The sequence below is a fragment of the Bombina bombina genome, chromosome 2 (assembly GCF_027579735.1).
Source record: "Bombina bombina isolate aBomBom1 chromosome 2, aBomBom1.pri, whole genome shotgun sequence".
Classification (NCBI taxonomy): domain Eukaryota; kingdom Metazoa; phylum Chordata; class Amphibia; order Anura; family Bombinatoridae; genus Bombina; species Bombina bombina.
Window position 1 is genome coordinate 292,171,931 of NC_069500.1, and position 144,179 is coordinate 292,316,109.

The window sequence follows — 144,179 nt, forward strand, 5'->3', positions numbered from 1 at the left end:
GTGCCTACTGCCTAATCCTATTTATAGTCCCTGATATTTCTCACACATGTTTGAAATTACATTGCAACAGTCACACAAAAAAGTAGATCCATGATCTCATAGAATCATGGGCATTGTGAATATAGATTTCATTTAATACTATTAACAATAAATATATACTCTGTCTCTGGATGAGCATTTTTGTCTTAGTATCATGAGACAGGTAATTATTGGTTTAGGATTTAGAATTGCCACTGTGGTTAAGGTTAAAGGGACAGTCTACCATAGAATTGTTATTGTTTTAAAAGATAGATAATCCCTTTATTACCCATTCCCCAGTTTTGCATAACCAACACAGTTATATTAATATACTTTTTACCTCTGTGATTACCTTGTATCTAGAAACCTTCTTCCAGCCCCCTGATCACATGACTGTGACTGTTTATTATCTATTGTCTTGCATTTAGCATTGTGTTGTGCTACATCTTAAATAACCCCCTGTGCCACACAGTGTTATCTATATGTCCCACGTGTACTTTCTGTCTCTTTGTGTTGAAAAGAGATTTAAAAAGCATGTGATAAGAGGCAGCCCTCAAAGGCTTAGAAATTAGCATATGAGCCTACCTATGTTTAGTTTAAACTAAGAATACCAAGAGAAAAAAGCAAATTTGATGATAAAAGTAAATTGGAAAGTTGATTAAAATTAAAAGTCCTATCTGAATAATGAAAGTTTACTTTATACTTGACTGTCCCCTTAATAGAGCCCAGGGACAGCAATAATATACCAGATTTGTTGACCAAAAATTTACAATCCTGTTTAGGAACCAGATACTGGAAAGTGACACAAGTCAGGGCACACTTTTGCAGTGTACAGGTGTCAAACCTTAACAAACAATAAAAACGTCCACATCAAAGGTAGAGCAGAACAGAATAGCCCTCTGTCATTGTTTTTGTTACACTGATTTTGATTTAACATATTACACTGAATAAAAAAAAACCAGACAAATCTCTTCAAACATTTTATTTCTTTTGTGGATTTGCTATTAAACCATGCAGAGAGGTTAAACACATCATCAAAACTGCTCACCTGATGTGTTCAGCTAGCTCCTAGTAGTGCATTTCTGTTCGTTCAATAAAGGATACTAACAGAATGAAGCAAATGTTATAAAATAAATTGTGAAGTTGTTTAGCATTGCTGCTCAGTCTGAATCATGAGCATACATGACTGTGTTTTGTGTCTTTTTAAGACTATACTAATATGTTATTCTTTAACAACAAAAAGAAATGTCTTGTAATAAACAACAAGTAGTTTACTGTCCCTTTAATGGCAGATACCTTCTTTGGTATTAATAAAGTTTTGAGGGTTGAAAGCTAGGTTTGTGTGTTTTTCTTTACCCCATAATGAGGTTATTTTTTAAAAATATTAATGAGTAATTGTGACAGAGATATGTGTAAAGGAAAAAAAATATTTTTGCGGTGGTTTTGACGTTAGTGAAAATATATCTACTGAAACCTGTACGTTCCCACTAACCAAACTCATCTGCTATTGTATGTGACAGTGTACATATGTTTATCCATGTTAGTGTTTCTTAATGTAGTTTATTCAAATTCCTTTTGACCTTGACCTCGTTTTGATGTGCCAGTTGTTGCGCATTCGCGTAGATAGTTATTCAGGATCTGACTGCAGTTTAAAAGATCTTGATCCACAAATAATTTTGAAGAAACAGCACACCTTTTTGATAAAAATACTAACCAGAGTGTGAATAATGATATGACAGACATGCTTACTATTGAATCTCTCTCTCCTGGAAAAATGGATGTATGTACTTTAATTGTGGATGATGACACTGAATTAAGTAAAGCATTTAGTCACAATGAGCACAGTGTGAATGATAGGATGTGTGATTCTAGTGTGAATGATTTGACACTATGTAAAGAAAATTTGGTTTATAATCTATCCTCTTACATTCTTAGTGAAGAGGAGGAAATGGCACTAAACAAAGGATTATCATATTGTTTGGATAATCACTGTAATGAGTTTTTGGTACAACAAGATTTGCAGAAATTTTATAGAAAATTAAAATTAAGAATTTACTTTGCTATGCAGAGGGATTATGCACAGACACCAAGCACTGATAACACTAATGTTACTAGATTTAAGAATGTTAAAGATTATGGTATTTCCAAAAAGAGCACTTTTACACCTACAGCTACACATAGCTTAGCCACATATATGAGTTTGGTACAAAAAGAAATTGATATTCTTTTTAAGAGAGAGAGAAAAAAGAAATTGGTACTAAAGAACAAAAAAGATAAACTTGCTATTGAGAAATTAAAAAAATAACAAAGAGATAATCATTAAGGAAGCCGATAAGGGCGGAGCCATTGTCCTTTTGGATAGAATAGATTATGTGGCAGAAATTAATAGACAACTATCTGACAATCAAGTATATCAAATATTAAATAGAGATCCAACCATTGATATTAACAAAGAAATTAAAAACATCTTAGACCTTGCAGTCAAGAGGGAAGTTATCACAGAGTCATTTAGAGAAGCTTTATATATTGATAATCCGATTAGACCGGTTATATATGTTTTGCCCAAGATACATAAGGCTAAAGAGAAACCCCCTGGTAGGCCAATTGTGGCAGGAATGGGTTCTGTTTTTTCATCTATCTCTATTTTCTTAGACAAAATATTACAGCCATTTGTAAAACAAGCAAATTCCTATATTAGAGATACTAATGACTTCTTAAACAAAATTAAGGATCTTGGATATGTTGGAGATAAATGTATTTTATTTACTTTAGATGTTTCTAGTCTATATACCTCAATAAAACATACTAGTGGGGTTGAAGCTGTTGAGAATACATTGAGATCTAATAGTGACTATACTGAGAGAGAAATTGGGTTCCTTGTTGAATTGTTGTCTATCATATTATATCAGAATTATTTTTTGTTTGGAGATACATATTATTTACAAAAACAGGGAACAGCAATGGGCTCCAACGTCGCCCCCACATACGCCAACATTTTCATGAATAATTTTGAAGAATATTTTGTATATTCTCATCTATCTTTTCAATGTTATGGCGCCTCCTGGTGGAGATATATCGATGATTTGTTTGGCGTGTGGGGGGGCGACGTTGGTAGCCTCCTGTCATTTGTACAGGATCTTAATAATTCAGTTACAGGTTTAAAGTTTACACTGAATATCAATGAGGTGAGGATTGAGTATCTTGATACTATTGTCTATAATAAGGAGGGATTTCTATATACTGATCTTTACACAAAGAGTACTGACAGGAACAACTTGCTGAAATATGGGAGCTACCATCCAGAAAATGTCTTTCAGGCAATCGCTAAAAGTCAGTTTACTCGTGTGAAAAGAATAGTATCGGATCAAGAACAATGTAAATATAGATTGGAACAAATGGCGAACAAATTTATAAATAGAAACTATCCTCCATCTTTGATCTCTAAACAATTAGATGCGAACATGAATGAGAACAATTCAGATAAGATAAATAAACAAAAAACGAAGTCAAACCGTATGATTTTTGTCATACAATTTTATAGGTTAAGTTATAAAATTACTGGTATCTTGAAGAAAAATTGGCATATAATAAAAGACTGCCATCCAGAAGTTTTGGAATTTAAAGAAAATTTAATGGTGGCTTATAAGAAAAACAGAAGTATCAAAGATGAGTTGGTACATTCATATATTGGTAGCTGTAAACAAGAGAGTCAGAAAACTATTGGGCCTAAGAGATATGGCTGCTACCCATGTCTGAATTGTTCCCACTGTAGCTCTATGATCAAAGGGGAATTTTTTTATCATCCCATTACTGGGAAGAAATATAAAATAAATAAGTATCTCACATGCAGGGCTACATACTGTATCTATCTTATTAAATGTCCGTGTGGCCAAATTTATATTGGCGAGACCTGTAGAGAGGTAAGGGAGAAGATAACTGAACACAAATCTAATATCAGATGTAAGAATAAAGAAGCGCCAGTTTCCTCTCACTTCCTCTCTATGGGTCATAATATCAGTCAACTTAGGTTTCAAATTATTGAACAAGTAGATAGGCCTAGAAGGGGTGGAGATAGGGAACGACTATTAAAAATGAGAGAGATGTTCTGGTTATATAAACTAGAGTGCATGAAGCCAAAGGGTATGAACAAAGATTTTGACTGGAGTCTTTTTCTCTGATAAAATCTGTGATAATGTATTAAGATAAAATTATTTTTCTCTATTGACAACATAAATAACATCAGCTGTTTGAAATAATTTTGCTATGCATTGTTCCTCTTTTTAAATTTGTACTTGGTTGTATATGTCTTTTTAAGTGATTTTATCTATGTGTTTATTCACCTCCTGTGTTGAATTTGGAGTTGCATTGAATTATTGCATCCATAAGATGGCACTGTTGTGCAGTTGGATTCTAACACAGGATGTAGAATAATAGGTAAGGGTATATAAGGCATACACCTGTGTATCTAATTATACATGATTAAGAGCCTGGTGTGGCTTGAAACGTTGTAACTGTTTGTTTGGGATCCCATGTGAAATAAAAGTCTTTTAAGAAAACTTGGTGGCTGGAATACTCTTTGAATCTGCAGTTTAAAATATATCAGCTCCCATATCGCAATAAGGACAGGTCTACACTACACAGAGCATATCTAGATGTTCATTATGCAAGAAAGCAAGTAAGTTGTTTGTTGTTTTTTACACAATATTTTTATTTTTAGATTTACTTTGATTAACTCTAGTTCTCTCCTTCTGATTTCTCACATTTTTTTCTCTGTTTCCAGGTGTTCAGTATTCTAATTTTTGGAAAATGGAAAACACTATATTCAACCTTAGAAATATCTCAAGATTGGACTTTCCCTCAAAAATTGAAGTAATAAATAAAGGAAGACCAATGCCTGAGCTGAAGGACTTACTTCAAAAAGACAAAACCATGACACGTACATTCCAAATTGAATGGTATCAAAGGAAAGAATGGCTTTGTGGCTGTGCTACAAAGAATCGCCTTTACTGCTTTCCGTGTATTTTATTCTCCACTACAGATAATGTTTGGACAAATGCTGGATTTGGAGATTTAAAAAATCTATCAAGGGGCACTAACAAACATGAGAAATCGACCAGTCACATTCAAAACCAATTTGCTTGGAAAACCTTTGGATCAGCGAGAAGGATAGATACTTCTTTAAATGAACAGCGGAGATTAGATATCATCAACCACAATGCGAAAGTGACTGAAAACCGTGAGATTTTAAAAAACCTTATTCAAGCAACCTTCTATCTAGGCAAACAGGAAATAGCATTCCGTGGTAACGAGGAGGGTGCAAAGTCCTCTAATCGTGGCAACTATGTGGAGCTACTGCATATGTTTGCATGGAAAGATGCAACTTTTGCAAGACATTTGCAAACATCCACTGTGTTTTCTGGATGTTCAAATAGAATCCAGAATGACTTAATCGAAGCAGTAGCTGATATAGTAAGAGATGATATAAGAAAGGAGATTAATGCAGCCCCCTTTGTTGCTGTTGAAGTAGACGAGACAACCGATGTTACAAACATAACACAAATCTCTGTAATTTTGCATTATGTGGCTAAAAGTGAGCTGAACAGTGAGATAATTGTGAAGGAGGCGTTCTTAGGATTTGATGAAGTGGTTGACAGACGAGCACCAGCTATTGCAGACTATGTATTGGGAGTGTTGGAGAAATATAATTGTCTTGAAAAGCTGGTAGCTCAGACTTACGACGGAGCCTCTGTGATGGCATCAGCTATTAATGGGGTGCAAGCAAAGATTAAAGAAAAAGTACCTGAAGCAACTTTTATTCATTGTTATGCCCACAAGTTAAACCTGGTGCTCTCTAATTCAGTGAAATCTATAGAAGAGTGTAAAGTATTTTTTTCAACACTTGAGGGAATGGCCACATTTTTCAGTAAATCGACAAAGCGCACCCACCTACTGGACGATATGGTGAAGAGACGTTTACAGAGAGCAGCACCCACCAGATGGAGTTCAAATTCCAGACTAGTGCAGACGGTCAACATGTATCAAAGTGATATACGTGCTATGTTCCTGTTTCTCAGAGAAAATCCAGATGGTTGGGATCATGAGACCTTGATGATGTCTGAAGGATATTACTTCTTTCTGAATAAAGCATCAACCTGCTTCTTGCTTATGACATTTGAGGCCATTTTCATACAAACTGACGCACTCTTTCGATTGCTGCAGAGTAAAGTGATGGATGTTGGATTCTGCTGTCGGAGAATTGCTGATACCATGAAATTTCTTGAAAATCACAGACAAGAGTTTGACAATTTGTATGGGAAATTTGAGGCGGATTGCATCAGAATGGGGCTGACAGACAATGTAAGGAGTAAACAGCCAATAAAAGATGTGAGGAGAAGGTTGTTTTACAACATTATGGACAATGTAAACGTTCAAATGAAAGCTCGGTTTGACCATTTTGCTGAGCTAGAATTCCTTTGTTTGGTCGATTGCACTAAATTGCTAGAGATGTCCAAACATATTGATGACCAAAAACTGCATAGCCTATCAAGATATGGCAAATACTTTGATTTAGTTCGATTAAAATCTGATCTAATTGGATTTTATAGTTCTGAAATGGTGAGAAATGATTGCAAATCACCTACAGATCTACTCAACTTTTTGGCCAACAACGATCTCATGAAGACTGTTCCAGAGGCAGTGAAATTACTGAAGCTGGTTCTCTCGATACCAGCTACAACGGCCTCTGTTGAGAGGTCCTTCTCTGCTTTAAAGCGCATAAAAACAAATAGCAGGAATCGAACCAGTCAAGGACGACTTTCCTCTTTGGCCGTTTTAGCAATTGAGAGAGAAAGACTGGTACAGTTACATGAAAAAAACTGTGAAGATTTTCTTAATAAAGTTATTGAAAATTTTGTAAAAAAGGGATAGAAGAATTGACCTTGTCTACAAATAAGGGAGATGAACAAGACCAGTCACAGAAAAAAGTTTTGATTGTTAATATTTGTTAGATGTTTTATCATATACGTTATTAAAGACCTATTATAAACATAACAACATTTTTTTTTTCTTTTCTCTGAAGTTAATTTACAATACAATATTCTGGTATTGCAATATATGATCAAACTTTAAAAAAATTCTTTATTCTCAAGGTCATCAACATATTGCAGTTGAACTGGTGCTTTAGTGCAATGTTTCTTAACCATGGCCCTCAAGTAGCCTCAACAGACCAAGTTTTCATTATGGAAGTGCTCAGCTTAGCAGCAGTAATACCATGGATGGATTGTTTACTAACCTGCTATCAACCATCAGCTGATTATTTCACCAATGCAGCACTGGTTCGGCTATAATGAAAGCCTGGTCTTTTGGGGTACTTGAGGACTTCAGTTGAGAAACAATGCTTTAGTTTAAATGCCTAATTTTACATTTTAATTTCAAAGGGACTTGCAGAAAAATGTCATTATCATCATAGAGAGTGGAGAAATTGCTGTCTCTGAGAAGGTAAGACCATGTACTCTTATTTTTTCATTTGTATAAATAGTGACCTTGTTGTCCTTCACTACGGTCTTTACTTTGTAAAATGTCCACCACACCCTTTGCCTGTGCCTATCCCTGTTCACCAGCTGCCACTGGTTCACAACATTTTTATATTTACTGAATAATGAAGGAATCTATAAGCATAATTTGCAGCATTAAAGTTAAAAGTATGTTTTAAACATATTTTAATGGGCCTGGATTTCTAGATCTCATAATCAGAGCAAGCATTTTGTTATCTGGCAAGAGTTTCTGTTACAATCCTTTAGATTAAAATCAGATGTTTACTAAGTTGACCAGTTCTCCAAGACACCATTTAAAGGGAGATGAACATTTTTTCTTTCATGATTTAGAAAGAGCATGCAATTTTAAATAACTTTCCAATTTACATCTAATATCTGGTTTTCTTCATTCTTTTGATATCCTTTGTTGAAAATCATATCTAAATATGCTCAGTATCTACTGAGCATATTTAGATATGATTTTCAACAAAGGATATCAAAAGAATGAAGAAAACCAGATATCCTTTTGTGAAAATCATATCTAAATATGCTCAGTAACTACTGAGCATATTTAGATATGATTTTCAACAAAGGATATCTGGTTTTCTTCATTCTTTTGATATCCTTTGTTGAAAATCATATCTAAATATGCTCAGTATCTACTGAGCATATTTAGATATGATTTTCACGAAAGGATATCAAAAGAATGAAGAAAATCAGATATCCTTCGTTGAAAATCATATCTAAATTTTAATTTTCATATCGGACATTTTACAAAGTAAAGACCGTAGTGAAGGACAACAAGGTCACTATTTATACAAATGAAAAAAAAAAGAGTACATGGTCTTACCTTCTCAGAGACAGCAATTTCTCCACTCTCTATGATGATAATGAAATTTTTCTGCAAGTCCCTTTGAAATTAAAATGTAAAATTAGGCATTTAAACTAAAGCATTGTTTCAACTGAAGTCCTCAAGTACCCCAAAAGACCAGGCTTTCATTATAGCTGAACCAGTGCTGCATTGGTGAAATAATCAGCTGATGGTTGATAGCAGGTTAGTAAACAATCCATCCATGGTATTACTGCTGCTAAGCTGAGCACTTCAATAATGAAAACTTGGTCTGTTGAGGCTACTTGAGGGCCATGGTTAAGAAACATTGCACTAAAGCACCAGTTCAACTGCAATATGTTGATGACCTTGAGAATAAAGAATTTTTTAAAAGTTTGATCATATATTGCAATACCAGAATATTGTATTGTAAATTAACTTCAGAGAAAAGAAAAATAAACATTTTGTTATGTTTATAATAGGTCTTTAATAACTTATATGATAAAACATCTAACAAATATTAACAATCAAAACTTTTTTCTGTGACTGGTCTTGTTCATCTCCCTTATTTGTATACAAGGTCAATTCTTCTATCCTTTTTTACAAAATTTTCAATAACTTTATTAAGAAAATCTTCACAGTTTTTTTCATGTAACTGTACCAGTCTTTCTCTCTCAATTGCTAAAACAGCCAAAGAGCAAAGTCGTCCTTGACTGGTTCGATTCCTGCTATGTGTTTTTATGTGCTTTAAAGCAGAGAAGGACCTCTAAACAGAGGCCGTTGTAGCTGGTATCGAGAGAACCAGCTTCAGTAATTTCACTGCCTCTGGAACAGTCTTCATGAGATCGTTGTTGGCCAAAAAGTTGAGTAGATCTGTAGGTGATTTGCAATAATTTCTCACCATTTCAGAACTATAAAATCCAATTAGATCAGATTTTAATCGAACTAAATCAAAGTATTTGCCATATCTTGATAGGCTATGCAGTTTTTGGTCATCAATATGTTTGGACATCTCTAGCAATTTAGTGCAATCGACCAAACAAAGGAATTCTAGCTCAGCAAAATGGTCAAACCGAGCTTTTCATTTGAAAGAATGAAGAAAATCAGATATCCTTTGTTGAAAATCATATCTAAATATGCTCAGTAGATACTGAGCATATTTAGATATGATTTTCAACAAAGGATATCAAAAGAATGAAGAAAACCAGATATCCTTTGTTGAAAATCATATCTAAATATGCTCAGTATCTACTGAGCATATTTAGATATGATTTTCAACAAAGGATATCAAAAGAATGAAGGCGTATCCGATTCCGAGCCACTGCCTCACCAGCCTCTGAAGTCCCCGCACATCACTGAGTTGCACTGGGGTGACACTGTGCCCTGGCAGGCACTGAAACGCACACGTGTGAAGGAAACTGACTGCTATTATTTAACACAGTCAAAAAAGTGTTGTTTTTTTTTAAATCTACACTACTGTTACACTAGATATGAGTTGCACTGGGGTGACACTGTACCCTGGCAGGCAGGCACTGAAACGCACACGTGTGAAGGAAACTGACTGCTATTATTTAACACAGTCAAAAAAGTGCTGTTTTTTTAATGTACACTACTGTTACAGTTGCACTGGGGTGACACTGTGCCCTGGTAGGCAGGCACTGAAAAGCACACGTGTGAAGGAAACTGACTGCTATTATTTAACACAGTCAAAAAAGTTTTTTTTTTTAAATCTACACTACTGTTACACCAGATATGAGTTGCACTGGGGTGACACTGTGCCCTGGCAGGCAGGCACTGAAACGCACATGTGTGAAGGAAACTGACTGCTATTATTTAACACAGTCAAAAAAGTGTTGTTTTTTTTAAATCTACACTACTGTTACACCAGATATGAGTTGCACTGGGGTGACACTGTGCCCTGGCAGGCAGGCACTGAAACGCACACGTGTGAAGGAAACTGACTGCTATTATTTAACACAGTCAAAAAAGTGTTGTTTTTTAAAAATCTACACTACTGTTACACCAGATATGAGTTGCACTGGGGTGAGACTGTGCCCTGGCAGGCAGGCACTGAAACACACACGTGTGAAGGAAACTGACTGCTATTATTTAACACAGTCAAAAAAGTGTTGTTTTTTTTAAATCTACACTACTGTTACACCAGATATGAGTGGTGGCACTGGGCAAGTGGGCACAGTATACGCTGTGAGCCTGACACACACGCTGGCAGGCAGGCAACTGCAATTAGATTACACAGGAAAAAAAACAAAACAGCAGACTGATGTTCTAGCCCTAAAAAGGGCTTTTTGGGGTGGTGTCCTTACAGCAGAGCTCAGATGAGTCCTTCAGGACTGTAGTGGACACTGAATACACTAGCCTAGCTATCGATTTCCCTATTCAATCAGCAGCAGCTACACTGTCCCTCCTCTCACTAAGAAAGCAGCTTCCAAATTATCTAAAATGGATGCTGTCCAGGAGGTAGGAGGGTCTGGGAGGGAGGGTCTGCTGCTGATTGGCTGGAATGTGTCTGCTGACTGTGAGGTACAGGGTCAAAGTATTACTCAATGATGACGAATAGGGGGCGGATCGAACATCGCATATGTTCGCTTGCTGCGGCAAACGCAAACAAGCTATGTTCGCCGGGAACTATTCGCCGGCAAACTATTCACAACATCACTATACATGGTTAATGTGTAGCACGTTTAGCATTTTGTTCTCTTACTTTCCATATCATAACTAGCCTATATGAGATGCTTTTCTATCATAGTGGGAAATCAGCTATTTTTGCTTCTTCATTAACAACAATGTTCTCATCATTTACACAATAACCTTTCTTTTTGCCAAGGTTCAAGAGTAGCCTTACTTGTTATATCCTGATATAAATATCAATATCAATAACTCACACAAGATGCAGGCGAGAATTTCACAATCAGCTAGATTACGAGTTTTGCTTTATTAGTGAAAAAGCATTGTTATGCTTCATAACGCTGCTTTTTCCCTAACGCCGCTATTACAAGTCTTGTAGGTATAGGTGTACCGCACACCTTCTTGGCTGTCACGCAACGTCAGTACCGCACTTTTAAAAAAGTTCTTTTCAATGGGACTTCCATAGCGCCGGTATTACGAGTTTGCCTGGAAGGCCAAAAAGTGAGCGGTACACTCTATACTGAGCCAGTAGTTATGAGTTTTACATTACAAAGCTGTAGCATAAAACTCATAACTAAAGTGTTAAAAAGTACACTAACACCCATAAACTACCTACTACACTATAATAAAATTATTAACCCTAATCTGCCGCTCTGGACATCGCCGCCACTAAATAAAATTATTAACCCCTATTCTGCCGCTCCCCGACATCGTTGCCACTATAATAAACCTATTAACCCCTAAACTGCCGCCCTCCCGCATCGCAAACACTATTTAAAGATTATTAACCCCTAATCTGCCGTACACTCAAACCGCAGCTATAATAAACCTATTAACCACTAAACCGCAAGCCCCCCACAACAAAATATACTTAAATTATTAGCCCCTAAACCTCTGACCTCCCACATCACTAATTCTACATAAATATATTAACCCCTTAACCTAACCCTAACGTAACCCTAAGCCTTAATCTAACCCTAACACCCCCTAAGTTAAATATAATTAAAATAAATCTAAATAAACCTTACAATTATTACCTAAATAATTCTTATTTAAAACTAAATACAAACTTACCTGTAAAATAAAACCTAAGCTAGATACAATATAACTAATAGTTATATTGTATCTAGCTTAGGTTTTATTTTTATTTCACAGCTAAGTGTGTATTTATTTTAACTAGGTAGACTAGTTAGTAAATAGTTATTAACTATTTAATAACTACCTAGCTAAAATAAATACAAAGTTACCTGTAAAATAAAATCTAACCTGCCTTGCACTAAAAACTAACATTACAATAAAATAAAATTAATTAAATTATTAAAATACAATTTTCTAAATTACAAAAAATGAAATTATTAAAAAATAAACACTAAATTACAAAAAATAAAAAACAAAATTATCAAAAATAAAAATGAATTACTCCTAATCTAATAGCCCTATATAAAAAAAAAAAAACCTAGCCTACACTAAACTGCCAATGGCCCTTAAAAGGGCCTTTTGTGGGGCATTGCCCCAAAGAAATCAGCTCTTTTACCTGTGAAAAAAATACAAACACACCCCAACAGTAAATCCCACCACCCAACCAACCAACCCCCCCAAATAAAAACCTTAGCTAACCATTGCCCTGAAAAGGGCATTTGCATGGGCATTGTCATTAAAGGGGCATTTAGCTCTTTTACATTGCCCAAATCCTAAGCTAAAAAAAAACCCACCCAAAAAAATGATAAAAAAAACCAACACTAACCCCCGACGATCCACTTACAGTTATCGAAGTCCGGACATCCATCCTCATCCAGCCGGCGAAGTCATCATCCAGGCGGCAAGAAGTCTTCATCCGGGTGGCCTCTTCCTTCCTCATCCAGCCGGCGAAGTCCTCATCCAGATGGCATCTTCTATCTTCATCCATCTGGCACGGAGCGGGTCCATCTTCAAGACATCCAGCGCAGAGCATCCTCTTCTTACGATCATCGCTGGAAAATGAAGTTTCCCTTTAAGTTATGTCATCCAAGATGGCGTACCTTACATTCCTATTGGCTGAAAGATTTCTATCAGCCAATAGGAATTAAAGGGGGAAAATCCTATTGGCTGTTGCAATCAGCCAATAGGATTGAGCTCTCATTCTATTGGCTGATTGGAACAGCCAATAAAATGAGAGCTCAATTCTATTGGCTGATTGGATAAGCCAATAGGATGAAAGCTCAATCCTATTGGCTGATTGCAACAGCCAATAGGATTTTTCCCCCTTTAATTCCTATATTGGCTGATAGAAATCTTTTTTTAAGGTTTTTTAAAGGTTTTTTTGGGTGTGTTTTTTTTTAACTTAGGGTTTGGGCAATGTAAATGAGCTAAATGCTCTTTTAAGGGCAATGCCCATCCAAATGCCCTTTTCAGGGCAATGGTTAGCTAAGGTTTATTTAGATAATTTTTTATTTGGGTGGTTTGGTTGATTGGGTTGATTGGGTGGTAGGTTTTACTGTTGGGGGTGTTTGTATTTTTTTTTACAGGTAAAAGAACTGATTTCTTTGGGGCAATGTCCCACAAAAGGCCCTTTAAGGGCCATTGGCAGTTTAGTGTAGGCTTGTTTTTTTTATTTTGGGGGGCTTTTTAATTTTGATAGGGCTATTAGATTAGGAGTAATTCGTTTTTATTTTTGATAATTTAGTTTTTTATTTTTTGTAATTTAGTGTTTATTTTTTTGTAATTTAGAAAATTGTATTTTAATAATTTAATTAATTTTATTTTATTGTAATGTTAGTTTTTAGTGTAGGTTAGGTTTTATTTTACAGGTAATTTTGTATTTATTTTAGCTAGGTAGTTATTAAATAGTTAATAACTATTTACTAACTAGTCTACCTAGTTAAAATAAATGCAAACTTAGCTGTGAAATAAAAATAAAACGTAAGATAGCTACAATATAACTATTAGTTTATTTTGTAGCTATCTTGGGTTTTATTTTACAGGTAAGTATGTATTTAGTTTTAAATAGGAATTATTTAGTTAATAATTGTAAGGTTTATTTAGATTTATCTTAATTATATTTAAGTTAGGGGGTGTTAGGGTTAGGCTTAGGTTTAGGGTTATGTTAGGGTTAGGTTTAGGGGTTAATATATTTATTTAGTGTTAGTGATGTTGGAGGTCAGAGGTTTAGGGGTTAATAACTTTAGTATAGTGGCGGCGACATTGGGGGCGTCAGATTAGGGGTTAATAACTGTACTGTAGGTGGCAGCGATGTTAAGGGCGGCAGATTTGGGGTTAATATTTGTATTTATGTGGCGGCGATGTTAGGGGCAACAGATTAGGGGTTAATAAATGTATGTAGGTTGCAGCAATAGCGGGAGCGGCAGATTAGGGGTTAATAGTTTTATTTAGGTGGCGGCGATGTTAGGGACAGCAGATTAGGGGTTAATAACTGTATGTAGGTTGCGGCGATGTCGGGGGCAGCAGATTAGGGGTGTTTAGACGTGGTTTTTATGTTAGGGTGTTATGTTTAAATATAACTTTTTCTTTCCACATTGACATCAATGGGGCTGCATTACGGAGCTTTTGTTTCCGCGATCGCAGGTGTTAGGCTTCTTTTTTGCCGGCTCTCCCCATTGATGTCTATGGGGAAATTGTGCACGAGCACGTCAAAGCAGCGTTTGTATTTCAGTGTGGTATGGAGCTCAACGTCACCATATCGCCCGCACAAGCCTGCTTTTTCAAAACCTGTAATAGCAGCGCTATTGGGAGGTGAAATAACGCTGCTTTTGTGGAGGTTGTTAATTTTCCTATAGTGCAGAAAACTCATAATCTAGCTGAATGTTTGCTAACTAAATTTATTTTACTATTTGAACACAGAAAGGTTTTTTTTAGCTATGCAAGACACAAGAACTGCAAAACTACGGTGTTACACCTAAGTATTGTAATATTAATCTCCTGTTCTCTTGTACTACCTACATTTGCATGCCCTATTGATATGTATATGTGTCAAGTTTCATATATATATATATATATATATATATATTATATATGGGTACTGTTGCAATGCTATGTAATAAGAAATCTCAAAAAAAAAAAAAATTAAACATGTTTGCTCAAGTGCAATCAAATTTTGCACGTGTCAGGTTAGCAGGACTGAAGACCTTGAATTAAAGGGATATAGATATAATAAAAGTTGCACCAAACACAACATAAATATATTAAAAGAAATGGTTACACTCATATATACAGTATCTAATACAATCATATAAATATTAATAAAACATTTTTACAATGGTTCAAAGCTATATGCTATATGGACAAAGGATTATAATATACAGTATATGTGTGTCTAAATAATAATTCTATAACAATATTTAATAATTTGTTTTATTGTGTATTTACTGTAAATATTTAACTTTCCAATATTCTCACATACAGGAACATTTTATTTTTATTTTAACCCCTTAACGACCAAGGACGTGCCAGGCATGTCCTACAAAAAAAAACGGTTGTTAAAAACTGGGGTTTCAGGCTCTGGAAATGATCGTGATCGCATCCTGCAATACCTTTTTTTATCTGTATATACAGTACCTATACCTTTATATCTATTGCTATAGATATATAGGTATTTTTATATATTTTACATTAACATTATCACATTTGTATAGAAGTATATATTTAATAATGATAAAAAAATTCTACGTGAAGAACATTGTAATGTAAAATATGCGTAACGAGCTAAGTCTAACCCAGTTAGCGAACATAAAGGATTAGTTATCTTAATTATAAAATGCAAATTAAAAACTACAAAATTCAAAGCTTACTATACTTTTCTGTTTGATTAAATTTTGTAGCCTTGGTAAGTGAGCTGAACAAGGGCTTGGGCGTGACTGATGCTTTCTCACAGGTCTTATTTTATTCTCTACTGCAAGCTGGTAAATTTATCTCAAATATGAAATTTGCATATATCGTATAGAAAAGTAGATGCAAATGCAAGGTAATGTACGCAAAAACAGCATAAATTAATTTAGTTTTATTTTAGTAAAAATGTTGTTATCTATATCATGATACACTTGTTTTCCCCTTCAAGAATCTGACGCTTAGATTTAGAGTTTTGTCGGTAACGACCCGCGTAGCTAACGCTGGCTTTTTTTCTGGCCGCACCTTTTAAATACCTCTGGTATTGAGAGTTCACAGAATGGCTGCGTTAGGCTCCAAAAAGGGAGCGTACAGGCATATTTACCGCCACTGCAACTCTCGATACCAGAGTTGCTTACGGACGCGGCTAGCTTAAAAAACGTGCTCGTGCACGATTCCCCCATAGAAAACAATGGGGCTGTTTGAGCTGAAAAAAAACCTAACACCTGCAAAAAAGCCGCGTTCAGCTCCTAACGCAGCCCCATTGTTTCCTATGGGGAAACACTTCCTACGTCTGCACCTAACACTCTAACATGTACCCCGAGTCTAAACACCCCTAACCTTACACTTATTAACCCCTAATCTGCCGCCCCCGCTATCGCTGACCCCTGCATATTATTTTTAACCCCTAATCTGCCGCTCCATACACCCCCGCCACCTACATTATCCCTATGTACCCCTAATCTGCTGCCCTAACATCGCCGACCCCTATATTATATTTATTAACCCCTAATCTGCCGCCCCCAACGTCGCCTCCACCTAACTACACTTATTAACCCCTAATCTACCGACCGGACCTGAGCGCTACTATAATAAATGTATTAACCCCTAATCCGCCTCACTCCCGCCTCAATAACCATATAATAAATAGTATTAACCCCTAATCTGCCCTCCCTAACATTGCCGACACCTAACTTCAAGTATTAACCCCTAATCTGCCGACAAGAGCTCAACACTACTCTAATAAATTTATTAACCCCTAAAGCTAAGTCTAACTTTAACCCTAACACTCCCCTAAATTAAATATAATTTAAATCTAACGAAATAAATTAACTCTTATTAAATAAATTATTCCTATTTAAAGCTAAATACTTACCTGTAAAATAAACCCTAATATAGCTACAATATAAATTATAATTATATTATAGCTATTTTAGGATTTATATTTATTTTACAGGTAACTTTGTATTTATTTTAACCAGGTACAAAAGCTATTAAATAGTTAAGAACTATTTAATAGCTAAAATAGTTAAAATAATTACAAAATTACCTGTAAAATAAATCCTAACCTTAAGTTACAATTAAACCTAACACTACACTATCAATAAATTAATTAAATAAAATACCTACAATTATCTACAATTAAACCTAACACTACACTATTAATAAATTAATTAAATACAATTCCTACAAATAAATACAATTAAATAAACTAACTAAAGTACAAAAAATAAAAAATAACTAAGTTACAAAAAATAAAAATATATTTACAAACATTAGAAAAAAATTACAATTTTAAACTAATTACACCTACTCTAAGCCCCCTAATAAAATAACAAAGACCCCCAAAATAAAAAAAATGCCCTACAATATTCTAAATTAAAAAAGTTCAAAGCTCTTTTACCTTACCAGCCCTGAACAGGGCCCTTTGCGGGGCATGCCCCAAAGAATTCAGCTCTTTTGCCTGTAAAAAAACACATACAATACCCCCCCCAACATTACAACCCACCACCCACATACCCCTAATCTAACCCAAACCCCCTTAAATAAACCTAACACTAAGCCCCTGAAGATCTTCCTACCTTATCTTCACCATACCAGGTTCACCGATCGGTCCTCGGAAGTGTTGATCCAAGCCCAAGCAGGGGGCTGAAGAGTGACGTCCATCCTCGGGCTGAAGTCTGGATCCAAGCGGCGGCTGAAGAAATCCATCATCGGGCCGAAGTCGGAAGTCCATCATTGGGATGAAGTCTTCTATCAAGCCGCATCTTCAATCTTCTTTCTTCTGGAGCGGAGCGGAGCCATCTTCTTCCAAGCCGACGCAGAACATCCTCTTCAACCGACGCCTACAAGCCGAATGACGGTTCCTTTAAATGACGTCATCCAAGATGGCGTCCCTCAAATTCCGATTGGCTGATAGGATTCTATCAGCCAATCGGAATTATGGTAGGAATATTCTGATTGGCTGATGGAATCAGCCAATCAGAATCAAGTTCGATCCGATTGGCAGATCCGATCAGCCAATTAGATTGAGCTTGCATTCTATTGGCTGATCGGAACAGCCAGGGCTTAGAGTAGGTGTAATTAGTTTAAAATTGTTGTAATATTTTTCTAATGTTTGTAAATATTTTTTTATTTTTGTAACTTAGTTCTTTTTTATTTTTTGTACTTTAGTTAGTTTATTTAATTGTAGTTTTTTGTAGGTATTGTATTTAATTCATTTATTGATAGTGTAGTGTTAGGTTTAATTGTAGGTAATTGTAGGTATTTTATTTAATTAATTTATTGATAGTGTAGTGTTAGGTTTAATTGTAACTTAGGTTAGGATTTATTTTACAGGTAATTTTGTAATTAGTTCTTAACTATTTAATAGCTATTGTACCTGGTTAAAATAAATACAAAGTTGCCTGTAAAATAAATATTAATCCTAAAATATCTATAATATAATTATAATTTATATTGTAGCTATATTAGGATTTATTTTACAGGTAAGTATTTAGATTTAAATAGGAATAATTTATTTAATAAGAGTTAATTTATTTCGTTAGAATAAAATTATATTTAACTTAGGGGGGTGTTAGGGTTAAAATTAGCTTTAGGGGTTAAAAAATTTATTAGAGTAGTGGTGAGCTCCGATCGGCAGATTAGGGGTTAATACTTGAAGTTAGGTGTCGGCGATGTTAGGGAGGGCAGATTAGGGGTTAATACTATTTATTATAGGGTTATTGAGGCGGGAGTGAGGCGGATTAGGGGTTAATAACTTTATTATAGTAGCGGTGAGATCCGCTCGGCAGATTAGGGGTTAATAAGTGTAGGCAGGTGGAGGCGACGTTGAGGGGGGCAGATTAGGGGTTAATAAATATAATATAGGGGTCGGCGGTGTTAGGGGCAGCAGATTAGGGGTACATAGCTATAATGTAGCTGGCGGCGCTTTGCGGTCAGCAGATTAGGGGTTAAATATTGTAGGTAGCTGGCGGCGACGTTGTGGGGGGCAGGTTAGGGGTTAATAAATATAATATAGGGGTCGGTGGTGTTAGGGGCAGCAGATTAGGGTACATAAGTATAACGTAGGTGGCGGTCGGCAGATTAGGGGTTAAAAAATGTAATCGAGTGGCGGCGATGTGGGGGGACCTCGGTTTAGGGGTACATAGGTAGTTTATGGGTGTTAGTGTACTTTAGAGCACAGTAGTTAAGAGCTTTATAAACCGGCGTTAGCCCAGAAAGCTCTTAACTACTGACTTTTTCTGCGGCTGGAGTTTTGTCGTTAGAATTCTAACGCTCACTTCAGACACGACTCTAAATACCGGAGTTAGAAAGATCCCATTGAAAAGATAGGATACGCAATTGACGTAAGGGGATCTGCGTATGGAAAAGTCGCAGCTGGAAAGTGAGCGTTAGACCCTTTCCTGACTGACTCCAAATACCGGCGGTAGCCTAAAACTAGCGTTAGGAGCCTCTAACGCTGGTTTTGATGGCTACCGCCAAACTCTAAATCTAGGCCTGAGTTTCTGAACTCTGAGATCACATAAACTTACCAAGCAGTGCATTAACAACACTTATATACTCCCAGAGAGTACTTACTCTAAGGTGCTCACCTTTGATTCACAGCTCTTTCCGCCTCACGGTGTACGCGTCATCACCAGACATGACCCATTACCATGTCGACCAACTGCGCTTCCTTTAAACAATATTGTGAATGAACACTAAATCTTAACTTTTAAACTTAGTATCAGATAAATAAGTCACAGTGCTATTAACATTCTCTTCAGTTACAATATTACCGTATATATTTCTCTCTCAGCCACTCATCAATTGCATCGTTCCATATATTATAAAGTACACTGATATTCTCCGCTATTAGCCTTTGGATTGCAGCACCCATCTCAGCTGCCCACCAACTAAGGCGGAAAGAGGTTAAAACAGATAAGTTAGACAATAAGATTAGATAGCAGAGGAATAAAAGGAAAAAAGAAAAAAGAAAAAGATTGCAAAAAAGTAAGAAACAAGAGACCAAAAGTAACCTAAAGTAAAAAGCAGAAGAAAAAAACAAGAAAAAAGAAAAAAGCGACAAAGCAGGTAGTTTTTATGCTAAACCAGCATTGATAAAAGTAACTTCTTTCATTGGAGACATCGTTCTCATGGTATTCTTCAGAGGAAACAGTGCCATTCCATTCTTGTGTTCAGACCCTTTGGTATTAAAGTTTCCAATTCATACATCCATTTACACTCTCTCTGCAGTAAAATCCTATTTCTATCGCCTCCCCACCATTGTCTAGGGACATGGTCAATGATGGTGTAGCGTAGATCTGAAACATTGTGTCCACATTGTTGGAAGTGGCGAGCCACTGGTTGCTCGGATTCCCCTTGTTTGATTGCTTGGCATATTGAACTTCTGTGATTGACCATCCTAATGTGTAGGTTGTCACTCGTTTTTCCAACGTAAAATAAACTATATGGACAGTGTAGTAGGTATACCACATGTGGAGTGGTGCGTGTCACCCTGTGTTTCAAGAAATACTTCTTTTTCTGCCTGGGGTGGTGGAAAAAAGTGCCTGTCTGCATCCCATTATAGGTGGTGCAGCCACTGCACTTATATCAACCTGGTTTCTGCGCACTCAGTCACGTTTTCCTCTCATAGCAATCAACTGGATCCGTCCATTGTAGAGAGTCCTGCAAAGATTTGCCCCACTTATATCCCACTCGTGGTGGTTTCATCTCCCGAAATGGCAATGTTTCATCTGCTTGTAGGATGTGCCAATAGTAAAGTAAAACCCTTGAGAATTCTTTTTTATCAGCTGCATAGGTGGTGGTAAATGTAATTTTGGTTGTTGTTCCGGCCCTGGAACTTAAAGCTCAGTAAGGATAATGAGGTAGTATGTTAGAGCCGGACCCGGATCAGGGATGACGTCACTTCCGGTGACACAATGTGTTGTGTATATACACTGTGTTTCGTTGGTAACATGTAAGTAATATTTATTCTTACATATTGTATATTTCTTTGACAGATTATACCCTTGACAAAGGTTCAAATGTGAGGACAGAAACGTTGGGAATTTTTATGCCGGATTGTACCGGAAATAAAGAAAAGTTGTTTGTTGCAAGAGTGCCTGGTTATCATTGTATTGATTACTATATATAGATCTCTCTCTCTCTCTCTCTATTTATATATATATATATATATATATATATATATATATATATATATATATATATATATACATACATACATAAACACACACATTCATATTCCATTCTTGAACTTAAATTATTCCCAGTTTTTACAAGTGCAGTAGATTGCTATTGATTTATTTTATAAATTGATTCCAGAAACAAAGAAATGTTTTCATTCATAACAACGGTATAGATTTTACATCACTTTCTTCTGTGTAACACATAAACAACAAACTCAGATAACCTTCCCAGTGCTGTGCTATGACCTAAGTGAACCTTCATTGTCCTTATTTGTCTTGTTGTTGTTGATCTCATGTTCACTGTCAGTAATCTGATAGCAGGACTTTGCAAATCTTTTCTCATTAAAACTTTTTGCAGTTTTAGCAGACTATATATCTGCCTAGTCCAGATAATTTTCTTGCTGTACATTTAGAGGATAATTAACAACCAAGTCTATCTGTGCATAAAGTAACAGCAAAATGTTTTATTTGTTTATATATATCAGCTTTTGAAGTTGCTTGTAAATAAAGCAATAAGCAATCTAATATTTCCCCAAAAATTATAAGAATACATTTGTAAATAACACAAATAGTTTGAAAAACAAGGGGTTTACCTCTAAATATAAATATACATCATTTAATAACAATTGGCATGTTTGCCGACAGGCAATTTTTATGCCAAGTTATATCACAATCAGGCATTTTCAATGTTTTTCAGCAGCAATGTATTCATAATAATTTAAGTGAAATATGGTCCTATACTTAACATGCCAGTCCTATTTTTCTGATCACAATCCAAATTCTTGAATGACAATATTTTTAGACCATTTTTTCCTTATCAAATCGAACAGCTAAAAGAACATGAACTACCCTTGACAACACTTTCTGGCTTATTAGTAAGTACCCAAAAAACATACTGACATTACACCCCTATCACATTAGATGACATCAACAGGTACAGATGTTTCCTACTACATCAATTAAAGCTAAATAAGCAATAATAAGCAATTTTACATTAATACAAATTAGCAAAATCAATAATCCAACAAACACACATGCCCACTATACCCATAATCACCCAGTTCAACGCACTTAAAGAGACATAAACATATATTAAAGTGAGATACACATATATATTTATGGTTTTAGAGCACAACAGGTTATTTACATGCATGTCAACTATTAGCATTACTACACCCTATAAAAAGTGACCAATCAACATACAGGCTTCACCTCATCAACATGGTTTTGTTTCTAATCTTTATGTTGGAACAGCAGCAGGAGCACAGCAGGAGGGCTCAGGTTAGCCTATAAGCAAGGTTGGCAAGGAGCCCTAGGTGACCCCTCACCAAGTACGCAGGGATATTATGCCAGAGTTTTACTGCAGGCCTCTTTTGTAATAAAATACAAGAGAGGTACCACTTGTCACATGCAAGTCTCCTTAAGTTATAAAAGCTCATAAAAGGCAACAAAAACCCAAGTCTCTGGTTAATAGGGCAGCAGCTTGTTTGGCAAGGATTTTAAGTTGTATTCACATTTTAGAGTCTTGCAATTTTCAGTAGTGTGAGGGAATATTTAGCAGGATGGCACAATACACTTTTTCAAAAATTCTCTCTATAATCTTAACGGCCCTCTATACCCGCTGATGTCACATTATTTAATTTTCCTCAACAAGCCTGTGTGATGTCAAAATAGGGTTTTAACAACAAAGAAAATTACCCAATATCCTCGGAATCATAGAACTTATCCATCTGACACTCAGGATTCCGTAGGATTAAGAATACATATTTAGAAATTGTAAACACTTTTAGTCAATGTGCAATTTTTTTATGATTATAAAATATGCATACAACATGCCACTGGTAGCTTTGCTGGAAGTACTCATGCCTCATATATCTTATGTCACTCTGCTATTTTTTACTGTTTTAAGTGGTTAAATACACTCTGAAGTGTGATCTACCTGTCAACACATACCCTAATTATTAATGCTACTTGCACTTGGGATGTGACTTGTGAGCTGACAACTCACTGGTCTTTGCATTTTCACTGACACACATGGTTTTCATGAATATTCATCTCTGTAGTTACTGTTGACTGGAGCTTTTTTCTTAGGGACATTTATGTTAGTAATTTACATATGCATCAAAAACTAATCACTGTATTGCAATGCTCTGAGGTAAAAGGATAAACTGCAATTTGAGGATGACAACCTTGGAAAATTAAGGAAAAAAAATAAGAAAAGTGAATTGCAAAATTATTTAATTATGCATAAAAAGTAGTTATGTGGAAATATATTTGGATTTTAATGACTTTAATGGTTGTGACAGTGCAAAGCAGGGTGTACCTTTAGTTTGAAAACCTTGCACATTGTAGGACATGAGCCATGATTGAGTTGAGTGCATCTTTATTGTGCTTAAATTAATAGTTTACCCTATTTTTTTATTTTCTTTCATTTGTTCCCAATGGAGTGTATTTGTTTACAAATATATCCTTTACCTTTCTATTGGCTTTTGAAATAGCTGATTTTGCCTGCGGTATCCCAACATATACTGAACGTTTCTTTACTTAAGTATTAGCTTTAGAAAAGCTATGCAAATATAGCCAGCAGAAGAAATGATACTCCAAGTAGGCGGTAGAAGAGATAAGCAATTCATTTCCAAGTGTTTGCTCTAAGGCTCTGATATTCAAAAGATCTGTAGACATTTTCAAAGAAAAGGGGCGTGGCTGAGCAGCGCCAGTGATGTCTCTCCCATAGAAGTGAATGGGAGCGTGATGTCTCCACCCGTATAACCGACATTGCAGATCGGAGGCCGGGGTGGTGCCCTATTTGAAGTGGGCCTACATGGTGCAGACAGTGCGCTCATTGAAAAATAGTTTCAGTGTAGGCACACTCCAAGTATTGCCTGCGGGACCTTAGTTTTATTAACCTACTCCAATTACATCAGGCGATGTAGTCGCTTTCAACTGGCAAGACAAACATGGACGCTACCTTCCTCGCAACTTCGCTGATTCAAACATATCAAACGTGTATTGATGTGTCCGAAACAAAGAGCAGCCTGCTCCCACTAGCACGCCCCACTAACTCCCCCTTCTGGGAGGAATGGGGGACCAGAATTAAAATCTCCCCCATTCTTCCCAGAAGATAGCACCCCCAAACAAGTGGTATCCCCAGATGCAACATACTAAAAGGGCGACTTGATCCCTTGCACCATGCTCAATTGGCAAACCCTTTTAAGAAGCACAAGACCAGGGCTCAATTCCGGTCTGGTACTTAGTTCCAGGAGCCCGGCTAGGACGGCAAGGTTTTGCCAGCCCCTTGGCCTTTACCACATCTCCTTGAAAAAATATGCATTGTCATGTACAATTTAGATTATTTAAAGTATTGTAGATATCTTAAAAAGGATTTATTGTTGTTTGCTATTATTTCAAACATAAATATATATTTTAAAATATATGTTTATTTTTAAAATAATAGAAAGCAACATTAAATACCTTTGACTCTATAGATATATACAATAACTTAAACAATATGCATTGTAAATGACTATGTGTATCATTTAAACATTGACCCCTAAACTGTCATAACCTAAAACTAACTGTAGAAGCTAAGGCTCTACATATAAATATTTAAAATTATGCATTGTTATGTAGAATGCATATTTAAATATTTGCATATAAATTCAATTGTAATTAATGTTGCTTGTTGTGTTTATTATTAAAGACTATAATTAAAATTATAGTTCTACATAAGTGCATTCCTCTTATGTAAAAATATAATTTAATGCTACTGACTACTATAACATAAATATATATGTCTTTGTGGTATTTTGCTACTGTATGGTTCCGTCTTACACAGCCAGGCAGAGGGTAGGATGCAAGTATTACACCTGTCAAATTCAGCTGATCGTAAGTCACATGGTACGGAGCCGACTGGCAAAACATAATGACATCATTGGTGCGTCACCCATCACTGATCCACACACACATGGTGTTTAGCATTCACATCACACAAGTGTGCAGCTTGTAAGTGAAATTAGCTGTGTATATAAGGAGTGTAAGAGGAAAGCTCTTTAGGTAAGATATTTGTATTTGCATTGACAAAGAGGCCAGTTAGGCTTCAAAATGTTTGCTGTTTTTAAATATGGCTATTAAATGTTAAGTTTTACTACAGAAGACCAATGAGTGCTGACTTCTGTACTACTTTATATTAACATATATATCTATGGTATCACTAATAAACACAACAAGCTAACAGAAATACATTTTAAAGTATATCCAATACTTAAAACAATATACAATATACATGCATTTTATTTTAAATATTTAATATCAGTGTAAGACCTGACTACATTATATCTATGTTTAAAATAAAGTGCATCGTCATGTATAATACATATTAGTTTAAGGATTGGATATCAATTAATATTTGGATATTCTTGCTTGATATGTTTATTATTTTAAATATAAATATAGTTTTAAAATATATATTTATGTTATAAAAGACAGTTGCATTATAATTATAATAATACATAGCTGCATGCCTGTTGTGTAATACTACAATTGTAATACTAATGACTTTTGTATCATAAATATACATTTAAAAAAAATATTTCTGTTTACAATAAAAAACACAAGATAAAAATCCATATTAATTTATATGTAATAGTCAAAAGAATATGCATCATATTTTAAACATTGTAGATAAATGCACTATTAGCCCCTGAGCTGCCTTAATCTAATAAACGCCCATACAGGTTTGGGAGTGGGCAGTTGACTAAGGCCTACTAAATGCTAAACATCAATAATCATCAATAATCGGCCTCAACATAGACTGAAAACCCATTTCTTTGAAGAATTAAACACACATCTTCATTCTTCAACCACCTCCAGCAGAGGCAAAGTTAATACTGAGTTATGTGTGAGGTGGGAGGGGTTTTATAGAGCTCATGGGGTTTGGGAATCTTTTCCTCCTCCTAGTCGTAAAGACAAGTAATTCCCAAGGGTAATGGATTGTGGGTTTTCACCTCCTGTATGAATGAAAAATGATGGAATCATGTGTGTTGTAAATGCAGAGCAATGAATGAGTAATGTGGAATGGGTAGTGGGCCCAGATAAGTAATTGAGCACTGTTTTTTGGGCACTGAACTCTAGGTTGGTCACTCCAGTCATACCTAGATATGCACGATGTTGCATATACGTACAAAGCCCAGGGATTAAAAAGATAGCAAACTCAAAATGTAGTTCCCCAAATATGTTTAATCATTTAATCATGTGTAGTTAAACAACTTTATAATGTACCTTATTTTGCCTGCTTTTCCTGTAGGAAGACTTATAATTAATACAAACACATACAGACACAAACACATTTGCAATCACACACCGAACTAAGGCTACACACATATAGCCAGGGGAGAACTGAAACTAAAGTATATCCCAGTGGCCCATGTACAGCAACTTCAGTTGTTGGACATATAATAAATCATACATTAAGATTATTTACAAGTATTGCTTTTTAATGAAAACGACACCTGTCAAAATTATAAATGTAAGAAAAAAAAATGCATACAATGCACATATTTTATTTGCAGTATTTCTCTTTATAGAATCAATTCAGCACACACCTGCACATACAATGCTCCCCTGGCCACTATTCCTATTGAAATATATTTTTTTATTTCCTTGCAAAAATACATTTTGTCACATTTGTGCAAAACCAACAAATTATTCTTACTCCTAATTTTAGTTGGCACACATTTACTAATTCAACCATGTTCCTCTCTTATTTCCCTTGTTCATGTATATAAAACATTGACAAAAACACAGTTTTATAGGGAGCTTTGGAAATATTATCTCCAAACTAAAAGCATGGCTTACTGCAATTTTTATATCAGGTATTTATATTTTATAAAAATATTATCAAATATAAGACCTCATTTTATCAGGGGGTGACTTGGTATCAGTACACAAAGCCAGGGGAAAGCATCATATTTGAGGAAGGACCAAAACCTTCCAAAACCAGCTTCAGTTAATTAAAAAGCTGTAATCTACAACACTAATTTGTTTTAAAACTTGACATTTTTTTTCTTTTTTAAATCTAGAAGCCAGCCCAAAAATTTAGCCAGACTTTTTTTTTAGTTTATGGTGTGAGTTGATATATATATATGTATAGGCAAAATACAGACCGCACTCCAGAAAATTGAATTGAGGCCCCGGGTGCACCAGAGGTATATAAATCAATATATATATATATATATATATATATATATATATATATATATATATATATATATATATATATATATACGAAACCTATTTAGGGCTAGATTAGATTAGTAACATTTTTATTTTATAATAAAATAACTGCCAAATGCAGTTTTTGGGGTCACATATTAACACATAAATATGTATGTATATAACCATATCCATATATATTTACAATTATCTGCCATTGCTGCGCTACTTACCCCCTTAGATGCGCTAGTTCTCATGCCATGTCTTACTGCAGAATCAGCGCTCTACAAATAACTCATAATAATAATAATATGTGAGTAAAATATGTTATTTTCATACGTTTTACATGTGTTTTGTGGTACCCTAACACTTTATTTCAGGTCTCAATTCACACTAATGTTTTCTAGAGCTGTTATATGTTCCTTTCGAGAGCAACACATAACTTTAAACTTGTAATATGAGCAATACAAATTGTGGGGTATGGACAGCGCTAGAAAAGCTTAAATAAACCACAACCACAGTAAACGTCTATAAGTTATAATTTTAATAAATATTATTTAATAAAATATCAAATATACAGTAAGTAAAATGCCATATACTGGTTACTATATATAATAAAATAGTCAGCCGAATATTGGAAATGTACTATACGACCTCTTGTTATATTGCTCACGCTTTTAAAACAGTAGTGTGGGTGAAGCGCTGAATCTAATCTCCAAAGCCTCACTGTAAAACTATCCCCTTCCTGGATAGTAACAATTATAATAACAGATTTATAAATAGTGGGCGCTTAAAGCAGGAGATTCAGTAGATATGCAAAACAATTATAATTCCCTCTGTAGAGAATAGATCAGACTTAGGGAAATAATATCCAATCTACTACCGTTTTAATTATATTAAAATATTTAATTAATAAACAAATCTGACATATATTAAAAAAATTTTTATTTGATGAACAGTTCCAAAATGATAATTAATATTCAAGATTAAAACAATAATTAATATTCAATATCTAAAACAATACACATTCACTTCCAACTATAGTTGCTCTTTCAGCCGTTCACACACTCCCTAAAACAAAATCAATCTAGATGATTATATAAAAACAATATAAATGCAAGCTTGAATTCGTATCAAAACCAGAAGGTGCAATATATTTCCAAAAAGGATTTAAAGGTAATCTTGTCTGTTCCTGATAAAAGATGTTATAATAAAAGTTTGTGCACAGTGCAATTTTTGACAGGTCCGCTACAGCAAGGTAAAGTGCCAGGTATTAGTCTCTTTAAAAACTGATTATCCCAAGTGACAACAGCCGTCGGTCTTTTTTCACCGGCGCTGTATTCAGTTTGCAAAAGAGTAGTCCATAAGACTTCAATACTTTACGGAAATCTCCGTTACAGTCCTGTATGTTTTAAGGCTATCCGCCTTCTTACCGTTACTCCACTTGTATTTCAACCGCTCTGCTGCAAACAATCGACCGCACGCCGGCGGCTTCCAAGACTCCTACGTCACCTGGTTTCTGGAACCTCCAGGTGAATCAGACTTGCGCAAGTCTATTACGAGGTGTAGGAAGACCTCTAGTCCTGGTTCTGTTTACCGCTCTTCAGTACTTACACAGTACACGGTGAAAGATTATCCTCCAGTCTTTGTCTATCAAATAGACTAGTAGCAGAAAAAGACATTTTTTTGTGTAGTGACAGGGTGATTCCCTTATACCCGCAAAGTGGGAGTTCCCTTATACCCGCAAAGGGGGAGTTCTGACTGCAAGATACACTGTCAGATCTGTGGTAAGGGATTTATTTACCGTTCCAATATTTGTTGCCACCTGTTTTAATGAATTCCTATTTATAGCAATTATAATTTTTTAGCTATGTTCTAGCTACTTGAAGTATATTATAGGATTATCTGCATCTAGCAATTTGTAGCTATTTTTAGGATAATATAATCCAGTATTAAGTGAACGTTCACCCACATATTATTATATATAGTAACCAGTATATGACATTTTACTTACTGTATATTTGATATAATTTTAATAAATATTATTTAATAAAATAACTTATAGACGTTTACTGTGGTTGTGGTTTCTTTAAGCTTTTCTAGCGCTGTCCATACACCACAATTTTTATCAATTATTTTCACTACAGTTTCTTGGGGAAAGCTGTTAACTGGTACAGCTTAGATAACCACTGGTGTAGCGCTTTGGGACTCCTGTTAACCTATTGTAATATGACCAATGTTTAGTACGGTTCTGATATGCATTTAAAGTATTGGGCTCGTTAAAGGGATGAGGCCTGTGCTAAACACTCTCTGGTAATTCTTCTTTACTATGGACTTGTAAAAACATTTGCGTGCTAATCCTATCATGGTTCAGTGATATTGATATTGCACCCTTCACTACCAATAGTGCTTAATGTATAATATGGTCCTATATATCAAGATGTAATAAAAGCAAAGATTAGCTTGAGAATAATAGATAGAGGTACATTTTTTTTTAATTGTATGAAATATTTAAATATTGAGTAAATACTATGAAAATTCTAAGCCACTATAAAGTAATGGATGTTTAAATCATGATATTTATGTTACCTCCTCTGCTGAGGCCAATTAGGGACATATAAATAGGCTTCACAAGTAGCAGTCACAAGTGTATTGTTTGCATTGCGTTTGTAAACTGTGTAAACTGATGGTAACTGGTGGTTCATTTTAAACAAATGCTTCCAAATAGATGGAAAAATAAATCTGTCTACATTAATAGAGGTTATAATTGGTCAAAACCCTAGGTTCAGTAAACATTTATATATATAAGTCGCAGAAATATAACTTTTAAGAGGCAAATGTACTGTGTGTGGCATGTTACAGTCCAAGATTGATGATCTAACGTAAAGTTATATTACTATAATTATCCGTGTATATAATATTACTATAATATACTTAATATATTGTGGAAGATAATCATATGTTTATATTCAAATAGAATACATATCCCCATAGGGTATACACAGCATAACATGGGAGAGAACAAGTTAATGGATATCTATTTAAGATTATATGTCTTTTTTTTTTCTTCCTGTAGTTTCTTCTTCTCCTGATTGACTCCCATTTAAAGATCACATAAATTGATTTAACACTGATGCTCCAAAGCACTGTAATTAATTACATCTGGAGTAATAGTTTCTGTTGGCAAAATCAATGCATAACGCTGTATAAAAGTACAAGTGCCAAAAGAAGTGCTATAATGATGTGTTATGATTTTGCTACAGTGTTTGCCCAAATGCAACACATCAGTTCTTGGTAAATATCAATCTAATAAAAAAATCTAATGTTTCTTTAAAAAGAAAGAATACATTTGTAAATATCTTTCATGGATATACAAATACAAATTATTCTTGGACTGTAATAAACAAACATTAAGGGCCAGATTACGAGTGCAAACGATTATGCGCATTCAATAAGGGGTTTACTGCGGGGGTTTGCGTTCTTCAAGCTTACTTCTCATATCACGAGTTGAAAATAAATGCAATTGCTTGAGCACAATTGCAATTTACGCTAGAATGATTAGCGCAACTTCAGAGCTCCGGTTAACTGTTTTGCAAAACTAAAAAGTTGCACAAAACACATCAAAAATACATTACAAAGTGTAGTTACACTCATAATAACACTGTCTCATAAAATGTATTAAAGTAAAAAATATTGCACACAAAAGTTGCATGGACTCAAAGATAGGAGGTCTTAGATGCTTGAAAAAAAAGGCAGTCAAGGGGCTTTAATATTGAGAAGCATACATATACATGTCTAAAGATGGATATGTATTTATATATGTCTATATATGTGTACATATGCATTTATATGTGTATATATGTATTTACAGACACACACATATAAACACATAAATACATATGTATACATATATAGACATATAAAAGTGCATTGGAGCCCTTTGCAGTTAAAGGGACACTAAACGCAATTTTTTTTCTTTAATGATTCAGATAGAGCAGCAGGCAATTTTAAGAAACTTTATAATTTACTCCTATTATCAATTTTTCTTCGTTCTCTTGGTATCTTTATTTAAAAAGCAGGAATGTGATGCATAAGAGCCGGACCATTTTTGGTTGAGAACCTGGGTTATCCTTGCTTATTAGTGGTTAAATGTAAGCATCCAATAAGCAAGCCCTATCCATGGTGCTGAACCTACAATGGGCTGGCTGCTAAGATTTACATTCTTGATTTTCAAATATAGATAGCAAGAGAACAAAAATTGATAATAGGAGTAAATTAGAAAGTTGCTTAAGATTGTATGCTCTATCTGAATCATGAAAGAAAAAATGTGGGTTCAGTGTACCTTTAAGTAGATGAAAACATGTAAAAACATATTTATGTAATATTAAGTTTTAATAAAGTGTTATACTTTGTACTTACTGTAAATATTTCACATTCTAATGTTCTGCACATGGGAGAATATGTTCTAAATATTTATAAATAGATACTCCTATATATATATCATATAATAAAAGGCCAATATGTTGTCCGAAGCAGTCATGCGCAGTAGAGACTGCACAAGAACAAAAATACCTGGTCTTGAGCAGCAGAGAAGGTGTGCGGATGCTGCCATGGTGGGGGCGCCGGGATGGGGCATGGCCAGGCATGCTGTGATGGGGGCATGGCCCGAGAGTGCTGTGATGGGGCGTGACTGGGCATGCGTGCCGTGATTGGGAAGTGGCCGGTGGGCATGACAGGGGGCATGGCCGGACAGAAGCGGCCATTGTGGGGGCATGGTCAAGTGAGAGAGCACAAAACAGAGGGGAGAAAAAAAAAGAGAGGAGGGGAGAGAGAGAGAGAGAGAGAGAGAGAGCAAAAGAGAGGAGGGGGAAAGAGAGAGCAAAAGAGAGAGGGGAGAGAGAGCTTAAATGAGAGGGGGAGAGAGAGCAAAAGAGATGGGGGAGGGAGAGAGCAAAAGAGAGGGGGAGAGAGAGAGCACAAAAGAGCGGGGGAAGAGAGCGCAAAAGAGAGGGGGAGAGAGAGAGCAAAAGAGATGGGAGAGAGAGAGAGCAAAAGAGAAGGGGGAGAGAGAGCAAAAGAGAGGGGGGAGAGAGAGCACACAAAAGAGGGGGGAGAGAGAGCAAAAGAGAGGGGAAAGAGAGAGCAAAAGAGAGGGGGCAGAGAGAGCAAACGAGAGGGGAGAGAGAGAGAGAGAGCAAAAGAGAGTGGGAGAGAGCAAAAGAGAGGGAGAGAGAGCAAAAGAGAGGGGCAGAGAGAGCGCAAAATAGGGGAAATAGAGAGAGCAAAAGAGAGGGGGAGAGACAGAGCACAAAAGAGAGGGGGAGAGAGAGAGTAAAAGAGAGGGGGAGAGAGAGCACAAAAGAGAGGGTGGAGAGAGAGCCAAAGAGAGGGGGGAGAAAGAGCAAAAGAGAGGAAGGAGAGAGAGAGCAAAAGAGAGGGGAGATAAAGAGAGCAAAAGAGAGAGGGAGAGAGAGAGCAAAAGAGAGGGGGGAGAGAGCGCAAAGGAGGGGAAAGAGAGAGAGCAAAAGAGAGGGGGGAGAGAGCGCAAAAGAGGGGAAGAGAGAGAGCAAAAGAGAGGGGGAGAGAGCGCAAAAGAGAGGGGGATAGAGAGAGAGCAAAAGAGAGGGGGGAGAAAGAGCACAAAAGAGAGGAGGGAGAGAGAGCAAAAGAGAGGGGGGAGAGAGAGAGTAAAAGAGAAGGGGAGAAAGAGCACAAAAGAGATGGAGAGAGAGCGCAAAAGAGAGGAGGAGAGAGAGCAAAAAAGATTGGGAGAGAGAGAGCGCAAAATAGAGGGAGAGAGAGAGCGCAAAATAGAGGGAGAGAGAGAAAAGAGAGGGGGAGAGAGAGAGCAAAAGAGAGGGGGAGAGAGCACAAAAGAGAGAGGGAGAGAGAGAGCAAAAGAGAGGGGGGAGAGAGAGCAAAAGAGAGGTGAAGAGAGAGAGCGCAAAAGAGAGGGGGGAGAGAGAGAGAGCAAAAGAGAGGGGGGAGAGAGAGAGCAAAAGAAAGGTGGGAGAGAGAGAGCAAAAGAGGGGGGAGAGAGAGAGCAAAAGAGAGGGGAAGAGAGAGAGCAAAAGAGAGGGGTAGAGAGGGAGCAAGGGGTGGGACCGTTGTACTGCAAAAAATGGCCCATGTACACAGGCTTTAGGACTAGTGTATGTATATATATATATATATATATATATATATACACACACACATATATCTATACACAAACTATATATATACTGTAGCGGATCATGTCCTGTGCCTGTTATGTATTTCATTTTTATCTCTATATCTATTAGTGCGACAAGTTAGGTGCAAAACTTTGCACCAAATATGTAGAAATATTGTCCCCTTGATTTGTAATGAGAGACAAAGTTGTAGCATAATCCATCAGAAGCAATGTATTTTTTATTTTTATCCCTATATCTACTAGTGCACCAAATGTAGCGCAATAATATATTTTGATTATTTGAAGGGTATACATATTTATAAGTTTGTAATTGACTTTTATTAGGTGATATGCTTCATTGTCTTGCAGCATCGAACATATATATTCCTTTATATATTTATATGTACATATGTATCTATATAAATGTAAATATAATGATAGATATATTTATGTATGTATCTATGTAAAAAAAAAAAAATTAAATATATTTATTTTATTAATTAAAGGGACACCAATATCATAGAAGATAATCTCAAGAAACATTACAAACGTTTAACTTTTATTAAAGGGACACTAAGCACATTTATTAACTTTCAGAATTCAGATAGAACATTCAATAGAAATCAAATTTCTAAATTACTCCTATTAACAATTTTAATACATTCTACTGTTATCTTTGTTTGAAAAAGAAGGCATCTAGGCTGAGGAGCCATATAAATTAAATTTAACCACCTTAGGACTATTTTATTGGTGCTGTTCAATCAGCAAGGTCAACTCAGGTTGTTTTAAAAATGGGCCTGCTTATAAACTTAAACTCTTTATTTTCAAATAAAGATACAAATAGAATAATGACATTTTGACAATAGGACTATATTAGAAAGTTTATTACAATTGTACGCTTTATCTGAAGCATGAACGATAAAATTGATGTTCAGTTTCACTTTAATCCTCAGATAACATTTTCTAACAGAAATAGCAATGCACATGTGCAAGCCAATCATATGATGTATCTATGTGCATTCAGCAATCAGCAGCTATATAGTGTATCTGCATATGCTCTTATACAAATTGTATTTAAAAGAAGTTGAGAAACAAAATAAAGAAAAAATATATATTAACAAATATATAATTTATCACATTGCATGCTATTTATACATCTTTCAAAATATATTTTGTTTTCATGTCACTTGAAAATAATATTTAAATGAATACAGCTACATGATAATTTTGATTAAATATAGATTTATTATAAAACTCTTTTTTTTTATTTTTTATTTAAATAAATAAATCAAATTTAATGTAGATTAGTCATGGCCTCCTGCAGGGCCCACACAGCCTGGGATACAATATCAAGGCCCTCCGCCAGCTGTTGGAATATCTCAGCCATGAAGGGCTCGGTTTGTGTGCCCTGATCCAGATCTATAAGAAATTCTATATATAAATTCATTATCAAGATACAATTTTTAAAACATAATATTATTTTTTCTTACATTCTACTCTAGCCACCTCCTCTTCTGTTAGCGCAGGCGACAATGCTGGTTCTAGATCTACTTGGTCGTCTGTCAGAGATGAAGCCCAAAAATAAAAAATGTTAGTATGAGGAATATGTGACAAGGCCTATATTATACACAAAATTCTTCTTGAAAAACTATTAGAAACATTTAAAATAAAAAGTACAATCAATTACATTAAAGGGACATGAAACCCACATTTTTTTATTTCATGATTTAGAAAGAGCATGTAATTTTAAACAACTTTATAATTTACTTCTATTATCTAATTTGCTTAATTCTCTTGTTATACTTTGCTGAAAAGCATATCTAGATATGCTCAGTAGCTACTGATTGGTTGCTGCCCATATATGCCTTGTGTGATTGGCTCACCCATATACATTGCTATTTCTTCAACAAAGGATAGCTAAATAATGAAGAAAATTAAATATTAGAATTAAATTGGAATGTTGTTTAAAATTATATTCTCTATCTGCATCATGAAAGAAAATATTTGGGTTTAGTGTCCCTTTAACCTGCACCCTGAATGAACCTGTATAAATAACAAAATTGTAATGTTAAATACCGCAAACATAGTATTATACTTGAAAATTACCTTGGATATCAGGGACTTCCATATCTGTCCCTGACTCATCCGTTGGACGACCCACAAGCAGTGTCAATGGCAGCGGGGGAGAAGAGCGGTTGCTCCTTGGTGTCACTATTGACACTGGCCTTACATACCGGGGGATTCTGTCTCTCGACCGCCTGAGATCTGTGAAAATATAAAGTTGTATGTCCACATTAGATATTTTTATTTTGTGTAATGTATCTGCAGGTGCAATGCATGTAATCTTTATTTCCTATGATGAAAATGTCAAACTATTTATATATATATATATGCAGTATATATATATATATATATATATATATATATATATATATATATATATATATATACAGTATATATATATATATACATACATATTTTTGTTTAAGAATATATATAAATATATATACATGCAGAATATATATGTATATATATATATATATATATATATATATATATATAAAATTAAACTTTATTTTAGCATTTTTAAGGTAGTATGCATTTTTAATCAACCATATTTACTTTTTTTATCCTTTTTTATCACTTATTTATCAACAACAAAAAAAGGCCTTTAAAAATATACATTTGATCATAGGATTATCTGTATTGTGGCGTCTTAAGAGTATTATCAAAAATTTAATGATGCGATCCCTCTCCTGTCGGACAATACCCCTCATTCACCTGATCCGTGTGAAATAGCGGTCCATCCTGTATACAAGGATGACCAATTCACCGTCACTAAATAAATTCGATCGTGCCATCTTGAACTCTAAAATCAGTTGCTAATGTTAGTTAACTGCGACACAAGCATCACAATTATAGATCGTTATTGTTAATTTGGTATAAAGTAGGCATTTGAGGATTGTATTAATCAGGCGTCATCAATGACGGCATTATAAATAAGATGTCCTAATACTGTAAAAGTTTAATTGATGATTGTCTAATTGTTAACGGCTGTTTGTCTACGTATTAACTATCTATAAAAGGGAATTGAAAATGGTGTCTATTAAGTCCTATTAAACTTTGATAAGAGCTGTAGGTCTTCCTTTGATTGTTTGATTATATTATTATTGCAACATTTGTGTGCTTTATTATTTGTTTTTGGATATGGCATCTGGGAAGACAAAGTCAGGGAGAAATGTCCAATTTAATTTTGAGCAGAATAAAGTTTTAGTTACCCTTGTTTTAAAACACTATGATTTTATTTTTGGTTCCAAATCCCAACAGACCTCGCTCTCCAAAAAAACAAGAAATTTGGAGAGCTATAGCTGGCAGTGTCTGCGCCGAAGGCACTCATGCCAAATCGGTGGAGCACTGTAAGAAGAGATTCTCTGACGTTAAGAGAATCTTGAAGGCCAAGCTGGTCAGGGAGAAGCAGGCTGCACGTTCTACAGGTGGTGGTGCGGCGTATACGACTGAGCTCTCAGAATACGAGACTCAGCTGATGGAGAAGCTGGGGGCAAATATGACGCTCGGTCTGGATTTGGTTGGGCATGATACTGACGAGTTGGCAGGTAAAGTTCTATTACATGCTTTTTTGATGTTGCAAAATGTTTTAAATTATTATTTTTTTTTTGGTAATTGAGATTATGATGTACAATTATGTTGATACTCATGTTTTATTTAATGTTTTAATTTTTTCAAGCATCTACCAGTGCTGCAGCTGCTGCTGCAGGTACAGCTGCTGCTGCCACGGCTGGAGATGAGAACCTCCTATAGCCCATCAGTATCCATACTGAATCCAGCTACAGCTTCTCCTCGGCCGCCACACACCCGGACATTATGTGCAACACCCCTGATGGAGCAAGCATTGGCCGTTCTACAGGTATGTTCTTTTAATATTCATTTTGTTTCAATTAAAATGATCTTACTCGTATGATTGAAAAAAGATTTTTAACTCTGTATATTCACATTTTTTTTTTCAGCTGAGGTCCGAAGGGCTTTGGGACACCCTCCAAGATCTACGATCTCCTCCTCAGGTACAAAAACAAGATCAAACATTAATGTTATGTGTGCTCACATTAGCAGGACTGTCAATAGCTCAATGTGAAAGTTAAATTTGTATTAATGAAGAATATCACTGTCTTAAAAACTAATGTTAAATTACATAGATTGTTTATATAATCTCTCATTTTATAGTATTTAAAAGAATAGTACAGTCAAATGATGTTATTGCTCATTTACATAGAACATGCATTTTATATACACATACTAAAATTGGCCTATAGTTAAGTTACTATTTTTGTATTATTATCTTTAGTTTAAAAATAATTTAAAGGGACCTGAAACACAAGCCTTTACTCTGTGGATTCTCTGGAGAATACTATATTAATCATATTTAAAATGTACTTCTATTAATTAATATATATATATATAATGATTGTCATTGGCTCACCAATGTGTTCAGTCAGCAAACAGTAGTGCATTGCTGCTCATTCAACAAAATATTAAGAGCAAATGAAACAAATTAGATAATAGAAGTACAATTATTTTAAAAATGTAAATTGTATTCTGTAGCTTAATCATGAAAGAACATATTTGAATTGCCGGTCCCTTTCAATTTAGAATAAATCCCAGGTTTGGATCATCACCTGTGTATTTCCTGATGATTGTTTGACTAGATTTCAACAACAAAAATCAAGTGAGAAACACAGAACATTGAAGGCTATATTTTAGAAAATATAAGCAGTGAGAAAATTATTTATTTATTTTGGCCTTGAGAAAGTTCATTCAAATTGCATGCTCTATTACCAGCATTACCCTTATATTTTGATTTGAATATTCCTTTAACTTATACAAACATCAGCATTATCGCATAGATAGATGTGTGTGTATATATATATATATATATATATATATATATATTGCGATGTTACAATCTAACTATAAATTTTAAAAAATTATGTTTGGAAATGCACATCCATGTAACTCAGACTAAGATATTCTCAGCGCAACAGCATTGTCAATACTCAAGCTTCTCACAACTAGTGGGGCTTGTAATCATGTCAGTGATTAAGAAACAGTCTAAACAGATTTTGAAAATGTTCAATTAAGAAAAGTGATGTGTTGAAAATGCTGGTGCACGGTGAATACTTAAATACACAGTTGAAAATGATATAGCTTTTATAATAAGCACTTTTGTTCAAACATTTATATCGCAACATTTTAATTCTTTAATCCATTTAAGATAACATTAACTATCCAAATTGTTCATGTTAAAATACAGTGTCTTATATTTACAATCTCGATAGAAATCAGGGAAGATATATGTTTAATTTCATATGCCTTTAATCTTTCAATTTACATTACGTTAGATTACAATATTTTTTTCTCTCACATTTCTTTAGATGTGGAACATGCACTTAATGTTTCGAAGGAGATTTCGAGGAGTCGGAGTCCCTGGGAGAGACCCAATATCCTGAATCCCAGGAACAGGGAATCTCCCAGGGGACATTGGATTTTGAGGCTCTCAGCTGTGCTGCCTCTCCTGACCCAGAAGACCCAGCTGTTCTGGACCCTGGTGCCCCTCCTGCACCTGTTGCTCATGCTCCATCAGCTCATGGCCATGCTGATCCTGGCCACGAACTGCTTCCCATCAATGATGAGGAGGCAGTTCGGCAAATGTTACATCTGGCCAGGCAGTACCGGGATGATCAACATGAGTTGCATGGGGTATTAAGATTATCTGTTGAGCAACAGGGGCAGATATTAGAGAGGGGCATTATAGTAGATAGGGAAAGATTATATTTAGAGAGGGAAAGGTTGAGAATAGAATCAGCTAGAATAGATTTAGAGAGGGAAAGATTTCAATATGAACGGATGAGGGATAGTGCCAGATTAGAATTAGAGAGGGATAGATTTTTTTTATGAAAGGCAGAGGGATAGTGATAGACTAAACTTTGATAGGGAGAGATTAGATATGGCCAGGGCAACTGCAGAGCAGGGAGAACTCCAGCATTGGGAGAGGGCAGATGAAGAAAACCGTAATTTTGATTGTCAGTTGCTTTTAATGTTTGGGAGAAGGGAAACGAGGAAGAGATCTCCCCCCCTCTCTCCATCACCAAAAAAAAGCAAAAATGATGGTGTTTTAATTTGCTCATTTTGTTAGGGTTTTTAATATGCTCATTTTATTTTTATTTTGTTTTATTATGTCTGTCCTTATTTATTTTGTTAAATTGTTTTTTTTTTTCAGAAAAAATATGGAATAAAATATTTGGATTCTGAATAAATGTGTTTGTTATTACTTGATTCACATATTACAAATGTTACAAATGATTGATGATCAAATTCAATGCAGGTGTAAGATGTTCTTTACCCTGATTATTAAAGGTTCAATCTACTCCATATATTTTTTAGAAAATTAATTTTAAATATATAGTATTGACCTTTTGCATAAACAACTCAATTAGAATAAAGATTACATGAATCAATTATTATAATTTAATGATTCATAATTAACCTGTGATAGTCAATTACATTTAAATTTATTTAAATTGTGTAAATCTATTCTTTCTCATATTTCATAATTATATGACCTTTTCAAAGAAAAGGAAAGTGAACACCAACAACAACATTTTTAAATCAAATAGAGCATTTAAAGGGACACTGAACCCAATTTTTTTCTTTCGTGATTAAGATAGAGCATGCAATTTTAAGCAACTTTCTAATTTACTCCTATTATCAAGTTCTCTTTGTTCTCTTGCCATCTTTTTTAAAAAAAGAATGCATCTAAGCTTTTTTTGGTTCAGGACTCTGGACAGCACTTTTTTAATGGTGGATGAATTTATCCACCAATCAGCAAGAACAACCCAGGTTGTTCACCGAAAATGGGCCAGCATCTAAACTTACATTCTGGCATTTCAAATAAAGATACCAAGAGAATGAATCAAATTTGATAATAGGAGTAAATTAGAAAGTTGCAAAATAATTTTTTTGGGTTCAGTGTCCCTTTAATATTAATAACATAAAATAAATATATCTATTAATGTATATATATTTTCTTTAAATAAATTTAGAAACTTAATTGTTTTTTCTAAAAAGGAAATCAATAGTTTAAGAAGAAAATTACATTTTATCCGTGGCCTGTCAGAATATGATTATATAAAAGATAATTAGAGAGGTAAAAACTATATCACTCTAACATTGTTGTTAATGGTAAAAAGGGGAATGTGTAATACAAAGAATTACAGATATTTTCTTGAAAGAAAATCTGATGTTGAATGTCACTTTAAGCACGGACAGGCTTGTGCTCAAGTACATATTGAAAAATCCTCATGAAATTTTGAAATAAAGACACATAGAAAATACATAACTCACTCATAATCTCGCAGCAACATGAAAAAAAAAAATAATCAAAGTGTTAGTTAACACATTTAGACAAATGGTACAAGCACAGGTACCTTGTCAATATTCTTTACAAAACCTGTGTCCCCAAAAACTGCCACACAATGTAAGCTCTAAATCCAAAAAACGGTGAAGAAGTGAAGGGTGCACATGTATATACACCTTCTATTTCTCAATATTTATAAGAAAAGAGAGTGCAAAAGAGAGAGAGATTGTAAGAAAGGGAGAGAGATTGCGAGAGAGAGAGACAGAGACAGACAGACAGAGAGGGAGAGAAACACATGTATTCATTTCTAAACCTGTAGTGCATTGCTGCTACTTCAAAAAATGATAGCAAGATAATGTTTTTTATTTTCTTTTTTATATATTAGTTTAATGTGACAGTGAAACAATACATAAATTAATATTTATAAATGATTATTTTAAATTTATAAAATAATAATTAATATAAAAAATGTGACATGTTCTTTTTTGTATTCTTAGTTGAAAAATAAGCCTAAGAAGTTAATATGCCAATTTCTTAGACCTTGAAGACTGCATGCGATCAGAAATAATTTAGACCACTAGAGGTCATTAGTTAATGTGTTTCATATAGATAACATTGAACTCATGCACGTTAAGTTATCCTGAAGTTAACAGTGACTGGCTAAAATGCAAGTCTGCCTAAAGAAACGAAAAAAGGGGGCAGTTTGCAAAAGACTAGATAGAAGTTAAACACATATTACAAAATATTTCTTGCTATAGCTTTATAAATAAAAAAAGAGTCAAGTGTACATCTCAAGAAAATTTATTTCAAGATATTTTATTAAACATGTGTTTCATCAACTTTACATTGAACAATTGCAACATTCGACAAAACTAACCACTTTCAATCAATAACAAGACGATGATATACAATATCATTTGGTCGATATTGAAATTGAAATTGACAATATTTGCTCAAACATAATCCAAAATATATAATCTTTTGGATTAAAAATTATAATGTAAAGTAAATATCCAAAAAAAAACGAAAATACTGTATGTTGCACAGTCAACATTATTGCCCGAAAACCGCCTGAATATAGTCTGCTCGAGCTTGGACTCCCAGAGCATCATACTCCTGTAATAGATCTATATGTTAACCATACTCATGGTTATCCATGCTCTCCAGATCTATAGGGATTGTTAGGGCAATGTTGTGCAACATACAGCAAATTAAAAAAATTAAGGAGACTTTGGAGGGAGCGTACTAAAGAACTCCACCAGAGATGTCTAAGCAGCGGAAATGGCTATTCGCCTTCAATACGCCAAAGGAGCACTCAATCACCAATCTGGTGGCAACGTGTGCCTGGTGCCTGGTTGTAGTGCACCTTTTCCCCTCCGTTGGTGTTTTTGATGGGTGTGAACAGTCATGGAAGACACAAATATCCAGAATCACCTGCGTAAACAAAATAGATCATTGACATTAGCAATCAGAATGATTAAAATATATAATATACATATTAGAGTATCTAAGAGATATTTACATATCAGGATTCCCTCTGGCATTTGGGCCTCCTGGAACCTCCTGGAACCTGGCATCACAGATGACCTGGAAATTCAGTGAGTGGTTGAATTTCCTGTCCCGGTATGGATCCTCTGTACCCCTGGGAGGCTGCACCAACACATGCGTGCAGTCTATGACCCCAAATACCCTTGGCAATCTAGCCCTTAGATAGTACTGGAGCTTGACAGCATGCCACTCCTCAGGTGTATTTGAAAGTGGACATGATGGACTAGGCGTTGGTGCAAAGCATTCAGGACAACCTTTAGATGACGTGAGAAGGTTGCCTTGCTAATACCAATGCCTAGAGCTGCCACAGCCTGGAATGATCCAGTTGCCAAGAAATAGAGGACCGATAGCAATTTCACCATCCCAGGAATTGCCCTAGTTCTTTCAGTGAGTGGCTCGAGAGAGTCCTTGATTTCGACACAGAGCCTCTCAAAAGAGGCCCTATCTAGTTGAAATCTACAGATCACCTCTTGGTCACTGAGGGCATGAAGAGCAACCCTAGGCATGAAAACCCTTGGCACCCGCTGGTGTCTTTGTTGTCGCACTACAGACATCAACACCCGTCTTTCCCTGTATCTCCTTAAGAATAGTACAAATTGGACAGCATTTAGGATGTCCATGCTCAAAATAATAATGAAATAAAGTGATTGAAGAGCCCCTTTTATAATGCTAATTTCAACAGCTGTGAATGATTTTAGTAATTGGTTAAATGATGCGCCACACATTACCTAACAAATGACTTGCACAATTTGATTATTTTCGCATGTCGATTGAAGAGGATGCTCCGCGCCAAATATCTTGAAGATGGAGCCGCTCCACGCTGGATGGATGAAGATAGAAGATGCCGTCTGGATGAAGACTTTTGCCGGCTTGGATGAAGACTTTGGCCCGCTTGGATGAAGACTTCTGCCGGCTTTGATGAGGACTTCTGCTGCTTCATTGAGGATGGATGTCGGTAGACATGTGCAGCTTCGAAAAATTCGGTTCGGTTCAGATCGATTCGGACCGATTCAAATTTCGGTTCGGATTGATTCTAATTCGTAAGAAATCGAATGAATTCATTTCGGATTCATTAGGATTCTTTCAGATTCATGAAAAATTTGGTTCGATTCGGTTCGATTCGGTTCGATCAGTGTTAAGTGGGATGTGCTGTGTATTACACTAGTATACTGTACAATACTAGTGTATTACACGGCCATTCGAATCCATCCGAATCTACCGAATAAATTCGAATCAATTCGGATTTATTCGGTAGATTCGGCACTACCGCAATTCGGAAATTCAAATCGATCCGAAACTCCAAATTCGCCAAATTTGTCCGAATTTCGATTCGGACCGAATCGAATCGCACATGTCTAGATGTCGGGTCTTCAAAAACTATAAGTGGATCTTTGGGGGTTAGTGTTAGGTTTTTTCGGTGGGTTTTATTTTTAGCTTAGGGTTTGGGTGGAAAAAGAGCTAAATGCCCTTTTAAGGGCAATGCCCATCCAAATGCCCTTTTCAGGGCAATGAGGAGCTTAGGTTTTTTTAGATAGGATTTTATTTGGGGGGTTTGATTGTGTGGGTGGAGGGTTTTACTGTTGGGGGGTTGTTTGTATTATTTTTTTACAGGTAAAAGAGCTGATTTATTTGGGGCAATGCCCCGCAAAAGGCCCTTTTTAGGGCCATTGGTAGTTTATTGTAGGCCATGGAATATTTTATTTTGCGGGGGCTTTTTTATTTTGATAGGGCTATTAGATTAGGTGTAATTAGTTTAAATATTTGATCATTTCTTTTTTATTTTGTGTAATGTAGTGTTTGTTTGTTTTTGTAATTTAGTTAAAGGGCCAGTAAACCTAAAAAATAATGTTATATAATTCTGCACATAGTGCAGAATTATATAACATTATATTAGTGCTAGTTTTTTATTACATAATATATCCAGTGATTTTTTTCTTACAAAAGAGGGTTTTCCAGACCCACCCTCTATGCTCTACTGGGCAGGTCTGGTTTTCCCTCAGAGCGCATCAGGCCAGCTGTTTAATCACAGCCCGGCCCGACCGCGCCATTGCATTCAATGCAGCTCGCTCCTGCTCTGTCTGACAGCAGGAGCGAGCTGGCCCGATGGGAAAACCAGACCCGCTCAGTAGAGCACAGAGGGCGGGTCTGGAAAACCCTCTTTTGTAATAAAAAATCACTGGATATATCATGTAATAAAAAACTAGCACTAATATAATGTTATATAATTCTGCACTATGTGCAGAATTATATAACATTATTTTTTAGGTTTACTGGCACTTTAATTGTATTTAATTAATTTAATTAATTTAAATGTAGTGTAAGGTTAGGTGTTAGTGTAACTCAGGTTAGGTTTTATTTTACAGGTAAATTTGTATTTATTTTAGCTAGTAAATAGTTGATAACAGTTTACTAACTAGTCTATCTAGTTAAAATAAATACAAACTTACCTGTGACATAAAAATAAAACCTAAGATACATACAATGTAACTATTAGTTATATTGTAGCTATCTTACGGCTAGATTTAGAGTTTGGCGGCCAAAGGGGTGCATTAGCTATGCGTGCTTTTTTCCCCCCGCACCTTTTAAATACCGCTGGTATTTAGAGTTCACAGAATGGCTGGGTTTTCAGTGCGTTAGGCTCCAAAAAGGGAGCGTAGAGCATAATTTAACGCCACTGCAACTCTCAATACCAGCGGTGCTTACGGACGCGGCCAGCTTCAAAAACATGCTTGTGCACAATTCCCCCATAGAAAACAATGGGGCTGTTTGAGCTGAAAAAAAACCTAACACCTGCAAAAAAGCAGCGTTCAGCTCCTAACGCAGCCCCATTGTTTGCTATGGGGAAACACTTCCTACGTCTGCACCTAACACTCTAACATGTACCCCGAGTCTAAAAACCCCTAACTTTACACTTATTAACCCCTAATCTGCCGCCCCCGCTATCGCTGACCCCTGCATATTATTTTTAACCCCTAATCTGCCGCTCCGTACACCCCCGCCACCTACATTATCCCTATGTACCCCTAATCTGCTGCCCTAACATCGCCGACCCCTATATTATATTTATTAACCCCTAATCTGCCGCCCCCAACGTCGCCTCCACCTAACTACACTTATTAACCCCTAATCTGCTGACCCGACCTGAGCGCTACTATAATAAATGTATTAACCCCTAATCCGCCTCACTCCCGCCTCAATAACCCTATAATAAATAGTATTAACCCCTAATCTGCCCTCCCTAACATTGCCGACACCTAACTTCAAGTATTAACCCCTAATCTGCCGACAGGAGCTCACCGCTACTCTAATAAATTTATTAACCCCTAAAGCTAAGTCTAACTTTAACCCTAACACCCCCTAAATTAAATATAATTTAAATCTAACGAAATAAATGAACTCTTATTAAATAAATTATTCCTATTTAAAGCTAAATACTTACCTGTAAAATAAACCCTAATATAGCTACAATATAAATTATAATTATATTGTAGCTATTTTAGGATTAATATTTATTTTACAGGCAACTTTGTAATTATTTTAACCAGGTACAATAGCTATTAAATAGTTAATAACTATTTAATAGTTACCTAGTTAAAATAATTACAAAATTACCTGTAAAATAAATCCTAACCTAAGTTACAATTAAATCTAACACTACACTATCAATAAATTGATTAAATAAAATACCTAGAATTATCTAAAATTAAACCTAACACTACACTATCAATAAATTAATTAAATACAATTCCTACAAATAAATACAATTAAATAAACTAACTAAAGTACAAAAAATAAAAAAGAACTAAGTTACAAAACATAAAAAAATATTTACAAACATTAGAAAAAAATTACAACAATTTTAAACTAATTACACCTACTCTAAGCCCCCAAATAAAATAACAAAGAACCCAAAATAAAAAAATGCCCTACCCTATTCTAAATTACAAAAGTTCAAAGCTCTTTTACCTTAAGAGCCCTTAAAAGGGCCCTCTGCGGGGCATGCCCCAAAGAATTCAGCTCTTTTGCCTGTAAAAAAAAAACATACAATACCCCCCCACATTACAACCCACCAACCACATTCTCTTAATCTAACCCAAACCCCTCTTAAATAAACCTAACACTAAGCCCCTGAAGATCTCCCTACCGTGTCTTCACCATGCCAGGTTCACCGATCGGTCCAGAAGAGGGTCCGAAGTCTTGATCCAAGCCCAAGCGGGGGGCTGAAGAGTGACGTCCATCCTCGGGCTGAAGTCTAGATCCCAGCGGCGGCTGAAGAAATCCATCATCGGGCTGAAGTCTTGATCCAAGCGGGCGCTGAAGAAGTCCATCATCGGGATGAAGTCTTCTATGAAGCAGCATCTTCAATCTTCTTTCTTCCGGAGCCATCATCTTCCAGCCGATGCGGAACATCCTCTTCTACCGATGCCTACTCCCCGAATGACGGTTCCGATCAGCCAATAGAATGCGAGCTCAATCTGATTGGCTGATCGGATCAGCCAATCGGATTGAACTTGATTCTGATTGGCTGATTCCATCAGCCAATCAGAATTTTCCTACCTTAATTCCGATTGGCTGATAGAATCCTATCAGCCAATCGGAATTCGACGGACGCCATCTTGGATGACGGCATTTAAAGGAACCGCCATTCGGCGAGTAGGCGTCGGTAGAAGAGGATGTTCTGCGTCGGCTGGAAGATGATGGCTCCGGAAGAAAGAAGATTGAAGATGCTGCTTCATAGAAGACTTCATCCCGATGATGGACTTCTTCAGCGCCCGCTTGGATCAAGATTTCAGCCCGAGGATGGACGTCACTCTTCAGCCCCCCCGCTTGGGCTTGGATCAAGACTTCGGACCCTCTTCTGGACCGATCGGTGAACCTGGCATGGCGAAGACAAGGTAGGGAGATCTTCAGGGGCTTAGTGTTAGGTTTATTTAAGGGGGGTTTGGGTTAGATTAGGGGTATGTGGGTGGTGGGTTGTAGTGTGTGGGGGGGTATTGTATGTTTTTTTTTTTACAGGCAAAAGAGCTGAATTCTTTGGGGCATGCCCCGCAAAGGGCCCTTTTAAGGGCTCGTAAGGTAAAAGAGCTTTGAACTTTTGTAATTTAGAATAGGGTAGGGCAGTTTTTTATTTTCGGGGTCTTTGTTATTTTATTAGGGGGCTTAGAGTAGGTGTAATTAGTTTAAAATTGTTGTAATTTTTTTCTAATGTTTGTAAATATTTTTTTATTTTTTGTAACTTAGTTCTTTTTTATTTTTTGTACTTTAGTTAGTTTATTTAATTGTATTTATTTGTAGGTATTGTATTTAATTAATTTATTGATAGTGTAGTGTTAAGTTTAATTGTAGATAATTGTAGGTAGTTTATTTAATTAATTTATTGATAGTGTAGTGTTAGGTTTAATTGTAACTTAGGTTAGGATTTATTTTACAGGTAATTTTGTAATTATTTTAACTATTTTAGCTATTAAATAGTTCTTAACTATTTAATAGCTATTGTACCTGGTTAAAATAAATACAAAGTTACCTGTAAAATAAATATAAATCCTAAAATAGCTACAATATAATTATAATTTATATTGTAGCTATATTAGGGTTTATTTTACAGGTAAGTATTTAGCTTTAAATAGGAATAAGTTATTTAATAAGAGTTAATTTATTTTGGCAGATTAGGGGTTAATACTTGAAGTTAGGTGTTGGCGATGTTAGGGAGGGCAGATTAGGGGTTAATACTATTTATTATAGGTTTATTGAGGCAGGAGTGAGGCGGATTAGGGGTTAATAACTTTATTATAATAGCGGCGCGGTCCGGTCGGCAGATTAGGGGTTAATAAGTGTAGGTAGGTAGCGGCGACGTTGGGGGCGGCATATTAGGGGTTAATAAATATAATATAGGGGTCGGCGGTGTTAGGGGCAGCAGTTTAGGGGTTCATAGGGATAACGTAGGTGGCAGCGGCGTGCTGTCGGCAGATTAGGGGTTAAAAAAATCTAATAGAGTGGCGGCGATGTGGGGGACCTCGGTTTAGGGGTACATAGGTAGTTTATGGGTGTTAGTGTACTTTAGAGCACAGTAGTTAAGAGCTTTATAAACCGGCGTTAGCCCAGAAAGCTCTTATCTACTGACTTTTTTCTGCGGCTGGAGTTTTGTCGTTAGATTTCTAACGCTCACTTCAGCCACGACTCTAAATACCGGCGTTAGAATGATCCCATTGAAAAGATAGGATACGCAATTGACGTAAGGGGATCTGCGGTATGGAAAAGTCGCGGCTGGAAAGTGAGCGTTAGACCCTTTAATGACTGGCTCCAAATACCAGAGGGCGATAAAAACCAGCGTTAGGAGCCTCTAACGCTGGTTTTGACGGCTACTGCCCAACTCTAAATCTAGCCGTTAGGGTTTATTTTACAGGTAAGTATTTAGTTTTAAATAGGAATTATTTAGTTAATAGTAATTTTTATTTAGATTTATTTTTATTATATTAAAGTTAGGGGTGTTAGGGTTAGACTTAGGGTAGGTTTAGGGGTTAATAACTTTAGTATAGTGGCGGCGATGTTAGGGACAGCATATTTGGGGTTAATAACAGTAATGTAGGTTGCGGTGATGTTAGGGACAGCAGATTAGGGGTCAATAATATTTAACTAGTGTTTACGATGCGGAAGTGCGGCGGTTTAGGGGTTAATATGTTTATTATAGTTGCGACGATGTCTGGAGCAGCAGATTAGGGGTTAATAATGTTATTTTAGTGTTTGCGATGCAGGAGGGCCTTGGTTTAGGGGTTAATAGGTAGTTTATGGGTGTTAGTATACTTTTTACACTTTAGTTATGTGTTTTATGTTACAGCTTTGTAGCGTAAAACTCATAACTACTGACTTTCAGTTTACATTATGGATCTTGACGGTATTGGATGTACCGCTTGCTGTGGAAGTCCCATTAAAAAAGGACTTTTGGAAAGCTGCGGTAGTTACATTGCGTTACTGCCAAAAAAGTGTGCGGTGCAGCTAAACCTGCAAGACTCGTAATACCAGCGGTAGTGAAAAAGAGCCATAATGCTGCTTTTTCTCATACCACAAAACTCGTAATCTAGCCGAATGTGATGTATTAACATTTGCAAAACAAAGTATTTAGCTCTAGTTTAAAGCATATTTCAGATTTTCTGTGTTTGGCTGACAGCATTGTGGAGGTTAAAAAAAGCTCATGGATTACTCTGTTTTTGAGATAACATATTAAAGAACAATGTGGTGTATTAACATTTGCAAACCTAAGTAACAAAAAGAATGCAATGGCGAACATTATGATATGAAATATTGTTTTATATCCTTTATGTGATTCATAATGCAATTTTAAATTCATTTCAATGTATTTTGCAAGCGCAAAGTAAAACAGTGCTATAAACTTGAGCAAAATACATATAAATAACTTTAAAGCGGCATTCTACTTCCAAAAAAGCATAGCAACAGAATGAAAATAGTGACAATATTGATTTTGAGAACTAATATAAGTGACTGACCTTTAAAGCCTCCACAACTCTGCCATACAAACAGAAAATCAGAGTTCAGATTTCATCCCTATACAACTACGACGCAGAATTCAAGCGAATTTTCAGTTGACGCTTTGATAAATAGGCATCATAGTGTGAGTGCCAAAAGAATTATTATGATGTGTTATGCTTTTTCTACAGTGTTTACACATTACTTCTCTTGATTCACTTACAGCTTCCTCTGGCAAGGAAGCGTTAAATCATATTTGGTTGGATCATTCTTTAGCTAAGTATATCTTGTTTGTGTGCCTTAGTAAAAAATGTTTATGTCTATAATCTCTTTTTAATCATCTGCTACATTTAAGTACTGAAAATTGGCTTTTTATTGTAAATAGCATGTAAATTATGCTAGTCACCTTTTACAAGACCAAATGTGGTTAAAATTAACATGAAACGTAATGAAATACAGTAACTAATAAAGGCTGATCTATGAATGTTCAAAATCAAGCAAATTTCTGAGAAATTATTTTGGTGGTTATTAATGTTTTCAATATATACAAGCACACACATCTAAATTAAAGGGACAGTCAAGTACAAAAATAAACTTTCATGATTGAAATAGGGCATATAATTTTAAACAACTTTCCAATTTACTTTTATCACCAATTTTGCTTTGTTCTCTTGGTATTCCTAGTTGAAAGCTGAACCTTGGTAGACTCATATGCTAATTTCTCAGACCTTGAAGGCCGCCTCTAATCTGAATGAATTTTGACAGTTTTTCACCACTAGAGGGTGTTAGTTCATTAGTGACATATAGATAACATTGAGCTCACGCACGTGAAGTTACCTAGGAGTCAGCACTGATTGGCTAAAATGCAAGTCTGTCAAAAGAACTTAAATAAGGGGGCAGTTTGCAGAGGCAAAGATACAAGATAATTACAAAGGTAAAATATGTATTATTATAACTGCGTTGGTTATGCAAAACTGGGGAATGGGTAATAAATGGATTATCTATCTGTTTAAACAACAACATTTCTGGTGTTGACTGTCCCTTTAATTCTATTTAATCTTTACTGAAGTTCCCTCAACTGTCCATTCTGTATTGAGTGGACACAATAAAATGACTTAGAAATTGGTGAGACTGGACAGACTAGATAAATTGCTGATGAACATAGGCTGGGGTGAAAGAAATTATCTACAGTACCTTATCTACAGTACCTTAATAAAGAATTACCAGTTGTTTGTAGCTGTTAACATCCATTAAACCTTCATTATTTGATTACTTCCAAAATTAGAACTTTTAATGGGCCATTTAATTAACAGTAAAGTCAGAATTAAACTTTCATGATTCAGATTATGGCCTCCATTTCCATTTAACAACGGACATATGGACAAAGGCAGACATCTCAGCCCCTGTCCACCTGACCGCAGCTAGCGGGCAGCAATACACTGCCTTCTTTTATAATTGCACAAGCTGCTGCTCGTGGAAATCCCCCGCTTGCTTGTGTGCAGCCAATCACGTGCAAGCTGGGGTTGTCAATCACCCTGGACGGAGAAGTCTGATGATCGCTACTTCTTATTTATTGGATGCAGGCTTGCTCATGTGAGCCTGCAGGCAAAGGCACTCCAAAGCTGCATTTTCAGCTTCTCAAATGGATCCCCTAGCATGCTATTTTAAACAACATTCCAATTTACTTACATTATCTAATTTGCTTTATTCTCTTGTTATCCTTTGTTGAAAATTATAACTAGGTAGACTTAGTAGCAGCAATGCACCACTGGGACCTAGCGGCCTTTTGTCTCTGGCTCACCTAATGTGTGCAGCTATCTTCCAGTAGTGCAGTGCTGCTCCTTCACCAAAGGCTACCAAGAGAATGAAGCAAATTTCATAACAGGAGGAAATTGGAAAGTTGCTAATATAGTATTCTCTATCTGAATCATGAAATAAAACATTTAGGTTTCATGTCCCTTTAAATATAATAGAATTGGGGAGGAGCCTAATTGAGCTCAGAGATGGACACTTGATCTCTGAGCTCCAAGCTGCCATAGATAAAAATCAGTGATATAGCCAGACCTGGGGTCTTAATCCCACGCAAACCATAGATGGATAAAGGCTGAACACAGAGAAACACTTGAGATGGATAAATATTATCCCCTGCAACGGAGCGGAGCTCCTAAAAAAACGGAGGGCCAAAAGCGAGCCAAACTAGATTGCGGCTCGTTTCACGGAGCCCTGCAGCCGAGAGCTCCAGCTCAGCACTTGAAAAGAGGGCCGTATAGATCGAACAGCAAGTCCTCAAATTCTCAGAGAGGCAGACACAGAAAGCAGACATGGCACAGAACGGACTGCAATGAAAAAAAAAAAAGTGTACAGCAGCAGGTCGGAACGGTAGGCCGCAAAATTAATCATGCATGGCATGACAATTTATAACAGAGCGTACAGTGGAGTTGCAAGTATAAAAACTTGTAATAGAAACTCCAGTCCTGAATAAAAATAAATACAGGATATATATTGATCAACTCTAAGCTGCTTCAAGCTCATATAGCTGGAAAATCACGTCAATGTTAACGCTTACAGCCTGTAAAGGGGCAAGATTATTATTATTTTTTTCCCTTTTTTCTTTCCTCTTTTTTTCTGTCTCCAGAACTGTTTTTTTTTTTTAAATATTTTTTTTATTGAAGTTGAAGCATATATCATCACAACAAGGACTCGCCCTAAGGCCAAAGTTACAACAAAGAGAGTAATACATTGTCTATACAAAGGTGTTATTGAGAAAGCAATATGCACATACACCAAGAAAAAATACATTTCAAATCTGGTGATGAAGATAGACAATATCTTAGGCGAGATAAAATAGAACTTCATTTTATATTATATTGTCAGCATATGAACTCCACATTCTAATAATGTTTTACCTAAAACCAAAATATCAGCCTGTGGAGAGTTAACATAAGTATCAGCCACTCTTGGGCTGAGATATATAGGGGGGGGGGGGGGATATTCAGCGGGTAAGCACCGCTATACGCATAGGGAAAGGGGTGGGGGGACGGAGCCATATATAGATGTAAGTAGCATAGGGTACTTGGTGTGAACTTAGAAGTGCCCAATCGTAGAGACCGTATATTATTGAAGCTTAAGTATTGTCAATGTACATTACAGTATATATGGAACTAGGTGAGAAAATAAATAAAATCCCCTGGAGTTACATATAGGCTAAGGAGTAGATGGGTTGCAGGAGGATTGTTTCAAGTTACAAAATTGATGTGTCTATAGGAGATGGAACAGATGCTTTATTGTCTGGACTAGTAGTTGCTAATAATTAGGAAATTAAACTAGATCCAGTAGTACCCCTTACATACAAAACATTAAACCTAAGTAATAGAATTACGAATTTGTGTATAAACTAGCTAAATTGTCAAGCACGTTGACAATTGGCATCTAAAAATAAACAGTCAGCTACGCAGAGATACATGGTGCACCGAAGACATAGGGGCTCTGACCACGATTTGCATACACTAGATCTCTACTGAGTATATAATAGGCAGTTCCCTCAATTATAGATAATGCAATAAAAAAGAAAGTAAGAGAAGGGAACAAAACCATTAGGGAGACCTAGTGTTAATGCCAGTAGATGACAGTAAATGAATGTCTGCACCACGCTGCCTTAGTTATAGGCAACCCATATTTTAAAGCATTTCAAAGCATGGTGAGAGTACTTAACTATGCCATCATATATTATAAGATATCAGAGGGATGGGTTATTTCGCATGGTTTTTCTAACTATATCTTTAAAGAAGCATAGGAGCTGATAGCTAAATAGAATATACTTCCCTAAGAGTGAAGCCTACTATAAAAGAAAAGAGAACAGGTGTGTAGCCACCATTAAGGAGAAATCTGCATACAAAACAAGTTTCAACATATAAGGAACCATGTAATATTCTACATATAGTATGGTACTCTACTCAGCAGTTAGAATAAGTGAGTTATGTACTAGGTCATGTAGCATGTGAGAATATAAAATAATGTTTTACATAGCAAGCTAAATATATATTGGAAGCAAGAAATCAAACAGTGGGGTACAATGTAACTTTTAACATCAACAGTAAATCTGGATACCTGTACCACATACACTCTCTCAATATAAGCCCAAGACATGCATCTAGTGGGAATGCATATGCGTTATATATTTGAGTGCAACAGAGTCACTTAATATAGTTCACCATATTATGTTGAGCTTAAATGTAATAGCTATAGCAGTCCTGTAACTCAAACATAGGAGGTTATTGCGCTGAGTATGCCCTTTAACATGTTAAGGAAGGCCATAGAGGCTGAATCTCATTCAATAAATCATAGGAGCAGCCTTATCTGGAATTGTCCCATATTAGCTTAAACGGTTAATACAAGCGCCAAGCCACTGCATACATCTTATGGAAGTTATCAGATAGACTGAAGTGAGTCCTAGAGTGTGACCACTATTATTGAGCAAATGACCCAGGTAATTGCAGGGAGATCTGGAGGTTAGTGTCTAGGAGAAAGTAGCCAGGCTGAGTGCACAGTATATCCATTCCGTTACTTGAGTGTATATGCAATTGACACAAGTGTCCCAGGCCTGCCTCTCACCACATCCTCTGCCCGGTCTGAAGTAAATCCGGCCACCCGGATCGTAGGGGCGTTTCAGTGTGTTACTGCGGGGCATGTTATCCACGCTATGGGTTTCTTGTGAGAGTTTGTTTTGAGGAAGCAGCAGACCGCAATCTTCTAGTGGGTAAGCATCAAGACCGATGCAGAGGGAATCCTTCCCGGAGGATCTAGCCGCCTGAAATGACAGGTAGGAGTTCTCCCTGCGATGCACACAATAATCCTCCACATCGACTGGTGCCTCAGGCATGTTGGGAATTGACAATCTGTGGAGGCTTAAGTGAGGAGATAAGAGGGGCCGTAAGCACTGTGTAGTTGTAATCCGGGGGTACCTCACAATCTCTAATACACCGACCTCCAAACAGACTGGGCTGGTAGAGTATATTTGCGCCGGGTCCGCACATGCATGTCTGGGCAGGAGATCATTCAAACCACATCCAGGCTGCCTTTCTTGCATTCTCTCAATAACGTGCAGAGTAGGCAATGGGGCTGCCGCTCGGTCAGCCATGTGGGTGTCAGAGCTGGGGAGGTGAAAATCGCCATCTTGTCTACGTGGTTCCTGGATGATAGAATGTAGATCATAATAGTATCTGTCAGATTTCTCAAGCAGGTTTTCCAGCATAAAAGTGAGGTATGCAAAGGATTCCCCCATTCTGATAGCGTGATACAGGAATAAATATAAGTTCCTAAACTTCCATAATTAAAAGTTTTAACGGCTCATTTTCAGGAGCTCTGTATTAAAGCGCCTCTTCTCTTCGGCAGTTGGCTCCGCCCCCCTCCAGAACTGTTTTAATATAAGAAGATAAGCTATACAGGAAGCTGTTTATGAGGGCTAATTAAGGGATAAACATCCAGAAAAGCAACAGAGTCTTTTAGGTTCTACAATAGTACAGTAATTTCAGACCTGGTCATTAAAAAGACAGCAAGGAGTGGAGTACATATAACCACTAATTGTATACTCAGAAAAGGTGCACTCTGAGCTTGCAATAATTAACAGATATGGGGAATGGTAGATTTCGATTCCATATAAGCTGAAGCACCTAACAGACATTAACTAAGATCTCTATTCCCAGAACTGAAAGGGAGAACTGTATCTGCATCTAATTTGACTGAGATATACCCAGTTTAATCAAACATAAAATTCCATTAACCCCCATACTTGGGAAAAGACACAGCAACTATAAACCGTTATTATGTCTGCTAGAAGACCTACTAAGGGAGACAAAACAAACAAAACTTTAACAATGACCACATTCTTCAAACCTTCCAAACACACTAAAGCCTCAGAGTTAACGGAAATGAAAAATGAAGGAAACTCTGATGCAGAATGTCTGCTACATACAAAGGAAGAAGAACTTATTCCGGTAACCAAAGCAGATTTACGTGAGCTTGTCTCTAAACAGGACACAGCTTCCAATTTTGAGAGATTGTGTGAAAAAATGGATTCAATGCACACAACAGTAACTTCGAGCCTCACAGAGATAAGATCAGATATTTCTGACTTAGGCGGCAGGTTGTAAATATTAGAAGAACATAAAGAAGCTATCACAGATGAAATAACCACAGTCTCTCAGAATCTTACACTGCAACAACAGTCCCTCACAGACATCCAGGATAAAAGAGATGACCTGGATAACAGGAGTCGAAATAATAAAATCAGGCTTAAAGGAGTTCAAGAAACAGTCACTAATATCGATCTCAAATCATACCTACAACAACTCTTCGAACCCATTACAGGAGACAATGAAGAATAAGAATCTGAGATGGAAAGGGCTCATAGAGCTTTAAAGGCAAAACCTAAAGGGGATTCCCCTCCCAGAGATGTGATAATCAAATTCGTCTTTTTTCAAGATAAAGAAAAAATACTCCAAGCTTCAAGGTACCGTTTTTCTTAGTATTGGAACACTGCAGAGGAGAGTCTCCCTACATTTTCTGACCACACTCCTACAAAAACATTAGATCAAATACAAATGGGGGTTTCCGTTTTCCCTTCATATCCTGAAGGACAATAGGACCATCACTCTAAAAGAAACAGAAGAAATTCCTACAGTCTGCAAAATGCTGGGTCTCGACTCACCACCCATACCTAATGAGGAACCTCCTCCTCAAAAGTCAAACCCTACAAGGCCATCCAAATGAGAGAGGGTGAACCAAAAAAGTACTTAAGAAATTACAAAATCCTGGTGACTCTACATACATATTTCAAAGGTTTCAGAGACTCCTCAACTCATCACAAGAACTGATAATTACCTCTAGTTGATATCTATCACCTTCTTAGATTGGATCTAAGTAGTTCCAAAATTTAAGCCATCTTGAGGCCTCCACAATATCTATGTTCATTACTTGAAGAGAAGTTTCTTAAGTTATTTTTAATTGTTTAATTGAATATATTCTTTGTTGCTGATTGAAATATTTATTCATGTCATTACATGATTGGTCAACTCTTGCTTCCACAAAAGAAAGCTTATCCGTTTCCAATACATCGGTTATTACAAATGTTACTTATTTTAAACAGTTATACATGTAATTATATATATTAGCAGCTTTTGCTTCCACTAGTGGATGCAGTCGGACTTTTGTTGTTTAGAAATTTTATAATTGTTATTAACTATTTGCTTTTTTTATTTTAGCTTTTTTAGAGTCACCGAGTTCATCCCAATTAGTTCTGGAACCCTATACATTCATTCGATAACAATGGTTCTATTTATCTTACTCAGGTTAGTAATATTTACAAAGCTGACACACAATCCCATATTCAGGCAGAACCCCCCTGACCTATCCCTATGACTTCTCAAATACACCTCATTACTCATAATGTCAGAGGGCTGAATTCCGATGTCAAACGCCGCACAGCTATAAACCAATACAAAAATTTAGAGGCCAATATAGTTTTTCTCTAGGAAACCCATTTAACTAAAGCACAAATACCCAAATATTAGTCTAGGAATTATACCCAACACTATCATGCGACTACAGACACGGAAAAGGAGTATACATTTTAATTCATTCCTCTCTAGATTTCAAACACGAATACACAATAGTAGATGATGAAGGCAGATATTTTATAGTTAAAGGACAAATCTCTGATTCAGATATCATACTATGTAATATATACACGCCATATGAGAATCAACATATATTTTTTAGAAACTTATCCAACCTACTGATTAACTGGTCTCAATATAAAATTATTCTGGCAGGAGACTTCAATGTTACGATGTCCAAACAATCGGACACTTATAGACTCTTGGTTCACGCTTTACGGGAATACTACGGACACAACATTCGTCAGCTCATAAAAGCTACACTAGACTATATATATATATTAGTCAGATTCTACAACCCTTATTAAGAGCCTCAACAATCCACACCTGTGTATGTTCTGACCATTCCATCCTCTACCTACATTCAAATGGAGTTATAGACAATCAGAGAACCAAAACGTGGACCTTTGACCCCCTATATCTAAAGAGTCCATTTAGATTTGATAGAACAACAAAGTCATTAACCAAGACTTTCTTGGAAGAATCTAATTTAAAAACCCTTTCCAAAGAGGATAGAGACATATTCAATGCTCCAATTACAAAGGCTGAATTCCTGATAGTTATTAAAAAGATAGGGAAAGCAGTGGGACCAGATGGATTTGCTAGTGAATATTTACAAAACTTTTAAGGACATATTAGTACCCCATATTGTAGACTTTAGGAATCACATTTTAGAAGGCCAGGTGATACCCCCCGAATTATTACAAGCAGAAATTGTGGTGATACCAAAACCGGGGAAGAACATTAAATTATGCTCCAAATACTGCCCCATCTCACTTATAAATCAGGACCTTAAAATCTTAACTAAAATCCTGGCCAATAGATTAAATCCTATACTTCCCTCGTTGATACACTCGGATCAAGTGGGTATTGTTAAGGATAGGGAAGCTAAAGATAATATTAGGCGGATGATAAATTTAATAGATTATCTGGCCAAAAAGAGGGTGCCCTCTCTGCTTCTATCGCTGGATGTGGAGAAGGCATTGGATAGAATAGACTGGAACTATATGAAAGCTGTTCTAGCTCAAATGGGCTTCATTCATTAAAGCAATAAAAACTATATATTCGACACCTTCGGCTCAGGTCACAGTTGCAGGATATAAATCGAAAACCTTCCCAATACTCAATGGAACAAGACAATTGTGCCCCTTATCTCCCCTGTTTTTTGCCTTGTGTATAGATGCTCTAGCGGCCATAATTAGAATATTCCCAGATATCACGGGTGTAGTGATCATGGACCAAGAATATAAATCGACACCTTTTGCTGATGACATTTTATTAACTCTGACAAAACCCCTAATCTCATTACCCAATCTATATAGTCTACTGTCCCAATTTTCTGACATTTCGGGTTACAAAAACAGAATTTATGTTTACCTGATAAATTTCTTTCTCCTACGGTGTATCCGGTCCACTGCTTCATCCTTACTTGTGGGATATTCTCAATCCCTACAGGAAGGGGCAAAGAGAGCACACAGCAGAGCTGTCCATATAGCTCTCCTCAGGCTCCGCCCCCCAGTCATTCGACCGACGGTTAGGAAGAAAAGGAGAACCATAGGGTGCAGTGGTGACTGTAGTTTACAAAAATAAATTTAAACCTGACCAAATGCCAGGGTGGGCCGTGGACTGGATACACTGTAGGAGAAAGAAATTTATCAGGTAAACATAAATTCTGTTTTCTCCTACATTGGTGTATCCGGTCCACGGCTTCATCCTTACTTGTGGGAACCAATACCAAAGCTTTAGGACACGGATGAAGGGAGGGAATAAGTCAGGTAACCTAAACGGAAGGCACCACTGCTTGTCAAACCTTTCTCCCAAAAATAGCCTCCGAAGAAGCAAAAGTATTGAATTTGTAAAATTTGGCAAATGTATGCAGTGAAGACCAAGTCGCTGCCTTACAGATCTGTTCAACAGAAGCCTCATTCTTGAAAGCCCATGTGGAAGCCACAGCTCTAGTAGAGTGAGCTGTAATTCGTTCAGGAGGCTGCCTTCCAGCAGTCTCATAAGCCAATCGGATGAAGCTTTTCAGCCAGAAAGACAGAGAGGTCGCAGTCGCCTTTTGACCTCTCCTATTGCCAGAATAGATGACAAACAAGGACGATGTTTGTCTGAAGTCTTTAGTTGCTTTTAGATAAAACTTCAAAGCACGAACCACATCAAGATTGTGTAACAGACGTTCCTTGTTAGAAACTGGATTAGGACACAGAGAAGGAACAACTATTTCCTGGTTAATATTCTTATTGGAAATCACTTTTGGAAGAAAACCAGGTTTGGTACAAAAAATGACCTTATCTGTATGAAACACCAGATAGGGTGAATTACACTGCAAAGCAGACAATTCAGAAACTCTTCTATCAGAAGAAATAGCTACCAAAAACAAAACTTTCCAAGATAGTAACTTAATATCTATGGAATGTAGAGGTTCAAACGGAACCCCTTGAAGAACTGAAAGAACTTAATTTAGACTCCATGGAGGAGCCACAGGTCTGTAGACAGGCTTGATTCTGACTAAAGCCTGTACAAACGCCTGAACATCTGGCACGGCTGCCAGATGCTTGTGTAATAAAACAGACAGAGCAGATATCTGTCCTTTTAAGGAACTAGCTGACAGACCTTTCTCCAATCCTTCTTGGAGAAAAGATAGTAACCTTGGAATCCTAATCTTACTCCATGAGTAACCCTTGGATTCGCACCAGCAAAGATATTTCCGCCATATCTTATGGTAAATTTTCTAGCCTGGATCAGAGTATCTATAACTGATTCCGAAAACCCACGCTTAGCTAGAATCAAGTGTTCAATCTCAAAGCAGTCAGTTGCAGAGAAACTATGTTTGGATGTTCGAATGGACCTTGGATTAGAAGGTCCTGCCTCAAAGGTAGCTTCCATGGTGGAACCGATGACATATTCACCAGGTCTGCATACCAAGTCCTGCGTGGCCATGCAGGAGCTATCAGAATTACCGAAGCCTTCTCCTGTTTGATCCTGGCTACTAGCCGGGGGAGAAGAGGAAACGGTGGAAAGACATTAGCTGGATTGAACGACCAAGGCGCCACTAAGGCATCTACCAATGTCGCCTTGGGATCCCTGGACCTGGACCCGTAACGTGGAACTTTGGAGTTCTGACGTGACGCCATCAGATCCAGATCTGGAAGGCCCCATAGTTGAGTTAACTGGGCAAAAACCTCCGGGTGAAGTTCCCACTCCCCCGGATGGAAAGTCTGACGACTCAGATAATCCGCTTCCCAGTTGTCCACTCCTGGGATGTGAATTGCTGATAGATGGCAGGAGTGATCCTCTGCCCATTTGATGATCTTGGATACCTCCCTCATCGCCAGGGAACTCTTTGTTCCTCCCTGATGATTGATGTACGCTACAGTCGTCATGTTGTCTGACTGAAATCTGATGAATTTGGCCTCTGCTAGTTGAGGCCATGCCTGGAGCGCATTGAATATCGCTCTCAATTCCAAAATGTTTATCAGGAGAAGAGATTCTTCCCGAGACCATAGACCCTGAGCTTTCAGGGACTCCCAGACCGCACCCCAGCCTAAGAGGCTGGCGTCGGTCGTGACAATGATCCACTCCGGTCTGCGGAAACTCATTCCCTGAGACAGGTGATCCTGAGACAACCACCAGAGGAGTGAGTCTCTGGTTTTCGGGTCCATTTGTATCTGGGGAGACAAATCTGCATAATCCCCATTCCACTGTTTGAGCATGCACAGTTGCAGTGGTCTTAAATGAATTCGAGCAAAGGGAACCACGACCATTGCCGCAACCATTAGTCCTATTACCTCCATGCACTGAGCTACGGAGGGTTGAGGAATGGCATGAAGAACTCGACAAGTGTTCAAAAGTTTTAACTTCCTGACCTCCGTCAGAAAGATCTTCATTTCTACCGAGTCTATTATTGTTCCCAGGAAGGGAACCCTTGTGAACGGGGACAGAGAACTCTTTTCTATGTTCACCTTCCACCCGTGAGACCTTAGAAAGGCTAGAACAATGTCCGTATGAGCCTTTGCTTTGTGAAAGCTTGTATTAAGATGTCGTCTAGGTAAGGTGCTACTGCAATGCCCCTTGGTCTTAGCACCGCTAGAAGGGACCCTAGCACCTTTGTGAAAATTCTGGGAGCAGTGGCCAATCCGAAGGGAAGAGCCATGAACTGGTAATGCTTGTCCAGAAAGGCGAACCTCAGGAACTGATGGTGATCTTTGTGGATAGGAATATGCAGGTACGCATCCTTTAAGTCCACAGTGGTCATATATTGACCCTCCTGGATCATTGGTAAAATTGTCCGAATGGTTTCCATTTTGAATGATGGAACTTGTTTAGGATTTTTAAATCCAGGATTGGCCTGAAAGTTCCTTCTTTTTTGGGAACTACAAACAGGTTTGAGTAAAAACCCAGTCCTTGTTCTGCTGTTGTAACTGGGTGTATCACTCCCATTTTTAGAAGGTCTTCTACGCAACGTAAGAATGCCTGTCTCTTTATCTGGTCTAAAGATAAGCGAGACATGTGGAACCTTCCCTTTGGAGGAAAGTCCTTGAATTCTAGAAGATACCCCTGAGAAACAATTTCTAGTGCCCAGGGGTCTGGAACATCTCTTGCCCAAGCCTGAGCAAAGAGAGAAAGTCTGCCCCCTACTAGATCCGGTCCCAGATCGGGGGCTACCCCTTCATGCTGTCTTGGTAGCAGCAGCAGGCTTCTTGGCCTGTTTACCCTTGTTCCAGCCTTGCAATGGTTTCCATGCTGGTTTGGGCTGGGATGCGTTACCCTCTTGCCTAGTGGCTGTAGAGGTAGAAGCAGGTCCGTTCCTGAAATTGCGAAAGGAACAAAAAATTAGACTTATTTTTAGCTTTGAAAGGTCTATCCTGTGGAAGGACATGGCCATTTCCCCCAGTGATATCTGAAATAATTTCTTTCAACTCTGGCCCGAATAGGGTCTTACCCTTGAAAGGAATATTAAGCAATTTTGTTTTGGACGACACATCCGCCGACCAAGATTTTAGCCAAAGCGCTCTGCACGCCACGATTGCAAAACCAGAATTTTTCGCCGCTAATTTAGCTAACTGAAAAGCGGCATCTATAATGAAAGAATTAGCCAACTTCAGGGCGTGAATTCTGTCCATGACTTCATCATAAGAAGTCTCCTTCTGGAGCGAGTTTTCTAGTTCCTCAAACCAAAAAGCAGCTGCAGTGGTTACAGGAATAATGCAAGAAATTGGTTGAAGAAGAAAACCTTGTTGAACAAAAATTTTCTTAAGTAAACCTTCTAATTTTTTATCCATAGGATCTTTGAAAGCACAACTGTCTTATATTGGTATAGTCGTGCGCTTAGCTAGTGTTGAAACTGTCCCCTCTACCTTAGGGACCGTCTGCCACGCGTCCCTTCTGGGATCAACAATTGGGAACATTTTCTTAAATATAGGAGGGGGAACAAAAGGTACACCTGGCTTCTCCCACTCCCTAGTCACGATATCCGCCACCCTCTTAGGTATCGGAAACACATCAGTGTGTACTGGGACCTCTAAGAATTTGTCCATTTTACACAATTTTTCTGGGACCACCAAAGGGTCACAATCATCAAGTGTAGCTAGGACCTCCTTAAGCAGGGCGTGGAGGTGTTCTAACTTAAATTTAAAGAAGAAATAAAAAACTACAACTAACACCACATACTCTTTACCACCCCCGTGGAGATGCTACTAGTTAGAGCGGCAAAGAGAATGACTGGGGGGGCGGAGCCTGAGGAAAGCTATATGGACAGCTCTGCTGTGTGCTCTCTTTGCCACTTCCTGTAGGGAATGAGAATATCCCACAAGTAAGGAAGAAGCCGTGGACCGGATACACCAATGTAGGAGAAATTAACCACGACAAATGCAAAGCATTACCATTAACTCTTTCACAGCATACTAAGAAGGTAATAGAAACTAATTTTACTTAAAATGGTCCAAAAACTCCCTTAAATATTTAGGTATTCACCTCACAACACATTTTGATCAGCTCTATAAACATAATTACTTACCCATCTATAAAGAAATTAGGAAGGACAAAGATTTTTACATTTTCGTGGTTAGGTAGGCTAGCTGCAGTGAAAATGAATATTCTACCCCGCTTGTTATACCTATTTAGGGCTCTTCCCATTAATATCCCAAAGTCAGATCTAGAAAACTTACAATCAGATTTAGTGACATTTGTCAGGGGGGGGGGAAATGGCAAGAGTTCCTATCTCTATTATCACTAGACATAGTATTCTAGGTGGGGTGGTAGCCCCAGATTTGGTAGAATACTACAATGCATCAAGACTAGCACAAACAACCTTACTAGGGAGAAATTCAGGGGAAATCCTTTGGACCAAGTTAGAGGCTAAGCTACATGGATCATCTCACTCTGATGAGATATTATGGGATAAGTCGTCCAAAGATAGACACAATAGACAATATGACTATCTCATTTTAGAGTCCACCAGACGCACTCGGTCTTTTGCGACTAAAACTAAAAACTTACTACAACAATATTCATTGACAACACCTCTCAGATATATATTTCCAAAGGAAACACAAAATGTAGTGGACAAATGGGCAAATAAGGGGTTATATAGAGTGCTGTATGATGTATTAATTAATAGGAAATCGATGACTTTCACTCAATTATAGGACATTATATCTCCCCTAAAACTTCATTAGTATCAATATCTCCAACTTACATCAGCTATCCAACAATATATAAAAACAATACAACACCTGGAAACCACTACCCTAGAGCTTATACTGAAAAATCCACACAGACCTAAACAAACTATTTCCAGACTTTATACTTCGATTCAATCATTCTCTGATAAGACAAAATCCAATATAATTTTGAAATGGGAAATTGACTTAAATATAACAAAGGGAAAACAAACATGGGAAGACACTTTTAATTCGGCCAGTAAAGGTCTATTAAGCACCGACTTAAGGGAAAACACAGTTAAAACTATATTTGATGGTATCTGACACTCCTAAAAAACATCACATATGTCCCCTACTAGCAATAGATTATGTTATAGAGGTTGTGGAGCAATAGGCTCATATCGCCATATGTGACTGTGACCAGATTAAACCTATATGGGACAAGTTATCTTCCTTACTTAGTGAAATACTAGATGAACATATACAGTTATCCAAATCCCAAGCTCTACTACATGAATCAATACATAGATATAACTAGACCTTGTATAGCAAGATATTGGAAAACAAAGGCACCTACATGGACAGAAATTACAAATAAGATATCCACAACATACAAGATGTATGAATCAGCAGCTGGGATTCTAGACACAAAAGGAAACATTCAATAAAGTATGGTATTATTGGATTTTACAGGGAAACACAGATATTTAAAATACTTTGACCTTAAAGAGTGTAAGATAGTTCCACATTCTCAGGATGACCCTTTAGAGAATCTCGGTGTCTCAAATTCCCTTTTTCTTTTCTTTTTTTTTCTTTTCTTTCTTTCATTATTCCCTTTTAGTTATATTGTATTTTTTTTTATATATGTTACTTTGAATTTTTCCAGTTTCTTAATTTACCCTTGGTTTAGATAAGGTTAATATGGCAAGGTTATGTTTAACCTAATGTTCTTATTTGACAATATGGAGTTGGAAATTATCTCAACATAGGACAGCTACAGAGATTCCCTCTGTTTTCTTAACAAATATGGTATGAGAATTCAAGGATACTAGAAGATTTTACTTGGACATTCACTGTATTACATTCTATACCGAACAATTTTTGCTCATCCTTACTAAGTATGTATAGCAGACGGTTATATGTAAAACTGGGAGCTACCACATCTCCTTCATAACCTTTGTCTGTAAAGATATGTTTGAAACAGAAAAGAAAATTTGTTACAATAAAAAGATTTAAACATAAATATAATAGAATTACATCATCAACATGTGCGTAATAAAAAGAGAATGTAATATCACTTACTCTGAATTTTAAATGACCATTAGATTTTTTTTCTGACAAATTTCAGATTTCTGTTTCATTTGTTGGTCTCCTATATCACATGACAGCCATTAGCCAATCATAGACTCATACATGTACACCCTGTAAAATCTTGCACATGCTCATAAGGCAGGTGCCTTTTAACATATTTACATAAAACAACTATGAACAATTTGATAATAAAAGTATATTGGATATTTTGTTTATTGTATGCTCTATCTGAATCATGAAAGATTCTGTTTGACTTTAGTGCTCTTTAATAGCTGCTAAACCAATTTTCTCTACCAATTGTGGACAATAGCTCAACACTTTTTATATAAACTCAACGTTTATTCTGCACTTTTTTTTATTAATAATATATTTATATATTATATATTATTTGCTTCAAAAATATATAGACAACTGTTTTAAATATTTCCCACCAATCTGGGTAAGATGGGACATTGAATATTTTTTTTTTGGATTGCAAGCCTGTTCTTGTTGCTTATTTTATATTAATTGTACCAAATAATTAATTAGTGCTCCATATACATATTCTGATCTTGAACTTTTATTCTTTCCAGTTTTAACATATGCAGCAGATTGCTATTGATTTTGAAAATTGATTCCACAAAGAAAGAAATGTTTTCATTCATACTAACATTATAGATTTTACATCACACAGATCTCTGTAGCAAATATGCAACTAATTTAGATAACCTTCCCAGTTCAGTGCTCTGACCTAAGCAACACTTCATGTGTCCTCATTTGCTTTGCTGCTGTTGATATTATCTTCTATGTTTTTGACAATGATATTCTGTGCTTCTGTAGTTTATAACTCTGAATAGATTTCCTAATCTTAAACAATACATTATTGTATTTAATGGATTTTACAGGAAAAACATTTGCACTTAAACACAATTTAAGCAAAAAAATGAAATCAGTAATGCACTGGTACATTTTAACTTGCTTTGTTAGCCTCACTAAAATACTGTACATACTAATTAAAAGGGGAAAGTCTTACATAGAACAAGCTAGTACTAACAAAAACATCCACTGGAACACTGATTCTAGTAGAAGAGCTTGTCAGAACATATATCTCTACAAACATGTTTACTGATGATGTTGCATTGTCAGTTAGATTCAAAAAGATCTGCAACATTAGTGCACACCAAGGGCAGACAACCAGGACTCCTGGGCAAAAGTTAGGGAACTCCCCACATCCACCTTATATACTGTACCCCTCCCTTAAAGGACCAGGCAGTCAACACTGTAGATTTGCATAATCAACAAATGCAAGATAACAAGACAATGCAATAGCACTTAGTCTGAACTTCAAATGAGTAGTAGATTTTTTTCTGACAATTTTAAAACTTATGTCTTTTTCCACTCCCCCTGTACCATGTGACAGCCATCAGCCAATTACAAATGCATACACGTCCCATGTGACGGCAATCAGTCATTCACAAATGCATACACATTTACTCTTGCACATGCTCAGTAGGAGCTGGTGACTCAAAAAGTTTAAATATAAAAAGACTGTGCACATTTTGTTAATGGAAGTTAAAACGTTGTTTAAAATGGCATGCTATGAGGGGCGGAGCTGACTGCCAAGGGAGCAGGACGTGTTTTGCTGAAGCTCCTGCTTGTATTTATCTTATAACAACTATTACCCTCGTAAATCATTTTCAAGCATATAATGGTTATACCTCTGGAAAGACTAATAGCAACCAGTGATCTAAGGAACGTTTTGGGAACTGGAAATCTAAAAGGAGATCTTGTTTTTATTAAGAAACAACAACGCAGCATTCTCCCTCATGGACTGGAGTCTCAGTAACCTCGCTCATATGGGGCTATAGAATTCTCAGTGAGCTTTTATACTGCAAAATACAGTGACAACGAAACACACCATCACCCATGAAGTTCATTCCTTCATAAGGCTACTAAATCTGAATAGAGCTATCTCCTATCCAAAATGGTGACGGTAATACTTCTACTAAGACAGCTAGAGAGAAAGATGGACGCCCACTTTTTACAGCTTCATGCAGATCTTGCTGCGGTGAGGAGTCCTATTGGAGAGGACTATGATTCCAGCACAAAGCTGCCCCAGCAGGCGAATAAACCTGTGGCTACCCTCTCCTCCCTTTCATCGCAAGAATATGTATTTGAAAACGGCCTACACTGCTCATCAAAAATCGCTCACCAATCCGCCCTCTTGAAAGATAACCCTTGGGCTCCACAGCGCACACCCGCTCTTGCAGGGGCGTCAGATTTAGGTTGTGGCATCAGCGGGAGCCTTGCAGAAATTGAGAGCACAGCCGCAAGCGTAGTCTGCGATGATCGCGGAGGTATCACCGCTATTTCCCAAGCTGCTGGAGGTGGGTTTCTGGAGTCCAAGCTAAGTTTGCTTGTGATCAACACCTCTGGAGATGGTGACTACATACAGCCAGCGAGCACAGAAAGAGGTGGTCACCCTAGATCTTTGGAGGATTCCCTGTACAACGGAGCTCTGTGGGCCTATCTCCCCGCACCAGGTACTATTCAGCACGAGATGCACCATGTAAGAGACACAGGGCAAAATGAAACAAAGGGGCAAGTAGCCGTCCACTGTAGCCCCATACCTGAGAAGACGGCTCATGAAATTGTGCTCTCTGGAGACTTCCTTTTAGCCAAATATAGATTCTTTACTACAGTTGAGACTGTTGCAGAGTGTAGGAGTAGTAATGCTCCAAATTCATTTATTGTAATTGGTGTGGGATGAGATTCTTGCCTTTTTCATCCATGGCGAGATGTGTGAAATTCCCAACACAATTTCGCACTTACAGTTGTTTTGTTTCACATGTTCCACAGTTTATAGTGAGGTAGCTTCTAATGTGATTTTTCTTTCCCCTAACCCTAGACTCCCATTAGTCATATTTTATATGCCATTGTTTATATTGAAGTTACTTTAGCAACAGATGCAAGTTTAGATATTTAGCTCTTATCATATGGTATCTTGTTTTTCTCTTTCTCTTTTTTTCTTTTTTTTGCATTTTGAGCTAATAGATTGTTTAGTACACCATAATAGTTTTTAAGCACTTTATATTCATCGAGAATGTCAATTCCTTTCTAATGTTATGGATTTTCTATGGTTACTGTTGTGGATAGTGTGGTGCCTGAAGCATTAACACTTGCTGTTAGCATCTTGTCATTCTGCTGTTTATTGTTTGCATTACTCTTAAAATGGGTTGAGATGTTACTTTTGGGTAATGTATGTTAGGTATATTTTGTATGCTTCAATATTGCCTCTATAATATCTGCTCATTTCACTGCACTCACATGGGAATATAGTAGGGTAGAGATGTTTTTATTTCATTATAAGTATGGGTAGATTTAACCCTATCGTCACTTTGGTGACCAGAATTCATAAACTCAACCTTATAGCTTCTCAAGGTCTCTTCCCTAGACACTCCCTATATTAACCACTATAAGCCTACAGTTTCCCACAGCTGCACTGATAATCTGTCAGGCCAGTTCAGTATCAATAAGAGCCAATCTACATGTTAGCGGGGAAAAATGCAGCACTGTTGTTAGATTAGCTTTCTAAGTAGCTGTTCTACAGTTATTTATTGAATACTAGCATTCCCTACTTCATTTAGCACTCTATTATTATACACAGCACTGCTACCTTCTATATAGTATAGTATACCATGCCCTTTTTAAGGGTGTCATTTGAGTAAGTAATCATATAGAAAAAGCAGTCAGTTCATAAACAGTTTATTACATATATTCTATATTGTAGTTGAGGGAAGTATAATCTAATGTCATATCAGAGTGAGCTTTGTTATCTCCACTCGTGTATATTCTAAGAAGATATTTCTTCTGGACAGGTTTTATTATATTAGTGTAAGTTGGATGATCAGTAGACGCTTAACCTATACAATTTATGCTGAATATAAGAGAGTATAGATATATACATGACTGCATAGCTATTGTCACCTCATTTAGTATAAGCTTCTGACGTGACATGAGACATATGGTATACCTATTCTGATTTGTTTACTACCTGTAACATATGCCTCCCAGCTTATAAACACATCACTATAACGCAGAAATGTAATGCTACTTAACCCTATTTTTCTTATTATTATACCATATTATACTTGCATAGGTTAAAATACTTCTTATGTTGTTACTATCTACATTATATTGGCTAGTATATTATTGCACAAAGCATAATTCTGGTTTTATGGCAGCGGTCTTTACTTGAGATTTATTTATTTCAGTCATGCAGGCTAGCTAAAACAAGGAGCTATTGCATTAATGATGTTTCTTTTATAACTTGCTATTGTCTTGAGGCCTATGTCTATACAGTATTGCTAGTTTATATTTTAGATGGCCCATACTGGCTCTATCCTATCTTATTTAGAGGCTATAGCTTCAACTATGTCTGAACATATGCCCCTATTAGCTCCTCACCTACAAGAACCCTACATTCTAATTTTGTTTGTATAGATATTCTTAAATGCCTAATGGCCTGGTTGTTCTGGGCTTACTATGTCAGTATTATAGCCCTCACCTATATTCAATTTTTAGCAGACGGGTAGCAGACATTATTCATCTGCTGTCTGCAGTTATCATTACGCAAGGACTTCTTTGTGCGGTTCCGCCACCTACAGGGGCTGCCAGTTACCTCAAATGAACAAGTTTGGGAGATTTAACTCACATGATCAAACCTGCACTGAAAGGGCTCCAAGGCAGAGTAATTTAACAACTCATATGTATATTATCAGTAATTATCAGCAATATATTAAAACAAGCATAATAGTTTTTTCACTTTAGTGTGGTTTAATTCTACATTAAAAATGTATCATACAGCACTACATGTATTCAAATATTGCATTCTCTCACCATTTTTCTTTACTGTGGGTCAAGATATTAATATTGCACAACTGTTGTTTCAAAGGGACATGAAATTAAAAAATTTATTTTCATGATTCAGACAAAACATGCTCCATTAAAATAAAATAAATAAATAAAAATAAAAACTTCTCTTATCAAATTGTGTTCTCTTAACATGGCAGCAGTGTTCAACAATGTATAACATTTCTAATACCACTGCTACATAGTGCTCAAGACACATCATTTATTTATGTGCATACTTAGGTATGCTGCTACTGAAAGGATCTATATTTTAAAAAAAAGATACCAAGAGAATGAAGTATTATTGATACATGTTCTATCTGAACTATGAAAGTTTAATTTTTATTTCCATGTCTCCCAAAATATTAAAAGTTCTGTTTTAATTATGTAGAAGCGAAACAATAAATGTAAACATTGCCACATGACAATATTTAGAACAGAAGCCATAACCCATTGTATATTCTAGCAATTTAAAAGCAATGTGGGATATCAGGGAATGCATTATTTGCCCCTGGTAACAGATTTAGGTACCTCACTAAAATTATTCATGATCTTTAAAACCAATGTTTAAAGCTATTTTATGGTAAATATTCCCTTCAAGTAATGAAGTATTCAATTTCCAGAGCAAGGTCTATTTGAATATACAATAGTTAGTGATAAAAAATAATACCAGGTTTTTAAAAGCATTAAATATGAATGGATTACACATACAGGCTCAATAAGTGTGTCACTTTATCTTTGCACTATCCATTAAAGGTATAGGAAGCTTTATATATGTATTAGATGCTTAAAAATACATTGGGTAAACATTTTGACCAAAACCATTTGCACAAAATGAATATGCAAATACACATTTTGAATGATTGTGTATTTGAACATATTTTAAATTATTCTTTTATATAGAAATGTTAGGGTATATTGCATTAAATAATAAATACATAGGTTGCCCTAAAGGGGCAATTGTATGGGCATTGCCCTTAAAAAGGCTATCAGGTCTTTTACAAACAGCTCTTTTGCACCCATAAAAAATAAAAAAAAACACAATTTATGCTTACCTGATAAATTTATTTCTCTTGTGGTGTATCCAGTCCACGGATCATCCATTACTTGTGGGATATTCTCATTCCCAACAGGAATTTGCAAGAGGACACCCACAGCAGAGCTGTAATATAGCTCCTCCCCTAACTGTCATAGCCAGTCATTCGACCAAAAACAAGCCGAGAAAGGAGGAGCCATAGGGTGCAGTGGTTACTGTAGTTTAAATTTAAAAATTACCTGCCTTAAAATGACAGGGCGGGCCGTGGACTGGATACACCACAAGAGAAATAAATTTATCAGGTAAGCATAAATGGTGTTTTCTCTTGTAAGGTGTATCCAGTCCACGGATCATCCATTACTTGTGGGATACCAATACCAAAGCTAAAGTACACGGATGAAGGGAGGGACAAGGCAGGAACTTAAATGGAAGGAACCACTGCCCGTAAAACCTTTCTCCCAAATATAGCCTCCAAAGAAGCAAAAGTATCAAATTTGTAAAATTTTGAAAAAATATGAAGCGAAGACCAAGACGTCGCCTTGCAAATCTGATCAAAAGAAGCCTCATTTTTAAAGGCCCAAGTGGAAGCCACAGCTCTAGTGGAATGTGCTGTAATCCTTTCAGGAGGCTGCTGTCCAGCAGTCTCATAGGCTAAGCGGATTAAGCTTCTTAGTCAAAAAGAAAAAGAGGTTGCCGAAGCCTTTTGACCTCTCCTCTGTCCAGAGTAGACAACAAACAAAGCAGATGTTTGACGAAAATCTTTAGTAGCTTGTAAGTAAAACTTTAAAGCACGGACCACTTCCAGTTTGTGTAACACAAGGATGGAACAACAATCTCTTGATTGATATTCTTGTTAGATACCACCTTAGGTAAGAAACCAGGTTTGGTACGCAGGACTACCTTATCCGTATGAAAAATCAGATAAGGAGAATCACATTGTAAGGCAGATAGCTCAGAGACTCTACGAGCCGAGGAAATAGCTACCAAAAAAGAACTTTCCAAGATAAAAGCTTGATATCTATGGAATGAAGAGGTTCAAACGGAACTCCTTGAAGAACCTTAAGAACCAAGTTTAAGCTCCATGGTGGAGCAACAGGTTTAAACACAGGCTTGATTCTAACTAAAGCCTGACAAAATGCCTGAACGTCTGGAACATCTGCCAGACGCTTAACTAGCTGACAATCCTTTTTCCAAACCTTCTTGGAGAAAAGATAATATCCTAGCAATCCTGACCTTACTCCATGAGTAACCCTTGGATTCACACCAATAAAGATATCTACGCCATACCTTATGGTAAATTTTCCTGGTGACAGGCTTTCGTGCCTGTCTTAAGGTATCAATAACTGACTCGGAGAAGCCACGCTTTGATAAAATCAAGCGTTCAATCTCCAGGCAGTCAGCCTCAGAGAAATTAGATTTGGATGGTTGAAAGGACCCTGAAGTAGAAGGTCCTGTTTCAGAGGCAGAGACCATGGTGGAAAGGATGACATGTCCACTAGATCTGCATACCAGGTCCTGCGTGGCAATGCAGGTGCTATCAGAATCACTGATGCTCTCTCCTGCTTGATCTTGGCAATCAGTCGAGGGAGCAGAGGAAACGGTGGAAACACATAAGCCAGGTTGAAAGACCAGGGCGCTGCTAGAGCATCTATCAGTGTCGCCTTGGGATCCCTGGACCTGGATCCGTAACACGGAAGCTTGGCGTTCTGGCGAGACGCCATGAGATCCAGTTCTGGTTTGCCCCAACAATGAATCAGTTGTGCAAATACCTCCGGATGGAGTTCCCACTCTCCCGGATGAAAAGTCTGACGACTTAGAAAATCCGCCTCCCAGTGCTCTAGACCTGGGATATGGATAGCTGATATGTGGCAAGAGTGAATCTCTGCCCAGCTAATTATTTTTGAAACTTCTAACATCTCTAGGGAACTTCTCGTTCCCCCTTGATGGTTGATGTAAGCTACAGTCGTGATGTTGTCCGACTGAAATCTGATGTACCTCAGAGTTGCTAATTGAGGCCAAGCCTGAAGAGCCTTGAATATCGCTCTTAGTTCCAGAATATTTAATGGAAGGAGAGACTCCTCCTGAGTCCATGATCCCTGAGCCTTCAGGGAGTTCCAGACTGCACCCCAACCTAGAAGGCTGGCATCTGTCGTAACAATTGTCCAATCTGGCCTGCGAAAGGTCATACCTTTGGAAAGATGGACCCGAGATAGCCACCAGAGAAGAGAATCCCTGGTCTCTTGGTCCAGATTCAGTTGAGGGGACAAATCTGTGTAATCCCCGTTCCACTGACTGAGCATGCATAGTTGCAGCGGTCTGAGATGTAAGCGCGCAAACGGCACTATGTCCATTGCCGCTACCATTAAGCCGATTACTTCCATACACTGAACCACCGAAGGGCGCGGAATGGAATGAAGAACCCGACAGGAATTTAGAAGCTTTGATAACCTGGACTCCGTCAGGTGAATTTTCATTTCTACAGAATCTATCAGAGTCCCTAGAAAGGAAACTCTTGTGAGTGGGGATAGAGAACTCTTTTCCTCGTTCACTTTCCACCAATGCGACCACAGAAATGCCAGTACTACGTCCGTATGAGACTTGGCAATTTGGAAGTTTGACGCCTGTATCAGGATGTCGTCTAAATAAGGGGCTACTGCTATGCCCCGCGGCCTTAGGACCGCCATAAGCGACCCTAGAACCTATGTAAAGATTCTTGGGGCTGTGAAGATAAGTATCCTTTAGATCCACTGTAGTCATATATTGACCCTCCTGGATCAGTGGTAGGATGGTACGAATAGTTTCCATCTTGAACGACGGAACTTTGAGGAATTGGTCTGAAGGTTCCCTCTTTTTTGGGAACCACAAACAGATTTGAGTAAAAACCCTGTCCCTGTTCCTCCTTTGGAACTGGATGGATCACTCCCATAACTAGGAGGTCTCGTACACAGTGTAAGAATGCCTCTCTCTTTATCTGGTGTGCAGATAATTGTGAAAGGTGAAATTTCCCTTTTGGGGGGGAAGCTTTGAAGTCCAGAAGATATCCCTGGGATATAATTTCCAATGCCCAGGGATCCTGAACATCTCTTGCCCACGCCTGGGCAAAGAGTGAAAGCCTGCCCCCTACTAGATCCGTTCCCGGATAGGGGGCCATTCCTTCATGCTGTCTTAGAGGCAGCAGCAGGCTTTTTTACCTGCTTACCTTTTTTCCAGGTCCGGTTTGGTCTCTAGACCGTCTTAGATTGAGCAAAAGTTCCCTCTTATTTATTATTAGAGGAAGTTGATGCCGCACCTGCCTTGAAGTTTTGAAAGGCACGAAAATTAGACTGTTTGGCCCTAGATTTGGACCTGTCCTGAGGAAGGGCATGACCTTTTCCTCCAGTGATATCAGCAATAATTTCCTTCAACCAGGCCCGAATAGGGTCTGCCCCTTGAAGGGAATGTTAAGTAGCTTAGATTTTGAAGTCACGTCAGCTGACCATGATCTAAGCCATAGCGCTCTGCGCGCCTGTATAGCAAAACCAGAATTCTTACCCGTTAGTTTAGTCAAATGAACAATGGCATCAGAATAAAAGAATTGGCTAGCTTAAGTGCTCTAAGTTTGCCAAGTATGTCATCCAATGGAGTCGCTACCTGTAAAGCCTCTTCCAGAGACTCAAACCAGTACGCCACAGCAGCAGTAACAGGGGCAATGCATGCAAGGGGCTGTAGGATAAAACCTTGTTGAATAAATATTGGATCTAAAAAAAAAAAGCACAACTGTCCTCGATAGGGATAGTAGTACACTTTACTAGAGTAGAAACTGCTCCCTCCACCTTAGGGACTGTCTGCCATAAGTCCCGTGTGGTGGCGTCTATTGGAAACATTTTTCTAAAAATAGGAGGGGACGAGAACGGCACACCTGGTCTATCCCATTCCTTATTAATAATTTCTGTAAACCTTTTAGGTATTTGGAAAAAACATCAGTACACACCGGCACTGCAAAGTATTTATCCAGTCTACACAATTTCTCTGGCACTGCAATGGTATCACAGTCATTCAGAGCAGCTAAAACCTCCCTAAGCAACATGTGGAGGTGTTCAAGCTTAAATTTAAATGTAGAAATATTAGAATCAGGTATCTTTCCTGAGTCATTAACATCACCCACTGACTGAAGCTCTCTTTCCTCAGCTTCTGCATATTGTGAGGCAGTATCAGACATGGTTCTTAAAGCGTCAGTATGCTCTGCATTTTGTCTCACCCCAGAGCTATCTCGCTTACCTCTAAGTTCAGGTAGTCTGGCTAATACCGCTGACAGTGTATTATCCATGACTGCCGCCATGTCTTGTAAAGTAAACGCTATGGGCGCCCTAGATGTACTTGGCGCCATTTGAGCGTGAGTCCCTTAAGCGGGAGTCAAAGGGTCTGACACGTGGGGAAAGTTAGTCGGCATAACTTCCCCCTCGTCAGATTCCTCTGGTGATAAATTTTTTAAAGACAGAAAATGATCTTTATTGCATAAAATGAAATCAGTACATTTGGTACACATTCTTAGAGGGGGTTCCACCATGGCTTTTAAACATAATAAACAAGGAGTTTCTTCTATGTCAGACATGTTTATACAGAATAGCAATGAGACTAGCAAGCTTGGAAAACACTTTAAATCAAGTTAACAAGCAAATATAAAAAAACGGTACTGTGCCTTTAAGAGAAATAAATTTTGTCAGAATTTGAAAAACAGTGAAAAAATGCAGTAAATCAAACGAAATTTTTACAGTGTGTATAATAGGCTAACAGAGCATTGCACCCACTTGCAAATGGATGATTAACCCCTTAGTTCAAAAAACGGATCAAAAAAACGAAATAGACGTTTTTTAACAGTCACAACCAACTGCCACAGGAAGCTGTGGCCCTACCTTCCCCAATAAACGACTTTGGAAAGCCTTTGGGCCCTTTAGAGATGTCCTATAACATTCAGAGGGCCTTTGAGGGAAGCTGGATGTCACAGTTTGTAATTTTAACTGCACCAACTGTAACTTTTATACTTTAACAGTGGAAATTGTTTCTAGTCAAAATTTAAGCCAGCCATGTGGAAAAAATTAGGCCCCAATAAAGTTTTATCACCAAAGCATATATAAAAACGATTAAACATGCCAGCAAACGTTTTATATTGCAATATCATAAGGGTATTACCCCTGGGAGTAAGCATGATACCAGTCGTTATTAAATCACTGTATTCAGGCTTAACTTACATTAATCCGGTATCAGCAGCATTTTCTAGTGTTTTCCATCTCTAGAAAAAATTATAACTGCACATACCTGATAGCAGAATAAACTGCACGCCATTCTTTCGCTGAAGTTACCTCATCTGTGTAATCCCCTCAGACATATGTGAGAACAGCAATGGATCTTAGTTACAACCTGCTAAGACCATAGAAACCTCAGGCAGATTCTTCTTCTATTTACTGCCTGAGATAAAATAGCACAACTCCGGTACTATTTAAAAATAACAAACTTTTGATTGAAGAAAATAAACTAGCTATATTTAACCACTCTCTCCTACAATGTCCTTGTTTGTTGAGAGTTGCAAGAGAATGACTGGCTATGACAGTTAGGGGAGGAGCTATATTACAGCTCTGCTGTGGGTGTCCTCTTGCAACTTCCTGTTGGGAATGAGAATATCCCACAAGTAATGGATGATCCGTGGACTGGATACACCTTACAAGAGAAATCCCTAATCTAAAAAAAAACAACCCAAAAAAACAAAAAAAAAACAGCTAAGTCTAACCCTGAAATAAGTACTCACAGTTCCTGAAGTCCAGTGGCCAAGGTCTTCTTCCAGGCAGTGAAGGTCTTCATACAGCACGGGGAAAACTTATATCTTCATCCGGAGTAAAGGTGGCACGGAGCTGAGGTGATCGCGGAGCAGAGATGAACGTGGAGCAGGACCGGCGATCGCGGAGCAGGACCGGCTGTTGCGGAGCAGGACCAGCTTGGAGGTTCCTCTTCATGTGGTCTCCGTGGGGAAAGTTAGTCGGCATAACTTCCCCCTCGTCAGATTCCTCTGGTGATACATTTTTTAAAGACAGAAAATGATCTTTATTGCATAAAATGAAATCAGTACATTTGGTACACATTCTTAGAGGGGGTTCCACCATGGCTTTTAAACATAATAAACAAGGAGTTTCTTCTATGTCAGACACGTTTATACAGAATAGCAATGAGACTAGCAAGCTTGGAAAACACTTTAAATCAAGTTAACAAGCAAATATAAAAAAACGGTACTGTGCCTTTAAGAGAAATAAATTTTGTCAGAATTTGAAAAACAGTGAAAAAATGCAGTAAATCAAACGAAATTTTTACAGTGTGTATAATAGGCTAACAGAGCATTGCACCCACTTGCAAATGGATGATTAACCCCTTAGTTCAAAAAACAGATCAAAAAAACGAAATAGACGTTTTTTAACAGTCACAACCAACTGCCACAGGAAGCTGTGGCCCTACCTTCCCCAATAAACAACTTTGGAAAGCCTTTGGGCCCTTTAGAGATGTCCTATAACATTCAGAGGACCTTTGAGGGAAGCTGGATGTCACAGTTTGTAATTTTAACTGCACCAACTGTAACTTTTATACTTTAACAGTGGAAATTGTTTCTAGTCAAAATTTAAGCCAGCCATGTGGAAAAAATTAGGCCCCAATAAAGTTTTATCACCAAAGCATATATAAAAACAATTAAACATGCCAGCAAACGTTTTATATTGCAATATCATAAGGGTATTACCCCTGGGAGTAAGCATGATACCAGTCGTTATTAAATCACTGTATTCAGGCTTAACTTACATTAATCCGGTATCAGCAGCATTTTCTAGTGTTTTCCATCTCTAGAAAAAATTATAACTGCACATACCTGATAGCAGAATAAACTGCACGCCATTCTCTCGCTGAAGTTACCTCATCTGTGTAATCCCCTCAGACATATGTGAGAACAGCAATGGATCTTAGTTACAACCTGCTAAGATCATAGAAACCTCAGGCAGATTCTTCTTCTATTTACTGCCTGAGATAAAATAGCACAACTCCGGTACTATTTAAAAATAACAAACTTTTGATTGAAGAAAATAAACTAGCTATATTTAACCACTCTCTCCTACAATATCCTTGCTTGTTGAGAGTTGCAAGAGAATGACTGGCTATGACAGTTAGGGGAGGAGCTATATTACAGCTCTGCTGTGGGTGTCCTCTTGCAACTTCCTGTTGGGAATGAGAATATCCCACAAGTAATGGATGATCCGTGGACTGGATACACCTTACAAGAGAAATCCCTAATCTAAAAAAAAACAACCCAAAAAAACAAAAAAAAACAACTAAGTCTAACCCTGAAATAAGTACTCACAGTTCCTGAAGTCCAGTGGCCAAGGTCTTCTTCCAGGCAGTGAAGGTCTTCATACAGCACGGAGACATCTTATATCTTCATCCGGAGTAAAGGTGGCACGGAGCTGAGGTGATCGCGGAGCAGAGATGAACGTGGAGCAGGACCGGCGATCGCGGAGCAGGACCGGCTGTCGCGGAGCAGGACCAGCTTGGAGGTTCCTCTTCAAGTGGTCTCCGCCGCACACTGAAGATTGACTGCAAGGTACCCCATTTATATTGCATTCCTATTGGCTGAAAATTTTAAATCAGCCAATAGGATGAGAGCTACTGAAATCCTATTAGCTGATTTGAACAGCTACCTTGCATTCAATATTCAGTATGCGGCAGCGACCACACGAAGAGGATGCTCCATGCCGTTCCTGCTCCACGATCAACGGTCTTGCTCCACGGTCATCTCCGCTCAACACCAGTCCTGCTCCACAGTCATCTCCGCTCAGGAATCACCTCTGTTCCGCGCCACCTTTGCTCTGGATGAATATAGAAGATGTCCCCACACTGGATAAAGGCCTTCACCACCTGGAAGAAGACCTTTACCGCCGGACATCCGGAACTGTGTACCTATTTCTGGGTTAGACTTCATTTTTTTTGGGGGGGTGTTTTTTTTTTTTAGATGAGGGATTTATGTTTTTTTTTATAGGCGCAAAAGAGCTGTTTGTAAAAGAACTGATTGCCCTTTTAAGGGCAATGCCCATACAAATGCCCCTTTAGGGTCAATGGGTAGCTTAGGTTTCTTTAAAGGGACAGTCAAGTCCAATTTTTTTTTCATGATTTAAATAGAGCATGCAATTTTAAACAACTTCCCAATTTACTTTTATCACCAATTTTGCTTTGTTCTCTTGTTATTCTTAGTTGAAAGCTAAACCTAGGAGGTTCATATGCTAATTTCTTAGACCTTGAAGACTGCCTCTAATCTGAATACATTTTGACCACTAGAGGGCATTAGTTCACATGTTTCATATAGATAACATTGAGCTCATGCACGTAAAGTGACCTAGGAGTGAGCACGGATTGGCTAAACTGCATGTCTGTCAAAAGAACTGAAATAAGGGGGCAGTCAGCAGAAGCTTAGATACAAGATAATTACAGAGGTAAAACGTGTATTATTATAACTATGTTGGTTATGCAAAACTGGGGAATGGGTAATAAAGGGATTATCTTTCTTTTTTATTTTTTTAATTTATTTTTTTATTGAGGTTTTGTGCAATAAACATAAAACATAAGACATGAATTGCCTTTTGATAACATAAAAGAATATAAATACAATTGAACAACATATTTCAATATTTATAGTATTCAACATAGATAGGCAGATAGAACCTCATTTTATAATATAGTAGCATGAGCGACTGACCTATTAAATACTCATTTTTGGGCCAAATGGCCAATTTATATATCAGATTACTGGTGGTCAGATGGATAGCTCTTCAGGAGCTGCAAAAAGAAAAAAGATTGAGTATGCATTATGGGGGATGGGGGATTTTCAGCGGATAAGCACCGCTCTTAGTATAAGGGGGGGGGGTTGGAGGAGCGGAGCCATATGTGTAAACACCTTTATATATCTTTGTATGCTGACGTCTTATATGGACACAGTAGGGCCTCAAAGGGTGTTTTAACAAAGTCAGCGAGGACCATATGCCAGGTGGCAACTTGAGAAGTCTAGGGAGCTATAATACAGTATGTTAACAGGGGTTGGGTTAGTGACGGATAGAAAAGTATATTGATGCCTTAGAGGAAGTTCAAATCTGATGGGTTCATTAATCTTAACAATATTGTACCTCAGAGGCTTTTGGGGGTAATCAGTATATTGTAGCATTGTGCTAAAACCAATGTTTGGGCTCAAACATAAACTATGAGCTACCACAGGGCACTCCTAATACATAATCGCCCTTATATCTTGCAGGCATATAGGATTCAACTAGTTAAGGATATATAGACATATCTGAGGCTCATTAACAAAGTAAACTAGGCAGGAAATCTATCTCAAGTTTATAAAGTTAGTGACGCTATTTAACCTAGAAGCTAGGAAACACTTATGAAGATACAAAGGGCTTCAAACACGCCAATATGATCTGGTCCTATATAGTAAACCCCTGGTGGGTCTAATGCTGGCTATTGTGGTGAGGTGAGAAATTCTCATGTATCTAGGTTAGTGTCAACGTCTATTTGGGAGTCCCACATGCCTGGTACATAAATATAACATAACTATATGTAAACTTTTTAGAACGTACAAGGGAGAATAGTACCATCCCATCTCAGCATGGCAGCCCAGGGGGCGAGTGAGTAGCAGGTTATAAGTTCCTCTTATATTTACAGTTATCAAGATAAAGTAACATCATATCAGTGATCGGTATAATTAAAAGAAAAATAGGGTTAGGTGGCATTAATTATCTGCATGACAGATAGCTCGTGCTCATTCGGGGTTAGCATCAGACATTATCTACTTACATTTACTGATAGTATAATATCACAGACAAATTGGAGGGCAAGTAACCTAAGGTTGCAGAAATATCTACAGTCAAAATAGTTATAGCTCTTAACCTGTCATGAGTTGAAAGTTCAGCATTACATTTTGGCTTGTACAGTAAAGGATCTTAACCACATATTCAAAATTGTACCACAGCCATAATGACAACATAATAAGTAAAACATAGAATGCATGTAAATTACCAATAGTAGCTAGATGTTTTGTACTGTCACTGACTCTGAGTTATAGTTATAATATTACCTTATACACTAAACAGTTATTTAAGGCAAACCTGAAGACATATGTGATTAGCAAGATGGTACCAAAAATAAATATACAGATGTCACATATCATATAAGTGAGTAACAAAAGCTGGAGTGTTCCCCTAGCAGGGCAGATTTGTGTAAAACCCTTGTGAAGTCAGGGTAGGTTAGGTAATGGGCAATATCTATATATGCTATGTGCTATATACATTATAGAAAGTATGCAAGGGTGGAATAACATGCCCCTATACTTAAATCAGCAGTAGCAATAAAACACTTGCAATAGGTAAAGTTTACCAGGATGTATATAAATCAACGGTAGAGCAAATTCTAACCCTATCTAGAAATAGGATTATGTGGGGTAATCCTAAAAATCTAATGTAGAAATTCAGGGTATGCGGTGTATGTAACATCTTAACCCTGTAACGTGCACAGTCATGTCCTGAGGATAATAATAGGTTTGCTATTCTCCTAAATACAATTTTCCAAAAAGTAAGGGAGCATCATAGTAAACATTTCCAAGGGTTAACTTTACATTGAGAATGTAAAACACTGAGGGTAATAAAGTACATGGAGGGTAGTAACAATAAATCCAGAGGTAAAGAACAGCAACATTAATACCAATGCAAGCATACAACTAAAGAAATGCAGTGGCAGTCAGTCTGTAGAGAACAAATGCGATAGATAAGAGGAAACTCTGCAAAGGATTTCAGTGCCAGTTTTGTCGAAATCTGCTACAGTTAATAGAAAGTCATCCTATACCCCCTTTCTCCAAATAGCTGCCATGGTGCTTATGAAGGTGTTTTCTTAGTGACTTAATGTTGTCACGGATATGTCTCCAGCAACGGAGGGTGTCAGACAAACTTAATTCCTGTAGCCGGACCTCCCTGTGTGAAGTTAACAAAAACTCCGGTCCCACAAAAGCCTTAGGTGAGAGGAGCTTTACAAGTTCTGATGTACTAAGGTCAGGGGCTTCCCCACTAAACAGCGGTATTGTGTCTCTTAAGTCTGGGAACTCACCGAGGCCCAAGTTTTCCTGAATGGAGAGCTGAAGGTCCGCACAAGATGCGTGTGGAGCGGGACCTGTAAATGGTGATGTGACAGTGAAAGGCTGTAACTCAGAGCCAGCTTGTGCCCAATTTCCTCCAGAGACCGGCCGCATCACTGGAGGGCGAGAGGTTAGTGCCTCTGTTTCAGCGTTAGGAATAGAAAGTTGTGCCACCATCACACAGCATTCGGAGCATGACAGTATAGAGTATGGGGTTGTCTTGCTATCATGTCGCCTTTCTAGGCTAACTTGCCCCCCAATATCAGCAGTATAGGGTCCAACTTGCTCCGTCTCTCCATATGATCCAGTTAAGGGCTGTGGCAGAACATCGGATGTAGTTTCGTCTGGTTTGCCGCCATGCTCGCCTCTCAATGTTCTCACGAAGGAACTAAAATGTCCATCCATCTTATGTGCCAGTTGTAGCAAAAGATCAGCAATCTCCATCATAGTAATATATAGGAACTTTGTCCCCTTCAGGTATTTATATATCTAGGCAGTAATACAGGATGCTTGCTGATTCTCTGTGTACCCTGCTCAGGCTGAGATCTAAGAAGTGCCGAATAGGCCTCAGAATGCAACGCTGTTGTGCGGTGAATCCCGAATATGTTTAAGCCAGAAAAGGAACATTACCGGTTTCAGTCACTCTTCCAGTAGTCAAATTTATTTTATGCGTCGTTTGGAGATGTTAATATAGTATTTTGATTAGTTAATGCTTCAGTTATAGCTGGAGCTCCAGATAACTGCGTCTGCTTGCTTCAGCTGATGGCTCCGCCCCTCGATTATCTTTCTTTTTAAACAACAAAAATTCTGGTGTTGACTGTCCCTTTAAACTTAGTTTATTTTTTATTTTGGGGATTGGTTGGGTTGTAATGGCAGCGCTATGGAAAGTGCGAGACCGCTCATTTTTTTGCGTTATTTACGCACGTAGTTTAGCGCACAACTTGTAATCGTGGTGACTCTGTTTTAACTAATAACACGCAAATAATGTATTGTTCGTGTAAATGTTGAATATATCATTCAAATATTCACAGTGTAGGTTGGAAATCGTATGTGAAATCCTAGGCTAATTACTTCAACAAAAGCTTATTAGATTTGGAAATTGCCAAACCTGGTGTCCAAAGAATGAAATGAGATTGGAGGTGTGGGTTAGAACTACTTTGACTTATAAAAAGCACTCAAATATTTGGAGTTTGCTATTCACAAAATGCATCTTTTGAAGTGATCCCTGCTTCACAAAATAAGAGCTCTCAGAAGACCTGCGATCAAGCATTGTTGTGTTAAATAAAGCTGGAAAGGGTTAAAAATGTATCTCAAAGAGCTTAGACATTCACCAATGCACTGTTAGACAAAGGGGCCGATTTAGCAAGGGTCGAAAGGCCCCTGATGCCCCTGTTTCCGCGCAAGCCTTCAGGCTCGCCAGAAACAGCAGTTAAGAAGCAGCAGTCTTATGCGTATGCAGTAAGCATTCATCGATGTCTGTCGGACATGATCCGCTGAGCAGATCATGTCAAACAGACCAATGATATATCGGCCCCAAAGTATCTATAAAAGGAGATGATTTAGGACTGTGGCTACTATCCCTAGAAGTGGCTGTCCAGCCAAGAAGACTCTGCACAATTCTCAATTATGTAAAAGATAACCCTAGAGTGACAGCTAAACATTTTAAGAAATCATTTGAACTGGTTATCATCATTGTTATTGAGTCTTCTATATGAAAAACATTGAACAGGCCTGGTGTCTATGGCAGGACTCCACAAAGAAAGCCACTGCTTTCCAAAAAAAAAAACATTGCTGTGCACCTGAAGTTTGTTAAAGACCACCTTGATATTCCACTCAAACACTACTGGAAAAATGTTTTGTGGACTGATGAAACTAAGTTGAGTTGTTTTGGAAGAACACACAGCACTATGCATGGTGTAAAAAGGGCACTGCATACCAAAATGGAAGTATCATCCTATGAGTTAAGTACGGTGGAGGGAGCATCATGATTTGGGGTTGCTTTGTTTCTTTGGGGCCTTGGCCCCTGCCATCATTCAGAGAAAAAATGAACTCCCAGGTTCATCACGATATCCTACAGTATAATATCAGGGTGGCTGTGGACCAGCTGAGGCTCAGTAGAAGTTAGTTGATGCAGCCTGACAATGATCCTAAACATCAAAGCAAATCCATTACAGAATTGCTGTAAAAAATGAAAATGTGCCTTTTGGAGTGGCCCAGTTACAGCCGAAACTTAACCCCATAGAGATGCTGTTCACGCCAGACATGTTAAGAATATGGCTAAGCTGAAGCAGTTCTGTGAGAAAGTGTGCTCCCAAATTCCTCCTGAATGTTGTGCAGGTCTTATCCACAGCTACCAGAAGCACTTGCTATATAAAAGACAAAATAAAGGGGCGTCTCATGTGTAGTATCATCAAATAAGCATAAAGCCACAGAAAAAAGCCAAATGGGTACTCACAAGGCTCTGGAGCACACCTATGTGCTTGTTGGGACAGGCTGCAGATTTTATCAGGTGTGACAGCTCACCCACAGAGGATATCAGTCATTAACTGTAGTAGGAAAATAAAACACAGGAAAAGCACCAAATTGTGTAGATCACAAAGGATATGGTGTTTGACTTAGCACAAAGAAAGATTGGGTACTCACATATTAGATGAGCACACTTATGTGCTAGTAGGAGCAAGCTGGCATATTATGGTAAGGTGTGTCAGCTCACCACCAAGGGACTTTTCCTTAGGATGCAATATCCAAAAGTGGCAGACTTCTGTGTGTTGGGTTCCACTCCAAGCAAGTGCAGGCAGGTAAAATCACTCACAAGTGTATTTTTTAAAAATTAAAAAGATCTATTTATTAAAAACAAATTAAAATACATATACAAATGAGTGAACTAGGGGCATACAGTCAAGCCCCCTGTAAATGACTGATATCCTCTGTGGGTGAACTGTCACACCTGATAAAATCTGCAGCCTGTCCCTACAAGCACATAGGTGTGCTCCAGAGCCTTGTGAGTACCCATTTGACTTTTTTTCTGTGGCTTTATGCTTATTTGATGATACTATACATGAGGCGCCCCTTTGTTTTGTCTTTTATATAGCATCTCTGGACCATTGTTGGTGAGGAGGAGGCTGCCATTGTTGGTAAGAAAGATACACTTCTTAATCTGAAATTGAACTTTCCTTTAACATGCCAAATTGCTGGCAATTCTAATTGTATTTACATGCTTATATATCATTGAGGTTATCACTAGCTATTTATTAGTGCTCACCCTTTTGTTGTGTAGATGCCAGAAGCACTTGGTTGAGGTTATTGCTGCCAAAGGAGGATCAACTAGCTATTGAATCCAAGTGTTCACTGACTTTTTCCACAGTATTGTGAATGTTTAATGGGATGTGTTCAATAAATACATGAAAGATTATAATATTTTTTTTAATTTTTTTGTCTTGTCAGCTTAAGCACATTGTGTTTGTCTATACTTGTGACTTTGATGAAGATGAGATGACCAAGTCATGCAGAAAACCAACTACTTCCTAATTGGTTCACATACATTTTCTTGATATTGTATGTGTTTATATGTGTATATATGTATGTATTTGGGCACATGCATATTTGCATATATAAACACATAAATAAACATGTATACACATATATAGATATTTGTATATACACACATACACATACTTATCGATATACAGCTCTGGAAAAAAATTAAGAAATCACAGCAAAATTATCTGTTTCTCTGGTTTTACTACTTATAGTTACATGTTTGAGTAAAATTAACATTTTTGTTTTCTTCTATAAACTACTGACAACATTTTCTCGCAAATTCAAAATAAGAATATTGGCATTTATAGAATTTATTTGCAGAAAATGGCAACTGGCCAAAATAACAAAAAAGATTCAGTGTTTTCAGACCTTAAGGCAAAGAAAACAAGATCATATTTATTCAATAATAATATTTAACTTAGAAAAAGTTCAGAAAATCAATATTTGGTGAAATAACCCTGATTTTAAATCACAGCCTTTATCCGCCTTGACATGCTCTCCACCAGTCTTTCACATTGCTGTTGGGTTGCTTTATACCATTCCTGGTGCAAAATTCAAGCAGCTTGGTTTTTTTGGATGGCTTGTGACCCACCATCTTCCTCTTGATCCCATTCCAGAGGTTTTCAATGGGGTTCAGGTCTGGAGATAGGGCTGGCATGACAGGGTCTCGATCTGGTGGTACTCCATTCACACCTTGATTGACTTGGCTTTAGGGAATGGAGCATTGTCCTGCTGGAAAAAAACATTCTTAAGAGTAGGGGAACATTGTCAGAGCAGAAGGAAGCAAGTTTTCTTCCAGGATAACCTAGTACGTGACTTGATTCATGTTTTCTCAAAGATAAATCTGCCCAATTCCAGTCTTGCTGAAGCATCCCCAGATCATCACCAATCCTCCTCCAAATTTCACAGTGGCTTGTAGGCCTTTCCAGTTTTTAATCTAGCCATTAAACAACCATGTGTTGGGCAAAGCTGAAAATTGGAGACAATGACCTGATTTAGATTTGCGAAGGACTCATTAATCAGGTAAATCCTGGAAGAAAACTTACTTCCGACTGCTCGGACAATGTTCCCCAAATCTGAGGATTGGTTTTGGAGAATGCTCCATGCACACAGCCAGGTTAATCAAGATGTGGAAGGAGGACCACTATATCAAGACCCTGTCATGGCCAGACCTATCTCCAGAACTGAACCCCATTGAAAACCTCTGGAATGTGATCAAAATGAAGATGGATTATGACAAGCCATAAAACAAAGCTGAGCTGCTTGCATTTTTGTGTCAGGAGTGGCATAAAGTCACCCAACAGCAATGTGAAAGACTGGTGGAGACCATGCATAGACGCATGAAGGCCACCTCTTATCACAGTGCATTTTGACAGTTTTTGACAGCTAGACAGAGCTAGTTCACATGTGCCTTATATATAACATTGTGCTTACTTCCATCAAGTTATTTATGAGTCAGCACTGATTGGCTAAAATGCAAGTCTGTCAAAAGCACTGAAATAAAGGGTCAGTCTGCAGAGGCGTAGACACAAGATAACCACAAAGGTAAAAAGTATATTAATATAACTGTGTTGGTTATGCAAAAATATAGGTAATAAAGGGGTTATCAATTATTTTAAACAAAACAAATTCTGGTGTATACTGTCCCTTTAATTGAGTATTTGAAAGTCAAAGTGATTGAAGTTTTTCCTTAAGAACAATGAACCAGAAAAGGTGATATTACTTCTAATTAATTCATGTTAATTCTACCAGCATCAAAGGGATTGGATATAAATTATGCTCTGTGTGTGACAGCTCTGGAGGCCTGACCTTTTCATTACATAATAACAAAAAAATTCTTCCGTATGAAACAGATAAATGTTTGTATTACATTTGTTAGTGTACTTGACAGTTTATATGTTTGTTTTCTAATAAATGTTTTCTTTTTATGTTACGTTACATGAAAATGCTTCTTTTCTAATCAAAAGAAAGTTTGTGTCCTATCCTAAATGATATTAAGAAAACAGCATTTGCTGCTTATTTATTTAGAGGTCGTAGTATCAAGCATATAATAAATTATCTTCATTTTATATACTTTTTGATTCAGTCAGCTTAATTAAAGGAGTGCTCCCCTGTAATGTCATAAACTTTTGCATTAAGTTGATGGAAGTATGAAAGGTACTGTAGGCTAGTTTTCCCCAAGTCAGTCATCAAGCGTTAGAGATGCTTTTCTTTATCAAGGTTATTAAGTCATTGATATCTATTACTCTGTCTTTTATGTTGAAGTCTGCAGTTTTTTTCCCCCAATTATTTTTGTACAAGAATACTTTTTTATGTTTATCCCTTTTTGTGCATCTGGGTGAATTCCAAATGAGAGATCTTATTGGTTTTACATGCATTTGTCCTTAAAGGGCCATAATACCCAAATGTTTAAACACTTGAAAGTGATGCAGCATAGCTGTAAAAAGCTGTCTAGAAAATATCACCTGAACATCTCTATGTAAATAAGAAAGATATTTTACCTCAAAAGTTCCTCAGTAGCCACCTCCCATTGTAAAGGATTTCTAAGCAGCATTTTAGTGTGTCTGTCCTAGGACAGCAGAAGGGATGAGCATTTTGCACTCTCATATTATTTCACCAATCAGGTAAAGGAAGCTTACTATGAAATCTCATGAGAGTTAAGTCAAATCTCATGAGATCACAGTAAAAGAGTTCATGACCTCAGCACTGCTGATGCTGATTGGCTGCTGTTCATTTCTTCATTTTTTTATTTTTTTTACCTGCAGCTGGGAGCAGCTGAGTATAACTTTTTACACAGAACTTACTCTGCTGAGCTGAGGAGATTGTGAGGTAAAATATTTTCCTTTTTTACATAGAGATGCTCAGGTGATATTTTCCTGTCAGCTTTTTACAGTTATACTGCATCAGTTTCAAGTGATTTAGCATATGAGTATTATGTCCCTTTAATTACCTAAATGTATATTTCTGATTATTGCCTTTACCCCTCTGTTTATTTATAGCATCGGTGAATCCAACATGATAAAGACCAGGTTGGTTCACCCTAAGTAATAGAGGAGAACAATTTGTTTTTATATACTTGGTTGTTTGTTTCTCATGTCCTATTTGTATTGCAACACACATCTTGTGTGTCTGTATTTTACAAAAAATATCTGTTTTTATTTTTGGTAATACAATCTGTACAAATTGGTTGAGTTCAAAATATTATGTGACCCCTTATTTAAAAACACACGTGCCAAAGAAAATAAAAATGTAATTAATGCCACAAAGATTTGTCAATCAATTAGGATGTAATTCTTGTATGTAAGAACTTTGGTGCCATATTTCTTATCTGAAAAAGTCTATGAGAAATATTTATCAAGCCGTCAACCGCAAATACGCTGGAATTCCGCAGCGTTATTGTGGTGAGCCTGATTCGACCTAGTTATCAAAGCCTACAGACCGGCAAAAGTTGAAATTTGTGACGTAACATATGGTCCGCCGATCTCAATCCGACACAGATCAATGCTAACGTCATTACAGATGTTCCGAATACAAACTCGGCACTATCTGACAACTTTTGCAAGTTATCAAATTTGCCACTATTTCGGCCCAGCGTACCTGGTTTTAAATCCACCACCCTGGAGGCTGCGGATGCTATAGGAATCAATGGGAGTCTGAAAGCAGCGAAAGCTTATGTTCGATGCTGCCAGATATCCCATTGATTTCTATGGTAGAAAACAAGTAACATTTACACCTAACATAAATCCCGAGTCTAGACACCCCTAATCTGTCACCCCGACATCGCTGCCACTAAATAAAAAATGTATTAATCCCTATCCCGGCGCTCCCGGACCCCGCCGCAACGAAATAAATGTATTAACCCCTATGCTGCCGCTCCCGGACCCCGCCGCAACTAAATAAATGTATTAACCCCTATCCCGCCGCTCCCAGAACATGCCACCAGGGGCAAAACTACAGGGGGTGCAGAGGTCGCAGGTGCGACTGGGCCCCTGAGGGTGGGGGCCCATCTTAAAAAAAAATAAATATATATTTTTAGATTTTTTTTTTTTTTATAAAAAACGTTAACCTACCACTGCCTGCACTGATATCATGTGAGTGTGACATGACTACAGGGGTTAGTGTTTCTGTTTTACCCATTGGTGTTTATGTGTGTGTATGTATGTGACTGTGTGTGTATTTATGCATGTATGTATGTGTGTATGTTTGTGGAACCAGCAAATTACAGACCTTGTTACTACAGCATGGGGGGGGCGATAGGGGATAAACAGTGTCACTATACAGTACCACTATATACAGTATGGGAGGGGTGGACCATGTCACTGACTACTGTGGTCACTTTATAAAGTTCTGGGCGGGTAGGGTCAGGCCAGCCATCTCACCGGCATATTACAGACTGTGTCACTAACTTACTATATACAGTACTTGGGGTTAAATAGTGCCACTATATATATATATACAGTAATAGGGGGTCAGACCATCTCACAGACTGTGGGCACAGGGTACCTCCTTTTGCAGACATGTAATCTGATTCACATTTTCTTTCTGTGTAAAATGTAAAAAATAAAAAAAATATATGTATTAAATTCACCCTTTTTTGGAGGGGGGAGGGGCAGTGGGGGGCCCTTCTTAGATTCTTGCACCTGGGTCCTGTGGTTTCTAGTTACACCTCTGCCTGCCACAACTGGCCCCCCACATCACTACCACTAACTAAACCTATTAACCCCTAAACCACCAGCCCACCACATCACCATAAACTAAATTAAGCTATTAACTACTAAATCTTAAAGGGACACTAAACCCAAAATTTTTCTTTCAGATAGATCATGCAATTTTAAGCAACATTCTAATTTACTCCTATTATCAATTTTTCCTTGTTTTCTTGCTATCTTTATTTAAAAAGCAGGAATGTGATGCATAGGAGCCGGCCCATTTTTGGTTGAGAACCTGGGTTATGCTTGCTTATTGGTGGGTAAATGTCAGCCTCCAATAAGAAAGCGCTATGCATGGTGCTAAACCTTAAATTGGCTGGCTGCTAAGATTTACATTCCTCCTTTTAAAATAAAGATAGCAAGAGAACAAAGAAAAATTGATAATAGAAATTAGAAAGCTTAAAATTTCATGCTCTATCTGAATTATGAAAGAAAAAATTTGGGTTTAGTGTCCCTTTAAGTATTTTGAGTATTTTGATAAAAGCTAGCCACCTTTTCATGTGCAAGACAAAACAGTGAGAACTGAAGGGCGGAAATGTTTAGAGAATTTTGCTGGGATTTGAGAAAAAGTTTAATGATCAGCCAATTGTACAAAAAAAACAACAAATATGCTTTGTACTTTGTGCTTATAAGTTTTTTGCACATCCAGTGTACTTAAAATATGGTTTACGTTGTGCATATTTAATAAGATTTATTTCTGTATAATTTACATACAAATTTTACATTTTTTGGTTAATAGCTTTTTTTTTTTTTTTATGAATTTTGATGCACCTTAACAATGCAATATTTTCCTCCGTATTTTTATGTGAATTGCTCAATTATTCATTTTGTATCAGGTAGATTACAAGTTATGACATCGCTGCCACTAAATAAAGTTATTAACACCTAAACCTCTGGCCTCCCACATCACTACCACTAAATAAACCTATTAACCCCTAAACCACCAGCCCCCCACATTGCAAAATATATATTAAACTATATTAACCCCTAAACCTAACCGTAACCCTAACCATAACTGTAACCCTGACCCTAACACCCCCTAACTTTATCATAATTAAAATAGAGCTAAATTAAAGTTACAATTATTAACTAAATAATATCTATTTAAAACTAAATACATACTTACCTGTACAATAAAACCTAAGCTAGCTACAATATAACTAATAGTTATATTGTAGCTAGCTTAGGTTTTATTTTTATTTTACAGGTAAGTTTGTATTTATTTTAACTAGGTAGACTAGTTAGTAAAAAGTTATTAAACAGCCAACAGGATGAGAGCTTCAGAAATTTCAGTAGCTCTCATCCTATTGGCTGATTTGAACAGCCAAAAGGATTTCAGTATCTGTCATCCTATTCACTGTTTTAATTTTCCAAAATCAAATCAGCCAATAGGAATGCAAGGGATGCCATTTTGAAAAGGCTCCCTTGCATTGAAGATTCAGTACACATCAGCGACCGTATGAAGAGGATGCTCCACGCCGGATGTCTTCAGGGTGGGCCCGCTCCGCGCCGCCGGGATGAAGATAGAAGCTGCCGCCTGGATGGAGATAGAAGACGCTGCCTGGATGGATGAAGACCTCGCCACCTGGATTAAAAGACTTCTCGCTGCCTGGATGTCCGGACTTCAGAAACTGTAAGTGGATCTTCGGAGGTTAGTGTTAGGATTTTTTAAACTTTTTTGGGTGGGTTTTTTTTTTAGTTTATGCTTTGGGCTTTTCTTAAAAGAGCTAATGCCCTTTTCAGGGCAATGCAAAAGAGCTAAATGCCCTTTTAAGGGTAATGTCCATACAAATGCCCTTTTAAGGACAATAAATAGGTTAGGTTTTTATTAGTTACGTTTTTTTATTTTGGGTGGTTGGTTGGGTGGTGGGTTTTACTGTTGGGGGGGTCTTTGTATTTTTTACAGGTAAAAGAGCTGTTTAACTTAGGGCAATGCCCTACAAAAGGTCCTTTTAAGGGCTATTGGTAGTTTATTGTAGGCTAGGGTTATTTTTGTTTTTGGGTAAGCTTTATTATTTTTATAGGGCTATTAGATTAGGTGTAATTCTTTTTTATTATTGATAATTCTGTTTGTTATTTTTCGTAATTTAGTGTTTATTATTTTTGTAATTTAGTATTTTTAATTTTTAGGATATTTTTAATGTGTATTTTAGTTTTCTTTCGCCTAGATTACACGTTTTGTCGGTAAAAACTTGTGGGGCTAACAAGCCTTTTTTTCCAGCGCTTACTTTAAACAACGCTGGTATTACAAGTTTTCTGAATGGCTGCCTTAGCCTCAGAAAAGTGAGCGTTGAGCATTATTTAGCTCCACTTCTACCTGTAATACCAGCGTTGCTTACGGTAGCGGTAAGCTGGCAAAACGTGCTCGTGCACGATTTCCCCATAGGATACAATGGGGCTGAGCTGGCTGAAAAAAAAACTAACACCTGCAAAAACGCAGCGTTCAGCTCCTAACGCAGCCCCATTGTTTCCTATGGGGAAACACTTTCTAAGTCTACAAGTAACACCCTAACATGAACCCCGAGTCTAAACACCCCTAACATTACACTTATTAACCTCTAATCTGCCTCCCCCAACATTGTCGCCACCTGCATTATACTATTAACCCCTAATCTGCCGCTCCGGACACCGCCGCAACCATCATTATACCTATGAACACCTAATCTGCTGCCCCTAACATCGCCAACACCTATATTATATTTATTAACCCCTAATCTTCTGCCCCCAACATCGCCGCCACCTACCTACACTTATTAACCACTAATCTGCCAACCGGACATCGTCGCCACTATAATAAATGTATTAACCCCTAAACCGCCGCACTCCCGCCGTCCCTAACATCGCCGCCACCTACCTACAATTATTAACCCCTAATCTGCCGCCCCCAATGTTGCCGCTACTATAATAAATGTATTAACCCCTAAATCTAAGTCTAACCCTAACCCTAACACCCCCCCTAAGTTAAATATAATTTAAAGAAATCTAAATAAAATTACTATAATTAAATAAATTATTCCTCTTTAAAACTAAATACTTACCTATAAAATAAACCATAAGAAAGCTACAATATAACTAATAGTTACATTGTAGCTATTTTAGGATTTATATTTATTTTACAGGCAACTTTGTATTTATTTTAACTAGGTAGAATAGCTATTAAATAGTTAATAACTATTTAATAGCTTCCTAGTTAGAGGTTCATAGGTATAATGTAGGTGGCGGCGATGTCCGGTCGGCAGATTAGGGGTTAAATAATTTTATTATAGTGTTTGCGATGTGGAGGTGCCTTGGTTTAGGGGTTCATAGGTAGTTTATGGGTGTTAGTGTACTTTGTAGCACTGTAGTTAAGAGCTTTATGTTCCGGCGTTAGCCCATAAAGCTCTTAACTACTGACTTTTAAATGCGGTAGGAGTCTTGGAGGTAGAGGCTGTACCGCTCACTTTCTCCAAGACTTGTAATACCAGCGTTAGGCAAATCCCATTAAAAAGATAGGATACGCAATTGACTTAGGGGATTTGCGGTAGCCAAAAGACGCAGAAGAAAAGTGAGCGGTACACCTGTACCTGCCATACTCGTAATACCAGCGGGCGTTAAAAAAGCAGCGTTAGGACCCCTTAACACTGCTTTTTAAAGCTAACGCAGAACTCGTAATCTAGCAGTTTAGTTGGTAGTTAGATGAATTTTAGTTTAATAGTTATATTAGTTTAATTGTTAGATTCAATTTTTTTTTTATTTGACAGGTAAGTTTTAATTTAATTTAAGATTTAAGGAAATTGTAATTTTAATAGAAAGTTAGGGGGGCGTTAGGTTTAGGGGTTACTAGTGTAAATTTGTTTATTACGATGTGGGGGCTTTCGGTTTAGGGGTTATTAGGTTTATTATAGTGGCGGCGGTGTTGGGGAGCGGCGAAATAGGTATTAATAACTTTAGTATAGTGGGGGCGATGTGGGTGGACGGCAGATTAGGGGTTAATAATATTTAAATAGTGTTATTATATTGGTGATGATGTCAGGGAGCGACAGATTAGGGGTTAATAACTTTAATATAGTATTTTGCGATGCGGGAGGGCCTCGATTTAGGGGTTAATAGGTAGTTTATGGTCATGTGTACTTTGTAACAGTTTAGTTATGAGTTTTATGTAACAGTTTTGTTGCGTAAAACTCATAACTATTGCTCTCAGATGGCGGTACGGTTCGTGTCGGTATAGGCTGTAACGCAAGTTATTTATCCTCACCGCAAAACTCATAATGGCAGCGCTATGGAAGTCCCATGAAAAAACATATTTTTTAAGAGTGTGGGACTGACATTGCGTTACAGGCTAAATGGCTTGCGATACAGCTATACCAACAAGACTTGTAATAACTGCGTTGCTGTTTTAATGCTGAAATGGCAATTTTTTTCAGAGCTAAAACATGAACGCACACCTTGTAATCTAGGTGTATGATTTTTAAATTATGAATTTTATTGTGTACTATTGTTATGTATGCATCTCATTCCCATGCGATAATGCAGTATACGCCCCTTAGCGAGACACCCTGTTTTCAGGGTAAAAAGTGACTTTAGATAATTCCACCAGGGAAACAGAAGGACTGGTGAGCAGTCTTAAATAATCTCGCCAGCCCAGAGACCTTTAGATGATCGGCCGCTAATTATCTATGGTCTTAAGACTGCTGCTATTTAACCTCTCTGCCACCTGAAGTGTGGAGGATTTCAATGATCCTGATGAGATCTGATCAGGATGATTGTCAGGCCCTGCTTGTGCGATATTGGCTGCCATCATAACGTCATCAAACCTAATTTTGCAAGTTTGAATACCATGGCATTTTTAAAGACATATATGTTAAAAAAACAAACATTAATTAGCTGCAACATGCTGTATTAAAATGCATCGCAATAAAGTGTTTTGAGTACTCAATCTATGGGGTCAATTTATTATTGTGTGGGCAGACATGATACGATGTAGCGTATCATGTCCACTGCACATCGATAAATGCAGACAGCATACGCTGTCGGCATTTATTATTGCACCAGCAGTTCTTGTGAACTGCAGGTGCAATATCCGCCCCCTGCAGATTTGCGGAAAATCTAGCGGCCGCTAGCAGGGGGTGTCTATCAACCCGACCGATCGTATTCGATCGGGCTGATTGCTGTCCGCCACCTCAGAGGTTACCTCTTAGGACCGCTGCTTCTTAACTTCAGCTTCAGGCGGAACTGAAGCGGAGTGGGTCGGAAGCAGCATACTCTGCTTCAAAAATGGACCCCTTAGGCTTCGATCAAAATTTATTGGCAGCAGCTTTTTCTGCTCTGTTTTTGGAATGATAATGCTACTTTTTGATTTTGCATGATCACAATAAAGGGTTTTTTCGCTGACTCACAAATTGGTTTTTGTTCTTACATTTTTAGTTATTTTTCAACAGCTTTTTAAGCCCAGTTTAGGCTTCTAGATGTGACACCTTCTTTCTTGAAAATGGCATTTTAGAGAACTTTAATACTATTTCATAGTCTTTTTTATTATATATTTCTACTGAGGTTTTTGACATTGATTGTTATAGACATCTACAGTATGAAACATTCACATCATAACTTAAGGCATATGAAATTCATAATCAAATATAATAAGGTCTGTAAGAAAAAGATCTTGATATATATATGAAACCTCTATTTTATATATGGGATTAAGTCCTCCTACCAAATGTAAGGGCACTTATGGACCAATCATTATGAATAACACAAAACTTGGAGAAGGAGGTCACTTAAAAAAAAAAAATGCAGTTAAGTAGCTGACCAGAATATGCAAATAAATAATCTATAAATGAAATACTCACTTCTAGACTACACTCCATTTGTGCATATTTATAAATCTGTAATCCAAGCCAGAGTTTTCTTATGGCTAGATTTGGAGTTTGGCGGTAGATGGGTTGCTAACGCTATGCGTGGTTTATGTCTAACGCACGGCATTGTTTGACTCCGGTATTTAGAATTCTAACAAAACCTTCTAACGATACTCCTAACGCATGTATTTCACACGCGGAATCCTGCCCGCGTTTGACAGTTTTCCATAGAGATCAATGGAAAAACAAACAAACACGCTTTTTTCACCTAATACTCGATCTCGCAAGAAATACGCACAGCTCGGTCATATGACGCATACCACATCATGCACAACAATAACACGCCGCAAATGTCACAACAACAATCACTCAACAAAGCACATAAGCATTACACATTCACAAGCGGGGGGATTTTTAATAAAATTTAATACAGGGAATACGCATATACTTTAAGATGCGGAAATACGCAAAATAACAACAAGGAAAAAAAAATATATACATACACTAGCAAAATAATCGCATTCAATATCACTATATATTAGGACAAACATACATATACAACACTTCACTAATACCACACCATCACAAATTCACATTTAAACATAATACTATTGGACAATGTTATAGAAAACGAGCACTATGACATCATCGCATTCTACACATTCCACAAATACTAACTCAAAATGAGCATGCGCAAATTCACACAACTAATACACATTGCACAAATATTAATTACTAATAAAGCACACCTGAACACAATTTACAACGGAAATTGGTACATCATTAAACATTTACACAGGGTATATAAGCACCACACAAGCATGGCTTCTTTGACTGTGTTGCTGGTGGGTCTTTGGAGATTGGAGGTTTAAGATTAGAGAGTTTGTGCATTATTGTGAGTGAGTTAGTGTTAGTGTGAGAGAGTCAGTTGTTAGTGTTATCATGAGTGAGTTAGTGGGAGTTAGTGGTAGTGGGAGAGAGTCAGTTAGTGGGAGCGTGAGTGAGTTAGTGGTAGTGGGAGTTGTTAGTGAGAGTTAGTGGTAGTGTGAGAGAGTCAGTTAGTGGGAGCGTGAGTTAGTGGTAGTGTGAGTTATTGAGAGTTAGTGGGAGTTATTGAGAGTTAGTGGTAGTGTGAGTTAGTGAGAATTAGTAGTAGTGTGAGTTAGCGAGCAAGTGATTTTTCTGTACACTTAACACATTTACACGCAAACACAATCAATACATACATACACTTATCAATAACACTACATACACTCCAGACCCCATACCCCCTCATACTACACTCCATACCCCATTCCCTGTAGTCCCATTCCCTTTCATCCCATTTACTCTTATCCCATAACCCATCCCCATCCCATACCCATCCCCTAGTTACATTTAGTTTACATATCCTACTTTTAGTCTTCTTCTTCTTTTGGTTTATTTAAATACTCCTTACCCTCTTTGTTTTTTAGATCCCTCTCACACTTTCAGCACTTATTTTGTCTTTTTAGTTCTTTATTTTGACCCCCTTTCATTTCATCACACTCACTTTTTGTTTGATTATTTGGGGTTTAGTTTAGGGAACAGATGGAGGGCAGGCAGGAGCTTAGTTAGGAGAGGTAGAGGGGGGAGGAGAGGGAGGGGGAGAGGAACAGGACAGGAAGGGGGGCAGGAAGCAGGGGTGGAAGCGGTGGCTGGACCCAGCCACTTGGTTCAAGATGAACAAGTGGCTGGGCCCAGTGGCGGACAGAGTAGGGCTTCACAGTCCAGGAAACAGAGGGCATCGTCACAGGGGAAGGCCAAGGCAACTAGGGAGGCGAGGTTTTCGATGGAGGAGAAGGAGGCCCTTGTAGAGGCCTATATGGCCAGGTATAGGAGGCTGCAGCACCAGAAGACCACCCCGACTGAGAAGAGGAAGCTCTGGCATGAGATAAGGAGTGCAGTCAATGCAGTGGGTGGACGGAATAGAGATATGGACTCTATAAAACATCGATACCGGGACTGCAAGATGGATCTCAAGAAAAAGTTAAGCCTGGAGGCCCGACATTCCGCAGGAACCGGTGGCGGCCCTGCACTGGAAATCGAGTACTGCCGATGGGAGGAAATGTTGCGTCCCAGCATCTCCGAGGTGGATGTAGTCGGTATCGGAGGAATTGATACCGGGAACCTGCCATTCTCACCTGACGGTAAGCTCATTTAAGAATAAATTCACATACGAATGTATTTCAAGGGACACTATACGCAAACCTTTACTTTCATGATTGAGGTAGAGAATACAATTTGACAAAACATTCAAATGTACTTATATTACCTAATTTGATTCATTCTTGAGATATATTTTAATGAAGAAATAGCCATGCACACAGTGAACCAATCACAGGAGGCAGCTATATTCAGCTAACAATCAGCATCTTCTAAGCATATTTAGATATGCTTTTCAGCAAAGAATATCCAGAGAATGAAGCTAATTAGATAAGAAAAGTACATTAGAAAGTTGATTATAATTGTATGCTTCTAAATCATGAAAGATAAAACATTGGGTTTCATGTCCCTTTAAGGATCAGATTAATGCTATAACGTTGTTTACACACATTCACAATTACTTTGCTGTTACATCAGTATCTAGGCTATAGGTTAGGTGTGCATTTAAACAGACTGAAAACAAACGCTAAAACATTCAGATTGACCAGAGATATCACAAACATGGTTTAGAAAACACGGAAATCGTATTGATTGTTAGATTTCAAAGTGGATTAATGATTCTGCATTTGTAATTGTATCGTAAGCTAAGTCATTTAAAGCTTGATTTGGAAATATGCTAATATATACATTTTTTTATTTTTCAAATATACAGAGTCTGGGGAGGAGGCAGCACAACAAATACAGCCGGGATGAGAGTGATGAGAGGGATGAGAGTGGTGGGGAGGAATTTCCACCTCGGAGGGAAGAGGCCCCCCGTGACGAAGAGGGCACGGAAGCAGATGAAGAGGCCCCGGAAGCAGAGGAGGAGGCCGCGGAACCAAAGGCCCCTCAAGGACCCGCACCCCGCCGTGCACGGGCACCCCGCCGTGCACGGGTACCCCGCCAAGCACAACAAGAGGAAATAGCGGAGGTGCGGGTTCTACTAGACTACATAGAACAGATGCGTAACTCCCGGATACAAAATATAGAAGGCCGAACTAGAATTCTTGAAGGACAAAACAAAATAATTGAAGGCCAAAACCAAATAATAAACATACTTACTAGAATAGAAGAAGGGCAAAACAGAACCTTTAATCTACACCAAGAGATGTTTAATTTTTTCCGGGAGGCGCATGCTGGTCTGCCTCCTGATCCGCCTCCTGCTGCTGGGCCTCCTGCTGCTGGGCCTCCTGCTGCTGGGCCTCCTGCTGCCGGGCCATCTTCTCCAGCTGGGCCATCTTCTCCTGCCAGGCCATCTTCTCCTGCCGGGCCATCTTCTCCTGCCGGGCCATCTTCTCCTGCCGGGCCATCTTCTCCTGCCGGTCCATCTCCTCCTGCCGAGCCATCTCCTCCTCCTCCTCACCTTGGTCGTCCCAGTACTCTTCCTTCCACTCTTCCCACAACATATCCAATGAGAACTCGTCGGAGTCGGCAGTTGACCCTCCAAGAGCCTCAGCCCCGTGGGAAGAGGGGAAGGAAGAGGAAGTAAGTATTTGTTTTCATGTTTAATGTTATTTTATTTAATGTGTAATGGATAGGTATGTGATGTGGTTTTCATACACTTGTGGACCACACTCTGTATATAATCTACTTCTATGGGACCGGGTCCATGGAGGCAGATTGTTTGCAGAGTGTGGGTTATAAGTGTGTGAAAATCACATCACATACCTATCCTTGTTCATGATATTGATTGGTTTCTGTGATGTGATGTCCAAACTGTTTCCCGAATCGCAAACAAAATTACCATTACAATTATCCATGATGGCATATTACTGTTTGAATGCCAATAACACAGCTTAAAGGGACAGTCAGAAAATTATTGATTACAAAGAAAACACTGTATTACGCATTATCAAGTTGGAAACAACAAAACATGGAGAAATACGTGTGACTTATGTGCTTACCCTTGTATCTATGACTATGAAAAATGACCACTTATTTGTTGTTCTGACATAACAACATTTTAGACATCAATGATCAATACATGGTAAATAATATGCTGTATGAGCACAAGGTTTTAGATATACAAATGCTATCCAAATGCCCTCTAGTGGTCAAATTGCATAATGATTACATGCACTCTTCAAGCTCTAAGAAATGAGCACACGAACCTCATAGGTTTAGCTAGCAAATTAAAATAAACACAGACAAATTATTAATTGGTGAGAAACCTTTGATATCATTGATATTACAAAATTGACTTTTATAATAATACAAAACATTATTTGTTTTCTAAACTGTCCCTTTAACAAAATTACATATGCTAACATATATTTGCAGATTGTTGGTATATCTACATGTACTTGTTCAAACAATAAATATTGAAAACAGATTTATATTGACATGTTAAATAAAGTCTATTTTCTTAAAGAGACATTATTGTGTTATTTTTTTTTTATAAAGACATTTGTTTTAACAATGAATATGGTTTAAAGTCCTTTTAGGAGTGGGGGGTGAAAATATGCTAACAATAATATATTTGGAGATTAACCAATGTGGAACTCATACATGATACAAAAATAAACATTTGCATTAAAGGGACAGTATACTATATTTTTAACAGAACTGTATGTAATAGACACTACTAGAAACAACAAGATTAACATATACTGATATCAATATTACAAAGCTTTAAACACTTTCAAAGAAAATTGGGTTAGCTCTATTGAAAATATAGATGAACCCCCATTACAACCGTAAAACAAGACAATACCCCATCATTAACATATGAAAAGACCCATTACACAAACAGGAGAAAGCTGGAGATGGTACTCACATGAAACTTAGAGGCTTGGCGAGGAGTCTGAAAATTACTTACATTTTATTTGAACAGAAGCAAAATGAAACGTGTATTTGTTAAACAATGGACTATCTAACTAGAGACAAAATAAAATATTTTGATTTATAATGTTTGTGTCTAATGAACCTTTAATAAAATATACGACGAAATTACATTTAGAAGAAGTCGGCATCATATATTTAGCATATGATAAAGATAAATGTATATTGATTACTTTATTCTAACACAATAGCGCATATTTATTAATTAGATATCTTTAACATTAAACACAACAGTCATTTTTCAGAAAAAGGAACATATTGTTGACAAACATATTAAACAACATGGACTATAGAGATTTGCACTTGCCTCGAAATATCATATGCATGAAAACATTTTGCTTTCGTTCGTTTATTCAACCAGACATCCAAAGAGAATGTGGTGGTCTTTATCAGCTATGGGTCAACAATGTAACATGATGCAAACAATCCATATTCGCAATGTTTTTAAACTTGGCTTCATTCACAAACGTGTTTAACGTGCACAAACAAATATTGCGGGACTACGTAATACAATCAGACGTTTTTTACCTTTGCATGTGACGTCTTAATTAACATGGCGCTTCCTTGATCACGTAAGAACGCAATCCAATAAAAGGCACATTCTTGATCACGTAAGAACGCAAACAAAAAAAAGGCGCATCCTTGATCGCGTAAAAACGCCATCCAATAAAAGGTGCATCCTTGATCGCGTAAAAACGTCAGTCAATACAAGGAATCATTGGACAGCCTGGCAGGTGACGTCTTAAGCAACATGGCGCATCCGCGATCGCAGAAAAAACGCAGCCAATACAAGGACTCAGTTGACAGCTTGGCATATCACTAAGAAACGTATTTATATTTTTGTAACTAGTATGTGTCTAGATTGCTATCTAGGAATGTCACGAAATCATGAATCATCTTTTCGGACTTGACTGTCCCTTTAACTATAGCTATGGTGTATATCTTTAACATTTAAAAGATACACATGAGAAATACATATGCCATTGATGTTTTAAGATATGTTTAGATTGTTTTGGAATAACAATAATGACACATGTATTGATCAAACGTGTCATTTATTCAAGTTGAAATATGGTCAGCCTACCTATAGCCATATATGGGAGGAAAAGTATTTTTTAACAATATTTAGAAAAACATATTCCTCATCTAAAATATGCGCATTACACACAGAGATTGATTTGGTTACACTTTTACAATAATATAGAATAGAAAATGAAATACATGTGCTGTCAACATTACAATAAGATTGTTTATTATTAAGATTATATGTCCTTGTTCATGTAAAAAGGACAAAAACGCTTTAGAAATGGAAATACATTCATTAACAATTGTGCTCACCATCACTTAAAGGGACATAATTTTTATTTATAAAAAGAGGATACACAGAGACAATACTATTTCAATAAAATGAACACTTTAAAGGGATTATATCATTGTATCAATCCTCAGATCATTTGTTAAAGGTGCATCAATTCATGCAGAGTTTATAAATACACACATGGATGTGAAATTTGAAATATACATATATAACAATCTATATATACATATATAAAATAATTACTATGCTAATCATAATTATGCAATGATAAAGCTTTTAGAAAAAAATATAAAGACAAAAATAAACATTACATTGGAGATGCTAATCTTAAAGTAATTTACAATTGTATTACATATATGATTCAGGAAACAACATTATTTTTGGTAGGTCCCTTTAAGGATCAACAAGATAAACTAGAGATTTCAATCAATGACATGAATAAGGAGGACAAAGAATCGTGCAATTACATGTCTTTTATTAGTATGTCATAAAACATCAACAACGTTTATAAATAATATGGTAAAGATCAGGAAAATTGGAGCCATATGATAAGGTAACAGAGTGCATCACAGTCCATGAAGAGAGTTGCCAAGGGCCAGCATAGCCCCATTGGAGACATATGACAAGGTAACAGAGTGCATCACAGTCCATGAAGAGAGTTGCCAAGGGCCAGCATAGCCACATTGGAGCCATATGACAAGGTAACAGAGTGCATCACAGTCCATGAAGAGAGTTGCCAAGGGCCAGCATAGCCCCATTGGAGCCATATGACAAGGTAACAGAGTGCATCACAGTCCATGAAGAGAGTTGCTAAGGGCCAGCATAGCCCCATTGGAGCCATATGACAAGGTAAAAGAGTGCATCACAGTCCATGAAGAGAGTTGCCAAGGGCCAGCATAGCCCCATTGGAGCCATATGACAAGGTAACAGAGTGCATCACAGTCCATGAAGAGAGTTTCCAAGGGCCACCATAGCCCCATTGTAGATATATGACAAGGTAACAGAGTGCATCACAGTCCATGAAGAGAGTTGCCAAGGGCCAGCATAGCCCCATTGGAGCCATATGACAAGGTAACAGAGTGCATCACAGTCCATGAAGAGAGTTGCCAAGGGCCACCATAGCCCCATTGTAGATATATGACAAGGTAACAGAGTGCATCACAGTCCATGAAGAGAGTTGCCAAGGGCCAGCATAGCCCCATTGGAGCCATATGACAAGGTAAAAGAGTGCAACAGGCACAACAATAAACCGAAAAAAAGGCCAAATGGCAACCATAACAAAAACATCAACATGTGGACGGAGGATTCTTATCTGCGCCCTTGGAGCATCTCCAGATCCTCCACTTACTGGTCATCCTCTTCATCGTCCTGTGCATGTCCAGCTCCAGATTCAGGCCTTGAATTTAATTGCATGATCTGACGCAGAGTCAAATGCTGAACCCGGAGCTGGGCCTGCATTGTGTCGTTCATCCCTCTCAGGACAGCTGCGTTCCTCAACATGGCCTGCTCTACATGTGCTATACCTTCTAGCATGAGCCATGTTGAGTCACAGTCTAAAATAAAGAATAAATAAAATATTAAGGATAATTACACAACAGAAGAAAAAATAAGCAAAGATACATTGTCATCATAAAGACAAATCATTCTTTACATCAATTTGTTGAAATTGATTCTTTACACATTAAATATGTTATTCAGACAGACCGAAATCATTAAAGGGACAGTTTACTCAAACATGTTGTCCCCTTGAATTGGTTTTCGATGATCCACTTATACAGCTTGAGTGTATAAAATCTTGTTAAAGGATTTACATTGTACTTACATTAGCAATTTAAATATTTTAATTATACTGTGGTATGCACACCTATCCTAAAACATTTTGGAGTTGAGGACAAGCTGTGTAAACATAGCAACCTGAAGAAATTACATTCCCACTGGGTTAGACAAGAGATAATGTATCAACATTTGTACATAAATTGTTGGATCCAAGTAGTGGTGATTGGTATATGTAGTGATATCAAATTAAAGGGACACTGAACCTAAATATTTAATTGACTGATTCAGATAGAGCATGACATTACAAATATTAAAAAATTACACATATTCTTTAAATGTTAGAATTCTCTAGCTAGATTTTGAATGCAAGAATGTAGGTTTATAGGGCAGGCCATATTTGTTTATCAACTTTGGTTGTCCCTGCTGGTTGATGGATACATTCATCCAACAATAAAGAAATGATGTCCACAATTATTTTCAATTTAAAATTAATTCTAGGCATTTCTTTGTTTCAATAAAGATAGCAAGAGAATGAAGAATAATTCATAAGAGTAGTAAATTATAAATTTGATTAACATTGCATGCTCTATTTGAATCACAATAGAAACAATTTGCCTTCAGTGTACCTTTAAGTATCTTATAATGTGGATTTTGAATGATACTTACAGCTGTGCCTGGGAAGGACAATCCGACACCCAGGACAATGAAGGTTGAGACAGGGGGGAGGGATGGGATTGGGTTGGGGAGGGATGAGCTGCTGCTCCGGGGTAGGCCGTACAGCTGGGGAGTGGTAGCTGGGCAGCGGGGGAGAGCAGCGAAGGGGGACGAAGGGGCATTTTTTGGGAGGGACAGGATAGGAAAGATGGGAAGGGCCGGCAGGGGTCTGGGCCTGGGCAGGGGTCTGGGCCTGGGCAGGAGTCTGGGCCTGGGCAGTGTTCTGGGCCTGGGCAGGGGTCTGGGCCTGGGCTGGGGTCTGGGCCTGGGCTGGGGTCTGGGCCTGGGCCTGGACAGGGGTCTGTGACTGGCCAGGGGACTGGGCAGGGGCGGAAAACAGATGACCAGAGGTGGAGGATCCATCTGAAATAAATAATACAAATATATTAACATCTCATACATCATGAAATCAAATCAACACATTTCAAATTGATTATGTTTGCAATATACTTAGAAGTGTGTTTAAATTTCTAAACAATTATGACATGAGGATATGGTATGCATATAGGCACTCAAATGAATATCAATGACTGTCTGTACAATTATAACATTATTATTGTGGTTTGGCCTGGAATATGCATGTGACATAATGATGGCATGAATTACAAATAAAAAAAATAAATAAAAAAAAAATCCAAGCATATTTTCATGCTGCCTGATATAGAAAGGGGGCAGTAGTGTATTTGAACAGACAAATAATATTCCTTTTTAAAGTGCAAAAGCTGTAGACTTTGAATGTCTTCAATAAAATGATTTCCAATAAAGCAACATGTTGGAAACATGATAGATATATTTCACATACCATCAGACTTCAAGTGAGCCTCTTCCTCCTCCGTCCCACATGTTAAATCAATCTCTGTAAAACATAACATGTTGTGTACACGTTAAGATCAGATATTCTAACATATGTTACTGTTGCTCAAAGACACACATCAATGTTGCATTAAAGATATACACACCCAAAGTTATGATTTACATCATTTTGATGGAGCATACAAATTACATTAGATTTGTTATTCTCAATGATTCAGATTTTCGATGTATTGTTTGTATTAATTTTAAAATCATAAAAGCATAGTACATAGAACATTTAAGATTTCTCATGTGTGTATCACTTGATGACTGTTGTCAAAAATGAACATGTAAACAAACATATGCTATACATCTTCTGAATAACAAAGGTGTAGACTAAGAAAGTTTTAATTATTAATCTTTCAATATTCCAAGAAAATTAATATATAATCAGAGGAGTAAATTATATGTTTGTTTCAAATGTTATGCTTCATCAGAATCATGCTCATAATATTGATTACCAATACACATTCAATGACATATAAATGAGTCAATGGTCTTACCAGAAGACCGCAAAGGCGGCTCTGTGTCAGTGCTGGATTCCTCTGGGCTCCCCACACCAACTCTCTCTATGAATGATATAGATATATATTAGTGAACACATTTGGGATAGCACTAAATCACATCTGTATCGATTTTTAAGAATAATCAACTTGAAAATGTGAAGAATAGAGCAGTCATTATCCAAAAAAATGCTTGATTGAATCAAGGGGATTCTGTTAAAAATGATGTATTGAACATATGTTTAATTTCTGACTATATTAGACATCAAACTCATCTCATACGATGCTATTGCATATCTAAATATACCCATTGATCAATGTTCTTAAAAGAATACACACAAACCACATTTTGAATAACAGCTGTTGACAAATATAAAAAAAGACATGTGGCACATCGAGCCATTTGTGCAATGTACAGTAATCTTGTTTAGGACACAACACATATTGATCACAATACCAAACCAAATTGATTAGTACAAATATGTAATCATGGTGCTGTTAGAGTATGCTGATATCTATAAAGTAACTCCAACAGTGAATATGTGAATTATATATCAATATTGTCTAATCCAAAGAATGTAAAGATGAATGAATCTATTGTTTATTAAAGGGACACTGACATGATTTATTTCAATCATTGATTTCACTGTTCAAACTGTTCCAAATGATTTTACATTGACTCCTATTATAATTGGAATGTTGCTACATTTTAATCTTAAAGGCAGATAAGCAATATTAGATTCAATAAATATTGTTTGTTGAAGGTATCCACCAATTATCAATAAAAACCCAGGTTGGTCAACCAAAATAGAGCTGCAGATAAACGTACATTCTTGATTTTAAAATACATTTAGCAAGAGAATATTTCACATATGATTATAGTATTATATTTAAATGTTGATTAGTATTGCATGCTCTATCTGAATGACAACATTAATAATTTTAGCTCAGTGTCCCTTTAATATAAAAATATATTGATTTGACAATGTTGGTGTTAATGAATTCTCTACTCCATATGTTGGTGTAATGAATGGGATTGAGCATGCAATTCCAATCTAATATGTTATTTAAGGATATCCTAAGAATTATTTAATTTTCATCTATTAAAGGGACATGAAGCTCTAAATGTGTAATTGTATACTTTTTGAAACTATGTACTACTGTTATCTGAACACATGATTTTAACTTTTGGCAAAATGCCAATTTATGCATAAAAAAACAGCCGGATAATACCAGTAATGCATTGTTTAACCTAAACCAACATTTGACCAACATGTATAAAGCAATGCCACTTACAGCAAACCCATGTTAACGTGTATGCGCAATTCCATTTTCGCGATCATTGCGCAATGATTCCAAGCGGAATTATGCATCCGTCATTTGACCAACATGTATAAAGCAATGCCACTTACAGCAAACCCATGTTAACGTGTATGCGCAATTCCATTTTCGCGATCATTGCGCAATGATTCCAAGCGGAATTACGCATCCGTTATTTGACCAACATGTATAAAGCAATGCCACTTACAGCAAACCCATGTTAATGTGTATGCGCAATTCCATTTTCGCTCTGTGACGCATATTCTGTAGAGCGCAAGAAACATCATTCATATTTCATGTGTCACTAATCTAAAATCAGATATCTAAACATCATATGTAGTGTATGTTGTGAGATCTGTATAGGTTTAGTATCTGACTATATACACATTTTTTAAAAAAAATCAAATATTAAGATATTATATGAAGTTGGATAGTTACCTGGTTCAGATTCTCCATCAGCTCCTCCCAGGCCACCGGACGGAGAAGCAGCTGCCCTGGCCCTCGCGTCAGGACTTTCAGATCCCGCAGCTGAGAGGGAAGAAGAGGAGGCCGAGGATGGCGAGGATCTAAATCTTTTGGGGACCCGGAGATTGAGGAGCTCGCATAAAGTCACCTCATAAGGGAGTAGGTATAGTTTCCGCGGGGCCTTTCTTTGGCCCCCTCTTTTACGGGCTTGTACCCAGTCCCTTATGAGGTTGACTTTTTTTGTTAAGCGCAACCTCATATCTCCGAATCTCCTCATGATTTGATCCTGGCTCCTTTGGACGTCACACACCAATTGAACCGCATTGGTGATAGACTCCCAGAGGGCCTTCTTAACAGGCGCATCTGTCGACCTCCTCTTGTTCCCAAACAGCTGGGGATAAAAGTCCTTGACGGCGTGGACCAGTGCAGCGCTCTCCTGCTTGGTGAACCTGGGAAGTGACATGCCTGCTGGGTTGTAGAATATATTTTTTTATAAATAATATATACTGCCTGCAGGCATTAGAGAACTGACAAAGATGGCAACGTGTAATTGACTTTTATATGTTGAAGTAAACATGAGATGCACCATGGGACAAGTTATCTGTACATCTGATTGGATAAAAGTTTGAAATATTGTTAGAATGTCTGTGAGACCATCCTGACTCAAGTTGTGTTTGTGTGATGAACTCTGATTGGCCGTTCCTTAATGTTTCATATCTTAGTAACTTCCTTACACATACCTCCTGGTGGTGCTGTTACTTCATTTTTCATGTAGACTTATTTGTAACTCATGGGCCTGTCATGCGGATATGTGTGACGCAGATTTAATATCCGTGATCCGTTAAATATTAATGTTTAAATTCTCTTTAAAATCTAATACTGTCACATTATTAAATGTTGTATACATTTTTCTGTTTAATAACGGTCTGTTTCTTTAATACAAATACACATTTAATATTGTATGTCTTTATTGTTCATAAAATCAATTTTTTGACTTATTGTGAAGTATTGATATTGCTCTATTAAATGTATTTCATAATGCACATTGATTGTGTGCTATTGCGTGACATTAGACTCTAATGTTTAAAGATGCAAATCTGGTGTTTCAAGATCCGTTTCCCACGCAATATTTCTGAATGTTAAAATTCAGGTTATAATGTCAGTAACTTGGATAATCTGTTTATAAATGTTAAACTACAGGTTTGTTTGTTATTAGTAAATAAACCTAGAGCTTGTATTTGTCTGAACTGCTCATATATGTTATTGTGCAATGGCGTCTTTATTTTTAAATAGACATTACAAACAAAAAATTGTATTAAATGATCTGTAGAGATAGAAAATTGTTTAGACTTTAAAATGTAACTCAATTTATCTTAGTATTTAGATATCCTCAACAGAAGAAATTTAAATGCACATGGTTGAGCCAATCACATAAGGCATCTCTGTGCATCCACCAATCTTCATCTACTGAGCCTATCTCGATATGTTTTTCAAGCAAAGTATGTCAAGATAAGAAGAGAAGTAAATACACTCTTTAAATCTCTTAAAGGGACACTGTCCAAACAAATTTAGCGTTCGTGATTCAGATTGAGCATGAAATGTTAAGCAACTTTATAATTTAATCCGATTCTCATATGTTAAGAATTATCTTGTTATCTTTCTTTGCAAATCAATAATGATATTTTAGATTACGGACAATTGTTGCAAAAAACCTGGGTTGTCCTTGATGATTGTTGGATAAATTAATCCATACAGAGAGAAGTGCACTCTCAAGAACGAACAACTGGCTCAATACCATTGTTAGCCTGTTCTATGGCGATTTACCACCTGGGTGCAGCTTTTTAGCCCAGTAATGCTTTTCACAGAGAAGAAATTTCCTGTAGCATATCAGTCTGATCCCGCCAAATACGGTCAGTCCAGCGCCGAAATACCAGGCAATTCCTCTCTGTACAAGGAACACAGCAACCCCAGACGACCAAGTTCTGTCAGAGTACTGAAGCAAATAAATTATCTATTTAATGCCTTATTTTTAAAGTAATGATAGCAACATCACGAGGAACATTCATAATATGAGACAATTTTTAAAGTAGCTTAAAATAGAATACTCATTCAGAATGTATAAATCATTAATTTTTTAACTGTCTCCCTTTAAGTATATTTTGAGTTCCTGTCCCTTTAGAGAGACATTTCACAATAATGCTTGAAAAATCATAAACCTAGGCACCTTCCTTTTGCTAAATTAGTATAACATATGAGTAAAGCATATTTAGATTAACTTCTGGATTGTTTTACACACTGACTGAAATATATATTGTAAAGGATGTATTTCGCAGTCTTCAGCTTAGAGGGACATTAAGCTATATGTTATGTATGCATTTTGGATAAGATTATAATATTTGAACAACTTAATATGTTTTGGTATTCAATCATTACATTGTAATTATATATATTCTTGGATTAAATACATATCTACATAGGCTATTTTGATGCTGATTGTTGGTTGCACATAGATGCCTTATGTAATTGACTAAGATATGTGCATTGATGTATATTTTTCGAAGTATATTTAAAGACTGAATGTAATTCTATAGTACTTTCTAAATATGTTTAAATTCTTTTATGATTTTTTTAAAAATCAATACACAATATACTTTGTGAATGTCCCTTTAAGGACCAAAACATTTGGAATGTTGATTTAACATTGTCAAAAGAAACTAAAGGGGAATGAAAATTATATATAGATATGTGATGTCTAACCCAAGAGGTAAGATTTTTAAAACTACATAATATTAATAACTATAGTTAAATGTCCCTTTAAATGACTCCACTAGAAAATAAAATCTATTAACCTGGCATCCAATAACTAGCTTGTGAAAAATATGAAGTTAAATGACCTACCATTTATAAATGTAAAAATTTAAGACAATAATGTTTTGAGATACCTAAGGAAAATACAAGATCTTATAAAATTAATTTTACATTCAACAACACTGTCACTTTAATGTAATTGAACCACTTCCCCTTCTTAAAAGTGAAACAAAATAATTTATGTCAAATTTTGACTACATATCCGAAATTAATTTAAAGAAAAGCATCGATGGATCTCACTCCCCAATTAATTTAAAAAAGATAGTTTAATTTAATATTCTCTGAATCAGTGGATTTTCTAAAATTAAAGTATTATTTGATCTTATGCATGTGCTTGTCAAATAGACAACTACCAGTCATGGGAGTCAAATTGTTTTTTATTGACAGATTATATGGATATTTATTATAATCTGTTCAAAAGAGTGTATTTAATAATAAAATGTTGATTATTACCATTTAAAAAATAAAAAGTTTCTGAAACCAAAACAAAAAAATATTCCTGGAAGTCATCAGATGACAATCTGAAATAAAATAAAAAAAAATTAACAAAGTTAATACACACGTTGTCAAATATTCATAAAATACATTTACAATCATCTTGTGTCTATGCTCTAACTTTGTTCAACATTTTATCAAGATATTTATGAATTAAATTTAAAAATAAATAAAATAAACATACACCATTATATTGTGTAATAAAAATTAAATTTAAATATCTGAATTTCTAATTATACATAATAATGTATATCACATTTCAATAATATATATGTATGACGAACATAAATGTAATATTTCATGTCCATTCAAATACCTCTATATCAACTATAATATGTATTCCTTTTTTCTGATTGTGATCCCTAAATATCTAATTATGAACTAAATATGACTAATGTATGTAAGCTACTAATATTCGACATTCTTCCTGTGATTCTTAACTAGCATGCATTGGTACACCAACCTGGATAATGCATGGTCTTTGAAAGTCAATTCAGGGGTAAACAGTTGATCTTAAATAGGTGTCTTATTCATCAGTTCATAAAATAGAGGACTGAAATACCATCTAAAAAAGTAAAATCATCTAAGGGTCTGATTGTGATCCCTAAATATCTAATTATGAACTAAATATGACTAATGTATGTAAGCTACTAATATTCAACATTCTTCCTGTGATTCTTAACTAGCATGCATTGGTACACCAACCTGGATAATGCATGGTCTTTGAAAGTCAATTCAGGGGTAAACAGTTGATCTTCAATAGGTGCCTTATTCATCATTTCAAAAATAGAGGACTGTGAAATACCATCTAAAAATTAGAAAATAATCTAAGTGTCTCCAATAGATGCCTCCACAGCCTTATTCTATCAAAATTGTTGGCACTTACCATGTGAACATGTCTTTGTATGGTTTCAAGGTCAGCAGATTGGAAAGATAATGCCAGACATGATCCCATTGGTATACTTCAATTTCAATCTTGGCTTTTTTCCACTGTCAGTCTGGGCAATCTTCACTGTCAGGCTTCTAATTCTTCCCTTTCAGTCTTTAGATTAAGTCAGCTCCCTAATGGCAGAAAAAGTTTAATAAAAATTACTACAAGTGTGTGAATCAGTTCTGTACCCCTCTACCACCCCCACCATTTCAGAATAAATTTCTGTCACTAGCTTACTAAGCGTGTGTAGCATCTTGTGTTATGTTCTATCAAGTGTGAAGATGAGTCATATTGAGCAGAACGAACCTCTAATGTGTGACATTGAACCATAGTCATGCTAGAGGATAGTTATGCTAGAGGATCCCTTTCTGAGTATGTACATTTTAAGTAATGTGTAAACTAAATACTAGTTTAGAAAATGTATGCCATATGATGTATTGTGTACAATTCATGCCAGCAACAGTCCATACATTTATACTTACCAGCTGATGTCCTCTTTAAAAACCAGGTGGCAAAGACTCGCTACAGGACCCAATGACCAGAGCATCACCTATATTAATAAATGAAACACAATTTTTAGCATTTGATGAACAATCCTAACATGTTTGCACAATTCTCTACTTGTCATTTTCCCTAGAGTTCACATCTATTGACAATACTCCAGTCTAACTTCTATTATTTACCGTCTAAAGTGGCGGTTGATGATGGTCTGCTCTGACATTGAGCCCCTCGTCCCGGAATGGCCCCTCTAGAACAGGATCATCCTCCTCATCTCTGAGGAGGTTTCGTTGCGCCTGGACGCCCTGCAGCATCCCAGCCCGCTGTGCAATATTATGCAGGACACTACAGGCTACAACGATCTTAGCCACCTTCTTTGGGTTGTACTGGAGGGCTCCTCCCGACCGGTCAAGGCACCTGAACCTCATCTTCAGGAGCCCGAACATTCGTTCAATCCACCGCCCTGGTTCTCTTATGAGCCCTATTGTAGCGCTCCTCAGACACATCAGTCGGGCTACGCAAGGGGGTAATAAGCCAAGGCCGGCTCATGTACCCAGAATCACCTATAAATTATGAACAAAACATAATTCAAACTGAATCCTCAAAATATTATTTTGATTCCAATAAAAGTTTTTGTACACGATAATCCACTAACAAATGTGTATTTTTTAAAAGAATAATCTAGTTCAATCTTATTCTCTATCTTCCAATTTCAGCTAAGACATGCTACATATGCGTATTTCTCCTAAACCAAACCTTGTGTAAAATGCAAACTAAATGGTTACATTGCATTCTCTATCTGAGCATTTAAGGTAAGACATGCTACATATCTGCATTGAACTAAAAGTAGACATTAGCGGGAAAGAGACAATGACATGGTTAAATTGCATTAGCTAATATCTTCCCATTTCAGCTAAGACATGCTACATATGCGTATTTCTCCTAAACCAAACCTTGTGTAAAATGCAAACTAAATGGTTACATTGCATTCTCTATCTGAGCATTTAAGGAAAGACATGCTACATATCTGCATTGAACTAAAAGTAGACATTAGAGGAAAGAGACAATGACATGGTTAAATTGCATTAGCTAATATCTTCCCATTTCAGCTAAGACATGCTACATATGCGTATTTCTCCTAAACCAAACCTTGTGTAAAATGCAATCTAAATGGTTACATTGCATTCTCTATCTGAGCATTTAAGGTAAGACATGCTACATATCTGCATTGAACTAAAAGTAGACATTAGCGGAAAGAGACAATGACATGGTTAAATTGCATTAGCTAATATCTTCCCATTTCAGCTAAGACATGCTACATATGCGTATTTCTCCTAACCAAACCTTGTGTAAAATGCAAACTAAATGGTTACATTGCATTCTCTATCTGAGCATTTAAGGTAAGACATGCTACATATCTGCATTGAACTAAAAGTAGACATTAGCGGAAAGAGACATGACATGGTTAAATTGCATTAGCTAATATCTTCCCATTTCAGCTAAGACATGCTACATATGCGTATTTCTCCTAAACCAAAACTTGTGTAAAATGCAAACTAAATGGTTACATTGCATTCTCTGAGCATTTAATTTAAGACATGCTACATATCTGCATTGAACTAAAAGTAGACATTAGCGGAAAATAAAATTAATGGTTAAATTGCATCCTATAGCTGAACATTACGCTAACATTTTAAAACTACAGTGGCAATTGTCAAACGAATTAACCATGTTGTGCAAAAATACTCACCAACGAGATAACCAGGGGGCATTTGTCTTTCCTCAAACGGTCTCCACAGGGATGACAGAGAGAGGATGCGGGCATCATGACTAGCCCCTTCAAAATTCGCACACACATGCATAATCCTCATCCGTGCGACACAAACATACTGCACTTGAGACTATGAAACATGTTTGCGATTTCTGAAGGGCAAGTCATCAATTGGAGCACGCAGCGCAATGTGGGTACAATCTATGGCTCCCAAGACATTGGGCAATTGAGCAATATCAAAGAATTCCCACTTCAGGCGCCTCCAATCACCATCATTCTGTGGGAATCCTATGTATTGCTTACTGATACGTACCATGGCGTCCAGAAAGTTATCAAACACCACAGAGAATGTACCTTGAGCCAGGCCATGCATGTACATTTCTCCGGATTGAAAACTCCCGGAGGCCAGGACATAAAGACAACTTAGCATCTTACTCATGGCGGGAACAGCAGTCCTTATTCTTATACGTGGCTCCAAATGAGGTTTTAGAAGATCGTAAAGGCCAATGAGCTGTTCGCGATTGAGCCGATACTTATCATAAACCTCAAAGTCGCTCATGTTTTCCAAGGTGGGTCTCACCCTGTAGACACGAGGACCGCGAACCAGATGACCCCTTCGTCTCAGTCTGAGCCGCCGAGGCTGCGTGATTCGATCAACAGCTAGTTCGCCAATAGCAGCACCAGCAGTGTCTACCATGTCATCGTCATCCATCTTTCAAAACAGCGTAACAAGGTATGCACTTGATCTGATGTGGATCACAAATGATGCTTTGGCCATGTTGTTTGGTGGATTTATAGTACAATTAGTGAGTTTGTAATGATTGCTGATTGTATTCACTTGTTTGTATGTGAGCGGCGCGAATGCTTTCACAGTGGGCGTTTTTTTTGTTGTTTGCTGAAATGTTGTTTTCCCCAAATGAATCTCAATGTGAAAGTGTCAAATATCACACATACAGTGCATGTTTGTAATGTTTGATCATATGCGCTATCAATATTTCTTAAACGCGATCTTATAGTAACAAGCACACGTCCACGCTAACATGAATGAAAGTGCATAGTTGTGTATAATGTGCATCGAATGTGATCGATCAATGTTGCTGCAATATTGTTTGTAAACGATAAAGTAACATCTGCCATCTGTAGTATTGTATATATAAGTGATTGCCGAGCTGTCAATATTGTATGCGTCCCTTTCAAATCGCAATAATAATTCAGAACTTCCCGTCTGCCATCTGTTAGTATTGTATATATAAGTGATTGCCGAGCTGTCAATATTGTATGCGTCCCTTTCAAATCGCAATAATAATTCAGAACTTCCCGTCTGCCATCTGTAGTAATGTATATATAAGTGATTGCCGAGCTGTCAATATTGTACGCGTCCCTTTAAAATCGCAATAATAATTCCGAACTTCCCGTCTACCATCTGTAGTATTGTATATATAAGTGATTGCCGAGCTGTCAATATTGTATGCATCCCATTAAAATGGCACTAATACTGAATAACTTCCGGCTGTCATCTGTAGTATTATATATATAAGTGATTTGCGATCTGACAATATTTATTAATTGTCCCATTCAAATCTCCATAATAATGCTGTTCAAAACTGTTATTTACGTATATGTTGTAATTGTAGTATTGAGTGATAAAGTTCAGAAAGGGGCGGTACAGTCGTGAATCTGTGATGTGTATGGTTGAATCTTCTAATGACGTCATCATATTATTATCCTGCCTATGTAGTTCAGAAATCCTCATTGTGTTGTTGTATTGTGCTACATTGTTATTGTGTGCGGAATAAAATCTAAATGTGTGCTTTGTGCTTGCGTGATGGGTGATGAGTGTTATGTACATGTACCTATATATTGTGATTGTGTCCCACATATGCTGACTTCTATATAGTGGTCTGGCATTGTTGTTCCTTCCCATAAAGTGACATCTGTAATCTGGTGTAATGATGTTCTTCTTGTACGTAATTCCTAATGGTTTATTGTGATGGAATCATGATGTTAAAAGTACAGTAAAATCCATATGTTCTGTTTTGTGATTCCTATAGAGAATGTAATGTGTTTTTCCCCCATCATTTGAATGCACATGTATGAATGAATGTTAAAAGTAATGTATGTGCATCCATGACTGATCATGTGTTAAGCCTATGTAGATATGCTGTTGCTGCAAGCATATGAGTTGAATAAATGAAATTCAATAATCAATGTAAATGAGAGGTGTTTCCCATTTGTGAATCATAAAAAGTTTAAATTATTTTTGTGTCCGTTTAAATGTAATATTTTTTAAAAAAAAGTTTGTTACTAGTGATGTTGATTTGTAGTTGATGTAATATAAAAGTCGAAACAATTTAATGGTGTTTGTGATATTCAATAAGTACAATCCATAAGTCCACCATAGGGAAATAGTCATTTCTTGATCTAATTATCATAGCTGGGTCTAACGCAGAAAAGCATTTATTTTCTAGCGCTGCTATTTGGAGTTTTTAGGTCTACGCTATTTGCGGTGCGTTAGGGAAATCTGTCTTTCCGCAGTGGCACGAGCACGTCTTCACCCATAGAAGTCAATGGAGGCTCTAAATTTTGGCTATTTTTTTTTCAAAGACTGGTTTTCCTTGGTAAAGTGAGTGACGTCATGAGCTTGTGTGAAAAAGTATCTAAATCGTGTTCATTTTGTAATAAATTAACTTTTTTGTGTATGTCATGTGTGTATATTGTTTGTATGCATCGATGAGTGTATGTTGTGATAATATTATTAGTTATATGAAGCTATATGAGGGTCTTTTCCCTGGTGTCAATGTAAGTCAATGGGAAAATGGATTGTGTTGTTTTTTTTTCTAACACCCGAGATCTCACAACTTTGATCGTTTGTATTTTGATGAAAAATGATTAAATCTGAAAAATAAATATAGTGTAGTGTTTGTATGAGTGTAAGTGTACTTTGTGTAATATTTGTTTTGTGATTCGTGGATGTTTATTTTGTCGGTATATGTTAACTACTGGGGTTTGAGCTGTCGGTAGAGATTTGTGCGTTGGGTGATTTTTGAGTGTCGGTAACTGAACTCTAAATACCGGAGTCCGTAAGAAACCAGCATTAGGAGCCTCTAACGCTGTTTTCACGGCTAACGCCAAACTCCAAATCTAGGCCTTAGGAAGCTAATGTTTGAGCAGGGGACAATTTTAGATATAGTCTAAGCATTGCATAAAGCATAATATCTATATCTTATTTATTTAAATGTGTGGCAATGGACCTAGAACATTATAGCCAAGGAGAGAAGTAGCCATATATATATATATATATATATATATATATATATATTATCTTGGTAGCTAAACTTATAAAGGTAATGTACTCAATCGCTTTAAAATTTGGCTAGACCTCTCTCACAGTAAAATATTTATTTACAAACAGCCATATTACGAGTTTTTGCGTTATGGCTGGCTCGCTAATAACTTGTACGTTATTTTCACCCCTCACCTTTCATAGCGCTGCTATTACAGGTTTGCAAAAAAACGGCTTGTGCGGGTGATATGGTTGCATTGAGCTCCATACCCTCACCCAAATACAAGCGGTGTTTTAATGTGCTCGTGCACGATTTCCCCATAGACATCAATGGGGAGAGCCGGCTAAAAAAAGCCTAACAACTGCAATCGCGGAGTGTAAAGCTACGTAATGCAGCCCCATTGATGTCTATGGGGAAAAAAAATGTATGTTTAAACCTAACACACTAACATAAACCCTGAGTCTAAACACCCCTAATCTGACGCCCTGAAATCGCTGACACCTACATTACACTTATTAACCTCTAATCTGCCGCCCCTGAAATCGCCACCATCTACCTACACTTATTAACCCCTAATATGCCACCCCTAATGTCGCCGCCACCACAATACTAAAGTTATTAACCCCTAAACCTCTGGCCTCCCACATCACTAACACTAAATAAATATATTAATCCCTAAACCCAACCCTAAGTCTAACCCTAACCCTAACGTAACCCTAACCCTAACACCCCCTAACTTTAACATAATTAAAATAATTCTAAATAAAACTTACTATTAATAACAAAATAATTCCTATTTAAAAATATATACCTGTAAAATAAATCCTAATGGCTAGATTTAGAGTTTGGCGGCCAAAGGGGTGCGTTAGCTACGCATGCTTTTTTTCTCCCGCACCTTTTAAATACCGCTGGTATTTAGAGTTCACAGAAGGGCTGCGTTAGGCTCCAAAAAGGGAGCGTATAGCATATTTACCGCCACTGAACTCTAAATTCCGCGGTGCTTACGGACGCAGCCAGCTTCAAAAACGTGCTCGTGCACGATTCCCCCATAGAAAACAATGGGGCATTTTGAGATGAAAAAAAAAAAAACACCTGCAAAAAAGCAGCGTTCAGCTCCTAACGCAGCCCCATTGTTTTCTATGGGAAACACTTCCTAAGTCTGCACCTAACACCCTAACATGAACCCCGAATCTAAACACCAATAACCTTACACTTATTAACCCCTAATCTGCTGCCCCTGCTATAGCTGACACCTGCATATTTTTTTTAACCCCTAATCTGCCGCTCCGTACACCGCCGCAACCTACGTTATCCCTATGAACCCCTAATCTGCTGCCCCTAACACCGCCGACCCCTATATTATATTTATTAACCCCTAATCTGCCGCCCCCAACGTCGCCTCCACCTACCTATAATTATTAACCCCTAATCTGCCGACCGGACCGCACCGCTACTATAATAAATGTATTAACCCCTAATCCGCCTCACTCCCGCCTCAATAACCCTATAATAAATAGTATTAACCCCTAATCTGCTCTCCCTAACATCGCCGACCACCTAACTCAAGTATTAACCCCTATATCTGCCGACCGGAGCTCACCGCTACTCTAATAAATTTTTTAAACCCCTAAAGCTAATTCAACCCCTAACCCTAACATCCCCCTAAGTTAAATATAATTTTTATCTAACAAAATAAATTAACTCTTATTAAATAACTTATTCTATTTAAAGCTTAAATACCTTACCTGTAAAATAAACCCTAATATAGCTACAATATAAATTATAATTATATTGTAGCTATTTTAAGATTAATATTTATTTTACAGGCAACTTTGTAATTATTTTAACCAGGTACAATAGCTATTAAATAGTTAATAACTATTTAATAGCTACCTAGTTAAAATAATTACAAAATTACCTGTAAAATAAATCCTAACCTAAGTTACCAATTAAACCTAACACTACACTATCAATAATTATTAAATAAAATACCTACAATTATCTACAATTAAACCTAACACTACACTATCAATAAATTAATTAAATAAAATACCTACAAATAAATACAATTAAATAAACTAACTAAAGTACAAAAAATAAAAAAGAACTAAGTTACAAAAAATAAAAAAATATTTACAAACATTAGAAAAATATTACATAGCAATTTTAAACTAATTACACCTACTCTAAGCCCCCTAATAAAATAACAAAGACCCCCCAAAATAAAAAAATGCCCTACCCTATTCTAAAATAAAAAAAGTACAAAGCTCTTTTACCTTACCAGCCCTGAAAAGGGCCCTTTGCGGGGCATGCCCCAAAGAATTCAGTTCTTTTGCCTGTAAAAAAAAACATACATACCAGCCCCCTACATTACAACCCACCACCCACATACCCCTTATCTAACCCAAACGCCCCTTAAATAAACCTACACTAAGCCCCTGAAGATCTTCCTATCTATCTTCACCTCGCCGGGTATCAGCGATCCGTCCAGGCTCCGATGTCTTGATCCAAGCCCAAGCGGGGGGCTGAAGACATCCATCCTCCGGCTTGAAGTCTTGATCCAAGCGGGCAGAAGAGGACATCCGGACCGGCAAACATCTTCATCCAGGAGGCATCTTCTATGTTCTTCCATCCCATGATGACCGGCTCCATCTTGAAGACCTCCACTGTGGATCCATCCTCTTCTTCCGACAATCTTCCAGACGAATGACGGTTCCTTTAAGGGACGTCATCCAAGATGGCGTCCCTCGAATTCCGATTGGCTGATAGGATTCTATCAGCCAATCTGAATTAAGGTAGGAAAATTCTGATTGGCTGATGGAATCAGAATCAAGTTCAATCCGATTGGCTGATCCGATCAGCCAATCAGATTGAGCTCACATTCTATTGGCTGTTCCGATCAGCCAATAGAATGCGAGCTCAATCTGATTGGCTGATCGGATCAGCCAATCGGATTGAACTTGATTCTGATTGGCTGATTCCATCAGCCAATCAGAATTTTCCTACCTTAATTTAATCCGATTGGCTAATAGAATCCTATCAGCCAATCGGAATTTGAGGGACGCATCTTGGATGACGTCCCTTAAAGGAACCGTCATTCGTCAGGAAGTCGTCGGTGAAGATGGATGTTCCGCGTCGGCGGGATGACCATGGATCCGGAAGAAAGAATATTGAAGATGCCGGTTGATAGAAGACTTCAGCCCGATCATGGACCTCTTCAGCTTCTGCTTGGATGAAGACTTCAGCCCGATCATGGACCTCTTCAGCTCCCGCTTGATGAAGACTTCAGCCGGATCATGGACCTCTTCAGCTCCGGCTTGGATGAAGACTTTAGTCGGATCATGGACATCTTCAGCCCCCCGCTTGGGCTTGGATGAAGACGTCGGAGCCAGGACGAATCGGTGAACCCGGTGTGGTGAAGACAAGGTAGGGAGATCTTCAGGGGCTTAGTGTTAGGTTTATTTAAGGGGGGTTTGGGTTAGATTAGGTGTATGTGGGTGGTGGGTTGTAATGTTTGGGGGGGTATTGTATGTTTTTTTTTACAGGCAAAAGAGCTGAATTCTTTGGGGCATGCCCCGCAAAGGGCCCTTTTCAGGGCTGGTAAGGTAAAAGAGCTTTTATATTTTAATTTTAGAATAGGGTAGGGCATTTTTTATTTTGGGGGGCTTTGTTATTTTATTAGGGGCTTAGAGTAGGTGTAATTAAGTTAAAATTGTGTAATATTTTTTCTAATGCTTGTAATATTTTTTTAATTTTTTGTACTTTAGTTAGTTTATTTAATTGTATTTATTTGTAGGTATTGCATTTAATTAAGTTCTTGCTAGTGTAGTGTTAGGTTTAATTGTAGGTAATTGTAGGTATTGTATTTAATTCATTTATTGCTAGTGTAGTGTTAGGTTTAATTGTAACTTAGGTTAGGATTATTTTACAGGTAATTTTGTAATTATTTTAACTAGGTAGCTATTAAATAGTTATTAACTATTTAATAGCTATTGTACCTGGGTTAAAATTACAAAGTTTGCCTGTAAAATAAATATTAATCCTAAAATAGCTACAATATAATTATAATTTATATTGTAGCTATATTAGGGTTTATTTTACAGGTAAGTATTTAGCTTTAAATAGGAATAATTTTATTTAATAAGAGTTTAATTTATGTTCGTTAGATAAAAATTATATTTAACTTAGGGGTGTTAGGGTTTGGGTTAGAATTAGCTTTAGGGGTTAAAACATTTATTAAGAGTTAGCGGTGTGCTCCGGTCGGCAGATTAGAGGTTAATACCTTGAAGTTAAGTGTCGGCGATGTTAGGGAGGCAGATTAGGGGTTATACTGTTTATTATAGGGTTATTGAGGCGGAGTGAGGCGGATTAGGGGTTATACATTTATTTTAGTAGCGGTGGCGGTCCGGTCGGCAGATAAGGGGTTAATAAGTGTAGGTAGGTAGCGGCGACATTGGGGGCGGCAGATTAGGGGTTAATAAATATTATGTAGGTGTCGGCGATGTTAGGGGCAGCAGATTAGGGGTACATAGGTATAATGTAGGTTGCAGCGGTGTGCGGTCCGGCATATTAGGGTTAAACATTTTAATAGAGTGGCGGCGATGTGGGGGGGCCTCGGTTTAGGGGTACATAGGTAGTTTATGGGTGTTAGTGTACTTTAAAGCACAGTAGTTAAGAGCTTTATAAACCGGCATTAACCCAGAAAGCTCTTAACTACTGACTTTTTTCTGCGGCTGGAGTTTTGTCGTTAGATTTCTAACGCTCACTTCAGCCACGACTCTAAATACCGGCATTAGAAAGATCCCATTGAAAAGATAGGATACGCAAATGGCGTAGGGGGATCTGCGGTATGGAAAAGTCGCGGCTGGAAAGTGAGCGTTAGACCCTTTCCTGACTGACTCCAAATACCAGAGGGCGGCCAAAACCAGCGTTAGGAGCCTCTAACGCTGGTTTTGACGGCTACCGCCCAACTCTAAATCTAGGCCTAAGCTAGCTGCAATATAACTAATAGTTACATTGTAGTTAGCTTAGGTATTATTTTTATTTCACAGGTAAGTTTGTATTTATTTTAACTAGGTAGACTAATTAGTAAATAGTTATTAACTATTTAATAACTACCTAGTTAAAATAAATACAAATTTACCTGTAAAATAAAACCTAACCTTAGTTACACTAACACCTAACATTACAATAAATTAAATTAACAAAATACAATTATCTAAATTACAAAACAAAATAAACACTAAATTACACAAAATAAAAAAAGAAATTATCAAAAATAAAAATGAATTACTCCTAATCCAAAATAAAAAAGCCCCCGCAAAATAAAAAAAAACCTAGAGCCTATACTAAACTGCCAATGGCCCTTAAAAGGGCCCTTTTGCTGGGCAATGCCCAAAAGAAATCAGCTTTTTACCTGTAAAAAAAAAATACAAACAACCCCCCCAACAGTAAAAACCCACCACCCACACAACCAAATCCCCCAAATAAAAACCCTATCTAAATAAACCTAAGTCCCTCATTGCCCCTGAATAGGGCATTTGGATGGGAATGCCCCTTTAAAAGGGCATTTAGCTCTTTTACATTGCCCAAAACCCCAGGCTAAAAATAAAACCCACCAATAAAGCCTTAAAAAAAAACTAACACTAACCCCCGACAATCCACTTACGAGTTTTTGAAGACCGTGCATCCATCCTCATCCAGGCGGCAGAAATCCTCATCGAAGCCAGCAGAAGTCTTCATCCAAACGAGCAGAAGTCCTCCTCGAAGCTGGCAGCAGTCTTCATCCAAGCGGGAAGAAGTCTTCATCCCAGACGGCATCTTCTATCTTCATCCATCCGGCACAGAGCGGGTCCATCTTCTAGGCATCCAGCGCATGAGCATCCTCTTCTTACGATGGTTGCTGAAGAATGAAGTTTCCCTTTAAATGACTTCATCCAAGATGGCGTCCCTTACATTCTGATTGGCTGATAGAATTCTATCAGCCAATAGGAATTAAGGTGGGAAAATTCATATTGGCTGTTGCAATCAGCCAATAGGATTGAGCTTTCATCTATTGGCTGATAGCTCGCATTCTATTGTCTTTTCCAATCAGCCAATATAATGCAAGCTCAATCCCATTGGCTGATTGGATCAGCCAATAGGATGAAAGCTCATTATATTGGCTGATTGCAACAGCCAATAGGATTTTTCTCCACTTAATTCCTATTGGCTGATAGAATTCTATCAGCCTATAGGAATTTAAGGGGACGCCTTCTTGGATGACATCATTTAAAGGGAAACTTCATTCTTCAGGCAACCATGGTAGAAGAGATGCTCCGCGCCGGATGTCTTGAAGATGGACCTGCTCCGCGCCGAGATGGATGAAGATAGAAGCTGCCATCTGGATGAAGACTTCTGCCCGCTTGGATGAAGACTTCTGCCGGCTTCGAGGAGGACTTCTGCCCGCTTGGATGAAGACTTTGCTTGCTTCGATGAGGACTTCTGTCGCCTGGATGAGGATGGAGTTCCGGTCGTCAAAAACTGTAAGTGGATCGTCGGGGTTAGTGTTAGGTTTTTTTAAGGGTTTATTGGGTGGGTTTTATTTTAACCTAGGGTTTTGGGCAATGTAAAAGAGCTAAATGCCTTTTAAGGGCAATGCCCATCCAAATGCCCTTTTCAGGGCAAAGGGGAGCTTAGGTTTATTTAGATAGGGTTTATTAGTGGGGGTTTGTTGTGGTGGGGTGGTGGGTTTTACTGTTGGGGGGTGTTTGTTATTTTTTTTTACAGGTAAAAGAGCTGATTTCTTTGGGGCAATGCCTTGCAAAAGGCCCTTTTAAGGGCCATTGGCAGTTAGTGTAGGCTAGGGTTTTTATTATTTGGTGGGGGGGGGATTTTTTATTTTGATAGGGGCTATTAGATTAGAAGTAATCCGTTTTTATTTTTGATCATTTCTTTTTTTATTTTGTGTAATTTAGTGGAGGGGGGGTTAGATAATTGTATTTTGTTAATTTAATTTTTTCATGTTATTGTAATGTTAGGTGTTAGTGTAACTCAGGTTAGGTTTCATTTTACAGGTAAAGTTGTATTTATTTAACTAGGTAGCTAGTAAATAGTTAATAACTATTTACTATTAGTCTACCTAGTTAAAATAAATACAAACTTACCATGTGAAATAAAAAATAACACCTACGCTAACTACAATGTACTATTAGTTATATTTTAACTAGCTTAGGGTTTATTTTACAGGTAAGTTTGTATGTAGTTTTAAATAGGAATTATTTAGGTAATAATAGTAGGTTTTATCTAGATTTTTTTTAAATTATATTTAAGTTAGGGGGTGTTAGGGTTACGTTAGGGTTAGGTTTAGGGGTTGATAGGTTTATTATAGCGGCAGAGTAGGAGGATGGCAGATTAGGGATTAATTATATTTAAATAGTGTTTTTGATGTGGGAGGGCGGCGGTTTAGGGTTAATAATGTTATTATAGTGGCTACAATGTCGGGGAGCGGTGAAATAGGGGTTAATACATTTTTTAAGTGGCGGCGATGTCTGGAACGGCAGATTAGGGGTTAATAATTTTATTTTATTATTTGCGATGCGGGAGGGCCTCGGTTTAGGGGTTAATAGGTAGTTTATGGGTGTTAGTGTACTTTGTAGCACTTTAGTTATGAGTTTTATGCTACAGCTTTGTAACGTAAAACTCATAACTACTGACTTTAGATGGCGTTACAGATCTTGTCATTTTAGGCTGTACCACTCACCGCAAAACTCGTAATACTAGCGCTATGAAGTCCCATTGAAAAGGACTTTTTTAAAAGTGCAGTACTGACGTTGCATGACGGCCTAAAAGGTGTGCGGTACACCTATACCTACAAGACTTGTAATTTGTAATGTCAAAGATACTATGTTGTAGTATGCAATAATTTAAATGAATCACAACTGCTGAGATCATAGGATTTGTAGCAAGGTTTAAACTGGATAATAACATGAATTACTAAAAGAAGTAATGTCAGAATCCGAATATAAACTTAGCAATTTGTTATAAGGATAAATAGCATTAGATATTTCTATAGCTGTCTCGAGTAAATGAATACTGGAGGAACAACAGAAAAACCGTGTCTATAACCAGAGAAAAAATGAAACAGTGTTAACACAACAAAAAATAGCTACTATGTCAAAATAGACCTCACCCACAATATATCAGAAATTATGAGTAAATTTGGGTAGGAGATATTGTATCAAAGGTAGCAGCTTGTAAAAAGGCATGCGGTTACTGAATGTACCTGGAAGGTAAAACAAAGTTTTAGAGAGTTGAAGAGAAATCTCACAGCTTGAGCGGAGAAGCGGTTGCAGCGCTGGTGCCGAACAGGTTGGCGTGTGATGTCACAGTTCCACGATGCAGGGCGGAAGATTCAGCTGAATGGAGCAAGCTGACAGCAACGGCTGGACAAAGAGTCAATCCGGTATCAAGAGAGGTAGGCTGGTTTCAGCAGGAGGAGTTGGTGAATCCGGAATGGTAGATATTTGGATAAAATCCCAAGAGGTAACAAAATACTAGAGCTCTGTTTGAATCACACTATGGTTAGTGGAAAACAATAACAAGCAAAGTGGAGAGGGGGGAGAAGGCTTAAATAGCATAGCAGGTGAATTGATCAGACAATTAAAGGCATATTCTCAGTAAAAGTAACAGGTTGTTATTAGGCAATATGTAATCGTGACAGGATGCTCCCCCAAATGAGCCACTCCGTGGATCAGGGATGAGGACGATCCGGATTCCGCTGATGGAAGCGCGAGATGAGTCTGGGGGCAGAAATATTAACAGCTGGCTCCCAAGAGTCATGTTCTGAAGTGTAGCCTTTCCAACTTATCAGATACTGTAAGTTACCCCGATACATTCTAGAGGTCAAGTATGGATTTAACCTCATATTCAATGTTGGGATCAATGGAAACAGGAGGTATACATTGGCGTGAAGTGGCATCTCGTACAGATCGGTAGGGTTTCAGTAGGGAAACATGGAAGGTAGGGTGTATTTTCAGAGTGCTGGGTAACTGTAAACAAACTGCATTCTCATTTATGATTTTGATTATCTAAAGGACCAATGAATAATGGTGAAAGTTTCTTGCTAGGAGTATTAAGATGCATGTTTTTGGTTGACAGCCCAAACTAGATCTCCAAGGGAGTACTGTGGTGGAGCCATCCTTCTTAAGTCGTAATAATGTTTCTGTTTGGTTTTAGCTTGTTCAATAGCGGTGCTGACTTTTGCAAAATTAGAAGTGATGGAACTGTTAGATCACCGATATATGGTAGTGAACTGATTTGGGGTAGTAGTTTGAAATGTTGGATGGAATCCATAGTTAATGAAGAATGGAGTCTGGTTGGTTGTGGAATGTACTGGTTGTTGAAGGTAAATTCGGCATAGGGCAGGTGTTGAGACCAAGAGTGTTGGTCGGAATGACAGTAAGACCTTAGGAATTGTTCAATGCTTTGGTTAGACCTTTCAGTCTGACATTAGTCTGAGGGTGATAAGAGGTTGAAAGTCTTTTGTCAATACTGAAAATCTTGCAAAATTTCCGTCCAGAGAGAACTAGTAAACTGCGAGCCACGGTCTGTTAAGATCCGTCGAGGGAGACCGTGAAGCTGAAGACGTGTAGTAGAGTAAATGTATAGTTTCGGCAGCAGTAGGTAGCTTGTGTTAGGGTATGAGATGTATCATCTTACTGAACAAGTCAACCACGACAAGGATAGTAGTATTATTGGAGGATATGGGGAGATCAACGACATAATCCAAGGCTATGTCTGCCCAAGGTCGTGTTGGAGTGGGTAAAGGCAATGAGTAACCCATAGGGCCTATGTTTTAATCTTTTAGTGGTAGCGCACACTGAAACAGGTGTTAATGTACTTCGTTATGTCGGTATTCATATCAGGCCACCAATAGCTCCTTTAATAAGCTCCTGTGTCTTGTGGATTCCGGTGTGTCCAGCGAATAAGGATTCATGAGCTGAATGTAATATCAAATCTCTGATAGAAGGGGGTACATATAACTTCTCATCAAAGTAATAAAGGGAATCCTGTTTCATTTGTAACTGTTGAAGAGGCTTAGTTTGATCTTTATGTTGTTCATCTCTTAGGAATGGAGTAGAATCAATGAGAAACAACAGGTATTTGTTCTCGGGAATTACAGATTCTTTTGGAAGAGAGAGATCCGAAGGAGTAGGCAGGCATGACAGAGCGTCTGCCTTCTTGTTCTTAGTAGCCGGTCTGTAAGTGATAAGGAAATCAAATCTGGAGAAATACAGATTCCAACGAACATGTCGTGCAGTGAGGGTTTTCGTACATTTTAGGTACTGTAAATTCCTATGATCAGTATACACTATGGTTGGATATGTCACTCCCTCAAGGAGATGATGCCACTGTTCAAAAGCAACCTTGATAACCAGTAACTCTTTATCACCCACAGGGTAGTGCAACTCAGGAGCCGTCAAACATCTTGAATAAAAGCTACGGGATGTAGAGGTTTCTTTAGGTGTTCTCTTTGTGAAAGAACAGCTCCAAAAGCATAATCGGAGGCATCGACCTCCAATACGTATTGGAGTTGGTTATTTGGGTAGCGTAATATAGGTGCAGAGGTGAATTTTTGTTTTAGGAGATCGAAAGCCTTTTGGGATTCAGCAGTCCAGAGGAACTTAATGTTTGATTTTGTGAGGTTGGTAAGTGGTTTGGCAATTGCCTGCGAAATTGTTTATAAATTTTCGGTTAAAAATTTGCAAAGCCTAGAAAGCTTTGTACCTGTTTCTTATTACTTGGCTCTGGCCACTGTTTGAATGGTAGTGATTTTAGAGTCGTCCATCTGTATGCCAAAATTCCGAAATCTGATAACCAAGAAGGTGATCTGTTTTGTATGAAATATACATTTCTCGGCTTTAGCATATAAAGAATGTGAGCGTAAGCGTTGATAATATACCTGTCTGACGTGTTTTGTGTGTTCTTCTAGTGTTTTTGAATAGATCAAAATATCGTCAAGATAGATCACAATATAGGTGTCAAGAATATCTTTAAAGATATCGTTAATAAAGTGTTGGAAGGTTGCCGGGCGTTGCAGAGGACCGAATGGCATGACGGTGTATTCGTACAAGCCATAGCGAGTATGGAACGCCGTCAGCCATTCGTCTCCAGCCCTCATACGACGAGATTATACGCACCTCGCAGGTCAAGTTTCAGTGAAGACCTTGGCACCTTCCAAACGCTCAATTAGCTCTGGGATAAGGGGCAAAGGATACCGGTTTTTAACAGTAACCTTGTTCAGCTGCGGTAGTCCACTATGGGTCTTAAACTGCCATCTTTATTTTTTACAAAAAACATACCGGCAGCAGCGGGGGAAGTAGATGGTCTGATGAATCCCTTCTCTAGATTTTCCTCAATATATGATTTTAAGTGTTCCAGTTCAGGTTTGGACAACGGGAACACATGACCGCAGGGTATGACTGCACCTGGAAGTAAATCAATAGGGCAGTCATAGATACGATGCGGCGGTAGGTTTTGGGATTCTTTTTTACTGAAAACATCAATAAGTCGGCATAAACATTAGGTATCTCTATATCAGTGGAGATTTGAGGTGGTTGTAAAGCAGAGTAGGGTAGCAAGTGGATAAGCCAGTAATCAGAATTAAGCTGTACAGTGAGATTGGACCATGATATCAGAGGGTTACGTAATTTTAACCATTGTAGGCCTAGAATAAGAGGGAAGACGGGGGGGATGTAATGACATCATAGGAAAATGTACTCCCTATGGTGGTCTGGTGTGGATAGGAGTAGTGGTATTGTTTCGTAAATTACCGGTCCAGAGGACAAAACCTCCCCATCAATTCCCCTTAAAGGTACAGGAGCCTTTTTTTTTATAAGTGGAATTTTATTTTTTGTGGCAAAACACACATCAATGTAAGAGGCAGAAGCACCAGAGTCAATTATCCCTGAAACGTTCACCTCGAAGTTGATCCCCACTGCAAGAGAAGGCATAGGTTACAGTAGCTGCAGAGTATGATACAGCGTTTAAGGAATTAAAAAGGATGGGAGGTCTTACCCTTATTCTGTTTTTGGAGAATGGGACAGGCTTTGACAGTATGCTCTTCTGATGCCCAGTACATGCATAAATTCTGGGAGCGCCTTCTTAACCTCTTTCTTGGTTGCTTAACTGGGCCTTTAAGAAACTCAATTTCCATAGGTTCAGTGGTGTTTTTAACATGAGAGTGTGTAGGTAAAGAAGGGTTTTGTTTCTTATGTGTTGACTCATGATAAACTTTCTCGTGTTGTCTCTCCCTAAGCCTTCTGTCAATACTGATACTGAGATTAATTAGTTCCTCCAAAGTGTGAGGAATTTCAATGCGAGAGAGTTCGTCTTTAATAGATTCTGACAAACCCAATCTAAACTGTTTTTTTAGCGACAAATTATTCCATTGGGTGTCAGTAGCTAGCCTCTTAAAGTCTGCAATGTAATCTTCTACATCCCTTCTTTTCTGCTTAAGAGAGCGCATGGCAGTTTCAGCGGTTAGTTGTTTGTAAGGGTCGTCATAAAGCTGACCAAGGGTAGAAAAGAAGGAATCTAGAGAGTTAAGTATATCATTGTTTGTCTCCAGGAAGGAATTAGCCCAGCTTCTGGGTTCTGCTCTTAAATAGGAAATGGTAGTCATCGCCTTAACTCTGTCAGTGGGATATGTGTATGGTTTTAGTGCAAACAGCAAAGGCAAAGAGTTTTTAAAATCTCTAAATTGTTTTCTATCCCCCTGAGAATATATCTGGGAGACTAACTTGTGGTTCCTGAAAACGAGTTCTACTATCTACAAAGTCTTTAATATAGTTTTCAGCTCCCGGGTTTTCTTGTTTGAGGGTATTGAGGCCATCAGAGTTAAAGCATCCACTTTTTGAGAGAGAGTTTGTATCTGATTAGACATCTCAGCTGGATCCATGTTTTAAGGCTTGTTATTCTGTAATGTCAAAGATACATATGTTGTAGTATGCAATAATTTAAATGAATCACAACTGCTGAGATCATAGATTTGTAAGCAAACAGTTTAAACTGGATAATAACATGAATTACTAAAAGAAGTAATGTCAGAATCCAAATATAAAAACTTAGCAATTTGTTATAAGGATAAATAGCTTTAGATATTTCTATAGCTGTCTCGAGTAAATGAATACTGGAGGAACAACAGAAAAAACGTGTCTATAACCAGAGAAAAATGAAACAGTGTTAACACAACAAAAAATAGCTACTATGTCAAAATAGACCATCACCCCACAATATATCAGAAATTATGAGTAAAATTTGGGTAGGAGATATTGTATCAAGGTAGCAGCTTGTAAAAAGGCATGCGGTTACTGAATGTACCTGGAGGTAAAACTAAGTTTTAGAGAGTTGAAGAGAAATCTCACAGCTTGAAGCGGAGAAGCGGTTGCAGTGCTGGTGCCGAACCGGTTGGCGTTTGACGTCACATCTCCACGATGCAGGGCGGAAGATTCAGCTGAATGGAGCAAGCTGACAGCAACGCGTGGACAAAGAGTCAATCCGGTATCAAGAGAGGTAGGCTGGTTTCAGCAGGAGGAGTTGGTGAATCCGGAATGGTAGATATTTGGATAAAATCCCAAGAGGTAACAAAATTACTAGAGCTCTGTTTGAATCACACCTATGGTTAGTGGAAAAACAATAACAAGCAAAGTGGAGAGGGGGGAGAAGGCTTAAATAGCATAGCAGGTGAATTGATCAGACAATTAAAGGCATTTCTCAGTAAAAGTAACAGGTTGTTGTTAGGCAATATGTAATCGTGACATAATTGCAGTGTTAGGGAACAAAGCATTGTTATGGGCCATAACGATGCTTTTTCACTCATAACGCCAAACTCGTAATCTGACTTAATGCAAGGTAAAATATAGAGTAAAATCTGACAACATGCTACAGTGTTATACCCTAATTGACTACCTAAAATGAGATTATCAGGGAAGGAAGCAAGTAAAGCCACAATAGACAATCTCCCTTTTGTTCAGATGAATTATGATTAGATGGAGTATCCAAATACTTAAGAGTATGAGTATACATATAACAATGACTATACAGGAGTGCAGAATTATTAGGCAAGTTGTATTTTTGAGGATTTATTTTTATTATTGAACACAACCATGTTCTCAATGAACCCAAAAAACTCATTAATATCAAAGCTGAATAGTTTTGGAAGTAGTTTTTAGTTTGTTTTTAGTTATAGCTATTTTAGGGGGATATCTGTGTGTGCAGGTGACTATTACTGTGCATAATTATTAAGCAACTTAACAAAAAACAAATATATACCCATTTCAATTATTTATTTTTACCAGTGAAACCAATATAACATCTCAACATTCACAAATATACATTTCTGACATTCAAAAACAAAACAAAAACAAATCAGTGACCAATATAGCCACCTTTCTTTGCAAGGACACTCAAAAGCCTGCCATCCATGGATTCTGTCAGTGTCTTGATCTGTTCACCATCAACATTGCGTGCAGCAGCAACCACAGCCTCCCAGACACTGTTCAGAGAGGTGTACTGTTTTCCCTCCTTGTAAATCTCACATTTGATGATGGACCACAGGTTCTCAATGGGGTTAAGATCAGGTGAACAAGGTGGCCATGTCATTAGATTTTCTTCTTTTATACCCTTTCTTGCCAGCCACGCTGTGGAGTACTTGGACACGTGTGATGGAGCATTGTCCTGCATGAAAATCATGTTTTTCTTGAAGGATGCAGACTTCTTCCTGTACCACTGCTTGAAGAAGGTGTCTTCCAGAAACTGGCAGTAGGACTGGGAGTTGAGCTGGACCCGAAAAGGCTCCACAAGCTCATCTTTGATGATATCAGCCCAAACCAGTACTCCACCTCCACCTTGCTCGCGTCTGAGTCGGACTGGAGCTCTCTGCCCTTTACCAATCCAGCCACGGGCCCATCCATCTGGCCCATCAAGACTCACTCTCATTTCATCAGTCCATAAAACCTTAGAAAAATCAGTCTTGAGATATTTCTTGGCCCAGTCTTGACGTTTCAGCTTGTGTGTCTTGTTCAGTGGTGGTCGTCTTTCAGCCTTTCTTACCTTGGCCATGTCTCTGAGTATTGCACACCTTGTGCTTTTGGGCACTCCAGTGATGTTGCAGCTCTGAAATATGGCCAAACTGGTGGCAAGTGGCATCTTGGCAGCTGCACGCTTGACTTTTCTCAGTTCATGGGCAGTTATTTTGCGCCTTGGTTTTTCCACACGTTTCTTGCGACCCTGTTGAGGGATTCATGTCATAATAGCACAAATAAGTTCACAGAGATAAGTCCATCAGATATATGTAGAAATATCTATTTATGAACAAATAGAACATATTCTGCTTTGGGAAGAACATTGGAATGTTAAATATTCATATTTTCATGTCGGGTTTGCGCAAAAGTAGCATGTTAGTTCGCCCACCACCACCACTTTTCATGCTCCATTGAAGTCTATGGTGGAATAAGCTAATCTGGTCACAATATTTTAACCGGTTTTTTGCACACATCGGGTTATTGCGCAAGCAAAATCTTTTTACTGTCAACTTGTAATATGAGTACTACCCGACGCACGCAAAAAGCTTGCTTTTAGTGGAGTTAATGTGGGAGTGATAAATCACACTCCACACGTAATCTAGCTCTAAATGGGGGCTGCTGAGATCTAACAGGCTGTTGCCTAAGACCTCATCAATCCAGATCAGAGTCCCAAGGGTCATAAAACAGCAGTGCTGGTATCCAATAGATTTTCAAGATTCAAAATAACCCTATATGACAATATTATCAAGGGATGTTGTGATATTCTAGAGATTATAGGCGGATTATTAGGATTGTGACCCAACGCTATTGCTACCCCCCTGTAAAAAAATATTTTATCCTGCACATATGCTAAACATTGTGAAATGGCCACAAGAGACATTCTACAGTTTTATAAACATACAAGGTATTGATTCATTAAAGCTTTATTCATCACTATTGGATAGGCTTATACAGGGAAAAGACCGCACATTTATTTACGTACAGGTACATATACATATGTATATATGTGGACTATTTTATATCATGTACAGCTAAGGGAATCTGCAGAAAAAGTCACTTTTAGAAACAGAACATCTACAAATGACATGTTTTTTTTTAATTTTTAAGATTTAATTGTAAGTCTCAATCGCATTTTTGTGAGTCACTAACAGTTCTGTCATCTTTTAAATTGGGTTTTTAAAAGTAATTGTTTAATCGCAACTTTCATAGTTAACTTTTGCAACCAGTTTCCATCCACTTATCCATCTGAATTTAGGTTGTCAAGATGGGCAGACTGTGCATTCGTTATCTTCTGCTATATGGTCACTTTGTAACTTTCCCAAGTATTGTTTTAAACATTTTGTTCTATTGTTTGTTAAAGCACCATTTGCATTTTTGGTGTAAACTGAAAACAAATATAAAACACTTTTAATATCTCTTTATCTATTTAAAATTGAAATGCATTCATGAGCATTTCAAATTTGACCTTCTTATCCCCTTAAGTTTGACAGATTGTTCAATATTAAACCATGTTTTTCAGGTGCATAAAACTTTGGATAGCACAAATCAATGTCTAAATTTTAAGCGTTTCCAACCACAAAACTGCCAAATTATAAAGTGAATTGACTGAATGTTTTATAAGTTTTAAAAGGGTACTTTTTTCTATCTCCTAACATTAAACATTATCTGAAGCAACAGAAAGTTATTGACCCAAACTTTATTACATTGGCAGTTTTGTGGGTTTTCTCAGTGACTAAAAATGTGAAATATGAGATTACATTTCAAGATTTTAGAAAGATACTTTTTCCTATCTCTTATTATTGAAAAGATTAGCTGAAAACAAGAGGGGGTGGAGCATAAGCACCTGATGATGTGTGTGCAGAAGATCTGCTGCTCCACTGTTTGCAAGGGGAAAATTAGGGGACTTGAGCAACTAACGTCTAGATTTAGAGTTCTGCGTTAGCCGTCAAAACCAGCGTTAAGGGGTCCTAACGCTGCTTTTTACCGCCCACTGGTATTTAGAGTCAGTCAGGAAAGGGTCTAACGCTCACTTTCCAGCCGCGACTTTTCCATACCGCAGATCCCCTTACGCCAATTGCGTATCCTATCTTTTCAATGGGATCTTCCTAACGCTGGTATTTAGAGTCTTGGCTGAAGTGAGCGGTAGAACTCTAATGACAAAACTCCAGCCGCAGAAAAAAAGTCAGGAGTTAAGAGCTTTATGGGCTAACGCTGGTTTATAAAGCTCTTAACTATTGTGCTCTAAAGTACACTAACACCCATAAACTACCTATGTACCCCTAAATCGAGCCCCCCCCACATCGCCACCACTATAATAATTTTTTTTAACCCCTAATCTGCCGACCTCACACCGCCACCACATACATTATCACTATGTACCCCTAATCTGCTGCCCCTAACATCTCCGAAACCTACATAATATTTATTAACCCCTAATCTGCCCCCCAACATCGCCACTACCTTACCTACACTTATTAACCCCTAATCTGCTGACCGGACCTCGCCGCTACTCTAATTAATGTATTAACCCCTAAACCGCCGCACTCCCGCCTCGCAACCCCTATAATAAATTTATTAACCCCTAATCTGCCCTCCCTAACATCTTTGACACCTAACTTCAAGTATTAACCCCTAATCTGCAGACCGGACCTCACCGCTACTCTAATAAATGTATTAACCCCTAAAGCTAAGTCTAACCCTAACACTAACACCCCCTAAGTTAAAAATAATTTAAATCTAACAAAATAAATTAAATCTTATTAAATAAATTAATCCTATTTAAAGCTAAATACTTACCTGTAAAATAAATCCTAATATAGCTACAATATAACAAATAATTATATTGTAGCTATTTTAGGATTTATATTTATTTTATAGGCAACTTTGTATTTATTTTAACTAGTTACAATAGCTATTAAATAGTTATTAACTATTTAATAGCTACCTAGTTAAAATAATCACAAAATAACCTACAAAATAAATCCTAACCTAAGTTACAATTAAACCTAACACTACACTATCAATAAATAAATTAACTAAACTACATACAATTACCTACAATTAAATCAACTAAACTAAATTACAAAAAAAAAACACTAAAAAAATAACAAAGCCCCCCAAAATAAAAAAATGCCCTACCCTATTCTAAAATAAAAAGTTAACAACTCTATTACCTTACCAGCCCTTAAAAGGGCTTTTTTGCGGGGCATGCCCAAAAGAAATCAGCTCTTTTGCCTGTAAAGAAAAACATACAATACCCCCCCCAACATTAGAACCCACCACCCACATACCCCTAATCTAACCAGTGGAGGCTCCTCCAGTTGTGCACATTCGCACGTGAACCCCCCAGGGGGCAAGGACGGAAAAAAAAATGGGGAAAAAAAAATCAGCCAAAAAAAAAAATTGTTTAATTTTTTTGTTTAATTTTTTTTTTTTATTAGTGTGTGTGTGTTTATTGTTTATTATATATATACAACATGATGTAGGCTCTGTTTTTTTGTTAGCCACTAGCTCAGCCTGTAGGACCGGACCGATACAGTGTCAGTACCACACACCATTTACCATAGTCAAGATAGAATTTGAACTGTCTTGAAGCAGGAGGGAGCTAGGACCCAGGCGGACGCTGACGTCACCAGCGTAGAGACAGCATCAGTCACTAGCGTCTCCTCCTCGGGCTGCTCTCACTCAGCTCACTGCGCGAGTGTGCGCACTGTGCACACCAGACACTGTCACACTGATCGCATGTGCGATCAAGCAAAACCCTATCCTGCACAGTGATCTCTATGCATCACTGTGCAGGTGTTGCTTCTCCCAGCCCGGCACTGGTAATTGAGCCCTATTCGCACAGTCTGAAGTGTGCGAGATGACTTCAGTCTGTGCTCTGGCTCCTCCCAGTCTGCCTGTCATGGGTGAGTCTCGACTATGATATGCTACTAGCATCACGTGACCGCCCCCACAAGGCTCCTCCCCCTCAATGACGTGAAAATCTCATTGAGGAGATAGCCGTTGAGCGGATAGGAGCCTTGTTAGCTCTGAGTCTGACCTGTTTTGTTCAACTTGCCTCAAAAAAACGCTTTAGCCCTTGCTGGCTGCAGACGTAGTGTGGCTACTGAGTGCTGACAGTGAGTCCAGGACTCCTGACAGAAATTACAGACTTACTTTACTTATATAATAATTTTACGAATAGTTAGCTTAAGCTGCCTTAGTAGTGGGTGGGCACTGGGCAGTGGGCCTTATTTTGCTGCAGGCCTGCAGCTGCTGAGCCTGAGCTTATTAGTTTAGTTTAAACTTTTAAACTAACTGTAGTTAGTTTACTAAATTAAATTTACACAACAGAGTTGAGATTACAGTTTACTTAGTACTAGTAGAGACTAGAGAGTCAGTGAGACAGACACCAGTGTGTGTGAGAAAAAAAAGTTCATTTTGTGTTTTAACTTAACATTTAGAGTACTTAGGTAGAGTGGGTGTTCTCTCTTAAAACAATTGGCTTTAGTCATTAAGTTTAGTGGAGTAATTTGGGAATAATAAAATAATATTTTTGTCAGCAGATTGCAATTAGAAGTTTTGCAAAAAAAATATATATATATATATTTTTTTATTTTTTTTACAAATACAGAAAGCAGTTAACTGCTGTGCTGCTGTTGATACTACTAGTTAATACATTTAATTTAAGTATTTTAAGTATTTTAGCAGATTAATTAGCAGATTGCAATTAGAAGTTTTGTAAAAAAAGAACAAAGTTTTTTTTTCACAAAAAAAGCAGTTAACTGCTGTGCTGCTGTTGATACTACTAGTTGTTAACCGTTGACGGCTGTCACGGTTGTTTACCATTAAATATTAATACATTTAATTTAAGTATTTTAGCAGATTAATTAGCAGATTGCAATTAGAAGTTTTGCAAATAAAGAACAAAGTTTTTTTTCACAAAAAAGCAGTTAACTGCTGTGCTGCTGTTGATACTACTAGTTGTTGACCGTTGACGGCTGTCACGGTTGCTTACCATTAATACATTAATACATTTAATTTAAGTATTTTAGCAGATTAATTAGCAGATTGCAATTAGAAGTTTTGCAAAAAAAGAACAAAGTTTTTTTTCACAAAAAAAGCAGTCTACTGCTGTGCTGCTGTGCTGTTGATACTACTAGTTGTTGACCGTTGACGGCTGTCACGGTTGCTTACCATTAATACATTTAATTTAAGTATTTTAGCAGATTAATTAGCAGATTGTAATTAAACGTTTTACAAAAAAAGAACAAAGTTTTTTTTTCACAAAAAAAGCAGTTAACTGCTGTGCTGCTGTTGATACTACTAGTTGTTGACCGTTGACGGCTGTCACGGTTGCTTACCATTAAACATTAGTACATTTAATTTAAGTATTTTAGCAGATTAATTAGCAGATTGCAATTAGAAGTTTTGCAAAAAAAGAACAAAGTTTTTTTTGACAAAAGAAGCAGTTAACTGCTGTGCTGCTGTTGATACTACTAGTTGTTGACCATTGACGGCTGTCACGGTTGTTTACCATTAAACATTAATACATTTAATTTAAGTATTTTAGCAGATTAATTAGCAGATTGCAATTAGAAGTTGGGCAAAAAAAGAACAAAGTTTTTTTTCACAAAAAAAGCAGTTAACTGCTGTGCTGCTGTTGATACTACTAGTTGTTGACCGTTGACGGCTGTCACGGTTGTTTACCATTAAACATTAATACATTTAATTTAAGTATTTTAGCAGATTGCAATTAGAAGTTTTGCAAAAAAAGAACTAAGTTTTTTTTCACAAAAAAAGCAGTTAACTGCTGTGCTGCTGTTGATACTACTAGTTGTTGACCGTTGATGGCTGTCACGGTTGCTTACTATTAATACATTAATACATTTAATTTAAGTATTTTAGCAGATTAATTAGCAGATTGCAATTAGAAGTTTTGCAAAAAAAGAACAAAGTTTTTTTTCACAAAAAAAGTAGTTAACTACTGTGCTGCTGTTGATACTACTAGTTGTTGACCGTTGACGGCTGTCACGGTTGCTTACCATTAAACATTAATACATTTAATTTAAGTATTTTAGCAGATTAATTAGCAGATTGCAATTAGAAGTTTTGTAAAAAAAGAACAAAGTTTTTTTTCACAAAAAAAGCAGTTAACTGCTGTGCTGCTGTTGATACTACTAGTTGTTGACCGTTGACGGCTGTCACGGTTGCTTACCATTAATACATTAATACATTTAATTTAAGTATTTTAGCAGATTAATTAGCAGATTGCAATTAGAAGTTTTGCAAAAAAAGAACAAAGTTTTTTTTCACAAAAAAAGCAGTTAACTGCTGGGCTGCTGTGCTGTTGATACTACTAGTTGTTGACCGTTGACGGCTGTCACGGTTGCTTACCATTAATACATTTAATTTAAGTATTTTAGCAGATTAATTAGCAGATTGCAATTAGAAGTTTTGCAAAAAAAGAACAAAGTTTTTTTTCACAAAAAAAGCAGTTAACTGCTGTGCTGCTGTTGATACTACTAGTTGTTGACCGTTGATAGCTGTCATGGTTGTTTACCATTAAACATTAATACATTTAATTTAAGTATTTTAGCAGATTAATTAGCAGATTGCAATTAGAAGTTTTGCAAAAAAAGAACAAAGTTTTTTTCACAAAAAAAGAAGTTAACTGCTGTGCTGCTGTTGATACTACTAGTTGTTGACCGTTGACGGCTGTCACGGTTGCTTACCATTAATACATTTAAGTATTTTAGCAGATTAATTAATTATCAGATTGCAATTAGCAGTTTTGCAAAAAAAGGTAAACATTTTTAAAAAAAAACAAAAACTGCTGTGCTGCTGCTTATACTAAAATTAGGCAGTAAACCGGCATATTTAACATTTTATATTTTATATATAGTGAGCTATATTATTATAATTATTATAAGATATTACCTATTAGTTGTAGTTGATATTTTCTAACAGCTGCCTGCAATATATTTTATAACAACCAGCACTGCAAAACTACTTGGCGTTGCCTACTAGTGTTGTAGATTTTCTAACAGCTGCAGAGCTACCTACCTACAAGTTATATATTACATAACAACCGCCAAACTATTAAACTATTAATTTGAGTTGAGTTGTATATTTTCTAACAGCTGCAGAGCTACCTACCTACAAGTTATATATTACATAACAACCGCCAAACTATTAAACTATTACTGCAAGTTGAGTTGTATATTTTCTAATAGCTGCAGAGCTACCTACCTACAAGTTATATATTACATAACAACCGCCAAACTATTAAACTATTAATTTGAGTTGAGTTGTATATTTTCTAACAGCTGCAGAGCTACCTACCTACAAGTTATATATTACATAACAACCGCCAAACTATTAAACTATTACTGCAAGTTGAGTTGTATATTTTCTAACAGCTGCAGAGCTACCTACCTACAAATTATATATTACATAACAACCGCCAAACTATTAAACTATTAATTTGAGTTGAGTTGTATATTTTCTAACAGCTGCAGAGCTACCTACCTACAAGTTATATATTACATAACAACCGCCAAACTATTAAACTATTACTGCAAGTTGAGTTGTATATTTTCTAATAGCTGCAGAGCTACCTACCTACAAGTTATATATTACATAACAACCGCCAAACTATTAAACTATTATTTCAAGTTGAGTTGTATATTTTCTAACAGCTGCAGAGCAGCAGAGCTACCTACCTACAAGTTATATATTACATAACAACCACAAACCTATTAAACTTTTAATATATTTTCAAACAGCTGCAGAGCTACCTACCTACAAGTTATATATTACATAATAACCGCCAAACTATTAAACTATTACTTTAAGTTGAGTTGTATATTTTCTAACAGCTGCAGAGCTACCTACCTACAAGTTATATATTAGATAAGAGCAAAGGACTGTTCTTTGTGTGTAAAGTAGATGGAACTTAGTAAAATTAGTGTGTCTGAGCTAAAGCAATTACATTTTTCAACGTTGCCCATTGAAAGAAAAATGGAAATTAAAATGCTCAGGCCAACACCTATGCTTAACCTTACCCAAGTGACAAAATGTAAAACTAGAGATTACAAAAGAGAATTCAAACCCGAGGTATATGATAAATATCCAAGGATTTGTGGTTGTGAATTATCTAAAAGGCTCTTTTGTTTTTATTGTCTCCTGTTTGCAAAACAAAGTGGGGATTCAAGCTGGGTGAGTTATGATGTCGCCGATTTATCACATTTAAGTCAAAAAAACAATAAACATAATTGCTCCCAATCACATTTAAACTCCACATTAGAGTTTAATTTGCTAGGAAGGGTTGATATTCGGCAACAACTTGACAGTGCATATCGTTTGAATATTAAAAGACATAATGACCAAGTAACAAAAAATCGCTATGTTCTTTCCAAAATAATTAATTGTATTTTATTTTGCGGCGCATTTGAGCTTGCACTTCGAGGACATGACGAACGCGATGATTCATTTAATCCAGGCATTTTCAGAGGTCTTATAAACTTCTCAGCAGAGCTTGATGCATCTCTAAAAGAACATCTCGCTAGTGCCACTGTTTTTAAAGGAACGTCAAAAGAAATTCAAAACGATTTTTTAGACTGTATGCTTACTGTTTGCCAGAACCAAATAAAGAAGGAAATCTCAAATGCAAGTTTTGTAGCAGTGATAGCAGATGAAACTACTGATGTTTCATCTGCCTTCCAATTGGTTGTTGTTTTTTAGATACATTATAGGTAACGGACAACCAGTTGAGAGATTCTGGGAATTCACTAATCCAGCTGGACATGATGCAGAATCTTTAGCTACGTGTATTCAAGCTACTTTGGAAAAAGTTATAGACAACCCAGAGAAACTGATATCGCAGAGTTACGACGGTGCAAGTGTGATGAGTGGTCAGCACGCAGGTGTTCAGGCTATAATTAAACATACCTACAAGAATGCACATTTTGTGCATTGCTATGCACATCAGCTCAATTTAATTGTCAGCCAAGCAAGCAGTCGAAATCAACAAGTTCGAGTATTTTTTTCAAATCTAAGTGACATTACTAATTTTTTTAGTAACTCGCCACAAATGATAGCTATTCTAGATGAAACTGTTAGAGGAAGGATACCTCATGGTTCAGCCACCAGGTGGAATTTCAAGAGTCGAACCGTCAATACAGTTTTTGAAAACAGGGAACAGTTAATTGAATGCATGGAAAAAATAGGGTCCAACATCGAAAAAGAAATAGCTATAAATCAAGCAGGGGCTATTCGGCGTATGTTACAAGACTCGGTATTCGTGTTTTGGCTTACAGTTTTTCACAATAATATGCCACATGTAGATGTGTTATACAACCAACTTCAGAAAACACAAACAGATGCGGCACTTATTCAAAACATATTAAACACTTTCCAGCAGACAATGGAAACGAAGGAATAGAATGGACACAGTGACCATGACGATATCAGAAACAGAGGAAACATCTAGGAAAAGGAAGAGAGAAAATATTCACATTGCTCAGACTGTGGCAGCTAAAGAGATATGCAATGTTATCACAAATCAAGTAAAAGATAGATTTTCTTTTATAACTCACTACTTGGCTGTTTCTCTCCTCCAAGCGGAAAAATTTGTGGATTACGAGAACATTTTTCCAAATCAGCTTCTTGAACAAACATCAGCGGTTTATCACACATTACAGAAAGATCGCCTGAAAACTGAACTAGGAGTAATTTACAGAAGACCAGATTTCCGAAATATGAATGGTGCCATCAGTTTTCTACAGTTTGTAATAGAAAATAACTTGGACAGTACTTTCTCGGAGACCTACAAACTGTTGCAAATTATTTTGACTATTCCCGTGACAACTGCTGAGGCTGAGAGATGTTTCTCAGCTTTAAAACAAGTTAAGACATTCTAAGGAGCACCATGACTGAGGAAAGACTGACTGCTCTAGCCATGCTCACAATTGAAAAAACAATTGATCAATGAACATGCCTACATTCACCGAAAATGTTATTGATTTATTTGCCTCAAAAAAAGACAGGCGGATTGACTTAATTTACAAAAATTGTACTTGAGTTATCAACATTCTGTTTTAATCTTTACCGTTGAAGTTAATTATTAAGCACTAGTGTAATAGAAATAATCTTCTTTTGTAGAAAGTAAAATGTTGGTGTATTTATATTAATGTTGCCACGGCCTTTGGCTGCATTGCCTAGTATCGAACACTTGGGGCTAGGGCAACAATAATTGAGATGTGGTTTTATTTCTCTATAAAGTGGAAGGTTCTTTAAATCCAGGAATATATATATTTTCATAAATGTACATTCAAGATACTTATTATTTCGCAGATT